The following is a 144,179-nucleotide window of genomic DNA, read 5'->3' on the forward strand; positions in this document are numbered from 1 at the left end:
TAAGAAAGTATTAAAACGAATGAAATTTTAGCTGCTCTCAGATGTGAACTGTAGACTAAAATACAGAAAGATTATTGAAAAAAAAAATAAGAGTTTGAGAACAGGAATCAAACCTTGGAGATTCAGTGGCAAACTGAAGAAAACATTGATTGATTCTGCCAGAGAGGCATGTGGTGAGGTTGTCTGCAAGGATAAAAAAATCAGAACTCCCTGGTGGACACTGGAAGTTAAAGATGCAGTGAAGGAAAAGAAGAAAGCATTCCAAAAGTTCCTGTCAAATAAGTCAGCTTGCGCTCTTAGAGAATATAGAGACAAATGCAAGAATGCTAAACACTGTGTAAAACTAGCTCAACAAAAGTCATGGGAGGACTTTGGCAAGAATATAGAAAATAAATATCAAGAAGGTGGCAAAATATTCTGGAGGCTGTTGAAGCAGCTTAGAAATGGAGGAAAGAGTGCTGTAAAAGGAGTTAGAGACGTTAAAGGTGACATGAAAACGGGAGAAAAAGATATCCTTGAAGTATGGAGCAATTATTTTGAAAAACTGCTAAATGAAACAAGCAGTGATGACAGCACAGTCGTAAAAAACCCTGACCAGGTATGCAGTCAGGAATACATATCCATACTTAAAGTAGAAAAAGCCATCAAACGCTTGAAATGTGGAAAGGCAGCAGGAGTAGATGATATTCGACCAGAAATGCTGAAGTATGGTGGTATAAAAGTCTTACAGTGGCTGTATTGCATAGTTCAGAAAGCCTGGACAGAGGGACGAATTCCCGATGATTGGAGTAGAGCTCTAATAGTACCCATATATAAAAAGGGAAATAAAACTGAATGTGAGAATTACAGAGGTATTTCTCTACTGAGTGTTCCTGGCAAAATCTATGCAAGTATAACTGAGAAACGGCTGAGAATTGTGGAAGAAAAGCTTGGTGAAGAACAAGCTGGATTCAGGCCAAATAGAGGCTGTCAGGATCAGATCTTCACTTTATGACAAATAGTTGAGAAAGCATGGGATATAACAAAGATCTGTATTTAAGTTTTGTCGCTCTGGAAAAGGCATATGACAAGATGCCAAGAGAGAAGCTATTCAATACGCTGCAGTTATATGGTGTCAATGGGGCATTATATCAAGCAATACTTAGTCTTTATTTGAGTTGTGAGTCAGCAGTTAGAATTGAAGGAAGTACAGGAAGATGGTTTAATGTTAAATCTGGTGTGAGACAAGGATGTACATTATCCCCTCTGTTATTCATTATCTATATGGATCACACTATGAAGGAATGTGGTATTAAACCTGATATCAAAACTGGAGATGTTAATGTCAGCTCTTTGCTTTATGCGGATGATGTTATACTTCTAAATAAATCCGCTACAAGTCTGCAAGATTCTCTGACTAAATTGAATATCTGTTGTAATAGATATGGTATGAAGGTCAGCAATAAAAAGACAAAGACAATGAAAATAGGCAGAATCATTGAAAATGTCAACTGTGTTATGAATGGAGAACCTGTGGAACAAGTGAAATATTTCAGTTACTTAGGCACGATTTTTACTGAAGATGGTAAATTAAATATAGAAATAGACAACAGAATCAGCAAAGCTGATATAGTAGGAAGTCAATTGAATAAATTCATATGGAATAAGAGAGAAATTATTCGGAACACTAAATTAGCTGTATACAAGACAGTGTTCAAACCAGTTTTAACTTATGGATCTGAGAGCTGGGTCAGAAGTAAAACACCTGACCAAAGACTAGAGACTGCAGATATGAAAGTCCTGAGAAAGATTCGAGGCGTGAACAGATGGCATCAATGGCAATATCATATTAAAAACGAGGATATTAGGAAAGAACTTGACATTGTCAGCATCCAGGAATGCGTTAGCAGAGCTAATCTCAGGTAGTATGGTCACTTAACAGAATGGGCGAAGAAAGATTAGCAAAACAAGTGTTCTCTGCCAGGTTGGCAGGAAAATGACCCAGAGGAAGACCAAGATATAGGTGGATTGATATGGTACAAAGTGCCTTAGACGATAGAAATATAAGATCTGATAATGTTGGAGTCTTGACAAGTAACAGACTGATTTGGAGGAAAATTGTAGATAGGAAGTTAGTAATGATGTAATTTTTTTCTGTAGTACTATCATATCCTGTACATCCCTTGAGGGTATAGCAGGAATTTGATGATGATATATTTTTTTTTAACCTGAAGCCTGTTGTTGGTTGGAGAATTAATATGTCGACACATTTTCTTGAAAAAAAAAAGTCACAAACACATTTTTTGTTCCTTATTGAAGCATCACATACAGGGTGTTCGGGATAAATTTGACAGTTTTGTAAGGAAAAAGAAAATCTTCTTTGTATCTATTAAATTTAATGAATTGACAAAAAAACATTACAGGCAGAGTTAATTACAATACTATCAACAAGATTTACTCAAAATAACCACCATTAGCATCGATCACAGCTTCAATTCTGCTTCGGAATCTCGAACAAGCTGATGCTACAGTCTCCCTGGGAAGGGCCGCAAAAACTGTTTTAATTTTATCCATTAACTGGGCTTTTGTATTACTGGAAGTGCGATTGGTGTCTTTTTCAACTGCGCCCCATACAAAATAATCCATGGGGTTAAGGTCTGGGGAGTTTGGAGGCCAAACATTTGGACTGGTGAAGTCGTAGAAATTTTCAGACAACCATTTTTGACTTTTCCCAGAGGTGTGGCAAGGGGCCGAATCCTGCTGCCATACATACGGCCTACCATTGGCTACCCTTGTTATCCAGGGCTTGACTACAGTTAGCAACTCCACGAACAAAGCCCGAATTCCAATGCCAGGGTTCTTCAACACCTGTTCCTGCAGATTTGCGAGGAATTCTGCTGTACGAACGCAATCAGATCGTCTGCTAGGGATCTTTCTTCTTGCTACATCCTCGTAGTCACCATTGCAAGTCTCTAGTTCATGCCTGATTGTTTTTACTGTATTCAGGGAGCATTGGGCAGCAGTCGTAATATCCTTATTTTGATGGCGGGCACGAATCATCATGATACAAGTTATTCTGTTCCATGATTCAGGTGGGTTCCAGCTATCCATCCTTTCTGACATCTTGTATATGAATGAAGAAGGGTCCAAACTTTTAAATGAAGAGAAGTGTGTGTTAATACATGTAACTTACGGAAAAATATAATTAATTATAAATATGTCAAATTTATCCCAAACACCCTGTATATCTTTATAATAGCAACATAAAGGAACAATTTAGATAATTTTCATGGGAGGGGAAAAACAACAACAAAAAAAAAAAAAAAAAAATCCATTGCTTGCTGATGTTTATTATTTTTGTATCCATTTAATCACAATGGATGCTCACTGTAACACTAAAATTTCCATATAATGTGATTCACCATTGTACATATTACAATTTGATAACAGCCAGATATGGTTTTCACAATGGTGGCAATAAAGATGTAAGAGACAGCAAAAAATTTGCTAGCAAGATGCATATGGCGGTCTATTCCTAATTTTAATCCTTAAATGAAATGCTGAAAATATGTTTTTCAGAACTTAATGTAAATTTTTATAATTTTTAAAATAATTATTTAAACAAAATTTCAAAGATTTAGACTAAACACTAAAATTTAGACTAAAATAGTACTAATGCTTAATTCACAATGTTGTATACAATTTTTTTTTGTTTGGTTATCAAGTAAATTATAACATGAAATTGTATTCTTATTTTAATACTATACCCCAAGTGTTAAATAAGTTTTCATGTGAAGTTGGCTGCCAAAACTTTGATTCCATGAGATTTTTCACTTAATTTTTACAAAAAAAAAAAATCCTGTTTTACACTTTTTTTTTTAAATCATACACACTAATAAAAATAAATCATAATTACAAAAACCCAACAAAATTCTTAGAAACATTCAAATAAACACAAAATACAGTTAAAGTGAATATCTTAGATATTCTAACTTGAAGACTGTTAGTTGGAAAGTGGATGGATAAGCTAACAAGTTTTCTTATTAAAAGGACAGGATATAATTTTTATTTCTTTTTAGCAGTATACCTGTACTTGTCAGTTATTATTATAAAAACCTCCATGGAGTCAAAGACTCATCATGGGAGGTCCGCTGTTATACACAGTTTATCATACTATGCCTTAAATATATTCATGGTCTCTGCGCTCACCACACTCTCGGGCAATGCATTCCAATCACTGAACTCTCCATGCAAAAAAACCTGCGGCTCACACCCTCCTTATACAGCTTCCAGGGATGACCTCTTGTTCTCCTGCTATCTTCACCCATTTTGTGCAAAACCTTCCCGACATTAATCTGGTAATAACCTCTTAATAGTTTATGTCTCGATCATATCCCCCCCCCCCTCCTCCTATCTACTAATTTCTGCAAATTGCATTTTGTCAATGTCTTCATACTCTACATTCCAGAGACCAGAAACCACCTTAGTCAATCACCTCTGAACTTTTTCCAACGCATCTTCATCTTTTTGAAAACCAGGTGACCAGATCTGTGCACAGTAATCCATACGTGGCCTGATCAAAGCCTTATACAAAGGAACCATAACATCCTTACAAGTCAGTGTCCTCTGCATCATTCCCATTATCCGCTGTGTTGTCTTCACAATTTTAGGTCCTTGTCTGTAATCACTCCCAGATCTCTCATCTCCTCTGCCTCTTCCAAGATATTTCCACCGATTGTATACTTTACATCCCATCTCTGCTTCCCAAATTTCAAAACCTTACACTTGGAAACATTGAATTGACATCCCCCACTTATTTACCCATTCAGACAGTGTATTCAAGTCCTCTTGCAAAGCTACAGCATCTGCTCCACTCCTGATAGCTCTCCTCAACTTTGATCATCTGCAAACAACTACATATCACCATTCAGACCTCTCCAGATATCATTTACATACAAATTAAACAGCAATGGACCCAAATTAGACCATTGAGGTACACCACTAGTAACTTTCCTCTTCTGGGATATCGCTCCTCCATAGACAACTTGCTGATACTTATCAGACAGCCCAAGCCAGCAAACTAATCTACTGTTCAGCCCCTATCCATTCCAATTTAATTACCAGCTTGTCATGTGACAATTTATCAAATGCCTTTGCAAAATCTAAATATACTACTGTATATGCCCTAGAAGATTGACAGGCACTCAACAAGGCCATTCAATCTTCTAGGGCTGCTCCTATTATGCTGGAGACAAACCCTGTTGTCTCCTGGAAGAAATCAAAAACCTCATCCAGGAGACAACAGGTTTGTGCACTGGACTGCAGAAGGTAGCAGTTTCAAATGCCACTGATTCTGTTTCTCCTCTTCATTCAGATTTTCTTTTTAGGCACTAGTTTTCCCCATTTAATCACCAATAGATGATCAGGAATGATTTCAGGTGCCAGAAATCAAAAACCTCATCTGTGAGAAGAGCAGAATCAGGTGCCAGTATAATAGGAATAGTCCTAGAAGATTGACAGGCACTTGACAGGTGGCCCTGTTAAGTGCCTGTCAACGTAGTTCTACAAGCACAGAGAATTGGTTACTCTGGAAGATGACCAAAGCACTCTGCAGTCTGCAAACCTCTGCTACCAATCTATGGCAAAGAAAGACCAGTTAATCATGATGTAGAGAAAGCAGAGGCATTCTCAATAATCTAGAAAAGTGGTGCAGCCCAAACTATGTTTGCAGACATCAGGTGAGATCAGGCACCATACAATGAGTGCAAATATCCCTAATCACACCCAATAAAGTTCAACTGAAATATAAGAGACAGTAAAGCAATAGAAGAACAAGAAAAACTACTACCCAATCAGCTTGCTCTCATACTTAGGAAAGATAGTTGAATGAGTGATACTGGATGATACTGCAAAAATTCATGAAGAAAACAAACCTCAACCCTCATGAGAAACAATCCACTGTGCAAAAAGACAAAGTTGTGAGTTACAACTGGAGACAGCACACGAGAACTGCAATTCACTATCTTGAACTGGAATAATGATTTAGAAAATGGTGCATCAATGTGGACAAGAATGTCAGTTTTCTTCATGAGGAGGCAAGCATACCGTAAGGGCTATAGGGTCATGTTTGGTATCCCAATTCCCTGGCAGCAAGTAGCCAAATATCTAGAGATACAACTAGAGAAGGAGGAGGGGGGGGAGGGCATGTCAACTATGCCTGCTCAAAAGCAAACAGGACAACTTTGCTAAACGGACATACTTGACTAAGCACGACAAACAAGCTCCTCTGATCAAACAGTGATCAGACAAGTACTGACATATGGATCAAAGACAAAGACATGTGATAAACTGAAATATCCAAAATAATGCATATACACATGGCTTCATTAAGAAGTTGGTATTCCAAATATCAAAATATTCCTACACATAATGGCTACAAGCTTTCTTGTGCAAATGCTGCTAACCAAACCAATCTGTTAATCTTATAAGCAGTAGACTATGATGTACATAAGTCATGAAACACAAATGTTGCAATGTGCAATTCAAGCATTCACCAACAAACCCTAATTTCATACACTGCCTTTTCAGAACTAATAAATGGATAAGGAACCAAAAGGCGCCCAATCAATCCATTCTGCCAGACACATTATGCTCAGTATATTCTTGGATCTGGCTCCCAATGAAGAGACTTCAACGAAGGTTTAAACTGGCCTAGATAGTAATCCTTTCCATAATGCATAGCAATAATAAATGTCCAAAAGCAAATGCACTTTGCATTATGGGATACCAAGGCAATTTATGTGAAGTCAATAGCCTCTATATACAAAGTGCCTAGTTTTGAAGATACTTCACAAGCAAACTTTGTTTAAACTTGAATATAGCATTAAGACAATATAATTTCTTATAATTTAATTAATAAACAAGCAAAACAAAAACTTTCTAGAGCTATCTCTGATTCAAGAGTATTTGAAAGATATGGTGACACATTATATTTCTATTTGTAATGGAAAATAAATAATTCCAGCATCTTAGTATCTTCCTTGGTCTAACTCATACTGAGCAGACTTTAATAACGGTAAAACTCAGTCCATGTAGTGACCCTTCTCATAATCATGGGAATTTATGTGAAGGCAACACACTAACAAAGTTATCTTATGCTTGGGTACTTGAGTCCAGGATGAAAAAGAATATAATTACCTATTATAATCAAGTTCAATGTTGGAGGGCAGAGATGAAACAGAAAACCTTTTTACAGTATTATATTTATTTATAATTTTTGAATTAAAAAAAAAATGCAGTTTTTGAATTATAAATAAAAAAAATCCATATATACATTTGATCTCGTATTCCACATACCAAGGATGCAGCAGTGGTGGAAATCGTAAATAATACACATAGCACTTTAACTGTATCCTCCCTTATATCACAAATAATCATTATAGGATATCGAATGACTTATTTGTGAAGTAAATGTAGTTTCTATATAGTGCTTAGAAGTATACTTTGTAAATTTTAATATGGTTAGAAACCATAGTTTTATTTACAGATTTTAAAGGCTAATTAAAAGACCCTATGATTTCACCAGTTGTATTTAACTTCAAAGTAAACCTTCATTGTAATACTGTTATACATTATAACAGTTTAATGCAAATGCATAATTTTACTTCTACAGATATTCTAATATATAATACTTTGCAACTAAAATTGATACCCACTTGTCCTTATCTGAAGTCAGTCAACTATGGATAATCCTCATTATTGCTGACAACTATTAGTTTTTAGAAAGTCGATCAACACTTTCTAAAAGCTAAATTTTATCAACTCACTACATCATATTTTGCAGTCTATTTATAGTGGTTCGGCTCATCTTTGATAGCATCATAAAAATGCATACTTTTTGAAATGTTGTACTATATTATAGGCACACTATAAATAAATATAAAAAATATATAATTTTTCTTTCAATTTAAATTTTTTCAAAATTTTAAATTGCCCTTTTCTCTTTATATTATTCGGCTAAAATTTAATACAGATTTGTTAAATAAAAACGTGATGTCAATATAATGAATGCATACATTATTATTTTTTAATGCATCATCCCTCTACATTCAAATTTCCTATTTATAAAACTTTTCCCAATAACAAAAGAAATGCTTTAAAATACCTTCATTTCATTTATAAAGTAAATTCTGGTTAGAATAAATAATTTCATAGGTGGGTAAATGTTTGTAAACAAATCTAGAAAATTTATTACAGCAGATTACGCATAAACATCACCTGGCATCACGACTGCCACCACCTGTGTAACCCAAGCTGGCACTTTATATATCAATGCCCATATCTAATGATTTTGTATTAATAACGCATACCACCTAATTATCGAAAATGAGTCATTAAACCATTTTTTTTTGCCCTTCAAAGCAGAAAAAGTTACTTAAGAAATTATTGAGAAGTCAGAATTCGCTTGAGAAATTCTTGACAAAATAATTTCACAGTATGAACTACTTTTGTAAATCAAGTTGTAGGTATATGCTTTTTAATTTTTATTTTGTTCTTATCTGTACATACGAATTATAGGGAAAGGCATTCAGTTTTTACATTGCCTACATAATTTTTACTATCCACAATAGTCCACAGCCTGAATGGGCCATATTGGAGCAACGTTTGATGTTTTTTTTTTTTTTTTTAAAAAACCTCTGATCAAGGCTAAGTAATTTCACTTCAAGAAAATATGTTACAATCCAAGATACTGTTAACAGAATTTCAGAATGAGAACAATGCACTATAGTTACAGTAAACTTTAGCATAAATTATTTAATATTTTTTTAGCATAAATTTTTTATCCATATGGGCATTTGGGTAGTTAATTACTTTTGTAGCAAGCATTAACTGTAGATCATTAAATGAGAAGGCACGTTCAACTATGTAAATGTGGCGAGTGTCAATAATGAAGGTGAGGGGACATTGAACAACCAAATGTAAGCATCATGTATACTTTTCTATACATTTTTTTAAAATTTTTTTATAAATGTACTCTCTTTCTCTTTATATATATATATATATAAAACATTTAGGTTAAGTTATACATTACTTATAGAAAACAGTAATAATGCAGTAATACTGGGGAGAAGTAGGTATATAGTTGTGAAAAGTTTATTATTTTGCATTCCTTATTTATTTTTTTAAAATGAATTTTCCATATAATTATGGCTGGTAATTTAACGAATGAACAATGAAAGTGGATAATAAAGCAATAATGGAAGACAGAGAATGCTGAAAAGCTTCGACAGAAATGGGGTGAAAAATTGGATAAACCCCCACCGAGCAGGCTAACAATTTACAGAATATGTGATAAATTTGATCAGAATGGATCCATCGGTAATGCAGAGTGGTCAATCTATCAGTATTACTGATAGATTGACCCCTGAAAATGAAATGTTAGTTGCTCTTGCATTTACTCAAAGCTCACAAAAATAAAATAAAAAAGGCTTCTAGTGAGTTAGGCATTCCCCACAGATCTTTGGATCATCTGATGCAAAGTTTAGGTATGAAAATGTATCGGCCAAGATTAATGCATGGATTATTAGAGGATGATCTGGATCGCCGTTTACAATTCTGTGAGGTAGTTTTGAATGAAGAACGACAAGGTGATGGCATCATTTGAAAATTTATTGGTCTGAAGAAGCAAATTTTAAATCATCAGGCAATGTTAATAGGCAAAACTGAAAATCTCCATGTAACAATTGAAGAACAGTTGAGTCAACCTGGGGTTAGTTTGGGCAGGCCTTGAATGTAAAGGGGTCATTGGACCTATAATTTTCAATACAACTGTAGCAAGATAATGAAGACTTCCTTTTTTTTTTTTCCAGCAAGATGGGCGATCACCAGATCTCATCCCAATAGACTTCTTTTGGGGAGTTATCAAGGATAAAATATTTTCAAGAAAACCGCACACTGATGTTACATGATTTGATTCATAAGAGAAGCATGCCAAGAAATTGATGACAATAAAGAACTCTGTGCCAAAGTGTTCTTGAGTGTAGAAATTAGACTACAGGAATGCATAAATGCTGAAGGCCAACAATTTGAGCACTTGAGAGATTGTACTTAATTGCAATTGTATTAATTTTTACTTTGTAATCATTAGCATGTTTTTTTCCCATAATAAAAACTGTATACCTTTTGCACCCCTGTGTATTGCATCCAAATTAAGCTATTTCAAAAACTATTTTATTTACACATCTTCAGTTGTTTGAAAATATGCATAATTCTTCACTAAAACATTAATGTGATAATAAAATTTCTCTAGAGCGAGGAGATTACTTTTTAAATTGACAAAATGTGATTTAATCATCGATGCAAATGCAAATCGAAAATAATCATATCCTAGGAGCGAAATCATTATAGAATCTTATTTAATCAGAATGAGCTCAGGTAAGAAAGGATGCAAAAAGACACCTAGACCATCTATAAAAAATATAAATATCACAAATGCAAAAACCATTGCTCGTATATCTGAATTAAATCATTTAAGCAGGTAACTACCAGTAGTTCTTGGTATCTTTCTACTTGGATATTGGAATCTTTTTTTCCCATGTTCAGCCATATCCACTGCAATAAGCATAGCCTTATCTTCCGTTTACAGCTGACATTAAGGTATCGTAAAACATACCTTTTTTTTTTAATTATTAAAATTATGAAAGATTGAACGAAGTTAAATGTGCTTGTCCACTTAACGTACATATTCAACACTTCAGAAGTCAGCAGCTAGCGTTTGCTGTCCATGTAGTAACTGAAATGTTCCCACCACAGCTCAAAATTTACTTGTATGCAAGCTAATTAAGGACTCATCGAAACAGAGAAAATCTGCGGCTAAAATGGCCTTCTTTAACCAGTCCTGCTTCTATATCTTCTAGTGGGGGTAGGTATTTCAGATTTCCTAATGCAGCAACTGATGCTTTAGTACGAAGCATTCGACTTGAAACACGACGAATGTCATCAGCTGTTATTTTTCCTGAAATGGAAAAATCATACAATATAATGGTGAAGTACAGAAGGCATATACAATATTTAACTAATACAGCTAAAAGTTTAAACAAAAATGCTGTAAAACACTGAGGATGACTGACCTGTCCAGGAATTCATGTAACTTACTCAAATAACAAAGCACACCTGAGAAAAATAAACTCTCAAAAGACTATTATAATGGAGTATTTTTCATTTCAGTTACATTAAGACACACACAATTTCAAATTATATATATGTAAGCATTGTGAAAAAAATGTTTTTCAAACAATGTATATTTATAATAATGCATTACATTTTATATGAATATCACATATTAAATGTTCCAAACCTATCATATAATCTAGTACCATGAGAGGCTGTACAAAGGTGGATAATCAAGGAACTCTAGACCAAACATGTAACTTTTCAAGACACTTCAAGTTTTTAATAAGGAAGGTGTGGTTTATCCAATGCAATGAAAAATCTCAAATACCTAATAACTTTTATAAACATTTGTCTCATTATGCCACAGTAGGATTCAAGTCCAAAGTCTATTGGAAAGATTTCTTATCCACTTTATCACCCCTGTTATGTTCCCACAATGCACAATACAAACTGTATGGCTGTGTATCTGTGCAGATAGAATGCAACAAATCATTTCTTACTTTAAGCATGTCTGGGAGCATGCAGTAAATCATTGTGTGTGTTTTTTAAAGAAACCATAGCTATGTAGAAGGTATAAGAAATAATCGGAATGAATCTATGGAAAATGACCCCAAAATGGAAAAGGTAAAATGAAAACGACAAAATATAATACATATAGTAAACTGGAACATAACAGGAACAGCATATAAAGAAATAGAATTGGACCAAATATTAAATGAAAGAAATTAAAGGAACCATAAGAACTGAAAATTCATCATCATCATCTTTCTTATACCCTCTTTTACCTTGCGGTGTCGAGGGTCCATTGATCATGAAAAACCCCAGAATAAACTGGGGGAAAAACCCTGCTGTCCACGCCCAAGACTGGCTAACTTGGCTATGGCTGAGGAAGATCCGTCAGCTCCTCACGTCACCGACGGGAATCGAACCTAGGAAGGGCATAGCCACTAGGCTAACCGTGCGGAAAATTTTAATGTAATATATAGTGGAGTTGACAGAGACCATAGAGATCAGGTGTTATGATTTGGATTCATAATTCCCTTTCAAAACAGTTAAAACATTATAAATTATGGAATGATAGAATAATAGAAGCTGGATTAAAAATATAGGTTATTTAACAATAATTGGTTTATATGCCCCAGAAGAAGGAAGAGAAGATGATAATATTGAATTTTATAATCAGTTACAAAATATATATAATAAAATAAATAAAAATGATTATGTAATATCAGCAGGAGACTTTAATGCAAGAATTGGAAACACGAAAATTAATAATAATATAGGAATATATGGAGAACATACTTGAAACAGGAATGGTAAAAAATTGATCGACTTTGTAGTTTATAATAACCTTAAAATAATGAATTCTTTCTATAAACATAAAGACATACATAAATATACTTGGGCAGCAAGAGGATGGAAATCAACATTAGATTACTATCTTAAATGAAAAGATATCAAAGTTATTGTTAGATGTTAGAGTTTACAGGGGATATGAAATAAGTAGTGACCACTTCCTCATTAAAATAAAATTAAGATTACCACCTAAATGGCTACAAATAACAAGAACAGAAAGAAAATTTAAAACATTTGTTTATAAAATTAGATTATTAAATGATACAAATATACAATAGCTATATGAACAATGAATTAACCAATAGTTATATAAAATACAATAATATGAAAGATCAAAAAATTCGATAAAAGGAAAAAACTGAAGATATGGGATGATACAATGAAAGAAATACTCAAAATGAAAAAAAGAAGCCTATCATAAATGGTTAAGCAGTAAAAGATTAGAAGATGAAATAGAATATAAAAGAATAAGAGCCATAGCTAAAAAGAAGTCAGAAAAAGACAGAGAATCATGGAACAAATTTGTTTCTAATTTAGAACAAGATTTATATAAAATAAGACCCAATGTATAAAAGATTTTGAAACACTTAAGTACAGATACTAAAGAAAACATAAAATTAAATATCAAATTGAAATGAGAAGAATTTCTAAATTTCTATACAGAATTGTAGACAGATAAATATTTTAAAAAAGATAACTGGCAAACATTTAATGAAGATGAAATAACTAAAGAAGAATTAGAAATCAGCCTGAAAGAAAGAAGAAATGGAAAATCACCTGGAGAAGATAAGTTAGGTTCAGAATTATATAAATATGCAGGAATAAAGTTCAAAGCAAGACTTCTATTATTTTTAAATAAAATCTATTCAACTAGTAACCCCCCAATAGAATGGAAAATGTGTTCCTTATCTTTAAAAAAGGTAGTAGAGATGACCCTAAAAATTATAGAGGTATAAGTATACTAAATATATAGCAGAATTTTAAATAAACTAATAAAATATTCTGAAAACTTTATTTTAGACGTACAGAATGGATTTAGAAAAGGACGATTATGTATAGACCCAGCCTTTTTGCCTAAAATTAATAATACAGAAAAGAAGAGAATACAATTGTATTCTCTTCTTTTCTGTATTATTTCTGTTTTTCTGTATAATTTCTGTATAAACACATTTATTGACTTTCAAAAAGTCAATTCCACAAGGTTAAAAGAATTTTTTAATTCCACAAAGTTAAAAGAAGCATTTTATTCAACATATTAAAAGAAAGACAAATACCAAATAATATTCTAAAAGCTATCATAAGTATATATGAAAACAATTAACCTTCTCATGCACATGTCCACTGTGGTGGATGGCTACTATTGGTTTTTTAATCACCATTTCAGAAATTCATGCATGAGAGTGTTAAACAAATCAGATTAAATCATGAGCCATCCTATATGTGACAGATAAACCAAGGAGTCCGACAGGGATGTTCCCTTTCAGCAACTCTTTTTAATATTTATATAAATGAAATAATAATAAAATAGAATAAAAATTTCCATCACGGTATTAAACTTTCTCCTACTGTGAACTTAAACACTCTCCTTTTTGCCAATGACCAAATAACCATTACAAATTCTGAAGATAACTTACAGAAAGATATTTTAAATTTAAATGAGATAGCCAAAGATTATGGAATGATAAAATCAACAGAAAAATCAAAAACGATGGCCTTTAAAGGACAAGATTCAGTAAGAACTAAAATAGTAATAGATAACAAAATTTTAGAACAGGTGAATTCATTTAACCGCCTAGGCTGTATGATTATATATGAAAATGAAAAAGATATAAACGTAAAAATTGCAAAATATTTAAAAATAACAGGTGTAATTAACTCTATATTTAAACCAAACCTAGTACAAAAACAAACTAGATTAAACGTATACAATACATTAGCTCTACCAGTTCTATTATATGGAAGTGAAATCTGGACAATAAAACAAAGATTAATAACAGCTGAAATGAAGTTTATGAGAAAAACTGCGAAGTATACTCTATTTGATCACAAAAGAAATAAAAAAAATTATGAAAGAATTAAACCAGGAATCAGTAATAGAAAAAATTAAAAAATATAAACATAAATCGATGGAACACATCGAAAAAATGAAAAACAGAAAGATTACCAAAATTACAAAGATTGCCTTAAATCACAAACCATTACGAAAAAGAAAACCAGGATGTTCTCTTAAGATATTCAACAATGACTTCTAAGGCCACTCTATGCCCAAATCCTTGACGAGCACGATAATGATAAGAATTGTGGCTTTTATGATATATAATTAACCAATAATTAAGAAAATTTCTATAATTGGTTAGTATGTTTATATTTCTAAGAGGTGTAAGTAATTTTATTTCAACCAGCTTTAATTAGTTAATAGGCATGAAAAAGTAGATCTGTTACAGATAAATAAATACCCAATTTACAATTGTAGTATTAGGGGCTGGGCAATAAATTACAAATTACATATCTTATATGTATTTATGAAAAGTCCTGGTTTTATATGTGTGTGTGTGTGTGTGTGTGTGTGTGTGTATATATATATATATATATATATATATATATATAAGGGGGAGGGGAGGAGATTTGTGAATAAATAAATCCCCTCTACCACCACCACACTACACTGGTACAAGAAAAACAAAAGTTTTACTTAGCAGGAAATACAGTAAAATACCCTAAAAACCTATTTCAAGCTGATGGATAAGAAAACGTCTGCCATATTTACTCGAAAACTCACCCTTGCGTATATTTCGCACCCGATTTTACTTTACGAAAAAAGAAATTAAAGTTTTGCATATGGTTTGCACACAAAAAAAAAGTTGAAAACTTTAAGAAATAGATAACGAGTGTTATACATATAAACTCAAACTTGAAATAAGACATTACATAAATATTAGTTTTAAACAAAAATTCTACCGAAAGAAATTTAAACTGGTGTCATATATATATGTAGACAAATGTGTAAAAATAACCTGCTAAGCAAGTTCCATCAGGAGTGAATGTGTGTTAATATATTTTAACAGTTTAATAATACTAGAAATTTAATGACATCTTAAACAACAAATAAATTATTTCATGAAGATTTTAACAGATAAGGGGAAAAAAAATAATAACAATAATAATTGCTACAAATACTTTCAGTTTGTAAGTTACAAAATGAAAGAGCTCATACTTTTCTTTCCATTTATAATGTCAGAATACCATTTACTTAGAGTGATCCCATTTTTGATCTGCTTCTTTATGATGAACAATAACTGCCATGCTACTTATGTCATAATGTCACACAAAATTAGCAAATCTAAATATTAATACATCATGTCCTACCAAGGAAATGTACACTATCTACCAATAATTGTCCGGACACCCCTGTTATTTGGAGTCATGGAACATTCCAGGTTTGTTTATAACAAAAACCAGCATACAGATAGTAGGAAGCAGTATTTCATCATACCAGTTGAATACAGGTGGTATGGTAACACAACGTGAAATCAGTGACTTCAAGAGAGATGCAATTGTGGACTGTCACATTGGTGGCATGTCCGTATGTGCCATTGTTGCTCAACTGGAGAATTCAAATCAACGGTTGCCAATGTCATCAACAAATGGAGACGTTCTGGCATCACTAGTGCTGGAAAACACCCAGGTAGCCACCAAAAATGACTGACAGGGACAGGAGGTGTTAAAATAGGTGGCACAAAAACTGGCTACAATCAGCACAGATCATCCATGAAGTACGAAAAGAACTTCATTTACCAAGTTTCTGCATAAGAGCAGCAGCACACAAACTAAACATCACAACAACGAACAAGGTGGCTTGGTGCAAACAGAGTGTGAACTGGACAACTGATCAGTGGAAAACAGTACTCTAAGTGATAAATCAAGATTTATCTGTTTCCAGTCTGATGGCAAGATGTGAAGGCAGCATGGTGAATGCTTGTTACCACAGTGTGTTGTACCCACAGTAAAGTTTGGTGGTGGAGAAGTAATGGTGCAAGATGAATTCAACTGGTTTGGAGTGGAACCACTGGTTGTTGTCCATGGTTCCATGAAGCTCAGTACCTTGATATTCTGGATAATTAGGTGCTGCTTGCACTGTGGAGTTTTCATGGAACAGACTCGTATTACTATCAAGATGACAATGTCCCATGCCACAAAGCTACAGCTATTATGGAATAGTATAGATGGGTGTTAAACAACTGCCCTGGCCTGCAGAGGCCTGACCTCAACCCCATTGAACACCTATGGGACGAACTGGAATGGCAACTGAGGCCGAGTTGCAACAGATCGAGAGCAGTTAGTCCTCGATCTGTTGCTGAACTCACTGTTGCTTTGATGGAGGAATGGAGACAAATTCCACCTGATGTCTGCCGCACATTGGTGGAAAGCCTCCCTCAAAGGGTGCAGAAGGTGATCAAAGCCAAATGTGGACATACCCAATATTAGGCATGACTTATTTTTCACGGTATTAACACCACCACAAACACTTTTATCAACAAAGATGTTTTATTAACGCTAATATTTCGCTGATTTTCAACTCAGCATCATCAGAGCACAACACACATGTAAACGCGACAGTGAGTGAGTGAAACAATATAATTGCAAAAGATCTAAAGTCCCATTTTTGGCGCCCTCTAACGGGAAAAAAAAAAAAAAAAAAAAGCAGTTATCCAGGAGTTTTTCTTAGGATAACCGTCTCCTAAATTTTTGGCAAATTAATGCAACCATATTTGTTAAGGTTGGGAGAATTCTCCAAAGCCATTGCTGACTCAAAAAACAATCTTTCAGATCTTGGCAGACCACGCTTTGGACACTCCTTCACACAGGATTAGATGGAGGAAAACGAATTTGCTATTTAGGAGTTGTTATAGATCTGAAAGATTATTTTTTGAATCAGCAATGGCTTTGGAGAATTCTCCCAACCTTAACAAATATGGTTGCATTAATTTGCCAAAAATTTAGGAGACGGTTATCCTAAGAAAAACTCCTGGATAACTGCTTTTTTTTTTTTTTTTTTCCCGTTAGAGGGCGCCAAAAATAGGACTTTAGATCTTTTGCAATTATATTGTTTCACTCACTCACTGTCGCGTTTACATGTGTGTTGTGCTCTGATGATGCTGAGTTGAAAATCAGCGAAATATTAGCGTTAATAAAACATCTTTGTTGATAAAAGTGTTTGCGGTGTTGTTAATACCGTGAAAAATAAGTCATGAATAACCATCAACGCCTAAGCTTGTCTGTTAGACTCAATATTAGGGTTTGCCTAGTATCAATTGTAAATTGCTAAAGTGTCTGGACAATTATTGGCAGATAGCGTAGTTATCATATACAAGTATGAAAAGTGAAAGATAACTAGTGGTACTCTTTACAACTTACAAAATATGGAGTATACCTTAAATGAAGATTATAAATGTTTGTGATTGTCAACCTTACTGTAAATTTTGTTAACTTTCAATCATAAACTTCATTATGTAAGAAGCTAGAAATAATGTCACACGCAAACTATGCTTAATTACACCAAAGTGTGGTTAAAAAGAAGAGTATAACTTCTTGTGAATTATTATATAGACTATAAGTACATGTAACATTTCTCATGTTACATGCAAGGCACGTAACATGAAGAATTGCACGTAACATGAGGAATGTAACAAAGGAGCCTCAAGCAACAGAGCAGAAAATAAATAAGAGCTAATCCTTTATTTTTAAAGAATGATGTTTCTACCATGTGATATTAAATCAGGAAAAGAAAAAATTACTAGACATTAAGTTTTTATGAGAATAGTTCTTTTAGAGATACTTGTACTACATGGTTTCAATTTTAAACAATAACCTAAGGAAAGGAGTGAATAATATTTATTCAAAGGACATATATTTCAACATGAAAATTACAGGCCATCATTAGTGGTAAACGATAGTTCAATAGTTTTAACAAAGCAGAACATGAACAATGCAAAGGCATAACTAAGGAGATATTGTATTATTACTTATTAATTGTATTATTAATTAAAACAAGACTCTCCCCATCTTTGATAGTGAGAGACAGTCGTTCCAATTCAAGTTTGGATGATGAAGCAAGCGTGTTCTTATATTCTTTTTCCCACTAAAAGTGCAGTTTGTCCAAAATATGAAAGGTGACAGTCACAAAAAACTTGGTAGATGCCACGATGATAGTTTGCTACACCCACTACATTGTACTTACGAATTCTAGACATTGGCTCTGAGATGCCAGAAATGTATTGGACAGGGATTACTCCAGTCAACAAACTATCATCTACGGTTCCTATCTTCTAAAGATAAATGTTCTCCTCTTGCTCTTCCTGGCATCTACCAAGTTTCTTGTGACTGTCATCTTTCATACTTGAGATGAACTGGATGTTTAGTAGAAAACAGAAAAGACTACAAGTACACCAGCCTTATATCATCAATATGAAATCCACAAAATCTGATATTGAAAAACGTGGAATAGATACAGATCACAATAACCTACGGTCTGAAACACACCTACTCCACTGTTATCACTGTAAATTCGAATATTTATTAAAAGAAAGTGCTGAAGCCTTACTTCATCATCTGAACTTGAATTGGAATGCTGCCTCTTACCATCAAAGATATGGGAGTCATATGAATTACACATTAAAATTTTAATTAATAATAGTTAATTAATACATAATAATATAATATCTTCTCAGTTATGTCTTTGCTGTATAACATCATGTGGCTCTCACTGTTTCAAATTACCGTTTGCCAGTGATGATAATCTGTAATTTTCAGGTCAAAATATGACCTTTGAATAAATATTACACTCCTTTCCTTGTGTTATCATATGAATTTTATGGGAATAATTCATCTGAACCTCAGGAGTTTAAACAGTATGAATGAGCAATTAAATTTTTTTATATTAATAACTGTGAATAAAGGTAATATTCATAACACAAATTCAAATAGTTATTGAACCACTAGATCAATGATATTTAAATGTTTTTGCTAGAAATATATTAGAAATAAATATCACACCTTCATTGAGAAATTAAAACAACTTACCTATTTATAAGACTATTACACTTTTTTATAAAATCTTTATCAAGTAGCTTTATTTTTATCCTCCTACATGTTTCACCAATCTGTTTCTATTGGCATCCTCAGGGAATACAAATCAGTAAGCTAAAATGAAGTAAACTAAAACTCATTAACATAACTTACCTATTTCTTCAATAAAGAATTCTGGTGGTCTGCGAGTGCCTGTAGCTAAAACCTGTCGACTAACATCTTCAAATACGATAGGTCTACACTCAAGATTCATTAAAAGCATAGACTGAAGTTGGGTTTTGGCTCTGTTCAACTCTGACTGAAATAAAACATTTAATTTTTTCAATTATTTTACTTTCTTCTTATACAAATTTTCAGCATATACACGATAATACACACTTTTAGAATGTTATTATTAAAGGACACCTCCAGGACTCATTGATAAAGGCCATACGACACCCACACCAGGTGTCATATCTCTAACTCATTAACACAATGCACTCAATATTTCAACATGCTAAACGTCCCACCTGCTAGCTGTGAGAGAAAAATCTAGCTCTCACACCTTTCTTAAGTGCACACAAACTTCAAAAGCTGTCCCATTGTCCTCTACCCACATTTCATATAATGAAAAATTTCATTAGCCGATATCCCATAACACTCTTTTAGAAATTTATAGACCTTTCAAGATGATATCTATCATATCATCCCTGTCTCCTGATTATCAGTGCCAGTAGTCCCCAAATACTCTCAATCTGTCTTCATAATCTATATTCCATAATCCCAATATCATCTTTATTACTACTCTTTGCACCCTTTCCAGAGCTTCTTCATTCCCTCAGAGACCAAATCTGCACTACAGTTATTGAAAAAGTTTTTCCACTTTGACACCTTTCTTTTCATACTATAAATTAAAGATATCAAGAAATTATATTCTTTGTTTCATCCTTTATCCAAGGGTTAGCAAACAAAGTTTGCACGTGAAGTCACTTCACGACTGGACTACTTGTATATAGAGGCTAATGATTTCATATCAATTGCCTTAGTATCTCACAACGTAATGCACATATCCTTACAGACATGTATAATGCTATGCATTATGGGAAGGGCCACTACCCAGACCGTTTCAATCTTTATTGTGACTCTGCTAACTCATGTGACAAGATATTCTCTGAAAGGTATCATATGTGGTTAATCCTTTTTTTGTGCATCTAATTTACTTTATCAGTAAATTATATACAAATGAAACTGAATACATTTTTTTTTTTTTTTGTGAGAACAGCAGGATTATAGACAATATTGAGTGTTAACAGATAAATGATAGACAAGTAGATCTATGATAGATCTATCAAATAAATGCCACAGTAAAGTCTATGAAACATCAATGGAGGTGAACTCAGCTACTGATGATGTATAATTGTGGAGAATGACTATATACCATTTCCAAACATTAGGGCTAAATGAATTGCAACTACTCCCTTTCAGAAATAAAAAGAAAAAAAGTTTTAGAGAATGCATTATTAATATTTAAAATTTGCTTGACAGTATGAGCTCATTAAACCTAATAACATTAATCTTAATATCACATAACTTGCAAATGTGAATTGTTTTTAAAGCTGGTGTAGTGAATTAAACAATTTATTATGATGAATTAAAAAAAAAAAAAAGAAATCTGAACAACATTTAGTCAAAAAGTAATAAAAATGAAGCTAGCTAGTAAAAATATGGATAGAATAATTATTTCGATGAATGAATTTAATAAAGATTATTTACCTCAGCAATTCTCCCAGTCATGTTTGTGAATTCTTTTACTATGACGCCAACCACTTCTTTCAACTAAAAAATAAAATAAACATTTAAGTAACAACATCTATCAAAATAATTCCTATATATCAATTAGCTTCAAAACTGAACAAATATTAATAACATTAATTTGGTGTATGCATATAGAAATGCATTAATATTCCAGTAAAGTTCAGGATTGCTAATCAAAGTTTCAATGGTGGAAGTGTAAATAGCAGTTCAACCAAGTTTTAACAATAAATGAATATTACTGAGTAGCTTAATATATGACTTTACAAAATATTTTCTTGTATACAGTTTTACAGTTTCAAAATTTCAGTTGTTCCTTAGCTGATTTAGTGAATTTAGCATTAGAATTGTTAATGAATTTCCAATGTGTCCATTCTGCTTTTTATAACATGGAAAATGAAGTTTCATAATTCTGAAGAATACCTCCCCTCTCATTTTTATATAAATAGTTCATATGTATATTTTAAAGCTGAATATGAAAGAATTTGTGTACACAAAATTTACCAGCAGAACTTATATGTGCAGAACACAATTAATAATAAATTGCCTCAGGGGCTTACTTTAGTGAGTATGGGCGTGGCAAACCTGAGGTACTTGATGCTGGACTATGCCTTACTTCATGTAATCTACATCTGTTATATTATCTGTAGACTGGTCCCTCCTCTTCCTTCCTTCCTTCTTCTCTTCTTGCTCCTTACCCCCAATGCTATTAGAGTATTCGAGGGCTAGGGATGAATCTTTCCTATTTTGCTGTCATTTCATCTTATGCACTATTGTGAGGCACCAACCCGTCTGGTCAGATGGTGCTTAAAGGCCAAATACCGCCCCCCCCCCCCCATGAGGACAATGCAAATGATGAATAAAGTAAAAAAATTGTCTCGTCCGTTATCTAGCATAAAAAGGGATGCATCCTGGACTTAGGCAGAGGGTCTAGGTCGAAAAATATGCTACGGTCTCCACTATCTACAATGAGTCCACCTACAGTGTACAATGATAGAAGGATATTAGTAGGAACATATAACTGCAGATCTCTATGGGATGATGATAGATTGGAAGAACTGATGAAGGAATTGGACCATATAAAATGGGATGTTGTGGGCGTTTTAGAGATAAGAAGGAAAGAAGAAACTCTCATGCGATTAAAAGATGGACATCTATTCTACCACTGTGAATGTGACAGAAACTCAACTGGTGGTGTAGCATTCCTAATAAAAAAAAACAATCAAGGACAATGTCCTCTTTGTTAATAAAATAACATCAAGAATAGCTGAACTAAGTCTCTTCATAAATAAAAGATACCAACTGAAAATTATACAAATATATGCCCCAACTACGGACCATCCAGTTGAAGAGATAGAAGATTTCTATGGAACATTAGAATCCACATTAAATAATTCTACATAATTATAATGGGTGACTTTAATGCCAAGATTGGAAGCAGAGATGACCACCTGAACTCCATCGGTAAATTTGGACAGAGGAATGAAAGAGGAGAAAGACATTGAATTCGCAGAAGAAAATCAACCGAAAATGGACAACCTTACAATGAAATAGACTTCATCCTCTCCAATAGAAGATATATAATAAATAATACCAAAGTGCTTAATAGATTTAATACAGGAAGTGACCACACACTAGTAAGGGCAAAAGTATGGATCAATAAAAAATTGGAACGAAATAAGCTCATAAGAAAAAAGTCCAATTTAGTGAATCTACAAAACCTCTACCACAACAAAAGCTGTTATAGAGAATCACTCAAAAATGAACTAAAAAAGTTAAATACAGCTACTACCATAGATGATGCTAATGAAATCTTAACAAAATCTATCTTGAATTGTGCACTAGAAATAGGAGGTATAAAAAGGCATCAAAGAGAGGGAAAACTAAGACAGGAAACCTTAGCTATAATGAAGAAAAGAAGAGATATGAAAAGAGATTTGAATGACACCAGTAAAATAGAATATGCGGAAATTTGTAAAACTATACATAAAAGGATGAAACATGAAATTAGATCGTATAATACTAGGAAAATTAAAGAAACAATAGAAAACAATAGTAATATAAAGGTCCTAAGACAAACATTATCAGTTGGAACAAAGGAAATAGCTGCTGTAAGAGGAAAAAATGGTGAACTTATAAAAAATAGAGATGCAATAATCAAAAGAATTCAGAAATTTTATACTGAACTATGAAGACAAAGACTGAGACATCCAAGAATCATCTATGGATAACCTGAGTGAGGAAGAGCACGATGCCCCTGAGATCATACAAGGCAAAGTGGAAATGGCACTGCAGGAAATGAAGAATGGAAAGGCCCCAGGAGAAGATGGAATTATGGTAGGCTTCTTAAAACTGGGAGGAAGCCCTATCATCAAACAGCTGACTAAACTCTTTAATAAATGCCTAAAACAGAGAAAAATTCAAAAAAATTGGAACAATTCACTTCTAATATTAATTTTTAAAAAGGGCAATAAGGAAGAAATTAAAAACTACAGACCTACAAGCCTACTCCCCACCATATATAAAGTCTTCACAAAAATTATAATAATAGAATAAAATCTAAACTAGAGGGAATGCAATCCTGTGAACAAGCTGGATTCAGAAAGAATTACAATACTTTGGACCATATTCATACATTAAGACAGCTCATTGAAAAACCAATTGAATACAATAAACCCTTATGCCTGGCCTATATAGACTACGAAAAAGCATTTGATTCAGTTAAAACATCTGCAACACTAAAAGCACTTGAAACCCAGGGAACTGAGAAACCATATATTGAAAAAAAACATATTTACAATAATGCAACTTCTGTAATTAAATTATATAAAAACAGTGAAAGGTTCCCAATACAAAAAGGCATCTGGCAAGGCGACACCATATCTCCCAATTTATTTACAGCTGCACTAGAGGAAGTCTTTAGAAGCCTTGATTGGGAAACAAAAGGAATAAACATAAATGGAGAAAGGCTGCCTGATCTGAAATTTACAGATGATATTTGGGCGAATTGTTATCCTTTGAAAAGATAACAATCAAAGAAAAGATTGAACGAAGAATTCACCTTGGATGGATGGCTTATGGGAAAATGAGACACATATTCAGAAGTAACATCCCTATGAGTCTAAAAAGGAAAGCTTTCAACCAGTGCATACTTCCTGTCCTAACATATAACATTAAAAATAACATTAAGAGATAGGAAGACAAATATCTGGATAAGATCTCAAACAGGTGTCATGGATATTGTAAAATACATTAAACAGGCTAAGTGGAGATAGGCTGGCCATATTGCCAGATGCAGTGATGGGAGATGGACTAGAAAAACAACAGAGTGAAAACCAATGGATGGAGCAAGACAAAGAGGAAGACCAAAAGAAGGTGGAGGGAAGAACTGGAACAAATTGCAGGAGTGAGATGGATGGAAGAGGCAGAAAACCGAGTGGTCTGGAAAATCATGGGGGAGACCTTCATCCAGCAGTGGACAGAACCAAAAGGTTGAAGAAGAAATTATAAAATAATAATGAAATTTTAGTGACTATTGTTCCAGTAACTGCTCTATTACTTCTCAATGCCTCCCCTGTGTGTGTGTGTGTGTGTTCTTTCCCACACCCCCACATTAACTCAAACAAATGAACAAAACTAACATATCAGTACCATGCATGAGCAAGTGATTAAAACAGCATAAGGAAGATTTGTGACTACATTTAGTCTATATTCTTTGGTTCTTCAGTACAACAGAGGAATGAAAAAAAAGAATAAAGTTAGTTCATCAGAGGAAGAATACAAAGGAAGCTAGTTCATCAGAGCAACAAACTATTTAGAGCATGATTGAATAGTTTCTGCTCTGATGAACTAGCTTCTAATATCCTCCAATTTCCTGTAATCCTATAAAAGCATGTCAAAGTTAATGATCGACAAACATCCATATATAGTCATATGCTATAGGTATTTTCAATCATGTCTGCGAAAATATCTACAGAAAAGGCCAAAGAAAAACAGACGGTATCTAGGAAGTATTTTATGTGAATGTAATCCATGGAAAGCTATAACTCATTGTGCATTTAATACTGTGAGAGGACTAAGGTTAGATCATACAGAAACCCTGCTTTTGGAATTTTTAAGTCACCCGCTTCAGGCTTCTAAAAGGTAGGGTAGTGGTGGTTTTGCATCAGATGATGAAATTCACCAACTTAAGACATTCATAATAAGCACCCATATCATAATTAATTTTCCCTAAAGGGATGTACAGGATATATCTGCTCTCTCTCTAACTGGGAGACCCTTTCTCTCCAACCAGCAGATCATGGATTCAAATCCAACTGTTGACGTGGGTGGATTGATTTAGTCAGAAGTGCCCTAGAAGACCAAAAGTATAATAATGTATTTAATAGTACTATATGATTAAATACATTATTACACTTTTGGTCTTCTAGGGTACTTCTGACTAAATCAATCCACCCACGTCAACAGTTGGATTTGAATCCATGATCTGCTGTTTGGATAGAAAGGGTCTCCCAGTTAGAGGGGGGAGAGAGAGAGAGAGAGCGCAGATATACTACCTTCTGGTTAGCTAAGTAGGTAGTGTATCTGCTTTCTTTCTCTTTCTAACTGGGGGACAACTGAGACACTCTTTCTCTCCAACCAGCAGATCATGGATTCAAATCCAACTGTAGACTTGGGTGGATTTAGTCAGAAGTGCCCCAAAAGCGTAATAATGTATTTAATCATATAGTACTGAATGAATGAATGGAGAGCACTGTGAAATTTGAAGTGGACTGGAGGGGGAGGGGGTTAGCTGGACTCATATTTGCTGGATAGCAACAAACATTTTTAGGGAATCTAGTACACTATCCAAAATGAAAGTTATTCTACAGCAGATGGAAGATTTCTACTCAAGTAATACTTGAGTAGAAATCTGAATAAAGTTTCATGGATCTAAAGAGGTTATGGATGATGTTTGCCAGAAAAGATTAACAGTGTAAGTCAGCTCAAGAAAGAAATATGATCTTATTTGGAGATCTGAATGTTATCAAGTGAGATCTTTCTATGAGATATGACAGGACTGTATATGTATAAAAATACAATGCATATCAGAATGTAAATCTGGCTGGTAGACGGACATACATAGAAACACAATAAAATAAGCTAAACCTATAACTGTTAGAATTACACATCCCACAATTGTAATAAGTAATTTTTTTGATTAAATCAGGAAGTCAGCTGACATAAAAGCAAAAACCAGTTCTTCTAGAGACCTAACAGAAGAATAGGAAATGGATCCAACACACACACAATATTTGAAAACTAAGAAATTAATACCTGCTAGATTTCATACAAACTAGTCATTACTAACACCACAGGCTGGATTCAGGATCAAGTCATGATCAGAGTTTTACTTCAAGATAAACAGTAGAAATCATGGAAATATTACAAGCACATGCATATGAATTTTGTAGGCCTGGAGGTAAGATGTCAAGAGAAAATCTATTCAAAATATAATGGGTGAATGGCACATTATACAGAGTAATATATAGATGCCATGTATATACGAATGAATGTAACACCATGACCCTTCCCAAACGGGCCTAACAAAAATGCATTAATAATGCAAAGAATATGAAATCACTGCATAAATTCAGAAGGTGAACTACAAGTAACTAGTATGTGTTTGAATTTCATTACAAAAAATTATCTCCCAGATATTTGCAATCCATCCTCAAATAACACCCTTTGTCTCTAGAAATCTAGGTTTAAATTCCATGTGAGAAACATAAATGAAAGTGGGTTAGCCTGTTTTACAGAGATAGACAAACTAGCCAAAAAACACATGGAAAATTTATCAAAATTAGGTTTTTAAAAAGTGAAATAACTTAAGTGTAATAAGTAATTAGATATAATACGCAACGGTGGAATGGGATATTCAGTTGACTTTCACTACAGCAAACTCACATGGACCAGGAATAGTTTATTATTGTGAACAATTTGATAGAGAATTTTCTTTAGAACAGCATTGTGACTATACAGATTTAGTCATGAAATTTTGGTAATTTGTTATTGTGGGTAAATTTTTATAATGTTTTTCTCTATAGTGAGAGTCAGCTCATTATACATGTGTTGGTTTCTGATAATCTATATATTTCAATGACATATGTAAGTGGTTTGGAGAAGAAAAAAAATATATATGTGTGTGCGACTTCTAAATATATATATGAGACTGTTCTTGAGAATAGCATTATTGGAATTAAAAGAATACTTGTGTTTAATATAAATCCTCTAGAAATAACAAGAAAGAATATACCTGAGATGGATGGGCACTTGCATGTATACAGAAGATCCCTGTGTCATTGTAAGCATGGTTGTAAGCAGTAGCATTGTGCATCCAATGAAATCTGAAAGGTAAAGCTATCATTAACTACACTATGCTAATTTTAGAAATATGCAACAATATTTGAATTCCCCAATGTGCACCCCCCCCCTTTTTCATGGGGCCAACTCCTATAAGTAGTAATTTCAAATTTTATAATTTTAAAGCTAGTCATAGCTTCCTTAAAAATTGAGGAAAAGTAAAAAATAAACCTCAGAAGACTGACATTTAGACAGATGCAAGTTTCCTGTACTTGGTTTTTACATAATCAGTTTTGGATGTGCTGTAATCTGCTTGCAATTATTTAGGGCTTCAATATTATTATTATTATTTGACACCTCCAGGGAGTCCAAGACTCATCGAGGGAGGGGCACCTGCTCTACAACTCTGTCTCCACTACTCAATCCACCAACTGACTACAACTCCATCTACTGCCAACCACCACCAGTATTTCCACAGACAATTAAAAACATCCATGCCCATGGCAGGATTCGAACCCACAGCCTTTTGATCCGAGTCAAACAGCACTATACTCAGAAGCAGTGCTTGCTTTATAAAACAATAGGTGCTGAGACTTGCTGTACTAGTAGGAAAAATTAAACGAATACAAAAGAAACTAAACATTTTTAACTGATATTTTTACTTTATAGTGTGATAATGTTTTTGAAATAAAAACAGCAAATTAAGTATATAACACACAGTTTATTAAACAAATTTATTGTACAACGATATATAAAAGAATAAATCTAAAGTAAAATGTGTACAATATATATATATATATATTTTTTTTCTTTTAAAAATTACATAGCAAATATAGAAAAGTTTTATATAGCAAATATCTTAACAGACTGTGAATATAATAGAATTTTCATTAAATAACTTATGTGCATACTAGGTAAATGTGTAAAAAAAATTACTATTACAAATTTCTAAATGTATTGTATCCATATGTCACTGCTAATACGAAGGTGCCAGTACACCACAACATTGCGTACCATAATTTCAACAATTCAAATCTTAACAACAGCATGCTAATCTCATAATTCTGTTTTGCATAATAACAATTATACTAATAATGGGAATAAACAGTAATGACTTATTAACAGGTTTTAACAATGACTTGTACATTTTGTTATCAGATGCCTTAATCTAACTATACATCTATATGCACATAGTGTGTTATGTTAAGTTTACTCTTGTCACAAGAAGCGGTGCACTGATGCAGTAATAATGTGTGAAGTCATTGTTACCACACTTATTTTTGTGTACAGAATGGCTATCCAACTCCTATCTTAGCTTGGGACCATATGATCCCATGGACAATATCCTTTTCTCTCCAATGCATCATTAATCTTCACAACAGTAATGTATCAACATACATCACTAATAAACATAATTTTATGGTGTGAGAGAAGACATGAAAGAATTATTACTAAGTAGCAAAAGAGTGAGAGATTAAAGGACAACTAGTCTATTGCCAAAGCAGAGAGGCAAGAATTCTGGTGCACCATGATTGTAAATGAGTAGGTTGTGCAACAAATCTGATGGATGGAAGGACTTATGTAAAGTGAACAATTTATGGTGTTAGGAGTCTGGAAAAAGTATTACTGAATGGAATGAGAATAGAAGTGCAAAATCTGGGAAACTAGAGATATTGGGATAATAATAACTATAAGATATTATATTATATTTGAGCAACAGTTATCAGCGAAAGGAAAGAGCATCTAAATCATTCACCACTAAACACGAAGATAAATTTTTTGAATGATAGGCAATTTTAAGCATGGTGATGTAGGCAAATTTCAATATCAGGAATTGGACAATGGAATTTATTTGTGCCTATGGTTACAAAGAGGCTTCTACTGATTAAGGAGGAAGAATTTTTTGAGTCATTAGAAAATGCAGTTAGTTCAAAAAGTTCTTGAAGATCTTAACAGTAAAGAAGGATATGAATACTAAACATACAGAATGCTTTGAGAAAAAAGGTGAGCAAATATTAATGGTAAGTACTTGTGGTTTTCTGTTCGAGACATGAACTAGTCTTTAGTAATACAATACTAAAAAAAAAAAAAGCTTTGTTTCTCTCTCTATCTAAATTTGTGTACAAAAAATAGAAATAATAAGAAAGTTATTGACAACTTTATTGCTGACAACTTCATATTTGTTGAGGTAAGAATATACAGAAGATTTGAAACAGAAACTGATGCCATTTAGTGTTGGGTAGGATAAAATGATTATCACAATGAAAAGAAAATATGTACAAATCTTTAAAAAAAATTAAAACTAGAACAGCTTTCAGAAGTAAACTGTAAACTCAAATATATAAATATTATTGAGAAAAATGAGTTTGAAAACAAAAACCAAACCTTCAGAGATTCCAGTAGAAAAATCTGAAGTAAACACTGATTCAGCCCGAAAGGCATGGTGCAAAGTTTATTTGGGATAGAGAATCCTTAATTTGTTGAGTCACCACATGTCATGTGGAGTTGAGAAACCACGGAAATATCATAAAGATCTGCAATGAGTTTTGTAGATCTGGAAAAGGTGTATACGAAGCAAAAAATCTGTTCAAATTGCTACAGTAGGACTGTGGCAATTTGAACAGCTACAGTCCTACTGTAGATGTAATGGGACATTATATAGAATAAAGGTAGAATACAATACCATGCAGTTTGTGTAAAATCTACATTGCAACACCAGTTGTTATTAGTACAAGTCTTCAGGATTCTTTAACTAAATTAGTGTAACAAATTTGGCATGAAAGCCAACAAAAAATTGTGAAAATAGGAAGAAATGTGGAAAACATAACCTGCTTTTCAATGGAAAAGTTAGAGAACAATGGAAAAGATGGCAACTAATAAGTCGCAACTTTTATTGAAGAGAAATTAAACATGGAAATAGACAATGAAATAAGCAAAGCTGATATAGTGTGAAACTAAATGAATACATCTAGTTTATAAGAGAACAATTAGCCGAAACACTAAACAAGCAATACACAAGACAGTGTGTCCAAACCAATTTTAACTCATGGATCTGAAAATCAGGTTTCAAATTGATCAAAGGCTTGGGTCCACACGTTTTTTTTTGAGAAAAATTAAGGGAGTAAACAGATGGTATCAATGGCAGCATCTTATTAAAAACAGTGTCCACGCAGTTAGCCTAGTGGCTGTGCACTTTGCAACCATATGCCTGGGGAAGGAGTGTCCTAGGTTCGATTCCTGTCACCAACGTGAGGAGCTTAAGGATCTTCCTCAGCCATAGCCAAGTTAGCCGGTCTTGGGTGTGGACAGCAGGGTTTTCCCCCAAGTTTATCTGGAGTTTTTCATCCCGCAAGCAGGCAAACCGGTCCTGTGAACACACACAGATCTACAGCCATAAATACTTAACCCCCATGAGGGGGGCTCAACTTGACCCAATAGGGATGGGGGAGAAAAAGGGAGGAAACTCCATACGAATAAATAAATAAATTAAAAACAGCGGAGTTATTAGGAAGAAGAAGACATTGTTAGTACAGCTAATTTAAGATGGTATTGTCATTTGGACAGACTAGGAGAAGAAAAGTTTGCACAAAACAGGTATTTGATTCAAGGGTAAAAGAGCCAGTGAAAGACCAAAATCTAGGTGGGATGATGCAGTTATAAGTACATTAGAAGACTGAAATATAAGATCTGGCAATACTGGAAGCCTCACATGACTAATATGAAGTGTAGATAGGAAACTAGTAATACTTTGAACTTAATGATGGGATTCCTATTTGGATACAAATAAGTAATATTATCTTTAACCAAAATGAAATAATAATAAAAAAAATAACAATCCAAATGAAGAAACAATAATATTTTTTAATTCAAATTGTGATGCAGTTAAAAAAATTATTTTTCAGGCATTGATAAATATTTCAATAAATCAAACTTCCATGCGCAAGGAAGCTAAATTGGCTATTTTGTGATATTTTCGTGAAGGGACTGTTTTATTTGATAAATATCCATAAAGAATTCATAAAAATGGGTATCCAAGGTTTGTAACACAATGTTTCTATAATGCATGATCTAGATGGATCATGCATTATAGAAATGATCAGTACATCCCTCAAACTGTGGAAAAGTGCAAACTCATTAACATATCCAAAAACAAACTGTAGTAGATGCATGGTATAGAAAACATACACCACTATAACAAACTATGGAAAAGACCTGGCATAAGTCTGACAGAATCGATGCTAATTTAAGCACATTAATGCAAACAGTAAAAACACAAACCTTCACCATATCAAACCGAATTTCCTTACAATTGATGTCACAAAATCCAACTACTGGAAGTAATCCGGTGTATCAAATTTATTCATAGTTTGTATTAAAACTGTAAAATAAAAGAAAGGAAAAAATTGCAGTTGAGGTCAGTAAACAAAGGAAATGCAGGCACCATACACAAAGCAAAGAATAATGGGGGGGGGGGGGGGGCAGAAGAAAGAAGAGAACAAAATTAGAAAAGTGAAAATCCAGACTTTATATTTAAATTTTGAAGTGTTAAGTTAAACGAATGCCATTTATCTGAAATCTTCCTAATGGAGTAAATAAGTGTGATCTGTAACATTAAAATCAGAAAAAAATTGTAATCTCAATGTCAACTTTATGAATGGTTATCTCCCGCAGCAAAGAGGAAAGAGATACAGGTGGTGAACAGCCAGTCTGCATTAATCAGACTAAAGAGAGTCCCTGTTCCTAAGGCTGAATGCAGGCAAGATTTCCATCACTTGCACTGCCGTACCTCCTACTAAGTCAGGCTGACCAATTATAAAGTTGATTGACAGCTGAAGTTTAAGTTTATTTGATTTTAATGGTACAGACTGCATGTAGTCACACCTTGGTTGACGTTACCTCTGGGAACGAAGCCTCGATATAATGAAGTCTGCAATTTTAAGCCCCATTTTACGTAAAAATATTAAAATTTTAAGGTCAATGCCTGGCAATCATTCGATTAGAGAACAATGGCAACTCGCCAGGCACTCTCAAGTTGTGGGTATGTCTGTTTTAACAGTTTCGCACGTCATCCGTATAATTAAGTTGTTGCTTACACTTCATAGTGATGTGTTTCAGTGTGGTGCATTGCAATAAATGACGTATATTCTCTGACAGCATTTCATCATCATCAAATTCCTGACATATATCCTCAAAGGGTGCACTGGATATGATACAACTACATGAAAAATTTACATCATTACTAACTTCGTATCTACAATTTTCCTCCAAATCAGTCTGTTATTTGTCAACACTCCAACATTATCAGATCTTATATTTCTATCGTTTAAGGCACTTTGTACAGTATCAATTCATCTATATCTTGGTCTTCCTCTGCATCGTTTTCCTTTCAACCTGGCAGAGAACACTTGCTTTGCTAATCTTTCCTCGCCCATTCTGTTTAAGTGACCATACCACCTGAGATTAGCTCTGCTAACGCATTCTTAGATGCTGACAATGTCTAGTTCTTTCCTAATATCCTCGTTTTTAATATGATATTGCCATTGATGCCATCTGTTCATACCTCTAATCTTTCTCAAGAATCTCATATCTGTGGTCTCTAGTCTTTGGTCAAGTGTTTTACTTCTGACCCAGCTCTCAGATCCATAAGTTAAAACTGGTTTGAACACTATCTTGTATACAGCTAATTTAGTGTTCCGACTAATTTCTCTCTTATTCCATATGAATTTATTCAATTGACTTCCTACCATACCGGCTTTGTTGATTCTGTTGTCTATTTCCATATTTAATTTACCATCTTCACTAAAAATTGTGCCTAAGTAGCTGAAATGTTTTACTTGTTCCACAGGTTCTCCATTCACAACACAGTTGACATTTTCAATGATTCTGCCTATTTTCATTGTCTTTGTCTTTTTATTGCTGACCTTCATACCATATCTATTACAACAGTTATTCAATTTCGTCAGGGAATCTTGCAAACTTGTAGCAGATTTATTTAGAAGTATAACATCGTCCACATAAAGCAAAGAGCTGACATTAACTTCTCCAATTCTGATATCATGTTTAATACCACTTTACTTCATAATGTGATCCATATAGATAATGAATAACAGAGGGAATAATGTACATCCTTGTCTCACACCAGATTTAACATTAAACTAACTGCTGACTTGCAACTCAAATAAAGACTAAGTATTGCTTGATATAATGCCCCATCGACACAATATAACTGTAGCTTATTGAATAGCTTCTCTCTTGGCACCTTGCCATATGCCTTTTCCAGATCGACAAAACTTAAATACAGATCTTTGTTATATTCCCATGCTTTCTCAACTATTTGTCAAAAAGTGAAGATCTGATCCTGACAGCCTCTATTTGGCCTGAATCCAGCCTGTTCTTCACCAAGCTTTTCTTCCACAATTCTTCAAAACTGCTTCTCAAGTATACTGGCATAAATCTTGCCAGGAACACTGAGTAGAGAAATACCTCTGTAATTCTCACATTCAGTTTTATTTCCCTTTTTATATATAAGGGGTACTATTAGAGATCTACTCCAATCATCAGGAATTCATCCCTCTGTACAGGCCTTCTGACCTATGCAGTGCAGTCACTGTAAGACTTTTATTACACCATACTTCAGCATTTGATATAATAGAATATCATCTACTCCTGCTGTCTTTTCACATTTCAAAGGTTTGAAATGTGAAAAGACAGCAGGCTTTTTCTACTTCAAGTATGGATATATATTCCTGACTGTATGACTGTTGAGTGTTATTTTACAACTATGCTATCACTGCTTGTTTTATTTAGCAATTTTTCGAAGTAATTACTCCATACTTCAAGGATATCTTTTTCTCCTGTTTTCATGTCACCTTTATCATCTCTAACTCCTTTTACAGCATCTTTCCTCCATTTCTAATCTTCTTCAACAACCTCCAGAATATCTTACCACCCTCTTGATATTTATTTTCTATGTTCTTGCCAAAGTCCTCCCATGACTTTTGTTTAGCTAATTTTACACAGTGTTTAGCTTTCTTACATTTGTCTCTGTATTTCTAAGAGCACAAGCTGACTTATTTGCCAGGAACTTTTGATATGCTTTCTTCTTTTCCTTCACTGCCTCTTTAACTTCCTGTGTCCACCATGGAGTTCTGATTTTTCTATCCTTGCAGACAACCTCATCACATGCCTCTCTGGCTGAAGCAATCAGGGTTCTCTTCAAGGCTTGCCACTGAATCTCCAAGGTTTGGTTCATGTTCTTAAACTCTTTCATTTTTTCTTCAATAATCTTTGTGTATTTTAGTCTACAGTTCACATCTGAGAACAGCTAAAATTTCATTCGTTTTAATACTTTCTTACATGTTATTCTTTTCAATACGAAATTCAGTTTTATCCTGCTCAAGACTAAATAGTAATCACTTCCAATTTCAAATCCTCTGTACACTCTGGAGTCCTGCACCAGAGAGAAAACATCACTATCAACAATAACATAGTCAATGAGACTTTTCTTATTCCTTGCCTCTTCTCTCCATGTGAATTTGTGCACATTTATATGTTGGAACATGGTGTTAGTAATAACCAGTCCATGTCCTGAGCAGAAATCTAACAGGCATTTGCCATTATTATTAGCTTTGCTCTTTTATCTAAATGTTCCAAAAATATTTTTGTGTGTTCTGACAATCATTTCCTACTCTGCTATTTAGATCCCTAACAAGGACCAACTTTTCCTTTTTCATTGTGTCAGTTGCTTTCTCTAAAGACTCAAAAAATTCTTCCACTTCTACCTTAGTAGAACCTTCTGTGGGACCATAGGCACAAATAAGTCTCATTGTCCAGTTTCCCCATTCTGATATTTGCTCACATCAGTCTACTTGAGACTGCCTGCCATTCAAGAAGATTTACCTTGTATTTAGTGTTGAATACTATTTCTACTCCTTCTTTTGCTTGATTGTCATTGCCTGAATATAACATTTTGTATTTATTGCTCAAAAAGATCTCGCCAGTTTTTGTCTTTTTTTGTTTCAGTCACCCCTATTATGTCGATCTGGTACTTATCTAATTCCTCAGCTAGCTCCATTTCTTTGCCATTCAGGCTTCTTATGTTGATAGTACTGATCTTTAACTCTGGTGATGTTGAGTTGGGGTGTGTTTTCAGATTTGTTCCAGTAGCTGACTTTTCGCTGTTCACCCTGGTTCCCCTGCGAAAACAACGGGGGCCTTGTTTAACCGGGTGACGCCCCAGCCAGCATGAAATTTTGTCATGTTGTACCATCATTTTGTATTTTGGTTTAAGCTAATAAGAATATAATTTGGTTGGCTAAATCCCAAATTGCCAGCCCATCTTTGTTCGTTCAGTATCTAACAGGGTGCAAGAAGGTGAGGATTGGACATTAGGTCAGAAGCCCTGGTCGGTTCTCTGCATTCCTTTAAAGGCTATGTGGAGGTCTGGTCTCCTCTAAGTTATACAGCTTTGACCCTTAAGCACCCCAAACTGAAAAAAAAAATCAAAGAAATCTGCATGGTACATTAAGCAATTTAATTGAATAGAAGATAAAGAGCAAATGTCAATTAAAACTTTTTGGAAAAACTACACCATTAAACATGCAATTGAAAACATTAATAGCCTTTGGAAAGAAGTCACTCAGAAATGCTTAAATGGAGTTTGGCACAAATTATGGCCAGAAGTTGTACTAGAAGAAGAAAATAACATTCAAGAGATTGGAAATGAAGTTATCCAGATAGATCAATCTATAGGTTTCGAAAATATCAAAGAAGAGGATGTAAGAAATTTATTAAATGCACAAGATGATGGTTTTTTTTAGTGGAAGATTTAGAAAAACTTGTTAGCAACAAAGCCAAAGAAAATGAAGAATAAATTAAAGAAGTTCCCACCAAAAAAGTGTTAGCAACCAAAGATTTAAAAAGGTCCTTAAATGACATTGAAAATGTTTTAAGTATTTTCAGTGAAAATGATCCTAATTTAGGAAGAAGTGTTACTGCTAAGCGATCAGTGTTAAATGCAATAAATCCATATAGGCAATTGTTAAATGAAAGAAAAAAAAAAAACAATCAATTTTAGATTTGTATTTTAAAATGTCATGATTTAATCTTTGCTAGGTTTGTAATATTGACTTTTTATTTAATAAAGCTTTTCTTTTTTCAAAAAAAAAAGTCATTTTCTTTACATACGAATGTATCCCTATTATGGCCATAGTATTTTTATCTCCGAGAACAAAGTTTCGCTTAACAAAGTAATTTCGTGGAACGCATCCTCTTCACCTGTTTCTTTGAATTGCTGCCATATTGTTTTGTACATTCATCATTTGGATCAACTTAATGGATTTACCTAAATCTTGTTGCACATGGATCAGAGAATTCAAATTTTGCATACAATAATGTACCCACTGAACTTTTGACTGTCACCAAATGAATGGTGCACATGCACACAAAAAAAACTCTTAACTAAACTATTCTTAAGTTAGTGACTATTAAGAATTTGGCTTGAAAAGTACATGTCAAGCAATGGCATTCATAAGTAGAAACCTTGTATTTGATTATGAATAGAAAATGAGTAAATGCTAGTCTGGTCAGCTAAGCTAAGTGGTTAGTATACTCACTCTCCAACCAAACTTTAACCTATAGCCCATTACCAACAGGCTGCAGATTCAAATCTTGTCATGGGCATGAAACATTTGTGAATATCTCAGTGGGAGAAGAAGTATTAGATAATAAGAATGAAGACAAAGAAAATATTATTAGAAATTTATCACAAATGGCATTTCTGTAATGTTAAATAGCCCTATACAAAAAAAAAAAAAAAAGCAGGAAGGAAGGGTGCGATGGGAAAAGATATCTGAAATAATTATATTCTACTTAAGTATAAAGAGCTAATAAGCTTCATTTCGGCAATGAAAACAATATTTAAATTATTTAAAGATATCTGAAATAGTTATATTCTACTTAAGTATAAAGAGCTAATAAGCTTCATTTCGGCAATGAAAACAATATTTAAATTAAGGGGATATTAAATCCCACATAGTTTTAAAACCGAATAAGAAACTCAAAGATTGGAATCAGAGAGTTTCTTGCCGAACATAGTAAACTATAAAGTATCGGCGACACTGGCGTGAGCAAATGCAAGTGACCCTAGCACGTAGTGCAATATCGGAAGTCTCACAGCAAAGTCGGTAAATTCTGATCACTATTCTTAGGTATATTCCATAATGTAAAAACACATTTCCTAGGAAATGTATGCTGTTATTACATTATGGTAGGGAGGTCACTACCCAGACCGGTTTCAGCCTTTTTTGAGGCTTCATCAGTGAGTAGCTAGCCCTAATACCGAAGTGTATAGCGAAAAGAACTTATGTACTCTGGTATTGCACTATGTGCTAGGGTCACTTGCATTTGCTCACGCCAGTGTCGCCGATACTTTATAGTTTACTATATTCGGCAAGAAACTCTCTGATTCCAATCTTTGAGTTTCTTATTCGGTTTTAAAACTATGTGGGATTTAATATCCCCTTAATTTAAATATTGTTTTCATTGCCGAAATGAAGCTTATTAGCTCTTTATACTTAAGTAACTTAATGGTTGCACCTGTTTGGAAACTCGCATTGCAGAGTACATAAGTTCTTTTCGCTATACACTTCGGTATTAGGTCTAGCTACTCACTGATGAAGCCTCAAAAAAGGCTGAAACCGGTCTGGGTAGTGACCTCCCTACCATAATGTAATAACAGCATACATTTCCTAGGAAATGTGTATTTACATTATGGAAAATACCTAAGAATAGCGATCAAAATTTACCGACTTTGCTGCGAGACTTCTGGTATTGCACTACGTGCTAGGGTCACTTGCATTTGCTCATGCCAGTGCCGCCGATACTTTATAGTTTACTATATTCGGCAAGAAACTCTCTGATTCCAATCTTTGAGTTTCTTATTCGATTTTAAAACTATGTGGGATTTAATATCCCCTTAATTTAAAAGTTATATTCTAGTTACCAGAGGAGAACTACTATCATTAGCAGAATACCTACAAGGAAAATCTCAGAGAAAAATATTGAGTATATTAGATAACAGTGAAGACTGTTTAAGTTGAGCATAAGCATATAATATTATAATTTGGTATAAGGAAGAAGCTACATATTAAATTTGGTGATTCAGCCTCTCCTATTTAGAGGAGATCAAACACACAAATGCTTTAAATATATATTAGATCAGTAGCTACGGTTTATATACATATTTTAGAAAACTATTACTATAGCAAAATTGAAAATGGAATGAAAAAACTAAAGCAATAAACAAGTTTAAAGAGAAAATTTTGGGAAAAACCATCAGTCATCAGGGATCTCTTTCTACTCCAAAGAAAACAGGAAAGACATTAATTTTGCATATTAATTTCTAGCAATATACATAGCACTGATTTGCTATAGCTTTCAGGCCTTTAATAGGTGGAAATTACAAAAATCTCTTCAGCTCAATGAGTACCTTTTCGTTAATCAAGAATTCTAGTGGTAAGACTTATACGTTGGTTAGACATAACTGGTAATTAATTTATGGAATTAACAATGCATATAAAGTAAATTAATTAAAGATAACTTTAATGAATCACTTCTATATTTCGACAATGTCACATTGTCATCTTCAGGAACATAAAGATATGGTATGTGCACTACAGGAATGTAGTTAGTTAGTTCCTGTAGTGCACATACCACATCTTTATGTTCCTGAAGATGACAATGTGACATTGTCGAAATATAGAAGTGATTCATTAAAGTTATCTTTAATTAATTTACTTTATATGCGTTGTTAATTCCGTAAATTAATTACCAGTTAATCAAGAATTAATTCACACAACAGGCTATTACTGGAAAGCAACAGAATTACAAAATGCCAAAAAGTGACTTAAATCAGTTCAGAAAGAAACGGCACTCTCCAAGACATCTAGGATTTTAGGGTTGAGAAACAATGCAAAGCAAGCACAGTGGCTTATAAGCTTATAAAAAATATAAAACAAACAAACGATGAAGAATAGTTTTGGGGAAAAAAAACATTTCATGTGGAAAATACTTTGTAAAATAATCTAGAAGGGTTATCTATTATTATTATTTTAGAATAGATAATATTTATTACCTGTTCAGAACATTTGTATATAATCTGGTATACATGCCCTTGCCTGGTCCACCTGCAGAGAAAGATCCACCACCTCCCATCATCATATTCAACACACAGTATGCTATAAAATCTTCATCTTGATGTGAACAGCTTTCCAAACCTAATACAAAATGGGCTAAGTCAGGTATAGGAGTGGGACCTAAGCTGACATTAGACAGATCTTTTTCTACCTAGGGAACAAAAAAGATGCTTAAAATGACATTACGTTAAAATGAATTTATTACAATGAAATTTGAAATACTATAGCCTTATACTTTAATTTTTTATCATAATAAATAATTATAGTTGACTCTTGCCATAGCAAAACTTGCTCACTATAATAAACTACCAAAATATCCCAAAATTCCTTAAGTATAACTATGCTAAAAGAAATTTGATGTTACAACTATCCATTATGACAAACTACTCCTGTGGTCTGCACAAATATGAATCATTTAGGTCCGTACAAATATGAATATATGAATCATTTAGGTTTAATGCTAAAATGACTAATTAAAATGATTATTTAAAAAAAAAAAAAATGGAATAAGTGGATCATCTAGTTCGAGAACATTTCCTTAATGAGTTCAAACTTGGTATACAGCAACTGAACAAAGCACTGTATTTGACTAGTTGAAAAACTTCGGGACAATGACACCATTACTCAGACTATCTGGATGAATACTCTTAATCTGCAAAGTTGTTCAATAAACTGCTAAAACCAATATGGCTGCAAGAACATATGAGTTGGGGTTTGTTTTCAGATTTGTTCCAGTAGCTGACTTTTCGCTGTTCACCCTGGTTCCCTGGTGAAAACAACAGGGGCCTTGTTTAACCGGGCAACGCCCTAGCTGGCATGAAATTTTGTCATGTTGTACCATCATTTTTTATTTTGGTTTAAGCCAATAAGAATACAATTTGGCCGGCTAAATCCCAAATTGCCAGCCCATCCTCATTCGTTCAGTATCCAAGTAGATACCCAACAGGGTGAACCACAAGAAGGTGAGGATTGGACATTAGGTCAGAAGCCCTGGTCAGTTCTCTGCATTCCTTTAAAGGCTATGTGGAGGTCTCCTCTCAGTTATACAGCTTTGATCCTTAAGCACCCCATCCTATTAATCATAACCTGAAAATCAATTTTGGAAGGGTGACTTAATCGGCCTGGCTGGCCCGAGTAGTTAGCATATCTGCTCTACAGCCAACAAACTGTGGGTTCAAATATAGCCATGGATGTTTGTGCCTCTCTTTAAGTAGGAGATGAATTTTATCACCCAGTGTGAGATCACCTACATTCTTATTGGAAGCCTGAATGGCTTGCAAAAGTTCCTAGTCTGGTCTGTAGAGCAGGGTTCCAGAACAGACAGACAAAAAAAACTTTTTTTGTCTAACAGTCCAGAGCTGATTATTAGACCAAAAAAGTCTAACAATCAACTCTGTGAACACACAGACATAATATTCAGTACCCAGCAATGCCAATCACGTCAAGTGAACAGGATTAATATTCATGCCAAAATATAACTGACATTTCAACACACTGCAGCAAGCAGTGGGAAAAGAATGAGAATGGGGAAAGGGGGGGGGAGGTGTGGTTAAATAGAGAAAAGTGTGTAATAAGCAAATGTTTAAATTCCTACAACCATCTTCAACCATGTTTGGCATTAACTCATCCTTCATTAACATTTTTCTATATTAAAATACACCAAACATTCAACAGTATGTTCTGAACATAAATAAGTTAGAAATTGCAATTTAAAATTCTGCACTTTTGACTCACCTTGACTAGTCCTCCTGTATACTGTGCAAGAGATTTATCTGCAACAATATTGCTTTTCAATACAAGGTTTGGGTCTATTTCCCATATCGGTCTCTTCTCAACAAAATATCTAAAAAGATTTTTTAAATTTTCTCATCCAATATATATATTTTTTTAATTTAGAGACATAAACATACCATGTTTAGAACACAAATTCCTAACACTTCCTAAATAAGATATTTACAAAAACACTATGCCTGGCACATAAGATTCATTCACTTTTCACCCAGGCTGTCAAAAATAACAGTGATTTTTTGAAGCAATATTACATATGGAAGATTGCAGAATATATGGTATACATTTAATTCTGCAGTGTTTCCCAAAGTGTGGTATGCATACCCCAGGGATAAGTGAAAGGTCTTTAGGAGTATGAGACACTTATATATATATATATATATTATTATTATTATTTTTTTTTTTTTTTTGCTTTTATATTTGCAACTGTACTGTTGCAAATAAAATGCAGCTTTATTATCATTAATTAACAAATAAATGCAGCTTTATTATCATTTTTTAATAACAAAAAATCTAAAGAAGGCGTTACACAAAATATGTTCTTGGCATGTATTGACTGACCTCCATTAGAAATGCACCTAGTTGACAGAATGAAACAGTTTCATTCCAACTGCATGGTTCAAACCGGCTACATTAAAAGTTTAAATTCAAGTACAGTAACCCCCTGACTTACATAAATTCGCAGTTACATAATAAATCTTGAAAATTACAACTACTAGCACGTATTAACATGTTTGCGGCTTTTGTATCTTTGACATCCATTGCAGTATGCAACGACATAATGTTAACTAGACTCGCCATTCACAGCAAATGTAACGAATAGTAACAGGCAGTGACAGGTTACCAGTAAATGGTGAGAGCAACAGAGGGCAAGTGTGCAAAAGCTGTAACATTCAAACTGAAACCTAAATTAGAAATAAGGACTCCGTAAACAATTCCTCCTTTCCCTGACCCGTCAGTAGTCCATGCCTCCCGCGGTTAGTTTAGTCACTTGTTTATCACCATTAGTGTTCATTGTTTATTTACCCTTAAAATGGATTTGAAATGCAAAACCGAATGCGCTGGTAATAAATCTAAAAAAACAAAGGTCACTAAGGCTTATCAAGTAATAAGGAATGAAGGATACAGTTGTCAGCAAAACTATGGTTAGTATTTGAAACCAATGACACTCTTGGACTGATAGCAAGTCTGAACCCATCCAACATGATATGTAGAGTGGTAGGAAAGATAGTTGGTCTATTACAAAGCACAGAGGAAAGCTCTATCTTTAAACTTCTGTGGTTTGCATTTGTTTTAATGCTCAAAACAAATATATAAATAAACATATAAAAATAAATAGGGTTTAATTAATTTTGCCAACTGCATCTTCAGGCATAAAACATACTTTGGCACTTATGTGAAAGTACTTACCTCTTGTCAATATTTATTAATAATTCTAGAAAGTAAACTAGGCTAAGCCTTGGCCAAAGGACTGTAAGTTTTAGGATTACAGTCTTCTAAATTTTGGAGGAGTTTACTATGTTTGCAGCAAGCTGATACAAATCATCATGTTGTACTTGTCCACGGTAAAGGTATATGAGACTTAGTCTTGTGCTTTCGGTTTATATATTGGATAGGAACACCACAAACTGATGTGCGTGCTTCCAATAAAACTATGTAGAAAAGAACAAAATCTATGGCTGGATATATAATTAATAGATCATTAAGGGAAATTTTATATTTGGTTGGTATATTTAATATCTTAAAAGATGTAGGGAATTATATGTGAGCCTACATTAATGAGACATGAACCACATAGGAATGATTAGCACATTATGTATATTCAATGAACTGCTACATGGCAGAACAAAGTACAAGTCATCCCATAATCTCTAGATACACATGACTGCATTTATAATGTGTATAATTTGAAATCAGATCTGTCATCATGATCATCAATTTCTTCAAGGGGTGTTCTGGCTTCTATGAAAACACAACATGATTAAGTTAACATTAGTAATAAATTCCTGTCAACAATTTTCTTCCAATTTAGCTTATTATTTATCAGCTCCAATATTGTCATATCTAACATTTAATTTTTTTCTCAAGGAACTTCTGACTGAATCAATCCACCTAGATCTTTGTCTTCCTCTGTCTTTTTCGTGATATCTTGGTATCAAACACCTGTTTTGCAAACCTTTCCCTTCCCATTCGATTTAAGTGACCATTCCTACTTAGATGAGCCCTACACATTATTGAATACAAACAATGTTCAAATTCTTTCCTAATGTCTCATTTTTAATATGATTCTGTCACTGATGCCATCTATTTGGGCCCCTAATTTTTCTAAGAATTCTCATATCTGTGGCCTCTAATGTTTGATCAAGTGCTTTATTCCTAAACCAACTCTCAATCCATAACTTAAAACTGGTTTGAACACTGTCTTGTATACTGCTAGTACAGTGTTTTGGATAATTTCTCTCTTATTTCCATATAAATTTATTCAACTGACTTCTCAACATACCAGCTTTGCTTAATCTGTTCTTTTAAAATATTTCTAAATAGCTGAAATATTTTACTTGTTCTATAGAATTTCCATTCAGAATGCAGCTGAAGTTTTCTATGTTCCTGCCTATTTTCATGGTTTTGGTCTTCTTAATATATTTTCATACCAAATTTGTTACAGCTGTTATGCAATTTAGTTAGAGAAATCCTGGATACTTGCACTGGATGTGTTTAGGAGTACATCCTCTACATAAAGCAAATAGCTATTTGATATCTCCAATTCTAATATCAGGTTTAATGTCAATTTCTTTGATTATGCAATCCACATAGATGATGAATAAGAGTGGAGATAATATGCATCCTTATCTTACACCTGATTTTATATCAAACCATCTTCCTATATTCCCTTCAATTCTAACTGCTGACTTACAACTTAAATATAGACTACGTATTGCCTGTACAATGTTCCATTTACCCCACATAACTGTAGTGTTTTGAAAAGCTTTTTGCTGGGAACTTTATCCTATGCTTTTTCTTAAATACAGATTCTTGTCATATTCCCATGATTTCTCAAGTATATATCATAAAGCGAAAAAAAAATATCTGATCCTGACAACCACTATTTGGCTTGAATCCAGCTTGTCTTCCACAATTTTTCTCAGCCGCTTTTCGAGTATGCTTGCATAAATCAATCATACTTGATATATATATATCCCCCCCCACACTTTTTTTTAATAGATGGGAACCATGAAAACTCTACTCCAATCATGTGAAATTTGACCTTCTGAATTATGAAGTGTAGCCACTGCAAGAATTTTAGACCTTCATATTTCAGCATTTCCGGTTGAATATCATTTACTCCAGTTGCCTTTCCACATGTCGATTTTTTTATGACATTTCTAAATTTATGGAAACTGGTAAGTTTGTGGTCAAGATCTGCTGGTAGTTTTTGAGCAAATTTTCATTTTTTGTCGTATTACCAGATTTTGTCAGTTCATAAAATGATTACACCATCCTGAAGTAGCATGAAATTCTATACTTTCATCTGGATTCAATCTTGACCATTTTAGTGCACATGCTCTAATCATATTTCTTGTAACAAGATATCTATTCTGCCTTTGTTCGAATGACCATTCTGCAACGTGATTTTCCAGTTGTGGTCATCAGGTGATCCCCGTTCTCATCGTACATTTTTTCTTTGGCAAATTTTTTAAAATATCTTCTTTCTTCTTCCATTCTCTTACCATCTTCTCGGTTATGTCAAACTTTCTTGCAGCAGCACAGTTATTAGTTTGCGTTGCCATTTCAATTACACTTATTTTAAATCGAGCTTCATGCTTTCTTCGTTTTGTTGCTGGTTCCATGATTTTAAATGATAACAATTTTAATAATCCTAAAATTAAAAAAAAAAAAAAGAGCAAAATTAATAATTAAAATTGGGGCTAATCACTTTTAATTAGGGGTAATTCGCATAAATATTAAATCTATGCTATGCAAAAAAATAACAGATATAACAACAATAATACCTAATTCTTGTATTGCATTAATACAAGAAAGAAGAAATTGGGGGAGGGGGGGGGTCATCTTATACAACCGACTTAAGCTTAAAACTTAAAAATAGCCTAAAATTTAGGCCTCGTCTTATATGCCAGTCGTCCTATAAGCCAATACATACGGTAACTAGATTATTAAATGGCACAAATATACAATGACTACATGAACAAAGAATTAACCAATATTTAGATAAAATACATTGATAAATATTTAAATAAAATAAAACAATACAAATGTAATATACTACTACTAATAATAATAACAGCAAATGAAAGCTTAGGAAAGAACAAAAAATTCAATAAAAAGAAAAAAAAATGAAGATATAGGACAATATTGTATAATCAAAGAAATAATCAAAATGAATGAAGAAGCATATGATATATGGTTAAGCAATAAAAGATTACAAGATGAAATAAAGTATAAAAGAATAAGAGCTATAGCTAAAAGAGAAGTCAGAAAAAGACAGAATCATGAAACAAATTCGTTTCTAATTTAGTACATGACTTATAAAGAATAAGATCTAATGTGTATAAGATTTTGAAACATTTAAATATAAAGATACTAGAGAAAGCATAAAATTAATCCCGAATTGAAATTAGAGGAATTTCTAAACTTCTATAGAGAATTGTGGTATGTTTTCAAAAAGATAACTGGCAAACATTCAATGAAAATGAAACAGAAATAAATAAAGAAGAATTAGAAATCAGCTTAAAAGAAACAAGAAATGGAATATCACTTGGAGAAGATAGGTTAGGTTCAGAATTATATAAATATGCAGAAATAAGGTTTAAAGAAAGACTTATTTTTAAATAAAATCTATTCAACTAGTAATCCACCCCCCTCCCCGATAGAATGGAAAAAAAAGCAATAGTGATCGCTATTTTTAAAAAAAGGCAATAGAGATTACCCTAAACTATAGACGTATAAATATTCTAAATTCCTGTTATAAAATATATAACAGAATTTTAAATAACAAACTGATAAAATATTCCAAAGGCTTTATTTCAGAAGTACAAAATGGAATAAAGCCTTTGGAATATTTTATCAGTTTGTTATTTAAAGAACAATCATGTATTTGTTATCAAAAGAACAATCATGTATAGATCTGCTCTTTTGCCTAATATTGAAAAAGTTTGATAAAATTAAAAGAAGTATTTTATTTCACATAATAAAAGAAAGACAAACACCAAATAAGATTAAATTATGAACTATTAATATCCAAGAGAGATAAATCCGAAAAGGATGTCCCCTTTCAGCAAATCTTGCTGATGATCAAATAATAATTACAAACTCTGAAGATAACTTACATAAAGATATTTTAAATTTCAATGAAATAGCCAAAGATTATGGAATAATATCAACAGAAACAACAGATAGAAAAATCAAGAACGATTGCCTTTAAAGGACAAGATCCAATAAAAAATAATAGATAACAAGATTTTAGAACAGGTGAATTCATTTAACTACCTAGGATGTATGATTACATGAAAATGAAAAAGATATAAACCTAAAAATTGCAAAATATTTAAAAATAAGGAGGTGTAATTAAATCTGTATTTAAACATAATCTAGTTCAAAAACAAACTAGATTAAATTAAAATGAAAAGACAAACGGCTAGTTTTCTGGCAATTTAATAGATAATAAAGGGATAAAAATCCTATGTTGTTATATAGCCAGTAAGTGAAACTCAAGATCGAGAACTACGATCTATGAGTTTCAATGTCGAAAAACTAGATTAAAAGTATATGATACATTAGATTAAATTAAAATGAAAAGACAAACGGCTAGTTTTCTGGCAATTTAATAGATAATAAAGGGATAAAAATCCTATGTTGTTATATAGCCAGTAAGTGAAACTCAAGATCGAGAACTACGATCTATGAGTTTCAATGTCGAAAAACTAGATTAAAAGTATATGATACATTAGTCTTACCAGTCCTATTATATCGAAGTGTAATCTGGGAAATAAAATCAAGACAAAGAAACAGCTGAAATGAAGTTTATGAGAAAAACTGCAAAGTATACTCTATTCAATCACAAAAGAAATTATGAAAGAACTAAGCCAGGAATCAGTAATAGAAAAAATAAAGAAATATAAACATAAATGGATGGAACACATTGAAAGAATGAAAACAGAAAGATTACCAAAACAAGTATTAAATTACAAACCATTAGGAAAAAGAAAATCAGAATGTCCTCTAAAGAGATTCAATGATGTCTGAGGCTGGAACAGGCCACTGTAGGCCTAAATCTATGAAAAGTATGATGCTAATGATATGCATACTTAATTATATAAGCAGATGTTATTATTCTTCCTATTAATTTTTTTTCCAAATTAAAATATTTTGTCCTCCAGTATAGCCAGATCTTATATTTTTGGTATTCTAAGGCACCCATAACTGCATTGAGCTACTTAGATACTGCTGTATATTTATTGATCTTACTCTTGAGTTGTTTCTTCTCTGACATCCTGGTATCAAATACCAAAGGTAACTTCTCACAATTCCATTCCATTGACCAAACTATTTCGGATTAGGCTTGCTGACATTCTTGAATACTAATAATGTCAAGATCCTTTCTAATATCTTAAGTTTTAATTATGATTCTGCCTAAGATGTCATCTGTTCATTTCCTTAATTTTTTTCAGAACTTCCATATCTAGGCTTGATCACTGTTATTTCTAATCCAAATCCGATTCGTGAGTTAAAACTTGAAGATTATCTTATGTACTGTTCGTACAGTATATTTAATGTTTTATCTAATTTCTCTCTAATCATTCCATATGCAAGTTTGTTCCAAGATTTCCACGTACCAGCTTTGCTTATTCTATTATCCGTTATCTGCTTTAAATTGCTATTTTCATTAAGAATCATGTCAAAGCAGCTAAAATGCTTTACCTGTCCTATAGATTTCTCAACAGAAAATGCGAGTGATGATTTTTCATGTTCCTGCTTATTTTCATAGCAAATTTGTTACACTTATTCAATTTAAATAAAGCCAAAGACTTATAATGGATTAGGGGCATAAAGCTGCTAACTGCAAGAAGTGTATGTTTTGAATGTGCAAAAGTTCCATAAATTTTGACAAGGGGACCTTAGCTTGAAAGACTCCCCTTGCTCTGTTACCCTGTCTCTCTCAATAATGATATGCTGGAAGTTGCTATTGCCAGAAATGCCAATACAACTATTGAAGATTTAGCAAAAGATCTTAATTCACCGTCATCGACCATCCATCGCCATATGCAAGAACTTGGAATAGGATCTAAGCTTGGCAAGTGGGTTCCTCAAGAAATGATGAATACCAATCGAAGACAGCATGTCAACATCTGCACTGCACTGCTCTTCACTTGGGAGGTTCAACCTCCGTTATTGAGTCTGTAGTCACCAGTGATGAAAACTGGATACTATACAAAAATGTTAGGTGCTGAAGGTAGTGGTTTCATTCAGGGGAACCGGCTAAACCTCAGCCAAAACAAGGCCTTCACCCTCAGAAGATTTTTTAAGCATTTGGTGGGATATGGCTCATATTATACACTTTGAACTCTTGTCACAAAATCAACAATCACAGCTGACGTATACTGTGAACAACTTGATCGATTGAATGAAAAAACTGAAAGCAAAGAGGGTGTTCTCTGGTCACTCGAAAGGCTGTTTTTTTACCATGGTAACACACACACCCTCATAGTACAAGAATCACCTGTACCAAGATTGAGGAACTTGGCTGGGGAAAGATTGCAACATTTCATTAATGAAAAATCAATACGATACATTAGAGGCACTGAAATTGAGCCTATGCGATTTCTTTGCTCCAAACCACCTGAATTCTATAGAAATGGCATTATGAAAGCTTTCACAACGTTGAAGAGCATCATTAATTCAAATAGAGAATACATACTTGATTAAATTAGCAAGTGATTTATCTTTTATATCCTTTCAAAACTTAATGTCAAAAAATGACATTACTTTTAGGATGATGTGATATATAAGAGAACCAACAAGTTGAAAAGTTCACATAAATTAAATCTGAGCAACTTCTGAATACTTAATTGTACAGAACTGAAGGAGGTACAGGCAGAGAATTTGATGTAAAATCAGGTATAACACAAGGGTGCACATTAATTACAGGAAAAGTAAATCCTATAAAAATTACAGACCAACATTCATAACCAAATGCAATCACGAGTATTAAGTTATTTTTTTGCTCCTGTGAAAGTTTGTATTGTGATGATGACATATAAAATAGTTATATCTCAATTAAATGAACAATGATACCAAGAAAATAATTTTCTTAAGTTTTTTTATTCATACTTAAATTACTTACTTCTGTGCATATTCTACCAATGCATCATGATCAGTGCTTACTCCTGCAATTACCATTCTGCTTGGAACATAGTACTGGTTTAAATACGTAAAGAGAACATTATGATCAATAACTGACAGATTTTCTTTTGGACATAACTTAGGTAATCCTAATGTATTATCTCGATATGCTGCCTGGAAAAAAAAAAAATTACAGAGGAAAATGAACAAACTGACACACACACACAGTCCATATATGTTATAATTCAACAGTTAGAATTGAAGGAGGTACAAGAAGATGGTTTGATGTAAAATAAATCAGGTGTAAGAAAAGAATGCAACACTATCTCCACATTTATTTATCTTGTACATGGATTATGTAATGAAGTGGGCATTAAACCTGATATCAAAACTGGAGGAGCTGTTAATCTAAGCTCTTTATGCAGATCATGCTGCACTCTTAAATAAATTCAGCACACAAGATTCCTAACTAAACTGAATAACTGCTGTCACAAATCCTGTCTTCTTCCCTAGTGCATTAGACTCAGTAGCCAGTCATGGCCAAGCAACTTGGTTTCTTGTAACCTAATTAATGACCTGATAGAACAGTTAATCCTACCTGCATAGTGTATTAGCTGTCATATGTGTGTGCCCATTCATCTTGCCTGGTTTGTCTGCTTTGTAGGATGAAGAAATCTGTCACCTCTATATGAGACCAGCTAACTCATCTTCAAATGAAAAGCTCTGATAAAGGTTGTTCTTCAAACCTGAGACAGGACTGGAACCCTGGTCTTTCAAACCAAAGAGCATCATTGACACTTCACTGACAGAGTTAGCATGAAAATCAGCAATAACAATATCAACACTTTGAAAACAGGCATGGTAAATACCAGTTGCATCCCAAATGGAGAACCTATGAATGAGTAAAACATTTCAGATATTTAAGCATAATTTTTAGTGAAAATATCAAATTAAATATGGAACTAGACAACAGAATAAGCAAAGCAAATAAGGTGAGAAGTCAAATGAATACTGTATTTACTTGAATATAACTCGCACCTTTTTTTCCCAAAATTGAAGTTAAAAAATCACGGTGCAAGATATATGCGAGGATTTTTGGAAACTAAAGTTTTCAGGAAAAAAATTGAAGGGCATGACTTACCAAGATTCTCCTATTTGCTATTGCTACTTCCGGCCTTGAGAGTGGTTTTCTAATGAAAAGTGAAAGCAGAGCATGAAATGGACAGCAATGGTAGGCCATTAGAGACAGAGCAGCTATGAAGCAGTGCATATGATTGGTGCTGTATTAACAAAAGATCATGCAACTCAAGGACAAAGGCAAGATGACAATTGTTGAGTTGAAATGCTGATTCTCTTCAACCAAATTCCAAAACATCTGAAACTGCCATAATGACATTCACAATATATTTCTTAGTTTTAAGACATTCAATCGGGGTGGTGTTTTGCCCATTTATCATTCCGACGGGACTTCTCATTACGGTTTGTGTACCACTTCCATGCCACGCAAACTCAACTAACATAAACTTTCAATCCTCCAGGTGAATTTTAGTGCTGCTTTTTTCCATGCCGCTTCTGCGTCAGGTGGTTTCACACAAACACATTATACGGCGTGTTAGTTTCAATTCACCAGCAGAATTTTATTTCAAATGCAATCAAACAAAAACTTATTTCATGAAATTGAAAATTTGGACAAATGTTTGGACAATAGTTTTTAGTTAGATACTGTGTTTGGCAGTACAATATACAGTTTTGCTTGAGTCTATACAGCATAGTTTCTGGGATTGGAACATGTGATTCATTAGTTAGTGCCGTTTTTATTCCAGTTGCCTCTAATTGTACTATTTGTTGACAAATATATTAAACAGAATGCAAATATCTCTGTACCTTATTCAGTGATACAATAAAAACTACTTGTTTTTCTTGCATCTGCAGTATAATGGCTGTTGGAAAGGGGGTGTTGTTTACTGCGGAGAGTGAGTTACTATCACCCCGATGTTAACGTGTTTAAACTTTTGTGTGCGCGAGTTATATGCAAAACTATTTAATTTCTTCTTTTATAAAGTAAAATCAGGGGTGCGAGTTATATTCAAGTAAATACGGTACATTTATATGGAATAAAAAAATTAGTCAAAACACTAAACCAGCTATACACAATATAGTAAATAATTTAACTAATGGATCTGAAAGAGCTGGGTTAGAAATCCATAAAAATGAGAGTTCTGAAGAAGATTATGGGAGTGAACAGATGGCAACAGTGGCCGAATCATATTAAAAACAAGAATACTAGGAGGGAACTTGACACTATTAGCATTCAGGAATGTGCGAGCAGAGCAAACCTATGGTATGGACCCTTAAACAGAATGGGAAAAAAAAAGATAAAACAGGTGCTTGATGCAGGATATGAAGAATATTCAGAAATTAATTAGGTTGATAAATGCAGTTAGAAGTGCATTTACAAGACTGAAATATAAGATGATCTGTCTAAATTGGAATTATAATGGATAACAGACTAATTAGAAAGACAATTCAATAAGAAGCTAGTAATAATGTAAACTTATGTAGTACTATCATATTATCCTGTATGTCCCATAAGTGTACATATCAGGAATTTGATGAAGAAACCACCACAGTTCGGGATGGACATATTCCATACTGAAATGTCTCTCCGCATAGTTTTCTGTAAGCACTGTTCATTAATTCCTTAATTATGTCCTTAGGAAATTTGTAACTTTTGCTTAAAACATATTGCAATTTAATTTGTATGAAATTTATAACATATATTTTGTGTAATATAATTTATTAGTATGCTGGAAGTACATTTCTGTCCACATTTGGCCGTAGTCATGAAAATTTTTTCATATACATGCTGTTGGACACCACTATAATAATAATAAAACACTAATAAAAGTAAGTAAACTTGTAACCTAAATATAACAGAAGCACAAAAGATATTTGAGTCTGCATCATGTTTTAGCTAGAAATATTCTAAGAACAAATCACTACCTTCAAAAATCTTTAATGAATCATTTGAACATCCAGATTCTTAAAACTTAGTTGAAAGGCTTAAAAAATAAAAATTATTTACACGGATTACTCACACGAAAGATGGCAACTCTGTAAAATAAATTTACTTTAAATTGCTATCTTAAGGAATTTTTTGGGTAACTTTTTTCTATATATGTTTTTTCTGAGCATATATGAGAGGCAATACAAATGTAATGCCTCCTTTCTGCCATCCCCAAATGAATGTATTCAACAATAGCTTTTACATGGAATCCTCTATCTTTCACAAGCATTGTCATTTTTCTAGTCTCCATCATTCTCTGTGCACTTTTGCAACTGCTAGGTGAGTTGCTGCATGCCAATTCTGTTAAATCTTTACTCCCACGTTAGAGCTCTTCATGAACAGTTTATTGCTCCTATCCAAAAACATCCTCCTTTGCCAGGACAATACTAATTTGTGCACAGGAAATCTCAGCATCTAACTGTGCTTACATAAACAGTATTATCTCCATATACATTTTCACAGCCAGGTTAGAAATTGCCATCAGACTCATATCTTCCACAGTAAGGAATACAATCATCATTCTCTGCTTCATATAACAACCACCACTCTGAACTACTTGTGTGCTGTGTTCATGTGACCAATCACAGTACCACTCTGTGGTAGAATTAGAGACTGCTATCCACTCAGTGATGCATCAAGTTTTCTTCCATGGTCAAATTGAAAAAATAGGAGCCATTACTTCATATCAACTCTTATAAGTGGAATTAATCCACAGTCTGGTTGTTCTGATCTTTATCAACTAATATCCATACAAGACAAGTCCTGCAATATTAGACTTGAGATTATCAAAAACAGTGATTGATGTCTAATAATTACAAGAATCAAAACAAATAACTGACTTTACAATAAAATAAACTTGCTTCATTTTGTGCTTCAGGTATTGATATAGATATTAAAACTCACTTAAGTTTTATAAGTTAGTTATTTCTAGGGCAGGGTAACCAGATGAAGTATCCATCAACAAAACTGGATGAATCCCATTATAAACACGTTGCCAATTGAGTAAATACCAACAAAAGATATATCTAATTAATGATTAGAAAAAAACATTAAATAGGTGAGAGCTTGGTAGTTCATTCATAATCCGTGGATATAACAAACAGATAGTAGATTGCAATAAAATTTTGGCAGGAGCGGATTAGGAATGAATTACCAAGATTTTCATTCAAAGAGCTTGAACTTTCTTTCCTTCACCTATTCAATAATTTTTATTTTTTCATAGTTTCTAATCAATACTCAGATAATTCCTTTTCTTAGCATATCTCCTTTAACAAAACTTGATTCAATTAGTATATATGTAATTTGTGAGGTCTAAATAAAAATTATTTATTAAATAATTTATTAATTTACAGTTATTTCTCGATTTTTGATGACTCGACTTACGACCATTCACACTTACGACGGCCAAAAATTATTAAAATTTCTCTAATTTAACTTTGCCACCAGCATATACATACATATATCACATTGCTTTTGTATATGCATCACAGCGTCGCCATTAGTTGACAAGCAAAGCCTATCACCAATACACAATAGCCACTGCTATGATTCACCCACTTCTAACTTATCACAGCCTTTGGCATGTTACTTGCTAATCAGCAGCTGAAGTGTTAATTTCTCTCGTTGCAATTTTTGTATCTCGTCATAACCCTATCATGTCCAGTAAGAGAAGTAATACTACTGATGAAAATTCCAACATAAAAAAGAAGGCGAGGAAAGCTTTAAGTTTAGATCTTAAAATGAAGGTCATTAAAGCATATGACAAAGGAAAGAAAATCGGTGAAATAGCATGAGACGAAAAACTATCGCATTCAACTGTTTCAACAATTATAAAAGATAAATCAAGAATAATGGAGGCAGCTAAAGGGGCAGGCAGTTAATATGAAATGTACAATTTTAATGAAAAAAAGAGAAAGGCCAATTCATGAAATGGAGAAGCTTTTAATGATATGGATAGATGATTAAATCAACAAGAATATTCCTCTCAGTTTGTTTATGATTCAAACAAAAACACGCAGCCTATTTGACAATTTAAGGAAACAACAAGATAAATACGGCAAGCATACATTTAAAGCTAGTAAAGGTTGGTTTTATCAATTCAAAAGCCGATTTAACTTACATAACATACGAATAATGGGAGAAGCTGCTAGTTCCGATTTTGAAACGGTCGAAATTTTTAAGAAAAATCTGAAAGAGATGATAAAAGATGAAGGTTATTTGCTAGAGCAGATTTTTAACATAGATGAAACCGGACTGTTCTGGAAAAGAATGTGCCAGAATGAACTTACATTCACAGAGAAGCTACATTGGGGCCTGGTTTTAAGGCATTTAAAGCTAGGATTAGGCTTCTTCTTGGAGGAAATGTTGCTGGTTTTAAATTAAAACCATTTCTTGTTTACTGTTCACTAAACCACAGAGCTTTGAAAACCATTGACAAGAATAAGTTGCCAGTTTACTACAGGAGTAATCCTAAGGCTTGGATGACAATTGTTTTATTCCAGAAGTACGTTTCTACTGCCTTGAAAAAAAACATTCCTTTTAAAATTCTATTGCTGCTTGACAGTGCTCCAGGACATCCTCTTCACATCAGCGATTTGAATAAAAATATAAATGTGATGTATCTACCACCCAATACAACAGCTGTGATTCAATCTATGGATCAAGGTTCGATTGCTACATTCAAGACATATTATTCTGAAAACTACATTTTCTCAAGCAATAACAGCAATGGACAATGATGCTATAACATTACGTGATTTTTGGAAAAATTATGATATTAACCAATGTATCCAGAATATTGAAACTTCATGGAAGGAACTATCAGAACAATGTACATGAGGAATTCGGAAGAAGTTACTACTGCAGGAGACACTCGAAGAGTACGAGCATAGCGTGTTAGAACAAAATGGTGAAGAAATCGTTGAAATTGCAAGAAAACTGGATACAGAAATCAATATTACTGATATAGAAGAATTGGCAGATCACAAAGAAGGTGAACTGACTGATGAAAATTTGATTTTCCAAAAAGAAAGGAATAACGAAGAAGATGAAGAGAAATCATTAAAAAAATTTACTGCAAAAGGATTAACTGAAGTATTTTCTAAACTAAATCAAGAACTTCAGCTACTCAAAATATGGATCAAGACACTGATTGCTTCGCCAAAGTCGAAAAGCAAATTCGAGAAGCAGTCAGATGTTATCGCGAAATATATGAAGAAAAAACCCAACAGACAACATTAACCAATTTTCTCATTAAAAAAGTAACTCCCAATCGAGAGAAATAACCATATTGTCCAAATGAGTGACAGTTACTCACCTGTTTAATTAAAGACACCGTTAATAAGTTTTATGCTTATGTTAACTAATATTTAAAGGAATTTCAAATTAAAGTAATTGCACCATTTTTGATATGTGTTTATGCATTTTTTCTTAAATTTTTCTTTCTTAATTTTGTATTTATATGTGATAATAAATAATTTATAAATGTTTATGTAACTTTATACATTTTTAACTGTTTTAAGTTAAACAGAAACCTAATTTATGAAAATATTATAACAGAAACCAAACAAATCAATAATTAAAGAAGTCCTCAACTTATGACGGAGACATTTGAACAGAACTCCGTCGTAAGTCGAGGACTACTTGTATTTATTAATAATTTATTACTAATAAATTATAATTATAAATAATTTATTAATAATAAATAAATTATTAAATAAAAATTGTTTCATTGCAGCAGTATAAAAGTTGTAAATGTAATAATTTGTAATTAAGTGGCTTGTAGAAACAAAAACTGCTATGTGAAAAATGCTTTAATATAACAGTTACTTTTATTTTTTTGATATACATAATCCTTCATAGTTTTGAAATCTATTCTGGCCAGCTGCTGGTAACAATTTAACTTTCAACAGGTTATTATTAACTTATAGCTAAACCAAACCACTGCAGCAAAAATTGAAATTTCTAGCAATATACTCTACTCTGAAATGACAGGTCTGACAATCACAATTCTTTCCTAAGTCCCCATTTCTATACATGAACTGGGCTCTCTATATAAAAAATATAAAAGTTTTTTTTTCTTTTGAAATGCCCCTCTCTCATTTACAAAAAAAAAAAAAAAAACATGACCTCGAGAAAGTACCTCCAAAAGTATTCAGCCTACTCATTTACAAGCTTATGTCCCCTGATATCAGACAAAAAATTTCTCTGCAACCAGGACTAGTATACAGAGAATTTTTTTTCTGATATCAGGGGACATAAGTTTGTAAATGAGTGGGCTCAATACTTTTGGAGGTACTTTCTCGAGGTCAAGTTTTTTTTTTTTTTTTAAATGGGAGAGGCATTTCAAAAGAAAAAAAACTTTTATATTTTTGAACATATCCTAAAATTTAAAATGAGGTCAAACATCTTTACAGACATTCTTGTTCAACCATGATTTTAATTAATGGAAACCATGTTTTTTTATCAAAATAATACAGAAAAGAAACTTTTTTTCCTGTCATCAAGAGACCATCTGCTTGAAAATGAATAACAGAATATTCTTGGGGATATTTCCATTGGATCACAATTTTTCTGATCAGAAAACATCTTCCAAAAATTCTATATATGGAAATAAGCAATCAGGATGACAATACTGTATTTATACCTTATAGTGCTTGTGTGTGTGTGTGTATATAGACTTGAAATATAAATTCACGAGAAAATTCTCAGGGAATTTTAGAGGCCATTACTGCATGGTCTTTGCACTTGACAGAAAAGCCAATAAAAAATGTTTATTTAAAAGAAACAACAAAACTGAATTTCCTAATTGCTGAAATGCAGCATGAATTAATTTAAAAATAAATATCATGATTTAATACTTAAAAATAATAACTGACAATTATTAGTATAATGAATAAAAACGATTAATGACAAAATTTAAATATAAAAAAAAAAGACAGAATTGCATTTCCTCACTTACAGCATGTATCATTTCAAATAACAGTGGATCCTGTTCAGGTCTCATTTCAATATCTTCCAACTCAAATTTAATGGTCATACAAACTTTCTCTAACTAGAAAAACAAACTTATGAGAATTTGGAAAGAAAACATATATATGAATAAAGTAAGTTTTTCTTTTTTGTTTAAAGTTTTTTTGTTTTTTTTTTCATTTGGTTACATTATAAATTAAAGATGCCAAGAAATTATATTTTGGGTTTCATCCTTTATCCAAGTGTAAGCAAACAATAAAGGTCAAAACTGGTCTGGGTAGTGGCTCTTCCCATAATGCATAGCATCATGGGATAGTAAGGCAACTGATGTGAAGTCAGCCTCTATATACAAGTAGCCTAGGCATGAAGTGACTTCATGCACAAACTTTGTTCGCTTACACTTGGATAAAGGATTCAACCAAGAATATAATTTCTTGACATCTTTAATTTATGTTTTCTTTGTATTTCTATATGGAATACTAATTTGAGAAATTTATTTCTATACAGGAAATTATAAAATGATATAGTTATCAACATAAAACAGCACCAAAAAAGTAACATCCACAATTTATTATTAATAAATAAATTATTAAATAAAAATTGTTTCATTGCAGCAGAAAAGTTGTAATAATTTGTAATTAAGTGGCATGTAGAAGCAAAACAGAAAAGAAGAATACAGAAAATATTCCAGACTGAAACAATCATAAAACGCAGACATATGTGCCTATTTTATTAAATTTGTGAGTCTATTATTTTTTTTTTTAAATGTAGGCAAAAAGAGGATCTAAAAGAATCTACAATACATTTTTAGAAGATTTCGATAATTACTGACTAACAGTGAAAGCATTCTAAAGTTATATCCTTGAAATAATCTAAAATAAAAATAAATTTTCTATTATGTTCACATTGTTCAGCATAATGGAAATACACAATTTTGGTATACAAAAGTATAATGCCGAAGAATAAAATTTTCTATAAAAAAATGGGAGTGTCAAAATCTTAAAATAATAGGAAGGTGTTTTAATTACATAGCTTAATAATCTATATTAAGCTATGTAATCTAAACTCATCTTACATTTTGATTACATAAACCATGTAATCAAAATTGACTACATTTTGACTAGAAGAAAACATCTTAAGGTTGTGACAAATTGTAAAGTAATTCCAACAGATCAAGTAGCACAACAACACCGACTGCTGTGTGCAGACTTTAAAATAAGATCGAAGATAAGAACTTCTGGATGGCATGGGATGAAGACAATTAAGTGGTTTTGCTTAAAAGAGGTGAGTGTGAGGAATCGTTTTAGGGAGAGGGTGTTAGAGAGAATTTCGGATGGACTGGAAAGTGTACAAGATTGGTGGAAACATAATTTCAAAAGTAATCCTGAGCTGTACAATCTAGGTGCTTGGTGAAACATCTGGAAAGATTAGAGAGCAGAAGGAGGGTTGGTGGTGGAATAATGATGTACAAGTGGCAGTGACAGCTAAGAGAAAGGCAAAGCAGAAGTGGGATGAGTCAAGAGTGGAAGAGGACAGAGAGGTGTACAAAGAGAGAAAGCAAGAAGCCAAGAGAGTTGTGGCACAGGTGAAGATCATGGCATATCAAGATCTGTATGATCAATTAGAAACAAAGGAAGGACATGTGAGGCAGATCAAAGATGCTGAAGGAAGAGTATTATGGAGGGATGTGGACATAAGAAACAGATGGGAAATATACTTTGAGGGACTTTTGAATGAGGAAAATGCAAGGACTTACAGAGGAGATGGGCAGCCTTCTGAGAGGATGGTACAGAACATCAGTAGAATGGAAGTGATGGAGGCCATGAAGAGGATGAGGAATGGAAAATCGGTGGGCCCCGACAGAATTCCAGTGGAGGCATGGAAGGCACTGGGGGAAGAGGGAATTGACCTGCTGTGGGACCTGTTCATGAAAGTTTGCGAACAGGAAAATATACCCGAGGAATGGAGGGAGAGTACTCTTGTTCCCATCTACAAGGGTAAAGGGGATGCACAAGACTGTAAAAATTACAGAGGAATAAAGTTGATGTCCCACACAATGAAGATCCTAGAAAGGGTTCTTGATGGTAGATTGAGGAAGGAGGTGGAGATAGCAAAGGAACAATTTGGCTTCATGCCTGGTAGATCAACAAGAGATGCTATCTTTGGGTTAGGCAGATGATGGAAAAATATCGAGAGAAACAAAGGGAGCTACATCTGGCATTTATTGATCTGGAGAAAGCATACGATAGAGTGCCAAGGCAAGAAGTCTGGAGGTGTCTGAGGAAGAAGAAGGTGCCAGAGAAATATGTCATGTTGGTGCCGGAAATGTACAGAAATGTGAAGACAAGTGTTCAGACCTGTTTGGGACAGACAGAAAGTTTTCAAGTAACAGTTGGCTTGCATCAAGGGTCAGCATTAAGTCTGTTTCTGTTTAATATTGTGATGGAGGTGGTAACAGAGGAGGTGAGAGAAGATGCGCCTTGGACAATGTGTATGCAGATGACATCTTGCTGTGTGTAGATTCAAGAGAAGAAGCGGGAACTAAACTGGAAAGATGGAGAAAAGTACTGGAAGAGAGAGGCATGAGACTGAGCAGAAGTAAGACAGAGTATATGTGTTGCACAGTGGGCGGCGGTGGCCAGGAGACAGATCTGGAGCTGGAAGGAAATGTCATCAGGAAGGTGAGAGACTTTAGATACTTAGGTTCAACAGTGGAAGAAGATGGAGGAGCTGAGAAGGAAGTGAGATGCAGGATACAAGCGGGTTGGAGGAACTAGAGGGAGATGGCTGGAGTGTTATGCGATAAGAGGGTGCCGATCAATCTGAAAGGCAAAATTTAGGACAGTAGTGAGGCCAGCTATGACATATGCTATAGAAACTGTGGCCCTGAGGAAAAATAACATCAGCAGGATGGAAGTAGCAGAGATGAGAATGCTTAGGTGGATGTGCGGTGTGACCAGAAAGGATCGTGTGAGAAATGACTATGTCAGGGGAACAGTGAAAGTTACGAACTTAGGAGCGAAAATACAGGAGGCAAGGTTGAGATGGTTTGGTCATGTGATGAGGAGGGAGGACGAATATGTGGGAAGAAGGGTCATGCAGATGGATGTGCAAGGAAGGAGGAAGCGTGGGTGACCGAAAGAAGAGATGGAGGGAGCTGGTAGAAGAGGACTTGAAGATGAAGAACTTGGATGTGGTGACAGCCCAAGACAGGAAGGTGTGGAGGAGACTCATTACAAACAGTGACCCCACTTAAGTGGGAGAAGCTGCAGCAGAAGAAGAAGAATCTAAACAGCCATATAATTGACCCAATTGTTTATTAAGTGCATTTCTAATCAAGATTGTAAGGATTGCAGAATTTCCACTGACAGATTTTTGAATTGACATATTTCAATAATCATAAAATGAAAAACATCTCTAAGCACTTATTGCATTTATTTCTAATAAGTTTTCTCTTTCTTTCTCTCATTTATTAGGTTCAGAAGTTTTTCCATGAGGATGATGTGAATATAGTTTAGCTAGCATATAATATTAACAAAATAATATGCATTTGTTTCAAAACAGTAACTTAATATTGTTATTAGATGCCAGTCATGAAGTTGTATAAATCTCTACTTTTATTAAGAGATTCTGCTTTTAAAGACATTATTTCTCAATTTATCTTTAAATTTTAATCCAATTTGACTTTCACATTTCCATTATGAATGGCTTGTTGTTATACGCACAGAAGTACCAGGTGATCCAAAAGTAACAGAAAAAGTAAAAATTCAATAATTCGAAAAGTATAGAGAGTAGCATGTTGCAGTTTTTACAGAAATGCACAGAAAGACATGGATTTTTTTTAATAACGAAAAATTTTATTAACAGAATAGTTAATTTTCCACCGACAGGTGGCGCTTCAGTTGTTCAGTAGTTTGTAGTGGCGCAGCACAGTTTGCAACACAGCTAGGATTACAAATGTTCAATGTGACGACCATCAGACGTGGCATGATACTCTGCACAGCATCGAAGAGGCTTTCAGCTGTAATTCCTCTCACGTGATGGCGAATAGCTTCTTCCAACATGGTCAATGATGTTGGCCGATCTTTGTACACCTGTGACTTCAAGTAGCCCCATAACCAAAAGTCACAAGGTGTAAGGTCTGGAGACCTTGGTGGCCATTCGTGCGGGAAAGAGCGACTGAGGACACAGTCATCGCCAAATGTTGATCGCAGCAGGTACCGGACAGGACCCGTGATGTGTGGAGGTGCTCCATCCTGAATAAATGTTACACTATGGAGCACTTGTCTCTCTTGCAAGGAGGGAATGATTATGTCTCTTAAAAGTGCTGCATAACACTCGCCTATGACATAAACAGCTTGAAATGTACCGCTGTGGACTTCCTCAAAGAAAACGGGTCCTATAATGAATGACACAGTGATCTCGCACCACGCTGTCACCTTTAGCTGCATGTCTCCACAATCGCTTATGAGTTCTCTCTCTCGCCTAGATGCGGCAGTTGTGTGCATTTACACTTCCATTAAGCAAAAAGTGCGCCTCGTCAGTCCACAGGACGTTTGACAGCTGGTCCGCATTGTTTTGCATCTGTTGAAAATCCCAATTTGCAAATTCATGACGTCTCTTGAAATCGGTTGGTTTCAGTTCCTGTACGTGTTAGATTTTGTAAGGATATCTCTTGAGGATGATCCTGAGTGATTGCCACACAGTCCCATACGAAATGCTAGTTCGTCTTGAAATTTCACGCGCACTGCATTCCCCATGTGCAGAAGCTGCCGATTGTGTGTCGGTCTCATGCACAACTGCAATAGTTTTTTTGGGTCTCCCATTTCTTGCACGTGCTTCTAAACTGCCAGTGTCATATCCTCAAACCTTTTCATCATAGCTATCAGTGAGGAAAAAAAAAATCGGCCCCTTCCCACTTCTAATACCCCATCGAACGATAGGTGCACAAAGCCTCACTTGCAAATTCGGAGTTCTGATAATACACTTAACTAAAAGTGCTTTATCTCGTAACGATAACATGCCTCAACTTGGCAGAATTGTTTAACTTCGGTAATAAATGCTAAATGATGAAAGTTTAACTTCAGTATTCACTACATCTGAAATTTACGTACCTCACGGTTTAAATAGCGACAGGCAGCAGTTCCAGGACCACTACAGTGCCACCTGTTGGTGACAAATGTAACTATTCTGGCAATAAATTTTTTCATTATTAAAAAAATCCCATGTCTTTCTGCACATTTCTGTGAAAACGACATCGTGCTACTGTCTATACTTTTCAAATTATTGAATTTTTACTTTTTCTGTTACTTTTGGATCACCCGGTATATAGCCTATACTTAAACTGTAAGTCAGCAATCAGAAGTGATGAATGTACATGAAGTGGGTTTGATGTACAATAAAGTACAAGCCAAGGGTGCATGTTATCACTGCCGTTATTCACCATCTATACAGGTCATTTATGAAGAAAAGTGGCATTAAACCTGATAGCAAAATTGAAAATACTCAACTCAGCTCTTTACCTTAAGCAAACTGAAGCTATACTCTCAATAAATAAATCTACAATACCTCTTCCAAGGCTAACTAAACTGAATAACTTCTGTAAATCTTATATTCTGCTTCCTTGACACTGCTGTGGTTCTATATCTGTCCATATAGTAAATGAAATGGAAGAAAACTTAGCATTTCAAATAAGGAAGATGAGCAGGAAAGGTGGAATGAATATAGTACTTAAAATATGAATAGTGCACAGGAATCAGAGTTATGGTCAAAAGAATGACTTTTCAAAAAATCAGATATTTTTCTCAGAAGAGCCTTTCTCAATCCATAATGGATGAAAAAAATTCTCAAAATCTGCTCAAAACTAGTAATAATCATAACATGTGTTTACATATTCCTGGAAATGCATGCAAAATGGTTATGAAAACAACCCAACAGCTAAATTAACGTTCAAATTAAGCAAGAATTCAGATCATGCATACACAAATATAGTTCATCTATGCTTGAAGTCAATTTCAAGAGAAGTTTCCTATTATGGAAAGCAACAAAATCATTTCAGTGTTTACATTCTATTACAGGGATACTGAAAATCCATTTTCACCAATGTATGTGCTGACGAAAAAGGCCTGCAATACCCAGTTTTATGAATTGTAGAAATTCTATGGGCTTTTTCCAGAGATAAGTGAACAATATCTTTAATTTACAGCATCTTCTATAAATAGGTTATCTTCTGTAATTTTCAGCAGAAGTGAAATTCTTTTCAAATTTAAGGCAAACTGCAATTTGCTATGAAAATTAATCAGCAAACAAAACTAAAAATTATGAAAATATGCAGAAATAGAGAAAATGTCAATTACATGCTCCATAGAGAAATTATAGAACAAGTACAACATTTCAGCTATTTAGGCCAGATTTTTATCATCATCAAATTCCTGCCATGTACCCTCAAGGGGTGTACAGGATAAGATAGTACTACATGAAAAACTTACATCATTACTAACTTCCTACCTACTATTTTCTGCCAAATCAATCTGTTACCTGTCAAAACTACAACATTGTCAGATCTTATATTTATATATCTATCTTCTATTCTAAGGCACTTTTTACCATATCAATCCACCTATATCTTGGTCTTCCTCTGGGTCGTTTTCCTGCCAACCTGGCAGAGAACACTTGTTTGGCTAATCTTTCCTCGCCCATTCTGTTTAAGTGACCATACCACCTGAGATTAGCTCTGCTAACGCATTCCTGGATGCTAACAATTCACCAGAATATTTTCTAATGGGCATTTTTTATTTTTTTTTTTTATTTATGTTAATACATTTTATTGTGGAAATGTCTGACAACCCTCAATATTTTTGCAAGTTCCACTAAATTTTCTGGCTATCTTCTCATATACCGAATGGCATTAAACTCCAATTATTTTTTTAAACAAAATGCAAACAATTAAAAACCACACCCATAATATTTATAACATTAAACAAGGTTTTTTCCTCTTTTTTTGAAATAAACAATAATTTTTGAAATAATTAACACACCTCAATAGGAAAACATCATTGTTGCGTCCAGTGTCAAAAATATGCAAAACACTCACTGCATTGTAGCAATATATAATAATCTCTAAAAGTTCTAAAATCAGTTATAATTAACATATAATACTCTTCAAAATATGCTCATCTCTAAACAATCCTACGCAAAACAAGAATGCAGTCAAATCTACAGAAAAGTAAAAGTTGATAAAATGACAAACTGTACATGTTTGATGCTCTAAGTATTACACAACATTATGAAATCATAATGTTGTGTGGTAAATTGCATATTACTGAATAAGCAGTTAACCATTCATTATTTTTTAATAAACATATATAAGCCAAATGAATTTTGAAAATTTCTTATGTTATCATATGAACATATTATTTTGTTCATTTCTTGTAGCAAAATTTTCTTCTGTCAATCCAGAAAAGAACACTTATTTTAAGTGTAATGGTTAAGGGTAAGATAAAGGGCAAGGTTAGACAGCAGTTAATAAAGAAGGAAAAACAGTCAGAATGCTATTAATTCTATTGGCATATAGTAGGAATTTGTTAAAGGACAGGTTATTTTACCATCTTTTTAACATCAAAGCAGTGTTATGATTTCATTTTTAACTTCAGTTCATGATCCATTTTTATTTCATATATAACAAAAGTATGGTGTTTGAAATGTTAGGAATGGGAAGATGTGTATAGACTGAATAATAATAGTGGCATAAATGTTTTGAGGAAATTTGAATATTTCCTAAGACAGGATAAAGAAAAAAAAAGATATAGCATTAATCTGTCAATTGCAGCTTCAAATATAACACATTGATCAGCATAGAATGAGAACTGGTTTTCATATCAATGAGTAACAGAAGGCTGTGATAATGTAAAAAAAACTAAGAAAACTGTAGATAGAGCTTAATACAGCTTACATTTACATTGATAAAACATGTTAAGGCAATTCAGTGGCATATGACTATTAAGCAAAACAATGACAATTAATGAAGATAACGAAGTTTTAACTGCATTTTATTTTCCCACCTTGGATTACAATATGTAAATCTGTGCTTCAATATTCCCAAAGAAAGAGTGCAAATAAGTCACCAAAATTATATATAAAAAAGTCAACATGACAGGGAATTTACTGCATACAGTAACAGTCAAAGATGACAATAATTATCAAATTTACATAGAAGAGTAATAAGGTTAAAAGTGGTTTTCTTACTCATGAGTGGGAAATTAGAATCCTTCTGTACTGCAAGTGGCAGAAGCTATAGGGGTGAACTTGTTGGAGGAAAGGGTTTGATAGACAACTGGGATGGATTTTGTACCTCACAGGAAATGTTATAGAAGTAATGCAACAATGTTAATAAGCCTGTTGATCAGCAAGGGTGTAATCTACATAAAATGATCAATGTCATTCAATAAGATAATATTTCAAAATGGAATTCATTTCAAAATGTGATAATTCTGTAGTAGACTAAAGTTCTGTATTTAGATTGTTTGCCACGTGCGGTGATTGGGGTTGAAGAATAATCCCAATGTAGCCCATGCATGTCATAAGAGGCGACTAAAATGGGTACCTAGTGCCTGGAGGTATAGATGGGCCACCCTGCCTCCAGGGGACATGAATTTGGAGGGCTGATCCTACAGGTTGGGATTGGGTGTGGAGCTAACAACCCCACCCAGTGAAAATTTGCATGTTGAGAAGTCCAAAGAAGATAGTATGGCTGATTTTACAGAAACGATCTGGCAAACGATGCAAGGATTTGAGACTCAGAAGCTGGAATGTTGTTTCTTTCTTTATACCAAAGGCCCTGCAGTTGTTGATGCAATAACTTGACAAGTATAGGATTGACGTAATTGCGATTCAATAAGTTAGATGGACAGGGTTCTTTAGAAAGAAGAAATTATATACTATTTTATAGTTGTCATACAAAAAAGCATGTTGAAGGAACTGGATATATTGTGAATAAAAAAATTAAACATCTTGTAATGGATTTTAAAGCCCAGTCACCCAGACTATGTAAAATTAAAATTTAGAGGAAAGTTCTTTAATTATAGTATTATTTGTGCACATGCACAAACTGAAGAGAAGGATGATGATGAAAAAGAAATATTTTATGAAGACTTGGACAGACTTTTTGGTAGCTGCCTAGCTAGTGATATTAAGATAGTCAGAGACTTGAATGCTAAAGTGGGAAAAGAGGCTGAATTTCAACCAGTTGTTGACAAATATAGCCTACACAAAGTTACCAACAATAATGGAGCAAGGCTTGTAGATTATGCTACTTCACACGCTATGGTAATTGGCAGTACCTTTCTTTTTCAGCATAAGAACATTCATAAAGCAACTTGGAGGTCACCGGATGGAAACGCTCAAAATCAAATTGATCACATTTTAATTGATGCAACTGACCTGTTAGATATAAGAACTTGTAGAGGGGTGAACATTTACTCTGATCATTACTTACATTTCTTGCAAAACCCCATAATTGTAGTCAAATTATGTGGAAAGATTTCTCATGCCAAAAAAGAACGCCAAGAAATTTGACTGTGAAAAATTGAAAGATGATATATACAAAAATGAGTATAAGATCTTACTTGAAAAATCACTGTCTGAAACTAGATGTTAGTTCTTTGAAAGAATCTTGGTCTGCTGAAAACAAATATACTTAAAGTTGCAAGTTCTGTCTTAGGTAAATTGAAAAAAAAAAAAACCTGGAATAAAGATTGATTTGATGAAGGATGTGCCATGGCCACAAATAAAAAGATGCTTCAAAGAAACACCAGAACTGCATCTGATGAACATTTTACAGCTAGAAAAGAAGCTCCACCGGCTAAAAAAACAGTTATACAAGAAGAAATTTTTTTTAAAGATATTGAACATCTTAGAGGGGATTAACAAATGCAGAGCATTCTATCAAAAAATCAATTCCAGTTAAAGAGACTTTAAACCTAGATTAATTCTCTGTAGAGGTAAAGGTGGTGAAATTATTAGTGATAAATAACCTATACTTAGTAGATGGACAGAATATTTTAATGACCTATTGAATGAAGAAGCTTAAAATCTAACTCTTGTTAGATTTTAATATACCTAACATAGATAAAGAACCTAATGAACAGGCACAATCTGTAGATGAAGTAAAGGTTGCCATCAAAAAACTCAAAACCAACAAAGCACCTGAACTTGATGGTATAACTTTGCTAAAAAAACTATGGGTCTGAATTACTTAAAAAGTTACATGAATTAAAAATTAAAATTTGGTAAACAGAAAAACTTCTATTAGATTGGAACATAAGCATTATTTGTCCAATACTAAAGAAAGGAAATCCCATGCTTTGTTCTAACTGTAGAGGTATTAGCCTCTTCTGCACATCATATAAAATGTTTTCAAATATATACTTTTTGAAAGGTTATTGCCATATGTTGATCAACAAAATGAGGATTATCAATGTGGCTCTCGTAAGTGAAAATCTACAGTTGATTATTTAGTTTAAAACAGATACTTGAAAAGACTACTGAATATGGTATTGATACTCGTTTATTTGTAGACTTCAGAGACGCCTTCGACAGCATTAATAAGAATAAGCTTCTTGAAGCAATGCAGTTGCATAAAAAATGAAGTTCATCAAGGAGATTCCTTATCATGTTTACTATTTAATATCTCCCTAGAAAAAGTCATAAGAGACCCAGGAATTAATACAGAAGGAAACATCTTCTATAAATCTGTACAAATCTTTGCCTATGCAGACGACATTGATTTAGTTGCAAGGACAATCAATGATCTTAAGGAAGCCTTTCTTGCCCTTGAGGCTGCTACAAAAAATTTGCATCTGAAAATAAATCAAGATAAAACTTAACATATGCATGGCACCAGAAACAAATACCACAACAATCTGCCCTTTATTGAAATAGGATCATATACATTTGAAAGTGTCCATAGCTTTATCTACTTGGGATATGAATTGAACTGCCAAAATAAAATTCCACCAGAAGTACAAAAAAGAATTATCGTTGCTAATAAAAGTTTCTGTATCTTAGGAAAATAATGGAATCACGGTTTATATCCAGAAATAATAATTTCCTGCTCTATAAAACTGATTCGCCCTGTGTTGACATATGGTTCAAAAACCTGGACATTGACAAAGAACAAGGAAAAGCAAATTGCTGTCTTTGAAAGAAAAATACTCAGGAGCATCCTTGGTGGTATTAAGGAATATGATCAGTGGAGAAGACACTTCAACTCTGAACTCATAGATATTTTAAATAACCAGACAATCAAATTTCTTAAAATTAATAGTTTTAACTGGACTGCACATCTCATAAGGATGAATGATAACAATCTTGTAAAAAAAATTATTTCTTGCAAAACCCCAAGGAAGGTGAAAACAAGTAAGACCAAGATTACGATGAGAAGCTGTCACTGAAAAGGATTTTCAAGCCATAAATGAGAAAAACTGGCATGCCAAAGCCAGAAATAAAAGATAGCTGGTGAAATCTTCAGAGGAAGATTTCGCCAGAAGGCTTTGGCCCATCTGGGACTGTTGAGCCAATGATGATGATGATGATTTAGATTTTTTGGATTTACAGAATACCATTTATTATAACCTTTCATTATAACAAATACCATTATAAAAAAATCACTCACTGACTATAACAAACTACAGAAAAGTCCCAAGTTTACAATGCAATCTTGAAAGGAAATTCACTATAGCAACTACTCACTATAACAAACCATTCCTGCAATCCACCAGTTTTTTATACAGTGCTATATAAGTGAGTAAATTGTATATCTAAATGCTGGTCTGGTTGGTCGAGTAGGTACAAATTTCACATTAGCACATGGATGTTTTGTGAATGTCTTAAATGATAGACTAATTTCACCATCTAGTATGAGACCATTACTGGATTCATGAAATGGTTAAAGATAAAAAAGCAAGCTTGCTTGTTCTCTAAATGCCAATCCAACCACGAAAGGATGTAAGCATACAGCTGTTCATGGCTGGATTAGCATTAAATTTTTTTTCTAGTTTTCTTATAAGCACTTTATAAACCATGGATCAGTTTCATTTGATCAGTGTTTTTGCAGAATAATGTAGGCAATCTATCATGAATCGGCAGTGACTGAAGTAAACAGATATTGTGAAAAAAGCTAATTAAATCATAAGTGGTGTTCAACTTTGTGATTTACATAAATAGTTTACATATGAGAAGCATTAGTATACTAAAGCAAAGCATAGAAATTTCAAACAATGATGAAGAGGAAAACAACTGCAGTTCAGAAAACAGACTTTCTTGGTTTTCTGAACTGCAGTAAATACAATAATACAATAAAATAATACAAAACTACAATAAACTTTCTCTATGCCAAAAAATTATAACAACTCACTCATTGTAACAAAAGGCGAAAGGTACACTGTTCTTTACAAGGAAATTTACCATAACACACTATTTGTATCGCTGAGTTTTCTATAGCGAGAATCAACTATAAATTAAAAGTATTCAAAATCAGTTATCAAAATGCACTAATATCAGTGTTACAATATTATTATCATCTTAGACCTCCATGGAGTCATGACTCATCCAGGTTATTCGTCACCCAAACCAGCTGTCATACTACTTTCCCTTAGGCTCATTCACACTAGATGTACCCACCACTTCACAGTCAAACTGTTCGATTCACTCACTCTGTGAGAGAAAAAACTAGCTTTTACCCAATTTTCTAACCACACACAAACTTAACTTTCATGGATGCCCTGTGTTTTCTCTCTCTGTCTCTGCACTTTCCATAATAAGAACAAATTCTATCAGATAATATTCTATAACACCCATTCAGAATTTTAGAGACCTCTATCTATCATATCATCCATATACTCTCAATGTGTCCTCATAATCTACATTCCATAATCCCAATATAATCTGTGTAACTCTTCCCTGCACTCTTTCCACAGCTTCTTTATACCCTCTGTCCAGGCCTTGTAAAAGAGGCCAAACGATGCTTACATGTCAAAGTCCATTTCAACATTGCAATTATTCTCTGAGTTGTATTTGCAATTTTTGCTAATTGACCTTTGAACTTCAAATTCCTATCCACCATAACACCAAAATCTCAAGCTTTATCAGTCTCTTAAAGCACAAACCCCACTAATATAATATGCCACTGGAAATCTCATTGTGCCAAAGTGCATAACTTTACACTTACTAACATCAAACACATAGTTATTATCATCTGCCCAACTTTCCAGCCTATTCAAATTATTCTGTAAGTGCTGGAGACATCAGCAGCATCCCTGATTGTTCTGCCTATCTTTGCATCATCATCATCAGCAAAACAACTGAACATCTTTGTTAATCCTTCCTGATGTCATTAATGTATAAGATTGAACAACAATGGTGCAAGGACTGATCCCTGGGATACACTACTGGTGATCTTAAATCTGGCAGATTCACACCCACCATATACCACTTTTTTGAAACCTATAACTTATATATTTAGTTTAATCCTTTATCCAAGTGTAAGCAAACAAAGTTTGCGCCTGAAGTATCTTCAGGACTGGGACAACTCGTGGAAAAGGTGGACTAAGTTCTCATCACTTTCCTTAGTATCCCATAATGCAAAGCACATCTCCTTGCAGACATGTATAATGCTATGCAACTTTGGCAACTGGCATATGGAAATATGAGTATCACCTCTGGGTCTGGCTCCCACTGAAGAGACCTCAATAAAGGTCAAACCAGTCTGGGTAGTGACCCTTCCTATAATGCATAGCATTATACATTTCCACAAGGAGATGTGCTTTGCATTATGGGATAATAAGGAAAGTGATGAGAACTTGTCCACCTTTGCCACAAGTTGCCCCAGTCCTGGAGGCACTTCAGACGCAAACTTTGTTTGCTTACACTTGGATCAAGGATTAAACTAAATATATAATTTATAGTCTAACCAAGTGGGAAAAACTTCCCACATTTTTTGAAACTGGTTGTCAACCATCCACTTATCCAAGTCAAGAGTTTATATTCCAAACCCATATTCTCTAGTTTATGCAACAGCCTTTCATTGATATCCTATCAAATGCCTTAACAAAATCAAACAGTATCATTCCCTTTATCCAACTCAGAATTAACACTTATTAAATATAAGAAAATTGCTAAAACATGACCTTCCTTTAATAAATCCATGCTGTTGCTTGCAAATATAGCTTGTCTGTCGACCCATTTCTGTATGTGAGTTCTTATCAACTTCTCAAAAATCTCCATCACCACTCTAGAGATAATGATAGGTCAGTAGTTACACACTGATTTTTTGGTTCCTATTTTTGGAAATAGGAACCAAGCAAAAGCAGCCATTTGCAATTATAAAAATCCAGTAATCTCAAATTATGTCTTGATTATGTTCCAATTTAAAAGAGTTTTCCCATACGTTAAATAAAAATAATATATAAAAAGGTATTTACATAAATGTTTGACATATAAGAAATATATTACCTCATCAGTAGAAATTTTCGGTCTTAATACTGCTTCAGATAAGAGATTAACAACAGGTTCCAGACCTCTGGAATCAGCAGAAGCTGCATAAATAATGGTATCCCTTAAGAAAATAAAAAATAAAAATAAACTACCTTATAAAAAAAATCTTAAAAATTCTTTGAAAAATTAGTACACTAAAATAGTGCAGATGGGAATAACTGGATTTATTACCAATATTCTGTCATAATCTCTACAGCATCATTAGGATATAAATAATGAATCTAATACTGAAGACAGAAAAACAAGTTAAGAGGTCTGCACGGTTAGCTGAGTGGCTATGTGCTTCACAACCATAACATGCCTGGGAAAGTATCCTGGGTTCGATGCAAGGAGCTTAGAATCTTTTTCAGACATAGTCAAGTTAGCCAGTTTTGAGCATGGACTGCAGGGTTTTTCATCCCATAAACAGGCAAACTGGCCTTGAGAACTCAATGCTTCTACAGACATAGGATACACTGGGAGGCATAGGGCTAACCACCTTATACTTGTTTCTGGTTGCAGTTAAATGAATAGAAAACTGCAAGGTAAAAAAGGGAAAAAGGAAGAAGAAGAACAAGTTAAGATCCAAAAGTCTAGTATATATTTACATATTAGGACTGTATTCATAATTTGTTTTGTTGTCATTCTTTAACAGAATGTGTCAAGCTTAACTATGCACCTTGATGACTAGAATAAAATAATGGCAAATTTATTTTCAAATACTGCAACATAATCTACAAGGAGGCACAAACCCCAATATCTGACATAACACTAAATTACAACCCACATTATACTCACTGTATGACAGCATTAGAATTTGTTTTTTGGTATTATCACAGATGCTTTCATCTATGATATACCATGCCTTATTACTACACACAGCCCAGAATAGTTAAGATATACAGGTAACCCTCGTAAAACGCAGATGTTAGGTCCCACAGAAATGTCGCGTTATATGAATGAATCACATTATGCGAGACTCAGATCACATAGAAAACGTAGGGTTATGTTCCGAAATCGTTTTTTTTTAAATTATATAAACAATGACATATCCAACAAAAAATATTTTTATTTAATTCAGGTAATTCATGTAAGTTAAGAAAACATATAAACTATGACTCAAAATACAAGATATAACATAACATAAAGTTTATAAGTTTTTTATAAGTATAAACTTATAAAAATACAAATTGTATGTAAACTTCATTGTCCATAATGCAGAAATGTTTTAGACAAAATAAAATAAAGTGCATATTTTAATCGTTATCACTGTCTTCAAAACTCACATTTTATAGATGTTCTTTATTTATGAGTGGCCGGATGTCATCATCACTTGAAATCTCTTGGACATCATTTGTATAATTCTCATTGCATACTTCGGCTAGTTTAGTTATCAAGAAATCAGTAATAAGGCTTTGCTTACCACTATGCTGCATTTTTTTTTATTAAGTTCATAATATGAAGCTAAATAAATATCCAATTGTCTCGTGAATTTTCCGGAGCACTCCTTTGAGGGATCATTATCCATAAAATAACTTCCTAACTTTCTTACTAAGTCCAATACTTCTGCTGATTTTTTTAAACTGAATTCTTTAATGGATTTATCACAATCAGAATCTTTGGCAGAACTTTCCCACCATTTGGTTCGACATCATCTGTTAATTGTACCAATTCCTCCTCATTTAAATCTATTTCCCCATCAATTAATTCACTAATTTCTTTTTCAACCATATCACAAAAGCCCTCTAAGTGGCCATTACTATAAAAAATAAAATTTTTGCATAAAAAAGCATTACATATTGTATGTAACTCAACAGAAAATAAAGTGCTTGGCTTAAGATTAACACACTTATGATTTTTAATGTGCTTTCCTGACAGAAAATGAAGACAACTTTCAACAATAAACACTTTATACGGTAAACAATTGACGTATGTGTGCTAAAGGGTATTTCCCCTAACATAAATTCGCTACTTATAACTATATGTGCGATACGGGCAGACACATATTTAACAAAGATAAAATTGATTTTTAAGTCATGTGGTGAAAAAATATATGAAAAGATAACGGGTTACTACAATTTGTAGACCGTGTTTTTATCAAACCGCGTTATATAAGTACCACACTGAACAAGGGTTACTACAAAATCTGTAGACCACGTTATATCGAAATCCTGCTGTATAAGTACTGCGTTATACCTGTACACAGAATGACATCAAACAGGAAAAATCATTTCCCACTAATTAATCTGTAAAGCAGAATGAAAGTGGATGTGTGATGAGGGATACAGCCACTACAAACTTGCAGATGACATTACTATATATGTTGCTGAAATACAACAAAGTGCAGGAACACTATCCCAAATGACAACACGTCACTTCAGCTCTGGAATACTTGAACAGTATTCCAGAGCTGAAGGTCCACAAGACATCCTTTACTTAAGGTTATCACTGAAATCAAATGCTGTGCTGTCAATAGCAAGTCAGTCACAGGTCCTACTGCATTATGCATAGGTGGAAATCAACAGCTTCTTTATGCATGGTTTCCACCATCCAAACAGAAGAAGCATGATCATGGTATGAGATTTTTTTTTTTTTTTCCCAACCATGGAAGGTTGTAAACCTATAGCAGCACATTAGTACTGTGGGTAGGCTTAGGACTTTATTTTTGGCACAATCCAGAAATTCTGCTAAGCGGCTTGAAAAGTTCTGTTTAGTCTCTAGACCAAACAGAACTTTTCAAACCACTTAACCCCCCCCCCTCCCCAAATCCAATAAATGGGATGATGATCTCAATGGGTGGTGAAAATTATCTCCCACCTAAAGACAATCACAAATATCCATGCCCACCATTAAAAGATGAACCCACAGCCTGTTAGTCGAAGAGTAGACACATTAACTACTCAGCCAGCCAGGGCAGCAAAAGGTATATTTATGAGGTATGGTCATTCAAAATAAAGATCCATCCAGCACGGTGACTAGTACATGACTAGTAAGGTCTACACTAGCAGCTGGCAATAATTGATTCTGCACCTTATTTTAGATAATGAACTATGTCACCAGGTCAACACTGCGAATGCTTCAAGGTGATCATACCCTTTTTATAGCTGATGTGGGTTGAGATCTGTTAATGAACTGATCTCAATCAAAATGAACATCTGCAGGATATTCTGGAACATGCTAATGACATCACATCATAGCTACAGATATGCATGCACTGATATCATCTCATCATTTGGTGAAATCAATGCTATGGAACAAGACATTATTCATGGAAAAAAAAAACAGCTCAACATGATAAAGATGCTAGTCATAATTCGATGTTCTGTTAGGGTATTTCTATTATGAATGTGCAAGAAAGTATTAACCACTAAACTAATATAAGCTTGTTGTTAAAAAGAGACACATTCAAACACACAGAAGCTTAATTTCCCTAAAATTTATGTTGATGACATACACACCTTATATTACATCCTGTGAATAACTGTACAGTTCACAACTTTGTTCACTTCTAGGCAAATCTATTTACCTAAAAATATCTTTTAGCTACAAACCTTGAACCTTGACAGTCACATATACCACTATGCCGTTCAAGTTCTTGAAGTATAGCATCCTTATCTGCAAACTGAGATGTAGACTAAACAAAGAAAAGAAAATTAAAAGTATATCATTAATTAAAAGTCTGAAATATTTAACAGTATAAAACAAACATTAATATATTAATACGACTTAACTTTTTTAAACATGTTACAGTTAACTTTCACTATAGAAAACACCATTATAACGAACTTCTAATACCCAGAGCTTTTTTTCAGCCGGAACGGTCCGGAAAAGTTTACAGGAACGTGTTATGGACCGTTCTGGCTGAAAAAAGCATATACATATTGGCTTTTTTTCAGCCAGAATGGTCCCGAAAAGTTTACCAGAATGCGTTCCGGATGAAAAAAAAGCTCTGCTTATACCAAACTACTAAAAAGTCCCCAGTAAAGTCACATAGACATGATGCTATTCTAAGGAAAATTCACTATAACAATCTACTATAATAAATGACTCCTATAATCATTATAAGTTTCATATAGTGAGAGTTGACTAAACTATAAAAGTAAACTTTTCTTCATGAGTTTATCGTCAAATTCATACTTAAAAATTTCTTCCTCATAAAGCAGACAACAAAGAGATGATACAAACAACTATGTTTGTAAGTTGTTTGTAAGATAAAATTTCACTGTAAGATTCAAGTTTTTAATTATCTCTGTTAGACAAAAAAATTTACATTCAACACAATCTAGTGTAATACAACAAGTTTCAGTCATGACTAACTTGTTAATTACTGATGATTAACATGTAGGAGCTGCCTTTATGTTGCACTATGATCGGTACCAAGTTTTGTGTGTATGTGTTACAGAGAATCGCCATCCTAATGATTATTACAACATATCATAACTAGTTCTCCCCACCCCAAACCAAGTTATTTATTAATGCCTTCCTTTAAAATGTCAAATTTCTTATGTTATCACTTTTATTCCCTTAACATATTAAGCTCTATGGCCCATTATGAGGCAAACCTTTCCGCCCCTATATGAAATTGGTCAATGGCTCTTATAAATGTTCTTCATGTCCTAGAGAGGATTAAAATCCAAATATTTTCCATTTATAGGACATCACTCTTATGGACTTTGCTATTGAGGCAGATATATACCCTCAGGGGAAGTACAGGATCTTATGATAGTACTACATGAAAAGTTACACCATTACTAACTTCCTAACAACAATTTTCCTCCGATTTGTCTGTTATCTGTCAACATTCCACCAATATTATCAGATCTTATATTTCTAGCTTCAAAGACACTTTTTACTGTATCAATCCACCTACATCTTGGTCTTCCTCTGGGTCTTTTTTCTGCCATCCTGGCAAAAAACATTTTAGCTAATCTTTCCTCTCTCTCATTCTATTTAAGTGATCATACCACCTGAGATTAGTTCTGCTAACAATGTCAAGTTCATTCCTAATATCCTCGTTTTTAATACGAAACTGCAATTAATGCCATCTGTTCAGTCCACTGAATAAATTTATATGAGAGAGAGATTAGTCAAAACACTAAACTAGCTATATACAAGACAGTGTTCAAACCAATTTTATCTTATGGATCTGAGAGCTGGGTTAGAAATAAAATTCTTCATCAAAGACTGGAGACCAGAGATATAAGAGTTATTTCTAACCCAGCTCTAAGCTAAAATTGGTTTGATATTGGTTCCATATAAATTTATTCAGTTGACTTCCAATCATACCAGCTTTGCTAATTCTGCTGTCCATTTCCAAATTGAATTTACCATCTTCACTAAAAATTGTGCCTAAATAGCTGATGAATTTAATGAGAAACATCCATGCTATTTATATATATGTACCCCTCCCAATTGAAAAAACAATTAGGGGGAAATTCTCTTTCTACATCATTCAACAGGCTGAGGATTCAAATTTCACTGTGGACATTGATCATTGTGAATATCTTTAGATGATATATGAATTTCACTGCCTGGTGTGAAACGACAGCATGCTTATCGGAAGCTTAAAGAAGCCTGAAAAAGTTCAATGTCTTGCCCCTAGAGTTTCCCAGCTATCTAATCCTTATTTTTGAAATAAATGGGCATGTGTGTTTATACTTAATATGTTACTGAACTGTGAATAAATTTGCATGCTTTTATGATCTAAGAATTAAAAAAATTACATAATTTTTATAATTTGAACTGTTTGCTCCATTAGTCTGAACTAGTAAAATTTTTATTCCATATGAAGCTGATGAGTCTAATACTGTTAAAAACCCAAACCTTACTCTTCACTATACAGGGATTTTGGCTCTCTGATATCTATAATGGTTTGACACAATCTAGAAATAATACCTCTTCTAATGTGAGAATCAGAATGAAAAGAAATTAAATGAAAACATAAAGTGAAAAAAACTTGGTTAATTAATATTTAATCAATCTTAGCACAAGGGAAAAAAAAAGCAAGTAGCATTGTGGGGCCATAGAATAATTCATTATAATGAGTAATTTGCTAGAGTGCATTTCTTTGTCAACAGCAGTGCATGTGTGTGTCTACAAGGATTTAGTTATAATTTCTCAATAGTTTATTACAGTAAACGAGTTTGATTGAGCGGGAGATGGTAAATCCCGTTTTATTTCATACCCGGGTATGAAACTCGGGTCGAAATCTATCGACATCCATAGAGTTTCAATGCCGAAAAAAACTATCGGCAGAACCAAGTGTAAATGATCACTTGGGTAGTACAACACAGTAGAGGTATGTAAGTTTCGGTTCACTTAAAACCTTGATATTCCAGGTCTACCTACTCACTGATGAGACCTCAAAAAAAGGTTGAAACCGGTCTGGGTAGTGACCTCTTCTCATAATGTAAAACAGTATTTATACATCTCTTAGGAGCTGGATTTTACATTATGAGAGAATACTAAAGTCAGTGACGGAGCTTGCTCCACCTTTGCATGGAGTTGCCCTGGTGTTGTACTACCCAAGTGATCATTTACACTTGGTTCTGCCGATAGTTTTTTCGGCATTGAAACTCTATGGATGTCGATGGATTTCGACCCGAGTTTCGTACCCGGCTATAAAATAAAACGGGATTTACCATCTCCTGCTCAATCAACAAATTCGCCGGTAAAATAGCCTTTCGGCTGATTATCTTTGTAGTAAATGAGTTTGTTATAATAGTGTTTGCTATAATGATAGCTGATTGCATTGGAGAAAATTATAACTGCTAGCTAAACAAACTATTAAATCAGCCCAGCAGATCATTCATCTGCTGGGCTGATTCATGATTGCGCAGGAAGTACCATAATCAGATATCTCCATTAACTGTTCAATATTTATTATATAGTAATATATCAAACTGATAACTGATGCCATTTTTTAGAATAACAAAATGTGCCACAAGAAAATAAAAATGTGGCCATACTGTAATATTCTACAATGTAGATGGGTAGGATGAGAAAGAGGTTAGGCCATTGCAAGCAAAGTCTACAGACCCAAAATTATAGTTTTGTCTGTGAATTAATGATAACTTATCTAGTAATGTTAGCCAGGATGAATATGCTAAATTATGATAAAACATAATACACATCAGTACCAAGCCTCATGACTGATCGGGTAAGGCATCCAATTTTTCACATAGAGACTATGTTTAATGGGACTATGGTATGGATATTTGCAAAAATTTTTTAACTGTTGATCGTCTTCACTCAGTATAACAACCATATCACCATGCTTATGAAAGACCAATGTCTTCAAAGCCTTTTTGTACTATTAGGTGTTAGGAAGTAAAAAGATGCAATATGTGCATTTGTAAATTTATTATATACTGTACAAGTATAGATATTTAGTAAGGCAACTGTTTTAAGGGAACATGTTTAATATGGCTTACACATGTAGTAACTACATTCAAAACACGAATCATAAGCGTTAGTTACATTGCATGTGTTTACTAGCTCGTGTCTTGGTCGCAGCTGAGTTGAGAGGATTATACTATTAGAGTTCAAAGGAACAACTGTAAAAGTTTGCGCAGATAAAAAAAATTACAAACAATTAATAGTAATCACTTCCCCAAAACTTAGAGATTGGCATAAAGTCAGTTTGGTTAAGGTTGAGATAGTCAAATTTGAACCTGCTGGAATAAGAATGTGTCTCATTCCAAAGAAGCCTAGTTTAAAAGCCTGAGAAACAAAGCCAGACTTGTTAGATTCCAAAAATGCAATATAGTCTTGATGTTCTTGGATTCTAATCAAAGCAGAACAGCCAGGTCTGTCCAAAGCAACAAAGATGACAAGAGCAGGGTATTTGATAGACACCTAGTAAGGAGGGAGTTGATAGTGTGTCCTTTGTATATGGTAAGTAAGAAGAAAGCTTGGAAAGTGTCTTCTCTGCACCCTCCCTGGTAGCTTGCTGGAGGCAAAGTTTTTCAGAGAACCAATGGTATTGAGGTAGTTTCCAGCATTGAAAGTATAATAATAATTTTTAAATACTGAAAGTGAAAAAAATCTGGATATTTAAGTTTAATATTGATTTTAATAAAAATAATTTTCCAATCCATTCAATAATTAAAATATATATGAACTATTAAAAACTGGCAAATCTTATGATTTATAAAAAATTTCAAATGACCACTTATTAGTGTTGGAAAACATTTTGTGGATCATCACATAAAAAGGAATTCAAATATCGCATGGCACATGAACTGTCGACTGTACTAGGATATTACTTTGAAGAAAGTAAAAACTACGTACTCTTATAATTTTTTTTAATAAAAAAAAACCTCAAGCATTCATGTCCACAGTGGGATTCAAGTCTGTGATTATTGGCTGGAAAGCGGGTGTACTATCCACTCGGCCAACCATAATAAATGCTCTAATTTAAAGTTGATAATTTATGCTCTTCTGCAATTTCTTCATAGTCTTTTCTCGAGTATCTTGTATAAATCCTCTATGGAACACTCAGTAGAAGTATTCCTCTTAGAGGTGGCATGGTTCTTTCCTCTCAGAAACTCGTGTCGTTCATCCTGTAGGAGATACTGACCAGAGCATGCATGGGACTGACAGGTTTAACTGCCCTATTATAACATTAATTAAGTTTCTATAAAGCCTTGGTTGGCTGTGACAAGCCACTTAGCCTACCACATTAAGGAAGATTGAATAAACTGCTACACTATGAATTAAAAAATGCCTTTTACATAGACTGTAAAAACAAGAGCATCTGCTGGTCAACCATCCACCACTTATCTTCAAACTTAATGAACCAACTTCTCCTCCTACTCTTTCATTCTAAAATAAATTTAGTTTAATCCTTTATCCAAGTGTGAGTAAATAAAGTTTGCACCTGAAAATATCTTCAGGACTGGGGTAAGGTGGTACAACACCGGCAACTCGTTGCAAAGGTAGAGCAAGCTAACATCACTCCTATCTCAGTATCTCCCATAATGCAAAACACATCTCCTTGCGGATATGTATAATGTTATGCATTAAGGGAAGGGTCACTACCCAGACGTTTTGACCTTTATTGAGGTCTCTTCAGTGGGAGCCAGGCCCAAGTGGAGATACCAGGCAGAAGCATTAGCAAGGTCATCTCCACCTATAGGAGTTGCCAAACGGTGTGCCACCTTTTTATTAAATTACTGTGGATTTAGAGAAAGATGTTGAAAGTTTATTTTTCGCTTGGTTAGACTATAATAAATTTAGTTTTATCCTTTATCCAAGTGTGAGCAAACAACGTTTGTACCTGAAAGTATCTTCAGGACTGGGGTAAGGTGGTACAACACCGGACAACTCGTTGCAAAGGTGGAGCAAGCTAACATCACTCCTATCTCAGTATCTCCCATAATGCAAAACACATCTCCTTGCGGATATGTATAATGTTATGCATTAAGGGAAGGGACGACCTTGCTAATGCTTCTGCCTGGTATCTCCACTTGGGCCTGGCTCCCACTGAAGAGACCTCAATAAAGGTCAAAACTAGTCTGGGTAGTGACCCTTCCCTTAATGCATAACATTATACATATCTGAGATACTGAGATAGGAGTGATGTTAGCTTGCTCCACCTTTGCAACGAGTTTCCCGGTGTTGTACCACCTTACCCCAGTCCTGAAGATACTTTCAGGTGCAAACTTCGTTTGCTCACACTTGGATAAAGGATTAAGCTAAATTTATTATAGTCTAACCAAGTGAAAAATAAACTTTCAACAAAAAAAAAACTCTTTCATTCTATCTACATTTGTTTCCTGAAACAGCCTCCATTCCTGCCTTCCACAAAGACTACAACTTTGAACCATTAAAAAAAAAATAAAACATGTCAACAAATTTCTTCTTACCCTTGTAACACTTGGCAGAGATGTGCTACAGATCTTGCATTTCATTTATGGGTCATATAATCAGCTGAAGAAGACATATTTAAACAGATTAAATGACTATAAGCCAAGGGATAAAAATAGAAACATTATTTTATTTAAAATAAACCAAACAACTAGTTTCATCGTCTTAGAAGACTTCATCGGGTGCATAATATGAGAGAAATACCAGCAATGTTTTAATCTTTAGATTTTTTTAAATCTTCTAAGAAGATGAAACTAGGAAGTAATTGTATGGTTTATTTTAAATAAAATAGTGTTTTTATTTTTATCTCTTGGCTTATAGTCATTTAATGTTTCAAAAATAAAATTTAAAAAAAAAATATATATATATATATGCTCTAGTTCAGGAGACTGTCAGTTCATGATTTACAAATACTAAAATATCTAATCAAGAATCTCTAAAAGAAATGTGCAAGCCTTCTTAACACTTTTGCTACATTGATTTTTAAAACAATATTGAAATTATATCTGTTACGTACCTTCAAGGATGGTACAGGACATTACAACTGCATGAAAGTTTGCATTATTACTAACTTCCTATTGACAATTTTCCTCCAAATTAGTTTGTTATCTGTAAACCCTCCAATATGGTCAGATCTTGTATTTCGAAGGCAATTATAACAGCATCAAACTTCAAAAGTTGGGAAGTTTGGTGCTGTTTAAGTGAACATACTGAAATTAGTTCTGGAGTTTAGATTTTTCTATCTTTGTAAGCAACTTCAACACATTTTCTTCTGAGTCTGCCACTAAGTTTCCAACATTTTGTTCTTCTTCAAAACATGTTTTTTCTCCAATAATATTTGTATACTTGTTCACCTCTGGAAGCTGCTTAACTGATTATTTTTAAAACTTTATTACAAACTTTTCTTTTCAATACGACATTGAATTCATCTTTCATAAAACTAAATGGTGATTACTTCCTTTCAAATATCCCGTATACTCATGCCCCAAACCAGTCTGAAGATATCGCAATCAACAATCACAGTCAATGACACTTTTATTTCTTGAAATAGTTATCTAGCAAACATATGTAAGGTATAAAATTTCATTTAGCCTATAAAATTGCAAAAATGCTGAATAATTTAGAAGATTACACCTGCCTGTTATTTTGAATCTTTTACTTAATAATACTTACCCCAAAGGCTAACTTTTCTAAAAAGTGTGAAATTCCACTTGGATAGGCTACTTCATAGCGTGATCCAGAATCAATAACCACTGAAAATGAATATAATATACTTAAAATAGATATATATTAAGCAAAAAAGAATGTTCATTAAATATATGAATAATGTTTAAATGCACTTCTAAATGTATGCAGTCATTATCATTTTTGTGATGCTGGAGAGGTAATCATTAAAGAATAAATAGTTCTGTTTATAGAAGATAATGCATAAGTTGTATGTACAGTGTACTAATGTTTTGATGATTGATTGACTTCTGAGGCAGATCAGATGATGATAAGCATCAATGTCAGGAATAGAAGCTTCTTATTATCATCTATTTCAAGGATAAATTAATTCTTAGGTGGAGTAAATTAATTTTATGAAAAAAAAAAAAAAAAAAAAAAAAAAAAAAAAAAAAAAAAAAAAACACTGAGCTCAGATGAAGACCTCCAAAACTATCAAAATGTCAACATATCAAAACCCTACAAGAAGCTGAGGAGAGTGTTAAGCACATGCTTTTTTAAATGTTCCACATAGTAGTTGGCTAAGGTAAGAGAAACAGGTAAATCCACTGCAGTTCAATTGATTTGTTTGTATGGTTTATTTTGCCAAGAAAAATACCTTACAGCAAAATAAATAATTTTATATTTCAAGGAAATAACACATTATACAATAACTCCAATGTATCAGTGAGTGAAAAGAGTGAAACAATATCAAATGTAATTGAAAGCTTTGTCAGTAACAATGTAATTCTGAAAATCTCCAATAAAAGAAAAAAAGAACTTTAGACAAATGTATTGAACATTTGTTAGTTGTACAGCCACTAGAATCCATTATATGTCTTAAAAGAATTACTTTCTGAATTTTTGGAAGCCCATATAGTCTAGGCATTCTCTTAAACTCAACTGATTTTATTTGTAACTGTGCAAGGTGCATTCTAGAGGTGCACTGGTACATACAATGATCACAAAGTAAAATGTTAAGCTTCCTGAAATAATTGTTTCATCCTGTATAACTACAGCATGTTCTTTTCAGATCTTTTTATGGCTATTTTTATGCTTAAGAGATGACAGAGCCAAAATTTAATTTCTACTTAAATTAGGCCAAGGAGATACATATTTGAATGAAAACATATGTAGCTTTAAAACAGATTCTACTTGCAAACAGTATGAGGAAATATCAAAGCCTATGTTCATATTTAATATAAAATCCATAATGGGCATTATCTTTGGAGTAATGGCAAAATCGAAACCCTTAGCACTAAAGTCTTAACCAGTCTGTCTAAATATTATCAAGTAGTTCTTAGTGTTGGGATAGGAAACGAAGGGATTATCTTTGTTCATCAATAACTGAATATGACATTCCTTGATTATTACAAAAATCTTTTGTAAAGATTCAGAGGACATTCTGCAAACCATTACTTAATCATCAGGAGATAAAATTGCAGTGGAAATAGTAGTAGTATGTTGGATTATAAAATACAGCTGTTTCTAATATATTATACTTCACAAGAAACATTGTTTAGATCCTTAACCTATGTGTAAGCAAAACAAAGTATGTGTGTGTGTGTGAAGTATTTTCACAACTAGTCTACTTTATATAGAGGCTGCCACATCAATTGCCTCAGTATTTCATGACTTCTGCAATGATTTAACCTTAGCTGTGAAATGTTTTTCTGACTGGTTACAATGTATGTTTTACTTGTAAAGAAACATTCTTGTTTTAACCCTATACCCAAGCATATGCATAAGTTAACCCTGGTATCTTCCTTGGTTTAGTTCTCATGGATGAGAACTCAATAAAGATCAAAACTAGTCTGGGTAGTGACCCTTTGAGGCAAGTGACGTGAAGTCAACAGGCTCTATATACAAGTGGACTAGTCGTGAAAACACTTCACCCACAAACTTTGTTTGCTTATGCTTGGGTAAAGGTTTAAAACAAGAATATAATTTTAAGTATATATAAACAATATACTTAACCCAACAGAGAAAGTTTCTACAACTGTTTTTCAGTTTTAGGAATCTAATTAAATAAAAGAGATTGACTAGCATCTATACAAATACAATGTGACTGAGAAGATAAAAAAGTTTTTTTTAAAAATTTTGTTCTTATGTTCTTTGAATTCTAATGGTTAGAGATCAAACTCTAACTCTTGAATTTAACATCATATATTATGACAAATGTTAAACTTTTAAACTGTTATTCTATTTTATTTTCTCTAAAGAGAAAATACTGTTAATGGTCTCAAAACTAGACCAAAATTTTTGCCCTCAAATAACATTTTCAACATAAGTAAATTCATCCCTTAATTATTTACAGTTAAGAAATTAAATATTGTTATTTTTGATGACAACTGCCACATTTTTTGTTTAAGCTGGGTTGACTACTCAAGGAAATATCTTAATAATCTTAATATTCTATTAAAGAAATAACCTTAATAGGAAGCAAAAGTTACACAATGTTCTGGCAAATCTAAAAGAGAAGGTGGGTATTGAATTCTTAAATATTCTTGATATATGTTCAGAGGTTCTTTTTATGTATGGGACAAGGATCATAGTAGTATCTTAAGCTACACTAAACTACAGACTAATTATAATCATTATATATTTATATAATGGCTATAAGATTTTGATGTGGTCTAATTCTTACAAGAGCAATTTTCTTAAGGACAAAGACACTATTAGGCCTGATGAGGTTTTAATGATGCCAAGTTTCTGAGAAAAATCATTAGAATTCTATTGGATGCATCTTCCTGTAAAGATAGGTTTGTGTAGAATGAAATTTAATTTACCATCCTGTACTCAAGTACCGGATGGTAGATTAAAAATTAGATGTACCATCCTGTGACCATCATATGTCCAGGAAAGAAGGAAGAAAGCTGTTAAACTCAATTTCAACTCTAAATTCTACGTAGACAAGTGCCGTCTATCTTGGATACGAAGCAGATGGGCTGAGGTTGAGAAAAGATTAGTTTGTAGAGACCTGACTGACATCTGTCAAAAAGAAGTCTGAGAGTTTAGGGATATTGCAAACTCAGTCATCCCTTCAATTTGCATGAATTTTTTTTTTTCTTCTCCACCCTGTGCTTAGATAGTGAAATCAAACAGAATAATGATATTAAAAGGAAATTCTTATCTTAACAGAACAGTTCAAATTTTAATGAGGAGAATATATGTAGAATTGTGCATCAAAATCACTTTGGAATTTTGCACCTGGAGATGTTTTGAAATGTGAACAGAACTCCAGAAAAGTAGAACAAGGTCTGTAGGCAGCAGCAAAAACTTTACAGATAGTTTGGTAAATTATGTGTAGAATGATTGATACAATCAACTATAGGACACAAGAAAAGTCCTGTTGTGCCTTGGGCAGTTGTAATTTCTTTCAGAATTTACTGAAGCAACTAAGGCTATGAGGCCAGTGTAGTGTAATAAAGGTGAAAATGATTATTTCCCCTTATTTGGTTTTGGTATCCATTTTTTTTAAATGCTCTAATGCTAACCGGGTTCATTCTTAGGAAATGTTATTGTTGATCTCAGATGTGTTCAAATCAATACAAAGAACTCCTATCTTAATTATTACAGCTGAAGTCAGAAATTATTCCAAGTATATCCATATAAATTTAATATTTAATCGGTCAAATATTACCACCAGTAATGAGCTTTACTAAATTTAACAAACTCAATAAATAAGAAAAAGCCAAGAAAACTTCATGGTAATCCATCAAACTGCCCTCCCAGCAAAATCAAGAAACTTTCAACACTAAGTTCTCTGTTAGTGGATAAACAGCAAATAAATTACATCAACTCCCTGTACTGAATTATTAGTTTTTCTCAGTCATTCTTTTCAATAAGAGAAAGAACTTCCATGCAATATGAAGAAATGACAGCTCTTACATAACATAAGAATGTTATGCAAGAGCTGTCATTCCCATTCCTAATGAGATGAGTTATCAAGTTACTTTGGTTTCTCATTTAATGAAACTCCTGTAACAAGTACTTTGAAAATATCAGCATATCAATTACTATTAACAAATTATGTCTGAACTTTAAAACTTCAGTTTTATTTCTTAATTTTATGGAAATTTCAATCCATATTATTCAATAACTTCAAATTTTCTACCACTTTCACTATGCTATTTGCTCCTGGTTGTTATTTTTAAGCATGCCCCAATGACAGTCAACACACCCTTGACAGAGTTATGTCAGTCACATAAGGTTTCTTTATTCTGATGCTTACTAACATGCTGTCAACATGTGCCTCTGTCTAGAGGTAAATAACTTATAACTTCATTAAAATATATTATTCACATTTTGCTTCAGTATTTTCTGGTGCTATGCACTAAAGAAATTAGTTTGTTTCAGAATTACTCTATTGTTGTTTATGATGTAAACATTAACATCAGTTATACACTTTACTTAAATGTTGATGAAATGCAGAGTATTGCTACATTAACAGTTTATCAATGGGTGTGTGTTCTTCTGGCCTGTGCCTGTCTTACAGGATAACATGGCTAACTCACAGTTGAAAAGCCCAGATAAAAAGTTCTTCACATCTTATATAGGAATCAAACCTAATTCTTTCCAACTAGAAAAAACTGTTTCATGCGCAAACTTGGTTTGCTTATATTTGGATAAAGGATGAAACCAAGAATATAATTTCTTGGCATCTTTAATTTATACTTCATTCTCATGAAAAATGAAATGGCAGGAAAGAGAACAAAGGAAATTGTAAAAAAAAAAAAAAAGGCGAGAAACTGTACACTGTTAACAGAACAAGGATTGGAACAAAAAACTAGAATATGAAGTTATAAAAATAGAGATCTAAAATTAACATTTAAAATTTTGAAACTACATTGGTTTATAATGTCGCTTACCTGAAATCTTCAAGTGACAATAATTTAAACTTACCTCTAAAATAAAAAATAACCTGAAAATTTCAGCAGTCAGTCAACTTTATAGCCATCATATCCAATTACAAAGAGAAAGGGGACCCAATTGATGAACAATAGCCCATTTGAGAGGAAGAGAAATAGTGACACAGCTGGTGTGAATGTCAGCTTCTTAACTGGACAGAAACCCAATGATATACAGCTGCCATAAATAGATACTGTTCTCTTAGAACTGCAAATTAAAGAAATATTGCACAACATACATATTTCTTTAATTCAAAGTTTAAGTTTTCATACAGAAGTAAATTTGTTCTGAAACAAATAAAACTGTACCAACTAAAGCTGTTGGTACAGTTTTAGTAATTTAATGCAAAGCAACAACATGAAACTTGTTGCTTTCACAGGAAAAGTGAATTAAGTTACTGAAGTATTTTGGATGAGGACATATTCTTTCTTCAGTGTTCTATGATTTGGAATGCAAGGAGAATTAGACTGAATTATGTTGTTTTCATATAGGAAGAAGTTTTTGTATTAGTTTTCCCTCCTGTATGAATTCAAAAAGGAGGTGGCAGTTCTGTAGGAGCCAAGGTAAGTTGCAGAAGTTTTATCCATAAATGATGATAACTGTGCACATTAAAGTGTTTTTCTTGTTATGACTTGAAGAAAATAATGGTATATGCCCAGTTTAGTTATACTGATTTTATGTTCAAACTCATATAAGATTTTCACTTTAATACAAATAGTGAGAAATCTTGGGAATATAACAAGGATTTGTATTTAAGTTTTGATTGATCTAGAAAAGTCATATGACAAGTTTCCAAGAGGAAAGCTCTTCAAAACACTACAGTTATATGGTGTAAATGGGACATTATTATTAAGAGAGAGACCTCCAGGGAGTCAGGAACTCATTGAGAGAGGCTATATACCACACACACTATACTTAATCTTAAATTCATTCACACTGCTTGCACTCACAACATCCAATGGCAATCCATTCCAATCACACATCATCCTAGTAGAGAAAAATTTAGCCCTCACCCCCTTCTTAGTGGCATTCATTCTCAGTTTCCAACTATGCACTCTTGTCCTTTCCCCACCATAAATAAATTGAAATATTCCATCAACTGAAATCCTGTATGATCCTTTCTGAAGTTTGTAAGTCTCAATAACACCCTCTTTCTGTTTGCTAATGTCTGCAGTCTACAAAGTCTCTACTGTCTTCATAATCAGTAGAGAATTTTGTTCATCAATCTGTCTTCATAATCAGTATTCCATAATCCAGATATAATTTTTTAACACTTTCCTTTGTACTCTCTCAAATATATCAGAATCACAACAGAAACCAGAAGACCAGACCTGCACACAATATCAAGCAATACATAGTCTTGACTGAAGCTGTAAGTCAGCAGTTAGAATTGGCGGTACAGGAAGATGGTTTGCAGTAAAATCAGGTGTGTGACAAAGGTGCACATTTTCTCCATTGTTATTCATTATCCATATGGATCACATTATGAAGGAAGGTGGTATTAAATCTGATATCAAAATTGGCTATGTTTATCTTAGCTCTTTACTTTATGCAGATGATGTTATACTTCTGATATATTAGCTCTTTACTTTATGCAGATGATGTTATAATCCAGTCTGCAAGATTCCCTGACTAAATTGAATAACTGTTGTAATAGATATAGTATGAAGGTCAGCAATAACAAGACAAAGACAATGAAAATAAGCAGAATCATTGAAAATGTCAACTGCATTGTGATTGGAAAACTTATAGAACAAGTAAAACATTTCAGCTATTTAGGCACGATTTTTAGTGAAGATGGTAAATTAAATATGGAAATAGACAACAGAATCAACAAAGCTGGTATGGTAGGAAGTCAATTGAATAAATTCATATGGAATAAGAGAGAAATTAGTCGGAACACTAAATTAGCTGTATACAAGACAGTGTTCAAACCACTTTTAACTTATGGATCTGAGAGCTGGGTCAGAAGTAAAACACTTGACCAAAGACTAGAGACCGCAGATATGAGAGTCCTGAGAAAGATTAGTGGAGTGAAGAGATGGCATCATCTGGTCAAGAGACCAGACATGTTTTTTTTTTTTTAAATTTATTTATGCCACTTCAGGCCTCAAATAAGGAGGGTCTCAGTGAGTAGTGAAATTTATCTACCACTTAAACACATTCAACAAAACATGCCAATGCCAGGATTCAAATGCATATACTGTTGGCTGGGAAGTGGATATGTTCCACTCATCCAACCATGCTGACAAAATGAACACTGAAAATTGCAGGAATTTTTTTCTTATGACAGCTGATCATGCTCCAAAACTTTTGCACATTCTTCAGATGTGCAAAAATACCAATTATCTTACTTCGCAACAAAGTGGTTAAATTTCTTATTGTAACTTTAAAAAATATATATATATTTTTTTCACAGGCTGTTTTCATTGTGTCAAATTTTTGCATATGATATTTAATAACATGTGATAAATACAGAAACAAAAATCAGTGTGAATTTTAACTACTCAAATGGATTTGATTAATTTCTGTCATTCTTTTGAAAATAATATTTAATTTCACTTAAAATTTTTATTCAAAATAAAACTTCCTAAAAAACAGTTTTGAAATCCCCACCCCAATAAATGCAATCTATCCAAAAAATAAAGCCATAAAACTAATTAATGATAATCAATTTACCTCCCACAGTACAAAACTGACCAAATTTGCTCTGTGATGCCACTCTTAAACCATTATTTAACGTTGTTACCTTGGTTTCGTGATCATGAGTTTTACTTGAAGCATAAATAGGTTTTGGAAAACCAGGCAATGGTTCATTAAGAGGTACTTTACATATCTGCTCAAGACTTGCAGAGTGAATAGGAGGTGCAGTACTGCGGTGGCGAATTCCTGGTATAAAGACTTTCTGGACTTGACTAAAATCCGAGTGTAGAAAAAATTAAAAAAAATATTGTTTTAAAATTGCACACAGGATTACAATATAATATCACATAAATTTATAATGCACTGTATCCACTCAACAATAAGAGGAAGGTAAAGGAGAACAGCATTACTCTCAAAATATAAAATTACCAAATTTATAATATTGCATAATTCATATACTTCTCAATAAATGAGTATTTCATATATAATAATTGATATAAACTAATAAACAGGTTTCTTTAATATAGCATACAGAAGTTTGTGCATTTGATAAAACAGATTTTCTATTGATATTAGGTGATTGGAATGCAAAAGTGGGTGAAAAAGAAGAATGAAGCATCACTGTAAAATTGATTTTAGGACTTAGGAATGAAGCAGGAGAAAGGATGTTGGTTTTGTGTTGAGAACAGTTGCTTTATTGCAAAAGAAGATTGGACACATGGACTTCACCTAATGGAGAATACAGAAATCAGATAGATTATACTGTTGCCAGCAGAAGGTGGAGGAGTGATATCCAGCAAAAACACTACCTGGTGAAGACTGTGTGACAGATCATGAATTATCGATAGCTGAAGTTAAATTGAAATTAAGGGATACTGTTAAATGAAGCATTTAAAGTAGAAGTCGTAAAGAAATTAAAAGTTTGGAGAAGACTGGAAGAGAATTAGAAGAACTATGGAAAGAAACAAAATGTAGTCATTGAAGCAGCAAAGAAGACTTTTAATAAAACAACAAGAAAGAAAGATTGTAAATGGTTGTCAGAAGAAGCTAATCAAATAGCAGAGGAAAGAAGAAAAAAGAAACTTCAGAGAAACAAAGAAAGGGTTAGGCAACTAAGTGCAGATTTCCAAAGATACGCTAGGAAAGATAAAGAGAAACATCTAAATAAAAGGTGAAAGGAAATTGAAGAAAGCAATACTATGGGTAGAACAAGAGATCTGTTTAGAAAAATAAATGATGTTACAGGGATGTTTATCCCTAGATTAGGAGTTGTAAAAAGTAATTCGGAAAAATGTCTGATGGAAGAAAAAGTGAAAAAAAGATCGAAAGAGTGTGTAGAGGATTTGTACAAAAAAGATAATAATATTGAAGGAGAATTGAAATGAGAGAATTTGTTGAGGAACCCATGATAATGAAAAGTGAAGTGATATCAACAATGGAACAGCTGCCAAAAAGGAAAAGCTCTGGGAGCTGATGATGTGTCAATGGAATTACTGAGAGAGCAGTTGGGTATAAAGTAGTGAATATATTGACTGAATTTTGTCAACAGGCTTTGAAGAAAATATACTGGCCTGGATATTGGAAAACATCAGGTATTCATCCCAATTCCAAAAAACTCAAATCCCAAAGATTGTAAAAATTATAGAACCATCGCTTTAATTTCACATGCAAGTAGTCAGTAGTCATACTGAAAGTGATCCAACAAAGGTTGGAGCCATATTTGAATAGAGAAATGCCACAAGAACAAGCAGACTTTAGGAGAGGTAAAGGAACTAGAGACCAAATAGCAAGCATGAGATGGATTATGGAAAAAACAAGAGAATTCAGAGGGCAGTATTCATTTGTTTTATTATAAGAAAGCTTTTGATTGTGTGGATCACAACAGACTGCAAGTTGTAATGAGATCAATTGGCATACCTGAATATCTAATCTCTTGATAAGAGAGCTGTATGACAACCAAGGTTTCAGTAAAAACAGTCTTTGGAGAAAGTGACAGTGTTCGAGTGGAAAAAGGAGTGCAGCAGGGTTGTATGCTGTCGCCCTACCTTTTTAACATTTATAGTGAATATGTTATGAGAATGACTGATTTAGACAAAGATCCAGTTGGAATTAAGATTCGTGGCAGAAAAATAAATAATTTAAGTATGCAGATGATACAACCTCATAGCAGAAACTAAGGAAGATCTGGAGTGGTTGATTCTATCAGCTAAGACGGAAAGTAAAAAAGCCAGGCTTGATTTAAACATCAGCAAAACAAAACTGATGGCTTCTGGCAATTTAAATGAATTTATAGTAGAGAGAGATAAAATAAAAATTGTTGAAAGGTAAGACTTACTGTGGTCCAGAATCAGAAATGGCGATAAATGTGAAGATGAAATTAAAAGAAGGATAGTCATGGGGAAAAAAGTGGTGTTAAACCTGACAAAAATTGTGGAAGATAGAGGTGTGAGTTAGGCCATGAAAGTTACAATTGTCAAAGCAATGGTATTTCCAGCAGTGATGTATGGATGTGAAAGCTGGATTATTAAAAAGACAGAAAGTGAATTGCATTTGAATTATGGGTGTGGAGGAGATTTAAGAATCCCATGGACTCCAATATTTTTTTTGGGGAAAAGAAATACATGCTTAAGTCAGAAATAATTTTAAGGACAGATACTGATTGATTGAACAATCTTTCAGATTTTTTTTTTTTTTTTTAATGCTCAATGTTTTCTTCTTCTGGATCAAGCAGAATATTCAAAGAAGGATTTTCATTTACTATACTGATACAATCTGTCACCAAAACTTAATGGATTGATAACCACCCATATACCAGATATCTACCATCATCTTGGAATAGGCCTCTAATGGCCAAGTAATGCACAATATATAGCCTCTCCCTGGCAAGTCAACTCCTATTTCAGGTCAAGTCAGCTTCTTTTGTGGAAATGCAACATCGTGGCATTTCCACAAAAGGAGTTCTGGTGAATCCAGTGAGTATTCCTGCTACAAAGGGATATCTTAGTTGGAGGAAATTCCAACTAGACCACTTAATGGTAGATGACTTGCATCGCCTGATGAAATACCATCACCCAGCTTAGTAGAGGCCCAAACATATTCCATGTTTAATCTCAAGAGCAGGGATTCTGGTTTCTGTTCCTTCTCCTCTCTTCAGTGTAAGTGATAAACCTTCAAAACCATGCCAAACATACTTTAGCCCCCTCCATTTTGAGAGTACATCAGTTAAAATGGCGATACTGAAGCTGGCTGCCAGGTGGTGCCCAGAGATTAAGTCTAAGTATCTCTCTCAGTGCATGTCCCCACTTCTTCTATCTAACCTTGAATGAACTAATGAATCATACAAACAGTGATATTGCAATAAAAAATGAATCTCCCTCATAAATTAATTCCAACTAAAAAGACAACACAACCAATCATAACATACAAACCATGTAAGAATCTTCAATAAAAACTCACTTTCACATCCACTTTACTAACATCCATGGCATTAACACCAACATTAATGACATACACCACTTAAAGTCTTCCTGACTGCAGCTCGTACTGTTGACAAAACACAAGTAGCATTTACATCCACTACTGTCCACCTTCAATATCCAAATTACACACTTCACAATTCTTTTGCCACAAGGGTGGCACCTGTGCCTTTGTGAGATCAGACATTGCATGCCAGAAAGTGGCTAATTTAGAATCCCCTGCTTTTGATCTACTCTGCCTCAACTAGTAATTTTCATCTGCTGCATTTACCATTCTTCAAACTCTATAACCACTCAAACCTCTTCATATTCTTTATTATGAAGCTCGACTATCTCCAATCTGGTCATCCTGATAGCGAGGCCTTCTTAATAGGGTAACTTCAATGTCCACAATTCCAACTGGCTCTCCTTTTCCAAAAACTACCAACCAAGCTAGATGAGAGGCAGAAATCTTTGCCATAAACAATAGCCATATGCACATTGTACATCTACCTACAGGAATTCCTGATAACCCTCTTCACTCTTCCAACACTGAATCTCTTTTTAACCCAGTTCTCTTTCCTACACTGCAGAAATCACATCTCTCAGCAACTCAGCCCATTATCTAGTGCAAGTCTCCTTTCAATGACTTTCCTCAGACCTTGCATTCTTACATTATCTAGCACTATAAAGTTGGCAATTGGGATGATCTCTGGAACTTCTACTACTCCTCTCCTTGGTCCGACCATTGCTTCCACTAATCCAACCCTAACCTGCTCTGAGTCACAGAAATTATCCTCAATGGCAATGAAGGCAATCATTCCCCCACTCTACCCCAAATTCTCAAGTTTCCAAGTCCTGGTTCAATAGTAAGTGTATCAAAACAGTCAATGAAAAAATAATAATAAAAAAAAATAAAAATAATAACTTACTGCAAGTAACTCACATCAAGATCCCCAGTTTCATACTCTACTTATACCAAAGCATGTAACAGTTGCAAGTAAGAGAAAGAATAAGTATGAAAAAATAACTTTACTGAAGGTAGATGGTAGGCATGTGACACATGCAGAAGAAATTGTACGGCTAATGAGTCTCCATTTTGCTAAAAGCTACCAACCTCATGTATGCAACATTGAGCTCACTGCTGCCTCTTCACTGGATGAGGAAAAACTCAGGTGTATATGGAGGAACTAGAGCTGTTGAACCAACTGAATAAGAATTCAGCAATAGGGCTTAGGGGATATCAGAATGGATACTAAAAAAATGTTCAGCTGAACTGGCTGTCTCCTTTGAGACTCAAATTACATAGCCTCAGAATAGTGAAGATTCCATTGGAGTGGAAAGAATATACAATAATTCCACTGTATAAAGGTGGTGCAAAGCCTGATGTGTCTAACTACTGACCTATCAGTATCTCTGGAGTGGTGGTGAAGATTTTGAAAAATTTAGTTTGTGCTAGTAGGCTGACAGAGAATCTATACTTTGCAATGAACAGCATAGATCTACTAAGGGGAAGATCATGTTTAAGCAAACTTGCTCATATTTATTGTTACTGTTGAGTTAGATAAGCAGAATGGGTACACCATAATACTTTTGGACTCTGCTAAGGTTTTGACAAGATATAGTATGGAAGACTACTACATAAATTGGAGAATATGGGATAGGATTATAAAATATTAGCATAGATAAGGAGATGGCCGACTGACAGATATCAAAAACTGATATAAGAGAGATGCGAATATGCAAGATTTAAGGAAACCAGAGGGATCAGTCCCTGATCCATCGTTATTCAATCTTTGCAAAATGATTTGAATATTCTGGAATTGTGAGCATGTGAAAATGGCTACCAGCTCAATGACACCAAATGTAAAATTATGCACTTTGTTGTAATGAAATACCCAATGTCATATTATATTGTTGGGATAATGCTAGAGAAAACTGATCAGGCTAGGGTCTTGGTAAGCATGGAGTTTAGTATATAGGAAGTTGAATTTCAAGGGCCTCAATAACGAAGGAGGTCACTGTGTCTCTTTCTTTACAAGTGCTTGATACAACCTCACTTGGTATAGGTCAAGGCATTATGCATAGGTCTGGTTTTCTTTGCGATGCTAGTATAGTGGAGAGAGTGCAAAGAAAAAAGTCTTAAAGATGACACTGGAATTGTGGAATACAGATTATGAAAGCAGATTGAGAATTTGTGGATTACGGATACTAGCAAACAGGAGAAAGTGGGGTTATATGATTGAGTCTTACAAACTCACGAGACGGTTATACAGTATACCAGTAGATGAAATTTTTCATTTGATGGATAATGGGAAGATGACAAAATGGCATCCATGACAGTTGAGAATTAATGCAGTGAAGAAAGGGTGAGAGCTAGATTTTTCTCTAATAGAGTGGTGAATGATTGGAATGGGTTACTTTTGGAAGTGGTGAGTGCAGCAAGCCTTAAGCCCATAGATGTGAATGAATTCAAGAAAAGTTATGAAAGCTGGTGCAGGTAACATGTGGCCTCCCTCGATTAGTCCCTGACTCACTGGCGGTCTCTTCTAATAATATGATTGAATTTAACATGAATATCAATAGGAGCTTAAAATTTTCTTTATCACTATTCAGTTTTGCAGGAACAAAAATTATATGTTCGTATACCAACCATGCCATATGAACTAACAGTATGCATATGTTCAAATTTATGTATTGCTTGAAGGTTGTTCTGTTTATGGCTGAAATCAGTACTTTCCTGCTTATAAATGCAAGCAAGCATGCATCAGACGGACAGTGTAGTTTCTAAGTACAGTTGTTCCATATAAGAAACATCTTGATAGAATTCATTTTCAACCTTTGTCACTGACAAAGCTGAAGTTAAGAGGAAAGAAATCTAAAAGGATGTGGATCTTTAATGACATGCTATATCACATTGTATGCCCATAACATATCTTCCACAAGATTTTCGTGTCACTTCGATTTCTTCTTCTTCACTTCACTGGGCATCTACAGATGCCGTATGGTGACTCCGATGCTCGGTGATGTGCCACACCAAGCCTTGCCATGTAGTCCTGTTGTTTGCTTTTCTGGCAGCCTCAACTCTCTGAAGATCAGTCACTCCACACACGCCATCTATCCATCTCATTGATGGCCTAACCCTGCCTCTTTTTCCAGGAACTTTAACTTCTATTACTGTTCTGAGAAGTCCCCCTTTCATCCTTTCTCTGTGTCCAAAATATTTTAACTTTCTTCTGTCAACATCCTTAAGAAGACACTTAAAGTTCTACTGATCTTTTCTAACACCCATTCATTTGTACGTCTTTTATATGATATCCTCAACAGCCTTCTGTAACACCACATCTCAAAAGCAGATATCCGTTTCTTATCTGATTTCTTTAGGTTCCAAGTCTCACATCCATAAGTCGCTGTTGGAAAAACAATTGCATCCAAAATCCTCAACTTTGTTTCCATGGAGATAGATCCATCCTTCCAGATTTTAGACAGGTCTCTGACTGTTGTTTTAGCCATTCCTAACCTTTTTCTGACATCTTGAGAACCCAGGATCCATTAATAATGGATTAGAGGTCCTCAAACTTGCTGACTTCCTCAATTCTTTCTCCATTAAGGTAAACTTGTTTCTCAAGAGCTTCTCTGTTTGTATTTCCTTTGAGAACCATAATATTTGTCTTGCTAGGATTGAGTTGAAGTCCTCTGTTATTACTGTGTCACTTAACAGATTGTAAAAAATTTGCAAGTCTTCCATGTTTTTTTTTTCTTCATCATTTAAGATGGCAAAGAATGTCCTTCATGAATCTACAAATTTGTGGGCCAATAAATGCCTTCACTTTTTGCATCACTTATCCATGGGATCTTGCCTTTTAAATGCTGAAAACCATTACAATTCCTATTTAAAATTTGCCAAGCTGTCAACTGGCCATTTCTTAACCCCATAATGGAAATCTCAATATATAACCTGACAATATATCATGAATGCCCATTAAACATACTATAGCTTTGAGATATGATGAATATACATGAATATTTATGATAAGTAATGTATTTAAGAGGCAAAGCTATATTTTCAGAGAATTCTTTCACACAGATATTATGCACTGCTAGAATAGACAGTGGCATATTTACATATGAACAGGCACTAAGCTTTGATGCACTTATAAACAAATACCATTCAAATGATCCTGTTCATTCTCTAGCACTTTCAGTAATCTGTTAAAACTGTTGTAAAATACAATATCATTGTCTGGTGTTTGGAGTTACATAGTAGACATATTGAACTGAATGTAACTTTGAAGCTTTAACCGGATTCCAGATCAGTTAACAAATAATCTTAATGTGAACTATTGGACCACTGCCATTATTCTGCTAGGTGCACCAGGAGGAAGTCTAAGTGGTATTACATGGGACATTGCTAAGGCTATGATTTGCAAAGGAGCTGGGTCAAATTGTTGATATCTGCTTTCGTAAAGAATCAATTATTTGGAAGTTTTTTCCCCTTGGTTAGACTATAGTAAATTTAGTTTAATCCTTTATCCAAGTATAAGCAAACAAAGTTTGCTTACACTTGGATAAAGGACATGTGTAATGCTATGCATTAAAGGAAGGCCACTACTGATACCAGTTTCGACCTTTATTGAATGTTCAAGTACCGGTCAAACTCCAAAAACTCAGCATTGTTCCCCTCAGTAACAGGCTCACCCTGCCACTGAGAACTCTCAGTGTTGGCTCTATCCCATGGCAGGCTCACTCCACCACCGAGCAGAGCTGCTCATTTGCTCATGTCATCTGAGGGGGTAATAGCAACAGCCGTGCCTCAGTTAACTTCATGGGGTACAGCATTGTCATTCATTACCCCCCACTCGCAGGACCTGGGTGACAGCAAGCCGAGCCTCAGTTGAAACTTCATGGGCTACAGCATTGCCATTCATCACCCAAGCTTCCAACCGGTTTCGACTTTATTGGTCTCGTCAGTGGGAGCCAGACCCAGAGGTGGTGATACCAAGATGGAAGCAATGGAGAAGTCATATTTACCTATACGAGTTGCCAAAAGGTGTCTCACCATATTATTAAATTACTCTGGATTTAGAGAAAGATGTTGGAAGTTTTTTTCCACTTGGTTAGACTATAATAAATTTAGTTTAATCCTTTATCCAAGTGTAAGCAAACAAAGTTTGTGCCTGAAGTATCTTCAGGACTAAGGCAACTTGTGGTAAAGGTGGACCAAGCTCTCATTACTCCTTCTCTTAGTATCTCCCATAATGCAATCTCCTTGCGGACATGTATTGGCCCTTCCCTTAATGCATAGCATTATACATGTCTGCAAAGAGATGTGCTTTGCATTATGGGAGATACTAAGACAAGGAGTGATGAGAGCTTGGTCCACCTTTACCATGAGTTGCCTCAGTCCTGAAGATACTTCAGGCACAAACTTTGTTTGATTACACTTGTGGTCTTGGTACAGAGTCTTGGAGAACTCAACTAGTCACATTCATTCACCATGATTCCACTCCACCATACATCACCCTCTGATGTCGGTCTATCGATGCCACAAGCCTTAAATCCATTCCCATTTGCTCCAACTCATGTATTTTGTCAAATGCCTTTACAACGTCCAGAAGTATATTGGTGTAGCCATTTCCTTTATCCAATTCTGTTGTCATATTATTTTAAAATGGGGATAAATTACCGAGGCAGTACCTACCTTTTACAAAGCCATGCTGGTTGCCCTCATGTTACTCTAATCATATTCCTATCCACACATTCCTGAATTTTACTTTTAACCAACTTTTCCAATACTTTAATCACCACTCTAGAGATACTAACAGGTCTGCAATTTGCTACTTTTGTCTTAGAGCCACCTTTATGTAATGAAACTAGCTTATCCTCTTTCCACTCCCTTGAAACCTTGCCAGAGCAGACTAGATTAAACAACTTCGTCAGAGACACTGCCAGTTCACTTGCACATTCTTGTAGTGCACAAGCTGACACACTGTCCGAGCCCACTGCTGTGTATTCGCAATGATATTTTTCAATATACTGAGTACCTCCAGTTCATCCATCTTAGTAACTGCAAAGTCACCACCTGTAGTCATCACCAGGTAGTTAGCTGAGTGGTTAGCGTATCTGCTCTCCAATCAAAAGGCTGGGTATGAATCCCGCTGCGGGCATGGATGTTTGTGATTGTCTGTGGAAATGCTAGTGGTGGTGGTGGTGGGTGGTGGCGTTGGTGGAGATAGAGAGTTGTAGAGTAGATGCCCTTCCTCAATGAGTCTTTGGACTCCCTGGAAGTGGCACGTAGTAATAATAATAATATACCCTTCCAAAGTGATCACTTAGTAACTGAACTATTTCTTCTACTTGTGCACCATCAGCAAGGAGTAAAGTATCTTTCCTTATTTCTTCTTCCTCTTACTTGCTACACAGCAAAAAAAAAAAACCTCTTTTGGCCTGCTTAGCTAAGTTTCTCTCAAAATCGATTTTGTCTTCCTTACCATACAAGTTACCCTTCTTGCACATGCTTTATATTGCTAGTCATCCACTTAATCTCTACTTGTTTATTTTCCCTCAAGATTTTAATGTTCATAATGTCTGTAGCGCAATTGGAAGAAAGACGGTACATTGCACCCTTCGATTGGAATAGGCCTAAGTTCGATTCTTGTTGCAACGGGAGGAATCTTTATCCGGACGATTTCAGTCGAAGGTGAGTTAGTCGATTTCATACGGAGGTAGCAGGGTTTTTCATCCCGCATACAGACAAATCAGCCCTTCAGAACACATGCAATTTACAGACAAAAAATACTAGTTGTGGTGGAGGTGGGTGGTAGATGGCGTTGATGGAGATGATTCATAGTAGAGATCCGGTGGTGTAGTGGTTGAAACAGTTGTAGGTGTCCTCCCACGATGAGTCCTTGGCCTCCTTGGAGGTATCGGGAATAATAATAACTGGCTTTTCCCTTTCCAACTGCACCGATCCAACATATAAAGGTGTCTGCTATCATCAATGATTGCACACAAATGGGGAGACCCCTCTACCATTCATGATGAGTGAGTTGAGTGAGTGAGTGATGAGCAAGCAACTTCTTCAGGATCTTCTCTACATCTCTTCTCTTTGTCATCATTTTAAGGTTTAAATTAATCTTTCAATTTATGTATTATCAGTGGCTGAAAACCAACACAGTCAACAAGGTGAAACATAATGTGGATAGTGTCACCAAGAATTTCTCAAGACACAACTAACTTTAGTGTAAAACAGTGAGAAGGCACAGTCTTCAGTTCTTTGAACAGGTAAAAAAGAGAAAATATTGTGATGAATACATGAAGTATGGATTTTTGTATATAGGAGATGAGGACTGTTCTAAGCTCCAGTGTGTGTGTGGGGAGGAAGTATTATTCAATGGTAGCATGAAATCTTCTTTAATCTTGAGGCATTTACGAACTCAACAATTTCAGGACTTCTCAAAACCTGGAGAAGAGAACAACTGGATTGCAAATCACTCTGAAGAAGAATACTTTCGAATCACATTATCAATCAAGGAAAAAGAGAAGTTGATTGAACTTTCAACATACTATTTTAAAAGGCTGAATTCAAAGAAAAATCCCTTATTAACTTTTGGGCAGACATTAGCATAGAATATGAAGAACTTTCTGACAAGGCACTTAAGTTTCTGTTGACATTTACAAAGACAGAGCTGGTGGAGAGGGCTTTCTCTTCTTCTACCTTTCTAAAAAATAAACACCATAGTAAGCTGAATGCACTTCCTGAATCAAGACTGTATCTTACATCAGTTGAAGGTGATATCAAAAAACTATGTACCTCAAAACAAGCTCAGGGATCGCACTGAACATTTGTATATAAAATATTATTTCAAAACATATTAAAGTTTTTCAATTATTAATAAATTAATGTAACAAATGTAATGTAATGTAATTTTTTTTATGTAATCCGTGATGAATTTACTTGAATTCATTGTATCTTTGAGTTTTGAATGTAAATATACATGCACTGTCTGTTCAACCTTATTATTCCATTGCTTTTTAATCCCATTATTGGACTATTTATTTATAGTTACAACATATAAATTTGAAATAACAGCACTATATTAATTACAAACATTTTACTAATATGAAGGGTACAATTTATGAAAATGGGCAGCCAAGGGGTACGTACACAAGTGAAAAAAAAAAGTTGGGAAACACTGTTCTTTCCTTTAGTGTTACAAGGTGATCAGCATTCATTTCAGACAAATTATGGACTCTACAATCATGTTATAAATAACTATTTTAATTTCCTGATGTTTTGACCTTCATATTAAGGTCATCATCTGGAGTATACACACACATATACAAAGACAAGATATATTACATTTCACACAGTAAGCTACAAATACAATGATCAAACGGTTATTCTACTGGCATGACTTGTAGTGAAAAAAAATAAATAAATAAAAATAAAAATAAAATAAATAAGGAAATAAAGTAACTATATCAAAGCTATATTCTATTTAAGATAACAACAAAGAAACATTCTTTCATATAGATCATTTTGTTACAGTAAAAACCAATGCGAGTGAAATCCAGTGGTGGCTTGTACATAAGCACTAGGACACTGCAGCACCTGCAAAAAACAAAACAAAATTAAATTTTTTCATTTTTTCCTTTAGGGTGCTGTAGTGTCACAGTGCTTATGTACAAGCTGCCAATGGATTTCACTCACATCAGTTTTTACTGTAACAAAACGATCTATATGAAAGAATATTCTTTGTTGTTATCTTAAATAGAATATAGCTTTGATGTAGTTATTTTATTTCCTTATTTTAATTTAATTTAATTTAATTTTTTATTTTATTATTATTATTATTATTTTTCACTAGAGGTCACGCCAGTAGAATAACCGTTGATCAAATCATTGTATCTATAGCTTACTGTGTGAAATGTAATGTAGCTTGTCTTTGTATTTGTGTATATACTCTAGATGATGACCTTAATATGAAGGTTGAAACATTGGGAAATTAAAAGTTATTTATAACATGGTTGTAGAGTCCATAATTTGTCTAAAATGAATTGGGAACCACTGCTCTAGATAACAAGAGGCAAAATCAATCTGGATCACAATCTGTGTTAATTTCTTCTCTCATGGAGCAAGTAATACAGTTGTTATCACCCATTTGGCTGGCATTATAAAAATGCCAAGCAGGATGAATGCTGTGATTTCTATGCCTCATTTCCTTGTATGTTTTGACCCCAATATAAAACAACTTTTCTTACCAGTATGGAAACATTTATGCACTATTCAATAAACATAATGGCTGGCTGGAGAGCAAATACCCTAATCACTCGGCCAGCCAGGTCGGATGGCCAAGTGGTTAGCGTATCTGCTCTCCAGCCAAAAGGCTGTGGGTTCAAATCCTGCCATGGGCATGGATGTTCATGACTGTCTCTGAAAATATTAGTGGTGGTAATGGGAAGTAGATGGCGTTGGTAAAGTTGCTGTTTGTCAGTGGATTGAGTGATGGAGACAGTTGTAGAGTAGGTACCCTCCCTCGATTGGAGGCGTCAGGTAATAATAATACACGGATGTGCAAACTAAGTGGATATGGATGGATGCACAATTCCCATCTGGAAAAAAAGTGTTTGTGATCATGCCTTAATATCTTATATTATTCATATCTTAGCCAATATATTAACAATCCACAACAGAGATTTTAAATACTGATTAAGACTATTGCTGTATTAGAGGTTACATGAATTTGCTTCTCTGGAGATATAAAATATGATATAGCTTTCATGATGTTTTTTTTTTTTTTACATCAGAGGTCAGGCCAATAGAATAACGTTTGAAAATTAGTGTTACTCTGGCATACTGTTTGAATTGTAACGTAGCTTTTCTGCAGATGATGATTTTAACAGGAAGGTTGAAACATCGGGAAACAGAACTATTGCTAGAGTATATTCCAACTCCAGGCAAGCACTATTTTGCTGTCTCCCTAAATTCAAGAAATATGCAAAATAAAAATGGTATTTTAAATGGTGTTTAAGATATGATTTTGCCATTCTTGAAAACATCCTTGAAACCAAACTTCACTTTAAAATAAATAAATAAATAAATAAATAAAAAATAATCAATACAAAAACATCACTCCCTAAAGAAAAACTTCCAAAAAAATAGTACAATCAGTATCAGGAAAAACTGGGAGCAGAAAAAAAAAAAAGAAAAAAGAAAAAAAATGGAAAAAACACAAAACTATTACCACAAACAATATTAAAAAGAAAAAACAAAATGCATTCATCATAAAAATTAAACATAGATAATAAATCCCATCTGGATTTATTCTGGAATGATAAGAAAAAAAAAAAAAATCAAAAAAATAAGCATGTTTATAAACTTCTGTAAACAACGAAAATCAACATAATACTCAAAAATATTAATACAAATGAGATGTTGAAGAAGGTCCAAAGGCGATCTGAACTCTGAAGTGTCGAGTATGAGGAAAGATTGAGAAGATGTAATTTGCAGTCTGGTGGACAGGAGGAAGAGGGGGGAGATATGATAGAGACCTATAAGTTGGTAAGGGGTTGTTAAAGGATCAATGCTGGAGGAGTTCTACAGAAAATAGTGGGAGATCAGGGGAGAACCAGAGATCATCCCTGGAAACTGTATAAAGAGGATGTGAGTAGGGGAGCGAGGAGCAGGTTTTTTTCATGCAGAGTTGTGAATGATTGGAATGCCTTGCCTGAGAGTGTGGTGTCTGCAAGGAGTTTGAATGTCTTCAAGGCACAGTATGATGAGCTGTGCGTATGTGTGTGTGATAAAAGGACCTCCCAGATGAGTCTTTGACTCAATGAGGTCTTGGGATAATAATAATACTCTCATGACTTATTTAGATCATGCAGTTTGTTAATTTTTCAGTTATTGGAGAGCAAAAGCTTTCATATAGCAATATCAAATAAATTTAAGCAAAGTGATATTGGGCTTCTGGCAGCCTCTGTATTGTTTAGCCATTAATTTTACTTTTACGACTGATAGGTTGTACCAGTTGGAACTATAAATGAGAAAGGAAGGGGGAAAGAACTTGTCATCTCAATAATAAAACAAACCAACTGACCCTCAAAGGTGAAGAGCACTTATAAAGGTTCCTCATATCCTAGTAGTATTCGAACTTTGGTTTTTCTGATCTAATGGTATACTGTCACTACCATCTTGCTATAGAGGCACTTCCTTCAAGGCATTATTAATCATAATTATTAAACAATTACTGTTTGTCTATTGTTTTTGTAACTTACGTTTTTTTTTTTTTGTCTTTATCAATGAGATATTTAAAAGACTAATTAAAATTGAGCAACTTCTTAGGCAGAAGCAGCTGAGTTTTTCCCTTCTGAAAAGAAAATTGGACTGAGTACACATAATTATGACACACTGACAGCTGAGATTGGAGAGTTACTGCAAGCAGGATGACAGTTTGTGGTGTTTTTCTCATGAATCTAGAGATGCCACAAGGTCTAGAGATAAGATATTCAAACTTTACAACTCATTAATAGTATTCCTATCTTAATTTGCAGGTCTTCATATATTATTGTTATTATGGCACTCCTCCATGGAACACCAGGATTCACTGTAAGAGGCACTTATGCTTTTTAAGTTCCTTTTATTAGGAGCCTTAATTCTATGAGTTTTCATTGTATGAACAGTTTCTTTAAGTACCTTGAAAACTTTCACCCACGTTTTCGATTTTTTGTAATCATAGTATACTTCATTTTTAATTATGAACTGAAGGGGATGTTTGGTTATGCTTATGCTATCATTATGACAGAGAAATTGTTAACCTGTTCTTTGAAAACAGTTCAATAACATAACGCATCAACCTGCTAATTTTGAAGTTTATAAAAGCGACAATTTTGTAATTTGACTAACATGTTCTTTTGATGATTTCTTATAAAGAACACAAAACGTCTGCAGTCCACAAAACTTCATATACGTTCTTGTTCAGGGATGGATTTAAGACTTGTAGAAGTCTCCTACTAATAATACCAGGTCCAACTGCACTTTTGGTGAATTTAAATTAGTGTAGCATTTGAAGTATCAGAGAAACTTCATCTTCGACAACTCAACAAATGTCACAAGCTAAAATTCACTATATATATCGTAGTAAAATGTTCAAAGTTTCCTATTGCCGAAGATAAGGAAACTACAGCAATTCGTTCCATGAAATTTCCTGCTATAGCAACGATGGCATTAATAGCGATGCATACTGTATCTACCAATTATATAGCAACGATGGCATTAATAGCGATGCATACTGTATCTATCAATTATATAGCAACGATGGCATTAATAGCGATGCATACTGTATCTATCAATTACATATCTACTCGCAATTCATGCCTTATACTTGGAATACAAAGTCTGCATAAACTTACCTAGTAAATAAACTTCTTACAGCCATGTGTAGAGAACTACCAGACGCCATTTTGCAGCTACGCATGTGACCCCTAAGAAATACTAAACACGAAGAAAAACTTTTACCTCTTCGTTATCGTTTAAACTGCAGGCATGGGTAACTTTTCCTAGTTTGGGGGCCAAATTATCATTCTGTCTCCTAGTCAAGGGCCGGACCAAATTATTAAATAAAATAAATTAATATTAAATGAATTAAAACAAGTTTCTACTTCATATTTCATTTATTTATAATATAATGCTTTGGTATAAAGCTCTACATAAATTTTATAATATAATGAACGACACAACAATTTAATGTGAAGATTGGCCTTGTACTTCAACTACGAGATTATCAATATTGACGTTAATATTACTTAAGGATAATCGCATAGAATTTTCGAGGTTTTCGTCCGTTATTCTTGTCCAAATTTTTGATTTATTGTATTTCATCCTCGAAAAAAACTGTTCACACATATATGTGCTGCCGTAAGGACAAATGATTTTTCTTGAAAAGGCGCGTAAATTTGTATATTTTTCTTCCACCAAATAAAATTTATAAAAATCCGTCAAAGCAATGCTGTTGATTTTAGCACTGAATCCGCCTGAAGCTCCATAAGGTCCATCTGTAAGTTTTCTGGGACATTATTTGCATCAGCATTCATCGGACGAGCAAATATAGTGAATGTGGAGTCTTTGTTTTTGAAGTCGGCAAACATTGTATCAAATTGCTCTATTAATGCCCTCAGTTCATCTTCATAACAATTATAAGGGATATTTTTATGAGTTGCTAGAGTAGGAAAATGATAACTATTTTTAGCTCTTATCTGACTTTCCAACAATCTTAGTTTATTACAAAAAGCTTTGACATGTCCATGCACCAGTTGTCCTTGTTTTTGCAATTTAAGATTCAGTTCGTTTAGTATGCGGTGACATCTACAAGGAATGCTACACACCCACTCATCATCTTTTACTTGGTTAATTGTGTTTCCTTCTATGTCCATAAAATTTGCAATGTCTTCTCTCAGATCATAAAATCGTTTTAACATTTTACCTTTACTCAACCACCTCACTTCACAATAATAAGAGACACATCTTCATAATCCGAAAATAGGTCTGCCAAATACTCCTTAAGTTGGCGGTGATTAAGTGCACGCGACTTAATGAAGTTAATACTGGCTACTACAACTTCCATAACATTTGTGAATTTAATCGATTTTGCACAAAGGTTTTGTTGGTGGATAATGCAGTGAAAATTTGTTAAATTTTCCGGATGGATCTCTAGTTCTATTGCTCTTTCATGAACTATTCCAATAAATCCCTTCTGTGCAACAATCATTGCAGGGGCTCCATCAGTGAATATGCCAGATAGTGAACTCCATTTAAGCCCAAATCTCTCGAAGACTGTGTTGACTGTTTCAAATATATCTTCACCGATAGTGTTTCTTTTAACGGCCGAAGCGCCAATAATTCTTCTGTGATGTTGAAATCTGCATCAACTCCTCGAATAAATATTGCTAGTTGTGCTGTATCGGAGGCATCGGTGCTGTCATCCAAAGCAATTGAAAATGCTTCCAATCTAGCAATCTTCTCTTTTAAACTTTTTTGATATCATCAGCCATAATTTCTATCCGTCGGACAAGAGTACGTCTCGACAAACGAATATTTTCGAAGTCTTTTTCTTTTCAGGACATATTATACTTGCAACATCCAACAGACATTCTTTGATAAATTCTCTTTCACCAAATGACTTAGAATGCTTAGTGATTTTTTCGCTTACCACAAAGCTGGCTTTGACAATGCTGTGGTGCTGCATTCTTTGCTTGTTGAACATTTGCTGCTGGGTATCCAAGTTCTTCTTCAACTTCTGTATTTCATCTGTTCGTAGTTGTCCATCAATTTTTGGGGGATCCGCATGTCTCGAAGTAAAGTGTCTCTTCAAGTTGTATTCTTTATTGACGGATACGGATTCGTTGCACAGCAAACATACTGGCGAACCTTTATTCAGAATAAAATAATAATCCTCCGTCCAGTTATCTTGAAATTGACGATTCTCTGCATCTACTTTTCTTTTTTTTTCTGCAATAACCCTTGACATTGTCCCAAATTTATCAGCGATATTCAGAACTGTCAAACAAAACTGTCTTCTACACCACAGGTACTGAACAGAACACAACATCAACGCAAGCACCAAACAGAACATAACATCAATGCAGGCACTGAAGAAAGCACAACACCAACGCAAGTACTGAACTAACACGTTGCAACACATTTACACACGCCACTAATCAAAGTGAGAAAGAGACTTTGGTTGGAGAAAACATAGTGTGTTTCGCACAAGTCATATGACGTCAGCTTAATGTGAGTTAGTAGAACACACCATGTTTTCTCCCACCATGAATCAGACAAACTTGGCTGAAATAGATTAGGGCCAGATCAAAAGAAGTAGAGGGCCGGATCCAGCCTGCAGGCCGGAGTTTGCCCATATGTGGTTTAAAGGGTATCTTTAAATCATGAAAACTTTGTAAATTCATCGTTTGATGTCTGTATACTCACAATATATATATATATATATATATATATATATACACATCTCATCCAAGATAAAAAATAAATAAATAAATAAAAATAAAAGTATGTATCATATAGTGGTGTATTTAGGTATTCCACACCCCTAGGCTGCAGAATATGCCACCCCCCCCATATTTATTGAACATGTTGATTTACATGCGTAATCTATTTATATTGTAAATTCGTAATATAAATATAATTACAAAAATGAGAGTCCGGAAATTTCCACCGCCCCTCAAAATTTGCAGCTCTAGGCCTGAGCCTATTAAAAAAAAAAATTATTATTATTATTTGTTGTTAATTTTGAAATATGAATGTAATAGATAAAATGTAGAAAAAATAAAACTAGTATATACAGGGTGTTCGGGATAAATTTGACAGTTTCGTAAGGAAAAAGAAAATCTTCTTTGTATCTATTAAATTTAATGAATTGACAAAAAAACATTACAGGCAGAGTTAATTACAATACTATCAACAAGATTTACTCAAAATAACCACCATTAGCATCGATCACAGCTTCAATTCTGCTTCGGAACCTCGAACAAGCTGATGCTACAGTCTCTCTGGGAAGGGCCGCAAAAACTGTTTTAATTTTATCCATTAACTGGGCTTTTGTATTACTGGAAGTGCGATTGGTGTCTTTTTCAACTGCGCCCCATACAAAATAATCCATGGGGTTAAGGTCTGGGGAGTTTGGAGGCCAAACATTTGGACTGGTGAAGTCGTAGAAATTTTCAGACAACCATTTTTGACTTTTCCCAGAGGTGTGGCAAGGGGCCGAATCCTGCTGCCATACATACGGCCTACCATTGGCTACCCTTGTTATCCAGGGCTTGACTACAGTTAGCAACTCCACGAACAAAGCCCGAATTCCAATGCCAGGGTTCTTCAACACCTGTTCCTGCAGATTTGCGAGGAATTCTGCTGTACGAACGCAATCAGATTGTCTGCTAGGGATCTTTCTTCTTGCTACATCCTCGTAGTCACCATTGCAAGTCTCTAGTTCATGCCTGATTGTTTTTACTGTATTCAGGGAGCATTGGGCAGCAGTCGTAATATCCTAATTTTGATGGCGGGCACGAATCATCATGATACAAGTTATTCTCTTCCATGATTCAGGTGGGTTCCAGCTATCCATCCTTTCTGACATCTTGTATATGAATGAAGAAGGGTCCAAACTTTTAAATGAAGAGAAGTGTGTGTTAATACATGTAACTTACGGAAAAATATAATTAATTATAAATATGTCAAATTTATCCCGAACACCCTGTATATATATTTATACAAATTTAATCAATAACCAATATTGTCAAAATGAAAGAGATTACTTTAGCATATTATATTAATCATTGTAAATATGTATGTGAAAAAAACGTAAAAATACAGTTCTATTATTAATAAAAAAATATTATTAATATTATTTTCAATTTAAAAATGGCATTGTGAAAAAGTGAAATGAATCCATTCAGCATTCCCTGGTGACTGAAACAGAAACTATGAATATAATTTGAGAATTAATTGAACTGCAGATGAAAATATAAATGTAAATGACAAAATGCTGGAAAAATTATGTATATTTATCTAAAAAATATTATTCCACAACCAATATCGTTAATATGAAAAGTATCTCTCTCTTAACACACAAAATGAATAATTGTAAATATGTATGGAAAAATGGAAAATGCATTGTTAGTTATTATTATTTATGTATTTAAATAATATATTCACTTAACATTAAATATTGAATATATGTAGTGAACAAAAATGTAATAGTAATACTTCAATTGTATATTTGTAAATATTTTGTATATATGAAGAGGATAATAAACTTTGTCCAAAAAAAATTATTAATTGCCGGGAGTCGTGCTGGTCTCTTGTAATCCAGTGCTAGGAGGATTGGGCTGGTGAATGGTTTGAGAACTGGAGTTCTGTTTCGCAATGTTCCTATGTCGATCGGATGTCCGCACTAAGCACGGCGTGTTCGTATGGTGACTTAGAGGGAGCTCAGAGCCACCAGGTTGACTAACGAGAAGCGAATCGGCTCAGGGAGGAAACTATAAAAATTGTAGTACTAAATTTATACAGACATCAAGGGATGAATACAATTTACTTTTGATATCTACAATTACGCGAGGTGTTCAAGTTACCTTTAGCGTTCAGACACTTATTATTGGGACGAACTACTGCTTAGGCAACGTTGGCCAAAATGTCCATTGGGATTACTGCGCATGCCGTTTCAATTTCTTTCCGAAGGGCCACCAGTGTAGCTGGTTTTCTACGATACACTACATCCTTTAGAGGCACCTCTTCGTCCTATCAATTGTCCCTGCAAACTCTCATTGAGGTAAACTGTCACGTCTCGGTGGCAGTGTGGTGGTACACTATCTTGGTGGAAGAGAAATTGATGAGTTCCATAAAGTGCATGAATGGCAGGTAAAATGGATGATTAGCATGTCTAGGTACACTTGACAAGTAACAGTACCTTCAAAGAAGTATGATCCAATTAAACCACTAGATGACATTCCACAGCAGACATTGAGCCCTGGTAAATTGATTTCTTTGTCCACATGAACGCACGGATTTCCGGAGCCCAGCAAACACAATTATGCCGATTCGCTGTTCCATTAAGCTTGAATTGTGCTTCCTCACAAATTCCTCATCCTCATCTACCATGTGTTGAAACGACTCACATTAATGCATTCTCTGATCAGGATCGTCTTCATTCGTTGACCATATGCTTGCACTGCTAACACCAGTCTCACGTGCACATTGTGTGGTAGACTTCTGTGGCGAGTGTAGAAACTGTTTCGACACCATAGTCGAGGAAGCAGGACTTGTTGCTGTGCGAGGCCTCGCAGATCTTCCCTTCTGCACATCGCACACGGTACATGGGTCTCAAACTTATCAGGAATGCGTGCAATTGTCAGGCTTGTTAGAGGTTGTGTTGCAAACTCACGTCTCCATTGTCATTGAACTTCAACAACATTCTCAAATTGAAAGAGAAGCTGAGCAGTATTGTAGAGGACAAACTACTAGAAGAACAAAATGGCTTCCGAAAAGGCCTATCCTGCATAGATCCAATTTTTACTTTAAAATTATTAATAGAAACGAGAAGAGAATTTCAAAAAGAAACACACTTGGCCTTTATTGATTATGAAAACGTCTTTGACAAAATTAGTAGACAAAAATTGTTTAAAATAGTAACCGATTTAAATATACCAAACCAACTTTTACAGTCCATTCAAGAAATATATACAGGAAATAAAATATCAGTTAAATTTGAACATGTCTCAGAATGGAAAATTATATCAAGAGGAGTAGGACAAGGATGTACCCGCTCACCTCTGCTTTTCAATATATATATATATAAATGAAATATTAACAATCTGGAAACAGCATAACCCATTTGGTATACAAATGACCCCGCAAATGAAGATAGAAAAACTGCTATTTGCAGATGATCAAATAGTATTAGCTACATCAGAAGATGATTTAAAAAGATCATTAAAATCATTAAATGATATCTCAAAGCAATATAACATGACATTATCTAAAGAAAAAACAAAAATAATGGCATTCAAAGGAGAAAATACAATAAGAAGTAGAAGAGTGATAGATAATAAAATATTAGAACAAGCAAACACTTTCATATACTTGGGATGTGATTTATACGAAGAAGAAAAAGACATAGACACCAAAATATCAAACTTTGTTAAAGTGAATGGCATAATAAATAATATATTTAAGCCATCCCTAGTGCAATAACACACTAGAATCGGACTATATAATGTCTTGTCAAAACCAACTCTACTATACGGAAGCGAAACATGGACCATGAAAAAGAAAGATGAAAAACGAATTCAAACAGCAATGAAATTTCTCAGAAAAACAGCTGGATATACCAAGTGGAACCATAAAACCAATGAAGAAATTTTACCATCCCTGAATATAAACCAATTAATCACTACATAAGACGGTATAAACAAAAATGGATAGAATATTTAAATCGAATGGACAACAGCAGACACCAAAAATATTATGCAGATATAAAATAAGTGATAAAGAAGAATAGGAAGACCAAGAAAGAGATGGCATGAGACCGAAACAGGGAACCTGGCCTAAAATTCATGTTAGGAAGATGAAGATATATATGTGTTTGATTTGTACAGCAAAGCATTCATATTCAGAAGGTATTTCTACAATTCATAGGCCTTTGGGTAGGGATCTACAATCACCAGCCTTTTACTTAAGGCTGAAGAAGAAAATCAAGCTTGGATGAATATTATATTATATATATATATATATATATATATATATATGCCTTTGCCTTTAATACAAAACATCATGCATCCCCTTCTTGGAGATGTGTTTTGGCATTAAGGGTAAATATTAAGATTAGTGATCAGAGCTTATGCCACCTTTACCACGAGTTGCCTTGGTCTTGCACTACCTGTAGGATCAGCTAGACTTGCATCACTTGCAGGCGCAAACTTGACTTGTTTGTCTGTTTGCTTACTTGGGAAATGGAGTAAAACCAGATTTAAAATTGCTTGGTATTTTTAACATATATAGTTACCTTCAACAAAACTGCATATTATTTCGATATTTCCTACTCAGTTTCACTAGAAGCTAGTGAAACTGAGTAGGAAATGACCATTCTAGAACATGACCATTACTCAGTTTCACTATGTAATGGTCATGTTCCTGTACAAGCATTTGTTACTTTTTCTATAAATGTTATTCTGTTAAAGTAAAGCACTAAAAAAGTGGAAATAGTCACTACAGTCTGCACATGTGAAGGTTTTTGATCTGTATGATTTCTTACATGTTAAAAATATCAAGCAATTTTATAAGCTAGGTTTTAATCCTTTTTCCCAAGTAAGCAAACAGACAAGTAAGCCAAGTTTGCGCCTCCACATAGTGCAAGTCTGAGGCAACTCGTGATAGTCTCTTCCTTAGACTTGCACTACGTGTAGGCGCAAATTTGACTTACTTGTCTGTTTGCTTACTTGGGAAAAAGGATTAAAACCTAGCTTATAAAATTGCTTGGTATCTTAAACATAGTATACACCCAAGGTAAAAAACTTTATATATATATATATATATATATATATATATATATATATATATATATATATATATCAGAAGACATTGTGTGAGATCCATTATTCACACACTAGATCTTATTCATACAATACTTATCATACCTCTCCTTAAAAGTCATTCAATGATAAACCACTCACAACCACATTTATCAACTCATTTATCCACATTACAAGAAATACGTCCAGTCCTAATACCTTAGCTAACCACACTTATACACAATTTTATTCAGTGATCCTTGTAAACTCCCTTTAATAACTTACATTCTTCTATCATGTCGCTTATTTTTCGCCTATCAGCTAGTTTTTGCAGCCCAAAAATCTTCAATCTATTCTCACAGGAAGCATTGCATACACCTGTTGTAATCTTTGTCATCGTCCCTGGATCCTCTCCGCCACTTCTTCATCCAAACGGAATCTGGATCCAGATCTGAACGCATTAGTCTAGGTCAGGGCTGTACTCGGGCACCGTTCGCCTTTTCCCGAGGGGGGGGGGGACAAGAAGCTAGAGTGATTCGGGGGGGTCCCTTCCTCATTATTTGGACCCGAAATTTTCGGGTCACCCAGCTAAAGCCTGAAGCCTGGTGCGCTTGTGCATAAATATGCCTTGGTCCACATGTGGCCTTGTAACAGCCTTATATAGGGAAACAATAACTAGTAACTACCCCCTCTCTCTCTCTCTCTCTCTGCTTTGGCTGCCTGTGCAATATGACCTTTATATTTCAAACCCCCTGTCTACAGTCACACCCAAGTACCCAGTCTCATCAGTTTACTGCAGTTCAGGGTTCCATCGATATCCAACACAACTTGTGATCCCTTCTTTTCCAGACTGCATCAGATTAAATATGGCGAGAATAAATTGGAAGTCATTTGCATTTACTAGTCCATTTACATTATCTGATAAGCTATCTTCATCACCTTAACTGACCATCATTCTTCTCAGTTTTATATCATCATCAACAAAGAACTGAATATTTCCAGCCAAATCATTTCCTATATCATTGATGTACAAATTTAAAGAACAGAGGACTAAGTACTGAGCCCTGTGGTTCACTAATGGTCAGATTCAAATCTCCATTAACCACTCTTTGTTATCTGTTCATTGACCATTCTGTAATCCAAATCACCAGTTTCATATGAATCCACATTTGTTCCAATTTATGCGGCAGAGTTCCGTGCGGAATCATGACAAATTGCTCTTCAAAATCTAGTAATATCACTGAGTAGCTGTTTCCCTTATCCAACTCCATTGTCACTCTATTATAAAAAGTCAGCAAATTACTAAGGTAAGACCAACCCTAACGAAGAACTCTTTAGGATTTCTTTTGGTCTTATCAGCTTGCTATCTCTCATAATTAATTTTGGCCATCCTTACCATACACTTCAGCTTACTTGTTTGTGCTTTCTATTGTGCATGGACATGTTAATCACATTTTTCTTTATTATTATTATTATTTAAAAAATCAACTAATGCCTTTTTATGCTCGTATAGGGAGTAGGCGAGATTGATTTAGTTTTATCCAACTTTTGGAGACTGGGTGGTTAGTTCAGTCTCCACTTGTAAACAATCAGCGGTAGCTGGCCCAAGGCTATCATTAATTTAATCAGCACGCAGTGAAGAGACGGCTAACAAGTGCCGCCATCTCGTGGTCCCTAGCCCTAATACAATATTTTAATGTCTGAAAACAGAATGTGTTCGATGGTCGATTTTCTGGAATTTACGGGACTGAAAACCCACTTTTCCTGTGAGAGATAGACTAACTCTAGAGCTGGTCAAAGAAAGCTCAGAAAATGTTCCTCTAGTCAGCGACTAGATTTGAACACAAGACTTCTTTCGTCCTCCTTCAGTCAAGAGTTGTGGAGTGCAAACGCCAATTCCACTGAGCTACACAGGCGCTTCTTCTTCTTCTTCTTCTTCTTCTTCTTCTTCTTCTTCTTCTTCTTCTTCTTCTTCTTCTTCTTCTTCTTCTTCTTCTTCTTCTTCTTATTATTATTATTATTATTATTATTATTATTATTATTATTTAAGAGCTTGTGTAGCTCAGTGGAAGTGGTGTTTGTGCTCCTCAACGCTAAACCTCCCGAAGATAGACTTAAGTTCAAGTCTAGTCATCCACTAGAAGAATTTTTTCTAAGCCCTTGTTTCGATCGGTTCCCAAGTTAGTCGATCTCTGACACGGACCAGCGGGCTTTCTGTCCCGTAAACCGAAGAAAATCGACTGTAGAACCCACACTATTTCAGTCATTAAAAGTATCGCCTTAGGGTTGGGCCCACGAGATGGCGGAACTTGTTGAGCTGTCTCTTCACTGCAGGCTGCTTATATTAGTGATAGCTTTGGGCCAGGTATCTCTGAATGGCTACCAGTGGAGATTGAAGTGCCCACTAAGTCTCTAAAAGTTAGATAGGGCTAAAACGGCCTCCTCTACTCCCTATAGGGGAATTAGTTGATTTTTTAGAGCCGATTTTTGTAAGCGTTTCTTGGGACATGCCATCAAACGATAACAGCCAGTTTATGTTTTATTTGATGGCATTCATTCTCTGGTAATTTCATGCGCAACAGTAGCACTGGTGATGTGAATGGAAACATGTAGGTACATGTAGAATTATCATATCTGTACAAGAATTCTTAAATGAAATTATGGCTTAACCAATTTTACATCATGTTTTCCTAGTCATATATAGAACTGTAAGTATAAGAAATAAGCGATTCCTTTAAAATTCCCTATAATTTTCGGAAAAGCATAAAACCACATTTCACGTAATTAAAATCTTGACGAAGAACCTAAAAAGTGTGGAAAGGTCGCATTCCCCTGAATGTTACAAAATAAAACTTTAAGTTTATATTAAAATTCCAATAATTAGCATTCTGCAAGAAGTTTGTTGTACAATAAATCATTGAGACCTAAAAATAAACTACAGTCGTTTTCAAGCTTTTTTTACTTATTGGTGGATCGGTCTTGTTATCAAAAAAAAAAAAAAAAAAAAAAAAAAAAAAAATCAGCTAACGCCTTTTTATTCCCGTATATACAGGAAGTATGTGAGGCAGTTTTTAGCCCTATCTAACTTTTTGGAGACTGAGTGGGCAGTTCAATCTCCACTGGTACCCAATCAGAGATAGCTGGCCCATGGCTATCACAAATTAAGCGGCAAGCAGTGAAATTAAGCCACAAACAGAAAAATATCAGAAGAGAGAGACAGCTCTACAGGTGTCGCCATCTCGTGGTCCCTAACCCTAACACTCGTATTTAATGTCTGAAATAATGTGGGTTCTACGGTCGATTTTCTTGAGTTTACAGGAAAAAACACGAGTTTCCGGGAGAAAAAAATCCGCTTGCCCGTGCCAGAGATCGACTAACTCGGGAACCGGTAGAAAAAAAGACTTAGAAAAATTTCCTCTAGTCGCCGACTAGACTCGAAACGAAGTCTTCCTTCGTACGGCCAAGCACCGTGGTGTGAAACCGTGACATCCACTGAGCTACAAAGTCTTGTTATCATAATGGCTTATACTTGTCTCGGACATTGGTCAATAAGTTGCTGAACATTTTAAAGGTAAATCGTTAACTTTGAATTTGCGAAAGTTAATCAGATTTCACACTGGGCCATGCTGAAAATTAGGAAAGATCTTAAAGACGTACGCATGCGCGCGCGCACACACACAACCACACACACACGCACACACACGCGCGCACACATTCCACAAACAGAAAAATATTAGCCCTTGCAAAATTATTGCCAGCCAAATTATTTAGAAATCCGGGCAAGTTAAATAGCTCGAAAGTTGTAACCTTACTAAGAGGTAGCCTGAAAATCGTTAATTTTTGAGCTACGGCTGAAATAAGCTAAGAGACTGGTGTATTATATTTGTTAATTGGGTGCATTTTTCGTGTGGGTTTACCTGTTTTTCAAAACACGTTTCCAGAAGGAAACATCCTACTACCAAAATATGCCCATGGATTTGAAACCAGATAATGCCTAATGATGATAGTTTTACCTACATTGAACCAAAAATAATCTAGAACGAATCAACAATTTAGTAGAATATGAGTTTACAACCAAGGGCGAATGCTGGTCTTGAAATTCTAGCTCTTGACTTCAATCGCACCTCTCACTCCCTGAATGATAACAAGAGCAAGAATTTCAAGACCAATAATGAATTACTCACCATTTAAAACTATATACAGGTAACCCTCGTATAACGCTGATGTTAGATTCCGCAGAAATGCCGTGTTATGCAAGACATAGATCATATAGAAAAAGTAGGGTTATGTTCCGAAATAATTTTTTTTTTTTTTAATATTTTAAATTATATAAACAACAATGACATATCTAACAAAAATATATTTCTATTTAATTTAGGTAATTCATGTAAGTTAAGATAACATTAACTATGAAACAAATGCATAGTATAAACTTATAAAAATTACAAATTGTACGTAAATTCATTGCACATAATGCATAAATGTTTTAGGCAAAATAAAAAAGTTCATATTTTAATCTTTCAAGATACACAATGCAAAGCTCAATTATTGCCGCGCGCAAGCTTAAGACGTCTTCTGTCTACAAAAATAAAAGCCTAAATGGAACGCTTATAAATGCGTGCATTTATTAACAAATAAATATTTCTTCTTTTTCAATTAATGAGCTTGCGCAGCAAGCATGGAGAATTCGCCACTGTTTACAAACTTTCATAGGTGCGAGGCAGATTAAAAAAAAAAAAAGAAAAGAAAAGAGAGAGATTTTGTTCTTTGTTTAACTTCGGAACTTTCTTTGACTGGGACTTCTTTTCAAACTTTTCTTGATTTCAATAAGTCCACTATTCTTTATGTAAACGCTAAATACGATTATACTTAAATAAACCCATTTAGTTCTACTTTCGAAAAGAATCTGATATCTGAAAAAAAAGTTTATAATTGGCAGACTGCTCATATGAATACAAGGCATAATATTTTATTACTGAAATAACGAGCCAAGAGGCTTCACATCGGCGATACAAAATTATACAAATTAAGTGGATATTGAACCCAACATTATTGAACGCAACATTGAACCCAACAATCTTGAAGAATATCAGTGAATTTATTTCATACAACAGATATAGAGGCATTCGCTGATCGGTACTGTTGGTTGATTCTTCGAGTTGTAACTCGAGGAGGTTTTAGAGTAAAGTATTTAAAAAGGAAACCAGATAAGTATACGATAGAATGCTCGGTCATATGAATTTTATGATATGTTTAGACAGTACAAAACAGAATGCCAAATGAATCTCTCCTTATCTTAATGGTATACAGGGGCGAACTCTCCATCCTTGCTGCGCAAGCTCATTACTTGAGAAAGAAGTAACAGTTATTTGTTAATAAATGCATGCATTTATAAGCATTCCATTTAGGCTTTTATTTTTGTAGACAGAAGACGTCTTAAGCTTGTGTGGCAATAATTGGTCTTTGCGTTGTGTATCGAAGGCCGATTGCTCGTCTAGTCAAAGCTACCTTGGCTTGCTCGGTTGTGAAAGCTTCCATGTCCTCGCAGCAGCACTGTGATTTTATGCACGCATAGCCATTTCACGTCCTCTCACTCTGTTGCTTAAACACAGGCCATACACAGTCAAAGTAGCTCTACCCGATGAGCTTCAGCCAGCCTTTAGAAGTGTGCGTGTTGCTTGGGAAAATTAAGCTACAACCAACTTTTTATGAAGATGTTATTGAGCAGTTCATAAAGAAGACCCGTAGGGTAGAATTTGTATTCAAGTAGCTAAATTGAAAAAGATAGAATATCATTTGTAAAATAAATGTTATATTTGTATGATTGTGCAGTGGTATGAATACTGAATTCTTCTAGCTTCTAGGCCATGAGAATTTCGATTTGGAACCTCCAGTTAGTCATGATGACGTTTGAATAACAGTTAAAGATAACAACAACAGACATCAAGTACAAATGGAATTCCTGCACCTTAATTAACTCTGCTGGAATTGCATTTGCATCTGGAACATTATGATTCATAAATCCTCTTGCTCTTAATACAGTTCATTCCTGTCCTTGATGACATTCAAATTGGGTTTAAAATAGTGCTTTAGGACACGAAATAAAGGAAATATCCTTTTATAATTGTGCCTCCTCTTTGGAACTCTGTTCCTTCACATTTCTTAGCATAATAATTTTACTTGTCCTGCTTGATGACTTTTCTAATTTCTCTATCTGACAGATCCCGTATTGAAAATGATCTTCAGTGATCTCTTGGTCTTCTAATTGGACATAGATACCTCTTGATTGTTTCCAATATTATAACCTTGATTCCTTCCCAGAGCATTCCAGATGTGTTCTCGTGGGTAGTCTCCAAAAGAGCATACAATAATGTTGATGTATGAAGATGAAAAGGCAAACGGCTATTTTTTTCTGGCGAGGTTGATAAGTTAAGGGGATGAGGAGACGAGAGTAGTGGGGATGCAACGAGAAGAATGAGTGCTCTTTCTCATAGCAAACATAGAAAGTGTAAACAAGCACCAAATGAATAGTAAAAAAGTTATGAAAAAGAGAATGCGCGATCTGCTAAATGAAACAATTTCTTGTTAGCATGATGACGTAACGATAAATGCAAACGAGTTGACTGTGCTGATTGGAACTGTAACTTGCGAGGAAGTGTAAATGATATAACGTGTGATTGGTGAGTGTTGCTAGAATGAAGCGAAAGAGAGAGGTGTAAATCTGTTGCTAAGGTGTGATAGTACAGATCTGAGGATAAGAGCAATGATCGTAAATGGCATGATAGCTAGAATATGCAGGAAGAGAGGACTTCAGTTTGTTGATGTGTGGGATAAATGTGAAGGTAGCAGAGCGCTGTTTGCTACAGATGGTCAGTATTTGCGTGAGAGCGATAATGTTAACCTGGCTAATCAGGGAAACGAAATCTAGAGGGTAGGAACGGGGATGAAAGATGCTAAAATTGGTGTGAGGTAAGGGAAAAGGAAGACAAAATAGGGATGTAGGATGGCCTCAGTGGAACCAACAAAGTCAAACTAACTTCAATTATGGGACATATTTTCCCATAATGTAAAACACAGCTCCTAGGAGATGTATTACTGTTCTACATTATGAGAGAAGGTCACTACCCAGACCGGTTTCGACCTTTTTTGAGGTCTTACATTATGGGAAAATACTAAGAACAGTGATAGGAGCTTACTCCACCTTTACTACGAGTCTCCTTAGCATTGCACTACCAGGTGTTGGCTTACGCTTGGATTCGCCGATCCTAGTTTTCTATATTCGGCATGAAACTCTTAGATTACATTGCCTATCTTTGAGTTTCTTATTCGGCTAAGAAATAATGTGGTATTCAACATCCACTTAATTTTGAATAATTTTACTTCGCCGAAGTGAAGCCTGTTGGCTCTTATTTCAGTAAAAAGAATATATCATGTATAAGGAGAGCGAATTTCTTGATGCAGCATGTAGTTTAAGCAATACGTGGGACTAGAGTGTTATTTTAATAATATTATCTGATATTCTGGTGACATCTATCAATAATGAGTCCAAGAAAAGAAAGAAGTATCTTGTCATCTTGCTAGCAGAGTCCTTTTGCTCAATAATGATATTTAGTTAGTTCTAACCCATCAAACTGAAGCTACATCCTTAATGTAATGGAATATTGGAAATAATCGGTTACTTTATTTGTCTGCGTCAACTGGGAACGCTAGTGATCAACATTTCCAATGCAAACGTTACCTGCGAGCTATCAAGAAACAATATAATGCTCTTTTCCTTTTCCTAGAAGTTTCTTGATTCTCAATGCCATCCGTTTTCTATGAACTTTGAAGTATTATATTTCCATGTCTTTATTCGTCTGTTTCCGGTTATCAGCTTTCAGCATATGAGTTCATAGTTTTCTAATAAATTAGAAGTCTAACCCATTGAATTAAATTTTCAATAACATCCAAGTTTTTAGCTTCTACTGCATATTTAGTGTAGCACTCATTTGTCAAAGACGTAGTACTATTTCACCCAAATAGATGAAAATACCACCATTCAAATGTACACCATAAAAATTTGGTACATTCAAATGTGCTATAACATTTTCAAAATATATAGGGTTAATATTTGAATTGCCTTTAAGTTAATGAAAAAAACTTAAGGAAGTCTTACTTAGTTTAAAACTAAGATAAAATAGATTTGTCCACGCACAATGCATCACAGCGATAGATTTTGTAAAGAAGTCATTGATGTTTAACATAAAGAGATTTCAAAGACACAATAGACTCTCACTAAACAACAACAAAGCACAGGAATAATTTGTTAGAGTGCCGAGTTTTTTAGGGAGTGAATTTTTTTAGCATAATATTATACCTTGGAAAGTTTGGTTTTTATGTGATCTGGTTTATAGCCGTGTTCTCTACAGTGAGAGCCAATTGTATTTAGACAAGAAAGATGGAATGCCTGTGTGCTGTGGATATGTCCTTTGTTTCGCAGTTAATTAGCATAACAGTTGGCTAATTCAGTTGAGAGGAGGAGAAGGTTTAAAATATAGCTCAGAATTATTATAACATTAAGAAATTCAACTTGTCGAAAGCCTGTAGATGATTCTAGACATGCACAGTTTTATCAAGTGTTTTGCTACTGTATGTTAAATAATGGTACTGACATAAGGTATTTGCTAAAGGGTCTTCGTTTGTATTGCAACATAAAAGTTAGTATTGGTTAATTATTATTACTTATTATAAAAACAGAGTCTCTGAAATCAAAAGTAGTAACTGTTCATGATTAACTTTCCAATAGATTATTTTTTAGATAGATTTATGACAAAATAATTTTAAAATAATGATATGCTTTAAGAATTACTATTAGCATATATTTTCGTTCACTGTGTTTATGGGAAATGCACTTTTCGAAGATAAAAGATTATAACTATTTTTTGTTATATGTATGTTCATTAGTTAATGCTATTTCCAGAAGCTATACATCCTCTGTCCAAAAAGAAACCGAACGTTTCGAAAAAAGAAGAAACTAGTGGCGCCACCTGTTGTATATTTTGTTGTCGAAAGCGGCAACCTTCATTTGTGCTGTGTCAACTGTTTATGACATTTGTTTCATTAGAAGACGAGTTATAGTGCCAAGAGTGACTGTGTTTTGACGAACGGTCGGTGTTCACGATATTCATGCCGTACGCGACGCATTCTCGCTATCAATCCCTTCAGAACTTCGAGATAAAACCACCATTGACCATTTGGCCAGGCGGAACGAATTCGTTGAGGATAGAGCCCTTGGAATCGTAGAAACAAATTAGTATTGTCTTTACTTTTGACTTCTCCAAGCGACTTTTTTTCTGATGCCCCTCTTCTGGTGGTCTCCACTCAGCACTCTGGCGCTTTGTTTCGGGCTCATACTCCAAACACCACGTTTCCTCACCAGTAACGATCGTTTCAAGGAAGTCTGAGTCCTTACGAGCGGTTTTAATGAGGTCCTTGCAGTGTTCAATTCGATACATTTTTTGGTCGTTGGTCAACTTGTGGGGAACAAATCGCGAATTCAATTTACGAAGGCCCAAACTCTAGGTCAAAATGTTGTGCACAGTTGATTTTGGAATCCCAATTCATCGTCAATCAATCTCACGGACGATTTCGGGTTTTCGTTGATGAAATCACGCACTTTTTGGATGTTAACTTCGCTCAGTCCAGTTCTTGGATGGCCCGGCTTTTCGTGGTTCTCAAGCGTCTCACGGCCACTTTGAAATCGCTTTAACCACTCGTAAACTTGAGTACGGGATAAACATTCATCACCGTATGCTTTTTGAAGCATTTGATGCGTTTCGCTAAAATGTTTACCAAGTTTAACACAAAAGTCAATCGCAGCTCTCAGTTTGCAACTCATTTTCCGACCATTCGTCACAACACACTGTCACTCTTGGCACTATAACTCGGCTTCTAATGAAACAAATGCCATAAACAGTTGACACAACACTAATGAAGGTTGCCGCTTTCGACATCAAAAAGATACAACAGGTGATGCCACTAGTTTCTTCTATTTTCGAAAAGTTCGGTTTCTTTTTGGACAGAGGGTGTATATATTGCACTTCAGTGATGCAGTCGCGAAGACTTTACGATATTGTCTTTTCCATTGAAAACATATGGGAACGTTAGGAATTCCATTGAGAACGTTAAACACCTTTACAAAGACTTCCATTTTTTTCTCATGTAAATCCCACCTAAGAAAGGCTTATAGTAAATTAGAATCAGTATTGTGGTTTAGCTAAGGTGTAGAAATCCTGGACCTCTACACATGAAATAAAACATTATTTTTTTTTTTCTCGTGCCATTCAAACCGGTAATAAGCAGGAATGTGGTGGTCTTACATAAACCAAGCCAGGAAAATCATTTATTAAAATTATTTTATGCAGAATGAATTCCTGAAGTTATTCTAATCTATCTTTTATACGCACTCTAGCAGAATGAATAAATTCTGCTATTCTGGAATAACAGAAACGTACAAGAAAACTGTAGAATTTTCCATATAGAAAGTGTACTACTATGACTATTACTATTATTACGTGACACCTCCAAGGAGTTCAAGTACTCATCTACTCCACCACTTACAACTCAGGGTTCTGCTACTTAATTCTACAACTACACTATTACAGTCAACATGCAATGCCATCTACTGCCCACCACCGCCACTAATAGTACAGGGTGGCTATAAATTAACTTTCTGTTCGTGGAGGTATCTATAGCTAAAACTAATACACGAAACGCGACCACATTTTATATTGAGACTTTCGAAGGCATGAGGAGATGAATTCCGCGAAAAAAAGATTTAGTACCAAAAGTCACCGACAGGGGAAATTTTGGCGCTGGCGAAGCCGACAGCGGTCAAATATTTGCAGCAAACGCAGGTAAAAAGGATTATGCAAATTTTACTGTGCCTACGTGACAGCAGCGATAAATTTTCCTGCATTGCAGCAAAGACAATGGACTCCATAATTTTTATGCAGGATGGAGCACGGCCACACATTGAAAGTTCAGTACAGCGCCTTTTACGCCAGCGTTTCAGTAAGAGGGTTATCAGATCCCTGGACATCACTCCATGTGACTTTTGGCTGTGGGGGGTATTTGAAATCCATTGTCTATGTTGGTGGCGTTCTCAACTTGCATGTCTTGAAAGAAAACATAAAACGGGTTGTTATGAACATCCAATCCGACTCCTTACGCTCAGCTGTAGAGCATGGCGCACACCGCATGCAATTTGTTGTACATAAGAAAGGTCAGCACATTGAAAATCGTGTATGTGGTCCAGGGGATCCTGATTCTGATGAATAAAACATTATTTCCTGTGAGTTCAATCACCACATTAATTTCTGTGTCTCTCGCAAGTTGTTGTTCTAGTTTAATTATTATTATTATTATTATTATCATTGTAACGCGCCACATATCCAGCTGGAATGAGTGACGCGGCTGTCGCTTACACCGTCGAAATGTTATTATTCCATTTTATCTGCCTTTAACGTAATTATCCGTTTTTTTCGGCTCCGCCAGCGCCAAAATTTCCCCTATCGGCGACTTTGTGTTTTTTTTTGTCTCTAAAATTTCGAGTGATAAACTGCATTTCCTTTTCTTCAGAAGAAGCCAAAGGTTTTCACATAATCAAACTGTACGCTAATATTTTTGATAAAAATCAAATAATTTAATATTTATTTTATATGTTTCTTTTTGAATGTAACACTTGACATTAGCAACAATTCAGAATATACTCCTTTATGATAGTAGTGTTAAAAGAACCAGTGAACTCTTAATTCCGGTGACCACAAACACTTAATTTCAGGCATTAAGAGCAACTAACAGAACTACGAACTATTTGTTGGAATTTATATTTCTAGTTTTGTTTGTTCATGATTGATGGCAATCTACGCATTGACGTAACCATCTTCTGAACAGTATATTGTTTGTGCACCACGCTATCGGATGGTTAAACATAATATCGACAATCGATGCAGTTTCCGAAGTAAATAGTAAAATTTTTGCTTGAAAAGAGGACTGTTATTGACAGAAATGAAAGGTAAACATAAACTATACGTTTATACATTCTTTCCTTATTATTAAGACCTAGTGGCTGATATATCTTTGATTCAGTTGGATTCTTTCTTAATACAGTACTTACTAAATATTATAAACGTACACTATCTACCAATAAAGCCCTGTGTAGCTCAGTGGATGTGGCGTTTGCACACCACCGCGCTAGGTCGCACGAAGGAAGTCTTGGTTTCGAGTCTAGTCGGCGACTAGAGGAAATTTTTCTAAGCCTTTTTTCGACCGGTTCCCGAGTTAGTCGATCTCTGGCACGGGCAAGCAGGTTTTTCCTCCCGGAAACTCGGGTTTTTCGTCCTGTAAACTCAAGAAAATCGACCGTAGAACCCACATTATTTCAGACATTAAATATATTGTGTTAGGGTTAGAGACCACGAGATGGCGGCACATTTGAGCCGTCTCTCTTCACTGCGTACCGCTTAATTAGTGATAACCTTGGGCCATCTGTCTCTGATTGGGTACCAGTGGAGATTGAACTGCCCACTCAGTCTCCAAAAGTTAGATAGGGCTAAATGGCCTCGCCTACTCGCGTATATACGGGAATAAAAAGGCGTTAGCTGATTTTTTTTTTTTTTTTATCTACCAATAATTATACTGACACCTCTGTTATTTGAAATTATGCAACATTCCAGGTTTGTTGATAAAATAAAAACCAGTGTACAGATATTAGGAAGCAGTATTTCATCGTAGCAGTTGATACAGGTGGGATGGCAACACGACTTGAACTCAGTGACTTCGAGAGAGGTGTCATCGTGGGCTGTCACATTGGTGGCATGTCCATATGTGCCATTGCCGCTCAAGTGGACCATCCAAAATCAACGGTCGGCGATGTGATCAACAAGTGATATTTGTGATATCATGTTCCCGTTCTGGCATCATCAGTGCAGGAAAACACCCAGGGCGGACGCCGAAAATGACTGACAGGGACAGGAGGGTGGCAATCAAAAACTACCTACAATCAGCACAGATCATGCTGAGCACTGATACTGTGAGAACTCCATTTACTAGGTTTCCAAGGAAGAGCAATAATGCATCCCACACCATTGCTCTTCCAAGGAAGAGCAATGGTGTGGGATGCATTCAACTGGCTTGGTGTGGGACCACTGGTCGTTGTCCATGGTTCCATGAAGGCAGCTCAGTACCTTGATATTCTGGATAATCAGGTGCTGTCTACACTGTGGAGTTTTATGGAACTAACCCATGTTACTATCATGATGACAATGTCCCATGTTACAAAGCTGAAGCTATTACTGAATGGTATGAAGAGATGAGTGTTAAATGACTGCCTTGGTCTGTGCAGAGTCCTGACCTCCAATTGAACACATGTGGGACGAATTGGAGCTGCGATTGAGGTCCAGAGCAGCATATCCTCGATCTGTCGCTGAACTCAGTGTTGCTTTGATTGAGGAATGGAGACGAATTCCACCTGCTGTCTGCCATCCCACTGGTAGAAAGCGTCCCTTAAAATATGCAGGCGGTGATCAATGCCAAAGATGGATACACCCGATATTAGTGTTCGCCTGCTGTTATCAATTGCAAATTGCTCGTGTCCGGACTATTATTGGTAGTAGTGTAATTCAAGAGAGAGTGCGCCAGCGTACACTTTCTTATTGGTGAGAATCATTATGAGTTTCTGATATTATTATTATTATTAGTCAAAATCACAACTGCGCTGATTCAGCCAAGTTGATATGAATATATTCTGACCAATAATCTCAACAAAAATAGCATACACCTTGGAGAATACCTCTTCTTTACTGGTGACCTCCCCCACCAGTATATTTTGGATGCAGTTTGTTCAGATCCACTTGAAATCAAACTACGCTGACTTTTGTTTACCTCCATGGAACAACATTCACAGACTCGAATAAACACCGATAAGCTTCGTGACTTCTAAATATCGTTTCCCTGGTTAGATCAGTGTTTCTATTTATATTACACGTTATTGGAACAAATCTGACAAGAAAGGCAACCTTCATTCGCTAGTCCACTTTAAAAAGTGTCCCTTATTTAAATCTTAGTTTCAGCCTTAGCTAAATCTTTCTGACGCACACATTGCCACTGTCCAATACTGGCGCTCACGTGACAACAATCGCATGTAGCCAACTTTAATTGGAATTCCAGCACGCACTCCTGTTTTAAACTGTACTTCGGTCTTTCATATTAGTTCTGTTGATGTAATTTTATTAAGTCGCTGTTATTTTACATAATTCTTTGTCTTTGATACCTGAAGAAGTTGAATTTTGTTCAACGAAACTAGTAGTATCTCAGCATTAACTACGCTACCAGCCAGGACGTATATACACGTCCATATTTCCACTGATGTGGAGTGCATATTAAAATTATAATACCATTGATATTACATTGAAATTTATGATGGATACGAAGCTTTTGAGGGTGCGTATTTGATCTTTAATGGCCGGTAAGGTAATTAAACTTTATTATTTTTATTCTCGGTATTATAGTCATTCAAACTAATTTTCACACACACACACACACACACACACACACACACACACACACACACACACACACACACACACACACACACACACACACACACACACACACACACACACACACACACACACACACACACACACGTTCTTTCTTCAGTTGCTTTACTATCATTTCTGTTCTAGGTGTTTATCAGAACTCTTTGGCCCTACCCCCTCGTACGATGGAAGATACTGTTCTACGAGTTTCAATCGATGAGGACGAGCATTATGATTTTGTAGGATAATAAATACTGAAGGATGGTACCGCATTTCTAGATCAAGCAATATCCAGAATCAGTTTATATGCTAAAGCATTTGATCGAAGCTTTCCATTCCCATCGCACCGAACTATGCGCAGGGAACTGAAGATGATTGGTATTGGCAGTCACTAAAGGATGTCCAACATATCATAAAATATGTTATAAAAAACATATCGGCCGCTAATTTAGTGGCCTTTATGTGTTTGTTGTGCTTATCAAACCGTTTAGAAGGCAAGGCAATGGGACTGTGATCTGTACTTGTATCAGCAACCATTCGCATATCGATTGTGATCGTTCCATGGAAAGTAGTCCCAGGCTTATTAATATTACATTGATTCTGAAATAATGGCATCTTTTTGATGTCTTTATGGTCAGGAAAAAACAGAACACTGAAGTGAATTTCTATTTGAAGAAGTGTTGTGTAACTAGTTATCATAGTGTGTTGAATAATGGGTATTGAGATAGCTTTATTTCCAAGGATCCTAGTTTTTTATTTTAATATAAAAGTCATTATTATTATTATTATTATTATTACTACTATTTTGTTTAGATTCCATTCACGAAGGATTGTGCGTTATGCAAGAACTAATAAACTTTCAAGAGAGCTATGCGCGCGCTTTATTTTTATTTATTTATTTATTTTGCGCTACCAAACGATAATAAGAATAATTTAAAGTTAATTAACATTCATGAATAGGGGGCGTGAGTATTCTTTCACAGCATACATCGTATATTCACATTATACGGAGAACGGCCTTTGAAAATAACAGGTTTGCAAGAAAAATTGTTTATTTTAATTTCATCCACGAAGTATCTAATTTCAATTCAGAATTTATTTGTGAAAACTAGGAAATAATCAACTAAATACAATCTTTAATTCAAAATGAGAGTCAAGTTCTATTTTGATTTTATCACAGTAATTTTATTATAAAAATTTACACAGTGATAATAGGCTTCAGTCTCATGAAAAAAGTGCGATACGTTACATACAATGCTTGGAAAAAAGTCAACGGACATCATAGTGTGAGAAACAAACAGCCATGGTGCCCACCTTAATAAGATCTAAGTTAGACCTTCCTCTGCGATGACTGCAGCAATCCGATCGGGTTTCACAAGCGTACGATAGTGATCAATGGGTATTTCGATTACAGTGTAAGTATATATATATATATATATATATATATATATATTCCTGCATACATGTATTCCTGCAAAGTTTGGTTGCATTTGTATCACTGGATGGTGCTCCACCAGTCCTTAAACAATGATACTTTAATTTTGATTACCCTGTATATTACCTTAAATTAAAAATTAGTCTTTTCTCTAATGTTATTTTTATTGCTTGCTGTTCATACTTCTATTTCAGTGTGTGGATAGATACGCTTTGGTTGCATGTACTTTGAATGCAAGACATTCATCTCAATTTCTATTTTAGGATCCATATTGAAAGAGGATGACAGTGTAAGTAACGATAGTTCCAAATATCTGAAAAAAAAAAAGAAGTAGCTTAGTGACATGCATAAGTGAAGCCCATAAACACCTGTATAAAGGCTTCTAATTTTTTTATCTAAATTTCATCTAAAAAGTCTATTAGCCTACAATACATTAGTGTTAGTGCTGTGTGTGGAAGGGGTGGGGGCTAAGGATTAGAATCTGGAAATCCTGCTGTAGACAAATATGTAGACAATATACTCTCTCCTAGCCTTGACTCCTGCGTTCATAACTCCTAACCATCCGCACTGTTTTATGCAGAACGATTTGTGGAAGTTACTTCAGTCATTTTTATGCACCCTGGAGAAAGGAAGATACAGTATGTAGCAGCTTTCTATCATGAAAGCTGCTACATCATTCTATTAAAAAATTATTAAAATTATTTTATATTTTTCCTTTTCGTTATTAGTGATTGACAATAATCAACGAATTGACATAACTTTATTATGGAATGGTTAAAATTGTTTGTGCACTATGTTATCGATGTTTAAACATAACATCGATAATCAATATAGTTTCCGAAGTCAATAGCTAAGTTTATTTATTTATTTAGATAGATAGATAGAGAGAGAGAGAAAAAACGCTTATTGACAGAAAAGAAAAGTTATTGCACAAACGCTAATATTTTCCATGAAAACAAAACTCACAGCTTATACTGCAAACAGATGTTAAAGTTACCACATTTGAATTTTCAAACCGTATTCCAGAGAATTAAATGGTTATATACTTATGATGCCATGTTTTGATTCACAAATAAAAAAGATCTAAGTTTTTTCTTTATGATTAAGAACTGCTGGTTGGTATATCTCGATCAGTATTTGATTCATTTATATGGTTTCTGTCCTATTAAGTTATTGAAACTGTGTTTTCCATTTCTTCTTCTTCCTTAATCAAGTGTGAATAAAATACAAATATTCAAGACGTATTTCGAGAGAGAGATTTGGCAATCCAGTCCATTTGGCAATCCAGATCTCCATCTGCAATCCGGATGCAGCGGTAATCAGTGGCGAAGTCTCCATGCTTGCTAAGCTTGCTGCTGAAGCTCATTAATTGAGAAAGAAGTACTATTTATTTGTTAATAAATGCATGCATTTATAAGCATTCCATTTAGGCCTTTTATTTTTGTAGACAGAAGACGTCTTAAGCTTGCGCGGCAATAATTGAGCTTTGCATTGTGTATCGAAGGCCGACTCTAGTCAAAATACCTTCGCTTGCTCGGTTGTGGGAGCATACAGGTCCTCGCTTCAGCACTGTGATTTCATACGCGCGCATAGCCATATCCCAGATTTTTGCTTAAACACGGGCCATAAGCAGTGAACGTAGCTCTAGCCAGTGAGCTTCAGCCAGCCTTTACGTGTTGCTTGGGAAAATTAAGTTACAACCAACTTTTTATGACGATGTTACTGACCAGTTCGTAAAGAAGAACCGTAGGGTAGAATTTGTATTCAAGTAGCTAAATTGAAAAAGATAGAATATCATTTGTAAAATAAATGTTGTATTTGTATGATTAAATGTACATAAAGTTCTAAATATATAGTTTTGAATGATCAGTAATTCATTATTCCGCTAATCAGACTTCAATCACACTTCTCACTCCCTGAATGATAACAAGAGCAAGCGTGAATTTCAAGACCAGCATTCGCCCCTATCGATAAGCGACTCCTGGCTGTGTGCATTTTAATGATATTTGGTATTTGAGATCATTAGTAGATTTTGTAGAGTTCTTTTAATTGTGGTATAAATCAGGCCATCGATTTGAATCGATGGCCTCATTTAGTTGTAAATAACAATGAACTTTATACAGTACAAAGCGGACTCAAAGCTCATGTGCAATGATAATGAATTGTGTCACTATACAAGAATATTATTTAAATCCTTTTTTAATCTTTTCAATATCACTTTGATAAAAGCAAAGTAATACTTACTGATGTCAACAAAGGTAGCTCCATATCAAAAAAACCCCATCCATCGAAAGCTGGTAGATTTAATTGCAGCGTCATTAAGAATCGGATAATCTAAAAAACAATATATTTGTAATATATTATAATATGTAATATAATATATGATATTATTATTGTTTCAAGTTATAACAACGTTACTGGCTTTCTGGGTGAAGCATTAAATGCTTTTGTTTTCCCCTTTGTCTGTGTCGAAAACCTTGATGGGGGGGGGAGTTGTGAGCCTTATGCTCGCTCATTGTGAACTATGGGATTAGCTCTGTTCTGCTGAGAGCAGGATTGTCTTTGGTCTTTTATGTTTGTGATAGTCGTATTCATTATAACTGGAAGCTTGTCTGATTGGTGGGTTGGGATGAGAGTGTGCCTTGTTGAAGAACTTTTCCGCATGGTCGTGAAGGAAGGAATGGATGTCTGGAGTTCCGGTTTCTCTGTGGATCTGACGAACCATGAGGGGTCCAGGATCATCCGCAGGCACTTGTTTTGTATCCTCTGTAGTTTCAAGATGTTGGATTTGTATGTGTGACTCCGTGATGGGATGCATATGTGATTACTGGTCGTATTACCATCTGATAGAGTCAGCTTGTTGCGTGTATCCAATTTGCTGTTGCAGTTGATCAGGGGGTACAGTTGGGCTATGGCTCTGGATGTCTTTTTGCCTATGAGCTTGATGTGGCTGTTGAAATTTAGTTTTTTGTCTAGCTGTACTCCAAGGTATCTGGTTTCTGTCTGCCATGGTATCTTTTTCCGACGAGTTGAATATCATCTTTTGTGGGGGTTTACTTTGTGGGGGTATCCTCCAGCCCGAGAACCATTTCTCTAGCTTTGTGATGGTGTCCTGGAGACTACTGATCGCCAGATGCGGGCGGAGAGATCTTGTCGTCCGCGGGCTGTGATGGTAGTCCTCAGGTTTTGTGGGATGTCGGCCACGTAGATTGCGAAAAGTAGGGGAGCAAGCAGGGATCCCTGTGGTACTCCTGCCAGGATTTTGCGCCTAGTTGAGATGGTGCCATTTATTTTTATCTGCATGGATCTGTCAGTGAGGTATGATTTTATTTGCCGGATAAGGTTTGTTGGTATGATAGCCTGTATGACCTTGTCAAAGGCCTTGGCAACATACAGAAAGACCGCAGCTGTGTGCAGGTTCTAGTTGTATCCCTATGTGATGTGTTCCACTAGTCAGTGTATTTGTTGTGTCGTGCCGTGTACACGGCAGAAGCCAAATTATTCGTTTGGTATTATTCCTAATTTGTCTGATATTTTTGTAGTCTTGAGAGGATGATTTTTTCAGCAATCTTTCCTAGGTTGGATAGCAGGCTGATGGCACGGTAGCTTTGAGGAAGTTGTGGATTGTTTCCTGGCTTTTTTATTGGTACGATGTCGGCAGCTTTCCATGCAGTGGGGAAGTGTTGTATCCTCAGTATTGCATTGGTTATGTTAACCAGGTGCACAATAGCCTTTCGAGGAAGCAGTTTGATGATTTTGTTTGTAATTCCATCTGGACCTGGAGCTTTTTTGTTGTTTAGATGTTTTATGATGTTGGTTATTTCCATTGGATTAGTGGGAGTGATGCTGTCTGACTTGTCTGTGGTCAGTCTTAAGGTACGCTTGACCTGCTGGTGGATTTTATAAGTGTGGGTGATGTTTATGTTATCATATGATGGGCTGCATTGTTTTTCTAGGTTGTCTACTATTGCTTCTACTTTTTCTGTATCAGTGTGTGCAGTTTTCATGGGGTTGAGTGGGTTGCGTTTGGTGCGCAGAGTCTTCAGAAATTTCCATATTGTGTGATCTTCCGAGTTGAGTGATGACAGTTTATTTTCCCAATCCTGATTCCTCTGGTTTTGAATTACTTTTCTGACTTGGTTGTTCAAGTGTGGGGCTCTTGTGTTGTGATATCTTTTCCTGGCTTTGTTTTTTGTTCTGATTAGGTCCATGATGTTTTCTGGGAGCCGTCTGGTCGGTTGTGGTTTTGGCGACTGCATGTAGTGCTTTTTTGATTTGGTTTGTTAGATTGCTTACTGCTTCATCTATTTCTTCTTTTTTGTGGAGGATGGGTGCAGGGCCAATGTATTGTGGTGGAATTTTGGCTAGCTTGTCCCATGATATGAAGGTGTGCAGGGGAACCAGTTGGTCTTGTGTGCAAAGTTTGATCGGGATTGGGTTGTGGTCAGATGATAATTCATTGATCGTCTCTACTTGGTACTGGTAACTGATGTTTCTAAGGATAGCTATGTCGAGTACATCTGATCTGCAATGAAGGCTGTATGTTTAAGATTGACAATTGACATTTATGTCTTTAGGGGTGAAGCAAGATGCTTTTCATATTCCCCGCTATCTGTTGTGGTTACAGTGAGGGTAAAATTTATGAGCAGTTTGCTCGCCCTGAATGGGCATGGAGATTATGCATCGCTATGGGATGCTAATATAGCTTTTGGTTTTCTATATTTGAATATGTCCGTTGCCTCGTATGCTGCAGCTTGCTGAACCAAGTCGTTGGGATGTGTGGACGTCTGTAGGAAAAACTTGGATGCTAAGGATTGTAGAAAAGAGAAAATATAGGGCATATTTGCATCTCTGTGAAGTTGATTGTTTCTAACATACCACGGAGCGTTCAGAATCATTCTCAAGCACTTGTTCGGCACTCTTTGTATCTTGATAATGTTAATATTAGAGGTGTGGCTCCAGGCTGGAGAGGCATAGGTGATTATAGGACGAATCGTCATCTGGTATATTGTTTTGCAATTTGATTTGCTGAGCTTGGTATTTCTATTAATTAGTGGATAGATCTGAGCTATGGCTTTAGATGCCTTTGTGCACGCAGACTTGGTGTGCTGATTGAAAGATAGCTTTTTGTCGAGAATTATACCCAGGTATTGAATAGTAACACATCTCCTACAGGAGACATTGGCCTTTTTGAGAAAAGAACGGCTGAGCTTTTCTCGGGGTTGACTTCCAATCTCCACTTAGAGAACCAACCCTCCAGCTTTAGAACGTTTTCTTGAACCTTTCTGGTAATGAAATGGGGTCTGAGAGATTTGGTTAGTATTGCTGTATCGTCCGCATACAGGGCCAAAATGGAAGTCATCGGATTGTGCGGGATGTCTGACATGTATATAGAGAGAACAGCAATGGAGCCAATAGAGATCCCTGCGGCACTCCAGCAAAGATGTGGCGCTGGGAGGATGTAGAACCGTTGACTTTTACTTGCATTGATCTATTCTGAAGATATGAATGGATTAAATGAACCATTTTTAGTGAGGTACCGGGTGAGATAAGTTTGTGCAGGAGTCCAAAATACCAGATTATGTCAAATACTTTGGATAAGTCTAGGAAAACAGCTCCTGTGAACTATGTTTAAGATTCTTTATATCCTTATAAGGACTGACTTAAAGGGGCGAAGCAAGAATGCTTTTTATCTTCCCCGTTATCTGTAGAGGACAGTGTAGGGATAAGGTGTTATCGGGCTATTAAAGCTCTGATCATGGCAGGAGGGTAACAGCAATATCCGAGCCTCAGTTAGAACTTCATTGGCTACAGCATTGCCATCCAATACCCTCCAAGGGTATTATTAATCACCGCAATTGAAGTAATGCAGAAATCATATATGTCTCATATACAAGTACACAAAAGGTGCTCGAACTTATTAATAAAAATCTCTGGATGAGAGAACGATGTAGAAAGTTTTTTACCTTGGGTGTAATATATGTTAAGGATACCAAGAAATTTTATACTTGGTTTTAATCTTTTTCCCAAGTAAGCAAAACAAAGTTTTGCGAGTTTTTGAATATATTTCACGCGCAAAACTTTGTTCGGGTCTGGCTCCCACTGAAGAGATCTCACAAAGGTCGAAACCGGTCTAGGTAGTGGTCCTTCCCACTATGCATTGCATTATACACGCTGAAAGGGGATGTGCTTTGAATTATGGAATACATACTAAGGCAAGTGATATGAAGTCACTAGCGTCTATATACAAGTAGCAGAGAGTGAATATATTTCACGCGCTTTGTTTTGCTTATTTGGGAAAAGGATTAAAATCAAGTATAAAATTTCTTGGTATCTTTAACGTATATTACACCCTAGATAAAAATATTCATGAAAATGTCATTTAAAATATGGAAAAGTGAGTGATTAAATCCTACTAACATATACTTACTTTCACCTCATCATACAAGGATCCGTTTTGCACATTATACTCACTGAGCAATTTCTGTGATAAACGGGCCTAAAAATAAAATAAAAGAAATTTATTTTATTTAGGAAAAATAGAGAGATGGAGTAAAACAGGTGGAAATTAGAAAAGGCTGGTAATTTTTATCAGCTTTTTATTAATGTCCAGATGCTACCGAGTTTTATTCATATGTTTATGATTTTAAGAATTACACCACAATTAATATCAGTTTAGTTATTAACTATGATCGTTTTACATACAATTCTAATTACTAACATCAGAAATATCGAAGATACAAAAGGGAGCTGCTCTGTATGAACAAATATCAAATTTTTGTATTTATAATAAAATATGAGCTTGTGCAGCTGAATGGAAGAGGCGTTCACACTCCACAGCGCTTGACCGCACGAGGTAAGACTTGGGTTTAAATAAATCTAGTGGCCCACTAGTGGACCATTTCTAAGCCTTTTTTCGACAGGTTCCCGAGTTGGTCGATCTCTAGCATTGGCAAGCTGGTTTTTTCCTCCTGTAAACTGGTGTTTTTCGTCCCGTAAACGCAAGAAAATCGACCGTCGAACACACGCTATTTTCAGACATTAAAAATATGTTAGGGACCTCGAGATGGCGGCACTTGTTAGCATTCTCTTCACTGATTGCAGCTTAATTAGTGATAGCCTTGGGCCAGTTATCTCTGATTGGCTACCAGTGGAGATTGACCTTATTAAGTCAATCTGTATTAAGTCGTGTGTAATACTTTGTTTCATTTGAATATGCGTGTTGGAGAATTAAATAGAAAACTAAACTAAACTATGAAAATAGCGAAGAAAACAAATAACACGCAAAAATTAACAAGTCAACATTTCAATGTAAGTGCTTAATATATTTCTGAAATGTATTTTCTGAAAAAAAGTATTTGATATTTCATTTTTAATCATCATCAATATCAGTTTCCTGATATGTGCCATCAAGGAATACTACATGACTACGTTTCGATTATTACTAGTTAATACTTTTCGTCTAAATTATTGTGTCACTTCTTAGCACTCCAATGTTATAAGTTAAAATTGGTTTGAACATTGTCTTTTATATCTAGTTTGGCTTGTTGGCTAATTTCTTTCTTATTTCATATACATTTATTCAGTTGGCTCCCCACCATATCAGGTTTGCTTATTCGGTGTCTATTAACATATGTAAGTTACCATCTTCACTAAAGATTGTGTCTAAATAGTTGAAATGTTTTACTTGGCCTATAGGATCGCTATTCAGAGTGCAGTTAATACTTTTCGTAAATGTGCCCAATGTTTCTGCCGATTTTCATAGTTTTGGTCTTTTTATTGCTAATGTTTAGGTCAATAAAAAGACCAAAACTATCTAGATAATGTCACCCTAGTCTTACAGCCTATTTTACGTCAAACGAGGTACCTCCTTTAGTTCTAAGTGCTAAATTATAACTCAAATATAAACCTATGTGTTGCCTTTTTATATAATACGATGTTTCAACTATTTGCTGTAAGACAATGATACAGGCGACATCTGTTTGCAGTGAATATCCTCAGTAATTCTCACATTCAACTTTATTCCATATGAAATATTGACACGTTAGCACAAGAATATTTTAATATTTGCTAAATATTTCAGTCTGTAACAGACTATCCTCAGTGGTTCGATAGGAACAGTTTTTTACATGGTAGAATACAAACAATTGATCATTCAAAAGTAGAACGAGTCACGTGATGTTGCATTTCTAAGCACTAAAGCTAGGTAAATTTCATCAGTGATGAATTAATTATAAGTATTAATTCAAAATTTCATATAATAATCTTAATTTATAAATTCAATTAAAGATAACATTAGACTAATGTAAACTTAAGACGAGGGTGTAGAGAATTGATTTTGGCTAAAAAGGAAGGTGAGGAATCTGTGTTGTGAGGCCACACTGAAAAAATGTCGTCTATATATCCAACCCAAAAGGATGGTTGAGAGTAAAAGGATGTCTTCTAGATGTTCCTAATAAAAGATGGCCAGAATAGGTGAAAGGGGACTTCCCATGGTCGTTCCTTCCACTTGGTTGTAGAAATTAAATCATTTAATTAATTTAATAATTTATTAATTAATTTAGTTTGAGTATACGCTGTTTACATAAATGAGTTAGTCGATCTTTGGCAAGTGAGTTTTTGTCTCCCATAAAATCGTTTTTTTTGTCCCGTAAATTAAAAAAAAATCGACTGTAGAACCCACACTATTTCAGACAATAACATATTGTGTTAGGGAAGTTTCCCATGGTAGTTTTCTGCCCTAGGGTGAAGACAACATGACTTCAAGAATTTCAAATAAAATTATCTAATAAAAAGAAAAAAAATTAAACCTAATTAATATTTTGAGCACCTGTTGATAAACATTATTAAAATGATTTTAATACCATTTATATTCGTAAAGAAAAAATATTTAATTGGTCATGTTTACCTAGTCTCTGGTCATAAATGTCTTATGGCTTTTGCACACTTCCTTTGACCCTCAGAGACATTTTTTCCCATGTTCATGTGTGTTTGTTTTCAAACTAGTTTTTAGTAAGATCTTTGATGTCAGAGTGTGTATTGCTTTCACTGACCAGTCCTAAATTAAACTATATTTTCACTTAAAATGGCTAAATCCACTTTGAATTTCTTTTTGTTTTTTAGATGTATAATTTCCTCAAAATCAACACCACCGAACTATACATTTCGTGCAATTAGATGCTTGTAAGAAAGCTGCTAATTTCCGCCATGAAGCCAGGATAGAGCTTCCCACTGAGTGATCAAAATTATCTATGAAAATCACCTTCTGTACGAATCTATAAGAAATTACAAATTATTTTAAGATCGATGCTAAGAATTCCAAGAATATGAAAACAGTCTTACCTCTTTCTTCATCGTTGTAACAGCTATAGCCGGAAAGAGGATCAGAGAGTATGCCATTATAACAAGACCAGCCCCACCAATTTGCAACCACAGTGGAATAGTGTTCCGCATCACTTGATAGGTGCTGAGACAACATGCAATAGTGTTACAGGCACCGATGAAAAATAGTCCTGGACTAAATAAAGCATTCGTTCTTTCAACTAAGTCAATGCATTTCATGTACAAAGGACGAAGCTCATGCACTGATAGACGGTCCGTGGGAATACAATGATCACTAGAAATACCCAACTTGACAGAATAATAATCCTCGTGTGCGAAAAACCGAATCTGTAAATTAATGCAGTGGAAGAATATACGAAAAAGTCTAGCGAAAAAGAAAATCCAGACTGGCATTACGGCAAGATCACTGAAAAGATGGGCATACGTTAGATGAAGACCAATCACGTATAAAACCTGCATAAAGACCGGTGCAAAGGAAGATGGTAGTGTTCCAACCAGTTTCATGTGTTCGAGATTTAAATAAGATAAAATACAAGTTACCACAAATATACTAGAATTAAGTGCTACTACAATAAAGGCTAAGATCTTGAACTCCAGCATCATTTTTTTAGAAACAGCAAATGACTTTTGCATGTGTAAACAGGCTTGAAAAATCTTGATAAAAGTTGGTGCATTCAGGTGTAATGTGACCTTGGTAACGACTGAAGTTAATGTGAGAAAAGAAGCCAAACTGCAGAAGACGTATACAGTTACATCGTTGCTTCTTTTTCTCAAAGACAAAGCTGTTTGATAGCTGGTGTATATCCCAAAGGTGAAAACGAATGTGATACACAGACCCAAGTAAATAACACTGCATTTATTTACGTGAAGATCACTGAGATGCATCGAACGAAGGCCGTTGATCGTACAGCTGCCAGTTAATGAATGAGTTGAGGCAATGATTCGAAACACAGAGAATAAAATACTAGTTTGCTTAAAAGGTTTCATTTTTTTAGTTCTTTAGAACCTCATAAGGACAAAATCTTAACAAAGTCAACCTTGTAATTAGTAATCGATGCGAAAAACAGTTGGAAGAACTCTTGCAATCGTACGCGGATTTCCCAATGACATTCACTTAAATAGTAGGAGAATCGACCCACTTTCTCATTGCTAGAATCGACTCTGTCTCACTGACAAAATATCAGCCTTTTATCGCGTGCATTGGATATCATTGGATGATTCAGAAACTCGATCGACTTGCTCAACCTAATATTTTAAAAGATATGTCCATGTCTTTGCTTGTACTCTTTATTCGCTGCTTTCCTTAGAACTTTATACACACCATCTAAGAAGTCCGTGCTGTGTATTCGATTTTCTGTTTCATATTTTTCCGGTAGGGGAACTTAGCGTGATATCAATAACTACCTAACCGGCCATTATGGATCAAATACGTATCCTCATACGCTTCGTATCCATCATATATTTCAATGGAATGTCAATGGTATTAGAATTTTAATATGCACTTCGCATCCATGATAACCTTGACGTCTAGACGTCTTGGCCGATAGAATAGTTTTAATACAACAACCCATCGTTTCAAATACAAATAGAAATAAATTTACAAAAGATACAGTAAATCAATATAGTTATTCCGGTTTTGGGACCACATGTTTATTAAAGAAAACTGTTTTTAAAACTAAACAAGTACTAAAAACAACACCCGACACGTTTCGTTAGTCGTCAGACTGACATCTTCAGGGGTAAAGAGAACTAAAAGTTTAAAGCACGAACTACTTGTAATTACGAAAATCAGTTCATTTGTTGGTATTGTGAATATCAAAATAGTTCGTTAAAAAACCAATTAACACATCTATACAACCTTTAATGCGTGCTAGTTGGATTCAATGTTATTTGTTGTTGCGTTCTGTGGCTCACGCTCACTCTGTCCGAGGTCTGAAGTTGGTAAATTTTTAATAAATGGCCAAAGTTGATTTAAAATCAAACCTTGGTTTTTGTTGCATTGAGTAGGAATTTTAATCATATTTGCTGCCTCTTTGAATTTTCTTGTGAAACAATTTTTATGTATATAGGACATGTTTGGTCTATCCCAGAGTACACCATGACCGGTAGAAGCTGTGTGAAATGCCAATCCCGATTTATGTTCTCTCTTATTTTGTACGTCCTTTTGATGTTCGCTCATGCGGATTCCTCCCGATCTCCCTGTCTGACCCAAATAGCAGATGCCACAGGAACAGTTAATATTATAAACCCCTGGTTTTTTCATTGGGTGATGTGAGGGTTTCGGAGGATGAAGAGATCTTGATGTTTTTTCAAGTGCCAGGAAAGTCACTTTTATGTTGTTTGTAGAGAAGCTTGGATAATTTATCTGTTACATTCTTGATATAAGGAAGGGTGACTGCGTTCTTGAAATCTTGTTTATTTAAGTTTCTTGTAGGTGCTGTATTGAGAATCTTCTTAATTAACTTAGTGTTGAAACCATTCAGTTGTAAGATCTGTGTTAAGTATTGTATGTCTTCTTTCCGTTTTTCTTCTGTACTGGGGATGTTGCATGCTTTATCCCTTAAGGTTTTTATTAGGCCTATTTTTTGCTTGGGATGGTGATGTGAAGTAGCATGTAGAAATCTTCTTGTGTTTGTTGGTTTTCTATAGATGGAGAACGATAATCTATTTTTTCTTTCATTTATTTCTATAAGAATGTCTGGAAAAGGAATTTGTTTTTATTTTCTTCTAGTTCCAGAATGAATTTAAAACCAGGGGTTTATAATATTCACCGTTCCTGTGGCATCTGCTATGTGGACGGGGAGATCGAGAGAAATCAGCATGAACGAACATCAAAAGGACGTACAAAATAAGAGAGAACATAATCAGGATTGGCATTTCACACAAACTCTACCGGTCATGATGTCCTATATTGATAAGAATTGTTTCACAAGAAAATTTAAAGAGGTAGCAAAACCAAGGTTTGATTTTAAATCAACTTTGGTCATCATTTATTAAAACTTTACCCACTTCAGACCTCGGACAGAATGAGCGTGAACCACAGGACGCTACAACAAATAGCATTGTATCCAATTAACACGCATTAAAGGTTGTATAGATGTGTTAATTGGTTTTTTTAACTGTTTTGATGTTCAATACCAACAAAATTAGTTCTCTTTACGTCAGTCTGACGACTAACGAAACTTATCGGGTTTGTTTTTTTTTTAGTACTTGTTTAGTTTTAAAAACAGTTTTCTTTAATAAACATGTGGTCATAAAACCGGAATAAAGAAATAAAGAAACACACAGAAACTCAGAGTGGTATACAGTAAATCAAGCATAATGTATGATCATTAAAAGAAAAGAAACATTGTTAATGATACCAAGTACTTTAATAATATTAATAAACACAGGCCTGCGATGGAAAAGTTGTCTGAGAAGTAACAATTCATTCTTATAGATTTTTAGGTTCTGAATTCAGAAAAAATAGTAAAAACTTCCATCACCAACCTTTACCCAGTTTCTAATTTTATCGTTTTTATTAGTAGTATTTGGATTTGAATTCAGCTCATTGGCATTTATTTTCATTCTCCTTTATTTACAGCTAATTAGTTGCATAAGTGCTTTTTTGAAGTGCCTTTTTATGGTAAATAAATAAATTTCCACGAAACTTCTCATTCTTAAGATAGGAGAGGGAGGGAGGAATGCAGATAAAAGCGTAGGTGATTACTTTGAATCTGATTCGCCGAGATAACGAATGACTTTCCTGTTGTCACAGGCACATTTTTTGGTGTGATTCTTTAGTTGAACTTTAGTCATTGACTACTAAGGTTAACACATTTAATTTAATGTATTTGCGTTTTTTTAATGTTTTTACGTAGTGTCGTGTAATAGTGTTGATGTTATTCGTTACTGCTTTAAGTGGGGTTTGTAATGGCTTAAAGAGGTAGCAAAAATTCACCTAACAAAGAGGATACACCAAGCTTTTTGTGCGAGTGGGACAGCAACATTGAATCAAGAAGGAATGGCCAGAAAGAGTCACATTAC

General features: G+C 34.5%; 1 protein-coding gene across 1 annotated transcript; it reads right to left on the bottom strand.

The window, feature by feature from the left end:
• Positions 1-8,493: 8,493 nt before the first annotated feature.
• Positions 8,494-107,253, bottom strand: LOC150092279 (mitochondrial-processing peptidase subunit alpha). The gene is made up of 13 exons (XM_090414945.1): positions 107,130-107,253; positions 91,297-91,532; positions 83,677-83,756; positions 76,185-76,267; positions 72,613-72,715; positions 58,094-58,186; positions 50,068-50,240; positions 41,655-41,763; positions 39,860-40,071; positions 27,680-27,770; positions 21,346-21,408; positions 19,747-19,891; positions 8,494-10,993 (listed from the first exon to the last, which is right to left on the bottom strand). Exons 1-13 carry the CDS (start codon positions 107,192-107,194, stop codon positions 10,827-10,829), a joined length of 1,620 nt encoding a protein of 539 aa, XP_090271071.1. The 5' UTR covers positions 107,195-107,253; the 3' UTR covers positions 8,494-10,826.
• Between the last annotated feature and the right edge of the window lie 36,926 nt (positions 107,254-144,179).

Source organism: Typopeltis vanoorti, chromosome 26 (assembly GCF_054136105.1).
Source record: "Typopeltis vanoorti isolate ZY-2024b chromosome 26, IOZ_Tvanoo_1.0, whole genome shotgun sequence".
NCBI lineage: Eukaryota > Metazoa > Arthropoda > Arachnida > Uropygi > Thelyphonidae > Typopeltis > Typopeltis vanoorti.

Bases quoted from the DNA above. Each gene is read 5' to 3' on its own strand.
- LOC150092279 (XM_090414945.1), bottom strand. From the start codon at position 107,194: ATGCGTAGCTGCAAAATGGCGTCTGGTAGTTCTCTACACATGGCTGTA. The intron at 83,757-91,296 runs GTAAATTGATTA...ATTCATTTTCAG, and splicing joins TCAGTTTTGTACTGTGGGAG to TGGTTATTGATTCTGGATCA. The intron at 76,268-83,676 runs GTAAGTATTATT...TTCTTTGTTTAG, and splicing joins TAGAAAAGTTAGCCTTTGGG to TCTACATCTCAGTTTGCAGA.